General features: G+C 48.0%; 5 protein-coding genes and 4 pseudogenes across 10 annotated transcripts; 4 read left to right on the top strand and 5 right to left on the bottom strand.

The window, feature by feature from the left end:
* Window positions 1-13,435: 13,435 nt before the first annotated feature.
* Window positions 13,436-26,263, bottom strand: LOC307103493 (fatty-acid amide hydrolase 1-like; the record flags this gene model as incomplete). Its single annotated transcript, XM_079777853.1, has 15 exons — window positions 13,436-13,780; window positions 15,613-15,758; window positions 17,528-17,636; window positions 18,046-18,085; window positions 18,836-18,879; window positions 19,355-19,454; window positions 19,749-19,846; window positions 20,595-20,720; window positions 21,634-21,758; window positions 22,187-22,227; window positions 23,526-23,732; window positions 24,795-24,928; window positions 25,270-25,419; window positions 25,682-25,795; window positions 26,225-26,263. The coding sequence occupies 15 exons, from the start codon at window positions 26,261-26,263 to the stop codon at window positions 13,652-13,654; spliced, it is 1,602 nt and encodes a 533-aa protein (XP_079633979.1). The 3' UTR covers window positions 13,436-13,651.
* Window positions 26,264-30,833: 4,570 nt separating this feature from the next.
* LOC307103492 (large ribosomal subunit protein eL15-like) lies at window positions 30,834-31,422 on the top strand (annotated as a pseudogene). The gene has a single exon. The product of its transcript is annotated as a large ribosomal subunit protein eL15-like (transcript).
* Window positions 31,423-35,391: 3,969 nt separating this feature from the next.
* On the top strand, window positions 35,392-36,375 carry LOC307103491 (NF-kappa-B inhibitor-like protein 1; annotated as a pseudogene). The gene is made up of 2 exons: window positions 35,392-35,427; window positions 35,774-36,375. The product of its transcript is annotated as an NF-kappa-B inhibitor-like protein 1 (transcript).
* Window positions 36,376-53,293: 16,918 nt separating this feature from the next.
* FAAH (fatty acid amide hydrolase) lies at window positions 53,294-78,549 on the bottom strand. The gene is made up of 15 exons (XM_079776822.1): window positions 78,254-78,549; window positions 66,565-66,678; window positions 63,985-64,119; window positions 63,617-63,750; window positions 63,330-63,536; window positions 63,036-63,076; window positions 62,675-62,799; window positions 61,054-61,179; window positions 60,450-60,547; window positions 59,169-59,268; window positions 58,836-58,876; window positions 57,953-57,992; window positions 57,339-57,447; window positions 56,652-56,797; window positions 53,294-56,155 (listed from the first exon to the last, which is right to left on the bottom strand). The coding sequence occupies exons 1-15, from the start codon at window positions 78,446-78,448 to the stop codon at window positions 56,027-56,029; spliced, it is 1,740 nt and encodes a 579-aa protein (XP_079632948.1). The 5' UTR covers window positions 78,449-78,549; the 3' UTR covers window positions 53,294-56,026.
* A 4,772-nt stretch (window positions 78,550-83,321) lies between these two features.
* Window positions 83,322-85,046, top strand: LOC307103745 (nuclear prelamin A recognition factor-like; annotated as a pseudogene). Its single transcript has one exon. The product of its transcript is annotated as a nuclear prelamin A recognition factor-like (transcript).
* Window positions 85,047-89,436: 4,390 nt separating this feature from the next.
* On the bottom strand, window positions 89,437-96,280 carry LOC307103011 (protein disulfide-isomerase A6-like; annotated as a pseudogene). The gene has a single exon. The product of its transcript is annotated as a protein disulfide-isomerase A6-like (transcript).
* A 135-nt stretch (window positions 96,281-96,415) lies between these two features.
* NSUN4 (NOP2/Sun RNA methyltransferase 4) lies at window positions 96,416-117,954 on the bottom strand. 2 transcript variants are annotated; one of them, XM_079776866.1, is made up of 6 exons: window positions 117,227-117,953; window positions 113,139-113,482; window positions 106,677-106,831; window positions 104,085-104,245; window positions 101,007-101,131; window positions 96,416-99,399 (listed from the first exon to the last, which is right to left on the bottom strand). In XM_079776866.1, exons 1-6 carry the CDS (start codon window positions 117,521-117,523, stop codon window positions 99,123-99,125), a joined length of 1,359 nt encoding a protein of 452 aa, XP_079632992.1. In that variant the 5' UTR covers window positions 117,524-117,953; the 3' UTR covers window positions 96,416-99,122. The 2 variants fall into 2 exon arrangements, with proteins under 2 accessions (XP_079632992.1, XP_079632993.1); XM_079776867.1 differs by having other exon boundaries at window positions 99,158-99,399; window positions 101,021-101,131; window positions 117,227-117,954.
* LOC307103010 (sperm head and tail associated protein-like) lies at window positions 113,490-117,068 on the bottom strand. The gene has a single exon (XM_079776865.1). The coding sequence runs from the start codon at window positions 116,807-116,809 to the stop codon at window positions 114,350-114,352; it is 2,460 nt and encodes an 819-aa protein (XP_079632991.1). The 5' UTR covers window positions 116,810-117,068; the 3' UTR covers window positions 113,490-114,349.
* Window positions 117,955-133,801: 15,847 nt separating the features above from the next.
* Window positions 133,802-135,397, top strand: LOC307103234 (parafibromin-like; the record flags this gene model as incomplete). The annotated part of the gene is made up of 1 exon (XM_079777398.1): window positions 133,802-135,397. One exon carries the CDS (start codon window positions 133,802-133,804, stop codon window positions 135,395-135,397), a length of 1,596 nt encoding a protein of 531 aa, XP_079633524.1.
* Window positions 135,398-141,981: the final 6,584 nt, after the last annotated feature.

Raw genomic sequence — 141,981 nt, 5'->3', positions numbered from 1 at the left:
TGGGCACTGCTGGCTCCTGAGTCGCTAAGCAGGATTAGCCTCCTCTTCCTCAGGAGGAGGGGCTCTGCTCCGGCATCAGCCACCAGCTCTGGCCCTAATCCCCCTCGCTTTCTAATCCATCTACGACTTTCTTAGGCATTAACGTTGGGCTCTCAGCTCCCTAAGCACCACCCTGAAGATGGGAGCGGGGCTCTGCTGGGAATTAGGCCAGCCTCAGAGGATGGCTCTGCAGACAACTGGAGGGAGGCCAAGAACAGCCCCCAGCCTCTTCCTCTCTATAGCCCCCAATTCCCAGACAGGACCCAGGGTCTCATAGGAGTCCCTTCCAGCTCACTGCTAGAGCCAGGTGAGGATAGGGGTACAGAGAGGGGCTGCAGAGAAGTGGAGTGGGTGTGGAGTCTAGAGGTGGTGCAAGACAAGGATATGAGGGTGATTCACAGCCTGGCAAAGGCAGAGACAGGAGAGTTCAGGACACTCTGTGCCATGAGAGACTGGAAGGGTAAACTGAGGCCAGATTGTATAGGGCCTTGATGCCAGCTGAGGAATTTGGACTTGGGGGAAGTAAGGAGTCATGATGGAAAAGTAGTAGGATTCAGAGCAATTGCATTGGCACCTGGGAAGGAATGATGGGGGTGGGGCAGAGACTGGGGGGTGAGAAGGCTCTTGCTATGATGCCAGCGGCAGGCCAGGTGATGAGACCCAAGAGGACACTTGCCCAAGGTCACTCAGCACCCGCTTCCAGTGCACTGGGCAGCACAGCGACCCATGTAGTGGCAGGGGCTCCACTGCACTTGTGAGGGATGGAGGTAGAGGTGCCCTCGTGAGGCAAGTTGTAGTGACAATGCATTGACTGTTGGTGGCTTCTTTTTGAAAAATATGTTTTTTACTGATTTTAGAGAGAGAGGAAGGGAGAGATAGAAACGTCAATGAGAGAATCATCCAGCGGATATCTCCCGCACACCCCCTACAGGGGATCCAGCCCACAACCCGGCATGTGCCCTGATCGGGTATCAAACTGGTGGGCAACCTGTTGGTGCATGGGACGACACTCAACCAACTGAGCCACACCAGCCAGGGCTGTTGGCAGCTTCTTAATTACCAGTTATTCCAACTATTAGAAATAGGTAGCGGCAGCCTGGCTGTAACCCAGAACAAGAGAGGCCGGGTGGACAGGACCTTCTTCTGCCCCAGGACACAGTTAGTGACGGCATTGAAATCAGAGAAGCAGAGGAGGCAGGATAGCCATTTACAATCCAGGAAGGCCAAGTAGTGCAGTGGCTACAAGAGGGACCGTTGGAGTCTGATGGATGGGGTTCAAACCCAAGCTCTGCCTGCCTCTTTCTAGCTGGGCAACTTTCCTTTCTTGAGCCCCAAGTTTCTCCTTTGTAAATGAGTTAATAATGCCAACTCATAGGACCCCTACAGGGAGGGCCGTGTAGGAAAAGATCCATGCAGTGTCCCAGTGGAAACCCAGGGCGGGGTGGGGACACACAGCTACTGTTGTTGCTGCCCATGGCCACTGGGTGGGCAGTCAGAGGGGCAGAGGTTGGTTCCCAGCTCTGTGTGCTTCCAGAGCTCTTGAATGCACCTTCCCAGAGGCAGTAGTAGGCGGCTGGGCTCCCCAGACTCCGGAGGGCAGGTGAGTCAGGGTATTGAGCGGGTGGTGGGGTGCTGAAAGGTTGGGAGGTTCATCACGGCAGGTTCGTTAGGCTGTCCCAGCAGGCCCCTCTCATTGGGCCCTGCTAATGAGCTTCCACTGGATTATCCGCTCCCACCTCCACTCGGTTTACTCTGTCAAATCGAGTTTGCATTTTAAATGGGAATTTGACAAGACGGGCAATTTGTCTGCTGACGAGGTTAATGGGTGTTAGCCCTGCGGACTGAGGAGAGAAAACCCAGGCCCCAGCATAGCCTGGCCTCTGCCCAGATCAATGACCGCGGCTGCTGCTCCTCCCTCCACTGTAGTCCCTCTGGCCCTCCCAGTGTCCAGAGGCTGTCCCCAAAGCACCCTGCCCTGGGCCACCATCTACTGCTCAAGCGGGTGACAGGCCCCTCTACCTGGACTCAGACAGGGCTCCTGAGGCTCCGCCATGTCACCCCTCTCAGACCATGGTTCCCAGGGCAGGGCCAGGTTTTCCCTCCCAGCTGAGCTCTCAAGGGCTGGGCACTGTCTCCTCCCTCCTGTCTTCCTCACCTCCCGCTCAACATATGTGACTTAAAACGAAGCTTTAGTACTGGGATATAGACTGGTTGGCAAGACCAACCCCTAGCCCAAGCCCTAATGTTGGGGCTCACAGGGGAGCTGGGGAACCCTTCTGAGGCTTCCTGTTGGAGCCCAAGTTGGCCTCCCCTACATGGGGTCCTTCCTTGAACCACCCCTTCCAAGGCTGAGCAAGAATGCAGGTTTCTGGGACCCCAGCCCGCGTCCAGGAGCAGCACCAGGATGGGCTTGGGCTGTGGGAGAAGATGCCTCAGCCTCCCCTCCTCCCAGGGGCCCGGCGCCCTTCCCCGCCCGGCTAATGTGCCACAATTACCTCCTAAGTGCCCAAACAAATGTGGCTGCTGGGGGAAGTGACACGAGCTCCAGGTGATGGATTCGTGCCATCGGGGAGCCGGGCGGAGCGGGCCCGAGCGGGGGGCGGGAGGGGGCAACACTAATATTGTATCAGCGTCGGTGCGGGCGCCACGAGCCGGTGATGAATATGTGTCACTTTACACGGCGCACACTCGGGGGCCTGGCTGCGCAGGCATGGAAAATAGAGTGTCTGGGATTAATGATATTGAAAATGATAGAGAGCAGATTGGAAATGGCTTCGCCCGCCCGACCCGCGGAGATGGAAACGTACCTCACAGCTATCTGCCCAGCCCGGCCCCCCCTACATCGCTGCAGAGGCCCACGCAGAGGACCAGCGTCTCATTCCTCCAGCAGCTCCTTAGGATGGCATATATGGGAGGTACACCTGTGAGCGGAGGCAAGGGGCATCAACAAACTCTCAGCCCCTAACTGACCGTTGATCTTGGTTCCAGATGAGTCTGACCCCAGTCACCCAATGAACCTTGACCTTGGCCACAGACCAAGCCCTGACCCCAGTTCCAGCTGAGGCCTGCCTCTGGCCACAGACTGAATCTGCTGAAGCCTGAGCCTCTCACAAGAACAGGAGGGTTGGAGTAGTGGAGCAGGGGAGGTGCGGGGAGGAGGCAGGAGAGTGTGGCTCGCTTAGCAGCATAGCGCATCCCCTGCTGGCGGGCAGCTCCGAGCCCAGGCTGTCACTCCATGGTGTGGACTCCCAGGTCAGTGAGCAAGTGAACAGGTGTCTTCTCCACTGATGTCTTTAGTGTTTAATTATGTTGGTTTTTATTACTGTGTCTGCACACGTAAGTATACATTTGTAGAGGTGTGTGTGTATCTCTGTTCAACCATAAACTTGTGGGGTTGTGTCCAGCGTGTATAGGAATGCGGGAAACTGGGCTTGTCCTGTGTGCCTTGATGTGTATACATCTCTGGGGGAAGGGGGTCTGTGCATGTGTGTGAGTGTGGCTTATTTTAGGACACTCTGCATGGATATGAGTGTGCCTGTGGTGAGTGTGTGTATGTGTGTGTGTGTGTGTATGTGTGTGTGTGTGTGTTTACCCACAGATAGAGGAACTTCATATGTGGGCGTTGGTCAAGTAAAACTCTTTTTTTAAAATCTTTATTGCTGAAAGTATTACATATGTCTTTTTTCTCCCATTGACCCCTTATAGCCCGCCCCCACCCCCCACCCCAGGACTCCACATCATATTGTCTGTGTCCATGGGTTATGCATATATGTATACAAGTTCTTTGGTTCATCTCTTCCCACCCACTCACCATAGTATAGTGTTTATCACGTTAGCCTAACTAGTAAAACTCTTATGAGGCCTGACTCTGGTCAGGCTAAATCCCCAGCATCAGGACAAGAAGCTTCTCCTCGTTGAAATGGAATCTATCACACTGGGATTTCAACAAATTTGCCAGATGGACAGCAACCTGGAAACCATCAGACCAGCCTCAACATCCATCACCACATCAGTCCCAATCCAAACCAAGGTCAGGGGAATGTGCCTACTCCAACGTCATTCATTCATTCAACAAATACTTCTTGAGGGCTCATGACATGGCAGATACTGTCTTTGATGAACAGGAAAAACATGGTTCCTGACTTCATGGAAGGCACATCCATCAGAGAAGATAGACACTAAACAAGTAAACAGGTAATAAGCCAATAATGACAGAGTGTAAAACGTGCTGCAAAATAAATATTCGGAAGGTCATGATAGAGATAATGGGGTGACCCATCATTAGATGGGGTAGTCAGGGCTGGCTCCTCCATATAGGTCACATTTGAGCCAGTCCCGTGGAAGAGGAGAACAGTGAGTCCAAAGGCCCTGGGCATATTGGAGGCCATGTCAGGAGAGAGAAGTCAGGAAAAAGCAGGAGGGAGGGTGGGGCCAGAACAGCTGGCCTTCTAAACCGGGGTGAAGAATTCAGGTTTCTTTTCAGTGGGGTGAGGAGCCATTGGAATGTTGAACCAAGAGAGTGACATGACCATATCTATGTTTTGAAAGGAAACTGAGAGTACAGCAGGAAATCTTTCAGAGGTTCTGGTATTAGTCCCAGGCCTAGGATGCATGTCTTTCTAGCACCACTAGCAGTTCCCACATACCCCATCATTAGCAGCAGCAGCAGCACAGCTGGTGCTTTATTTAGTCCCTCCTGGCAGCATCTTGGGGGCCTTTGGTTCCCTGTCCACACTGTCCCCGGTCCTGCCACACTACCCCCACCTGGCTCCTCCCTCTGCCTCCCTCTCCAACCATGGGGTCTCCTAAAACTGCTCTCTCTCCAAGACCACCGGAGTCTTCCCAGGGCCCTGCTATCATCTGATGAACCAGTGCTGAGAAAGCTCAGAGCTTCCATGAAGACAGGAGTGGAGGCCCTGGCCAGTGCGGCTCATCATGTGCACCAAAAGATTGCCAGTTGGATTCCTGGTCAGGGTACATGCCCGGGTTATGTGGCTCGATCCCTGGTAGGGGGCATGCAGTAGGCAGGAGGCAGCAGGCAGCCGATGTCTCACTCTCACATCTATGTTTCTCTCTCTCTCCCTCTCCCTTCCTCTCTCTAAAAATCAATAAAAGATAATTTTTTACAAAACATAGGAGTGGAGGAGAGAGCCTCACACTGGTGGTGAGAAGAGCTCTGTGCAGGAGCCAGAGGCACAGCTCCCAGGGCAGCCCACTTTCAATCGTGGGACCTCTGAAACCACTCCCCGACCCCCACCCCACCCCACAGGTGTCCCCAGGGGGTCCTAGCACATTGTAGGCAGCGGGCTCACCTCCCTGTCTGTCTACCCACTATGCTTAGCCGATGGAGAGAGGGATACCAGGTGTCTGGTTCGCCCCTAGCACAGCACTGGCACATGGAGAGGCCGTCAGGAAACACGATTGGGGAGCAGGGGGGGGGGGAATGAAAGGACTTGCAGCAAGTCCCACAGGGAAGGGGGTACTGGGTGACCTGATTCCACCCCCAGACTCAGCACCACCCCTTCTGCCCTGGTGCAGGCAGGCTCCCTAGTGGCCGTGACTTTTGTATGTGGAGGAGGCAGGAAGAGAGGACTGAGGCCTCTCTGGGGCTGCTTCTCTCCCCCTTTCTGCTTCAGTCTCCTGTCTTCTGCTGGCTGGCTTTTTCTCTCCATCTCTCTCCATCTCTTTCTGCTCCTTTCTCTCCCTCCTTCCCTGCCTCTCTCTCCCTGAGTCATTTGCAAAGCGGAGATGGCCTAGCCCATCTGGGAGCGAGAGCAGGGCTGGTGACGGAGGCGCAGGTAATAGCCGAGTAGAGGAGAGAGACGTGGAAATTTATGACATTGAAAATGACTAAGAGAGAGAGAGTGTGTGTGTGTGAGTGTGGGAGGAGAGAGCAGGAGGGGCAGAAAGGGAGAGGCGGGGAGCTCTTGCGCACTCTCTCATACACACACTCGCTGCTTTACCCCTCTTCCCAACCTTGCAGAGAGGAGAGGGCATGGGGGGCGGGCTGCCAGCACAGAGAGAGAAAGACAGACAGTTGGTAGGACAGAGAGGGCAAAAGGAAGGAGAAGAGCAGATGAGACCAGGAGAGGGAGCAAGGCTGTGAACCACCGGTGGAGAGATGACCAGTGTCTGGCTGTGGTGCCCACTTATCTCTGCCCTGGTCTCCACTTCAGGAGCTCTGGTCTGAGGTTAGGGGTGTCCCCATGGCATATGGTAGCATGGAGTCTGGAGTCTAAGCTGGAGTTTTCTAAGGGATGAGGCTCAGAAAGGGCCAGAACATGCTCCAGGCTGCACAGCAGGTCTCCCTCCTCCCAACATGGCTATTTCCCCACAGATGCTGTGGTGTGGAGAGCCAGGAAGTAGATGGACTAGATCTTGTAACCAACAGCAATTCCCTCTGGACCATGGGAGTCAGGGGAATGGCCAGAATGATCTTCTTGAAGTCAGAGGAGAATCTGTTTCCAGGATGTGTTGGCCCGTAATCCCTTCTGCCTTAGTCACCCCTATACCACCCAGGATGGCATGGCGTTGTTGGAGACAGAAGAAATTAAACATCCATCAGAGAGCTGTACGCACCACCCCTGACTTGGGGCCAACCCAGACCCAGTGGCCTGCCCTCCACCCCGCTCCTCAGCCCCCCTCTGCTACCTTTTGGCTGGAATGCAGCTGAGTCCCCTCCCAGGCACTGTCCCTTAACCCAGGGCTCAGGTCTTTGCTCAGCATCCTTCCTTCTCTGGGCCTAAGTTTCCTCATCTTTGAAATGAGGATAGTAACACTCACCTGTGCCCATCAGCCTTGGGCCAGAGAAGCCATGGGGCTCAGGGGGAGCTCTGATGTACCCAGGTCTGGAAATGGTCCTCCATTAGAGGTGTGAGTCATCTCTACTCCAGAGGAGCTCTCGGCATTCCGGCTGATGTGTGGGTGAAGGGAGAGAAAATAAGACACCCAGGCATCCCACATACACACATCCATCTCCCAAGGAAGCTGATATGTCAGCTACTCAAAGGGCAGAACACATGCCCGGGTACAGGCAGAGGCTGAGGCCTAGAGAAAGGCGCCCCCCGCCAAGTCATACAGATGGCAAGATCTGAGTCAGGCCCTGCTAGTCCAGACCATGTACCAGGCCCCTTGTCTTGCCAGATGTGGGCAGAACAGGTGCCTTGGGGCTCTAAGAGGCCTTGCCTCCAACCCCCAGTAGCTTGGAGCCTGACTTTGCACAGGTGTCCAAGTTTCCCCAACTGTGGAGGTCACTCCCCAGCCCTGCCCTGTCTCCCCGGCAGCCTTCCACGGAGGGCCCATCCCCTCCCTCCTCTCCTCCCCCCTCCCCTGCTCTGTAGCCCTCTGCTGGAAAACTTTCTTGGATTAACCCCTTCTAGCCCAGGGCATCTGAAGAGGTGGTGGAGTACATTGGTTGGAAGTATAAGCTTTAGGCCCAGAAAAACCCCAGATCACAGCTCTGCCCCTTGGCTGAGTGATGGGCTCTTCATTTAATGTCTCTGAGCCTTATCTCCTCATCTGGCCAATGGCCCCAGGATTTGGGGACAATCACATGAAATCATGGATGCAAAGTGACTGGCACAGAGGAGGTGACTGGCATCCAGCCCCTGGTACCGCACCTTACTGTGTCCTCGCTTTCTGCTGCACTTAGGGGGCTGAGGGTGAGCCCTGAGGGTGGGTAGAGGAAGAAGGGCAGTGGCAGCAGCTTCTGAGGCTCCTGCCCACTTAGAAGAGATAAAGCCAGCCAGAGCTACAGCAGGAGAGACTCAGGTTAGCTCTAAGAGGGACTTGCTCTTTGTGAGACCCAGGAGGAAGACACATTTCAGAGCCCACCTGGTCCAGTCTGTTCTGAGGCCTCATTCTAGAGGCAGCTCCCAGGCAGCCGTGGTTGCTCTGTCTGGGGAGCAGTGGGGGAGGTGAAGAGTTCACTGGGCCCAGGGCTTCGGGCAGTGGGCCTCCCACCCAGCCCCAGTGCCCTGGCCCAGCCCATCATGGCCGCATAAAAGGTGACGGATGGTTAATGGGGGAGATAACAGGATTCATAAGGGAAATTTATCGGTCGCTCTGGTGGTATAAATATGTTTATAGCGGACCAAGGGGAAATGAAGAAGCCCCAATAAATCACGACGAAGCCACCAGCCACTAATAGGCAAGCGGCCGCGGGAACCCCAGCATTGGCGCTTGCAGACACCCCCTCTGGCTGCCCGCTAATGGCATGGCAGGATTGCAGACTTGTCAGGCAGGCCGCCCAGCTCACGCCATGGTGGGAACAGGACCCCGGGGGCCACTTCCACTGGACCTGAGCTGACCTGCCTGGTCCAGCCTCCCCTTCGGCAGATCTGGGCTCAGTCAGACTGGAGGGCTGAGGGAACAGGGCAGGGGTGGGGGGTGGGGGGGCATGTCTGACGTCTGAGCGGCCCCATGGTGCGGGGCTCTGGGTCAGACATGGCTTCAAAGTGACGCTGCCACTTCCCGATCCCTGACCCTCTTTGGGTTTCCTTGTCCAGGAAGTGACTTTACAACCTCAGAAAGCTGTTTGGAGGAGGAGGGATAATTCACTAATCACAGTACTTAGCGCCTAGTAAGCCTCCATAAATGGTAGCTACTCTTCTTACTTGTCGCACGGTTTTCCCCTCTTGGGGAAAGTGCTACGCAGACGTGAGAACACTCACCTAGAAGTGGATAGCATTGTCCTCATCAGATAGATAAGGAGCCTGAGGCTCAGAAGTTAAGAAAGAGGTTTGCTTGAGGTCTCACAGCTAGAAGAGAAAGGCTCTATTCCATCTGCCCCAACTTAGACCCACTCCTTCCTCAGAGTTTCCGGGTTCCCTGTCCCCACCCGCTCCAGAAGAGGCTAGGATTCCAGGGGCCCTGAAGTCCTAAGGGCAAAGCCCTGGGGGATCTGGCAGCAACTTGCTGATGCTAGTGAGCTAGGCCTCAGCTCTCTGCCCACCCCTACCCTCCTTGCCCTGCTCTTCCTTCCACTCATCTCCCACCCCCTGCACAGCCAGGGCCTGACTCCGTTACTGGAACCACCCCCCCCCCCCCCCCCGCCCAGCACTGAGGTTGCTGGAAGCTTCCACATGGTCTGCACAGAGTGCTTTACACTCCCTTTCCCTCCAGACTCTGCACCTGGGTCACAGCCTCAGTCCAGGCAAAGGTCTCCTCTAGCCCAGCTCACTGCTCCCTCCATACATTCAGCAAATATTTATGCGGCCGCCAGGGCCTGCCCGTGAGGAACTCACTGTCTGGCGGAGGAGTCAGGCCTGGACCACGGAAAATAACGGGGTGTGTGCTGAGGCTAAGGCAGGCACCGCAGCTGGGGAGGCCCGAGTCAAAGACCGAGCGGGAGGAGGCAGGAAAAGCATTTCCAGAGGAGAAAGCCGCTTGGGTGAGAGCCTAGGGGGCCGACGGGACGGAGCCCACTGGGGTTGGTGTGACCACTTCTCTCTCAATTCGGAGACACACAGACGCTCCCTCTTCCCCCCCCCCCCCCCCCCCCCGCTTCGGGTTCCTCACTCCTTCGTTCCTCCTTTCACGGCCACGCAGTTCAGCTCACCCCACACTGGACAACACCGCAGCCTGCTCCCCAGTTCCCTGCTAGGACAGGCCTCTCCGAAAACTACGCTCCCCACCTTATCACTTCCTGAGCCCCAGGTCTGTCCCCCAACTCCGCAGCCCGAGACCGCAGAGCGGCCCCCTCAGCCCAGGAGGTTAGGGTCCTCACACCAACACTGGGCGGGGGTGGGGGGAGGGGGTGTCACAGGGCTCCCCTCTCCTTGCTGCTCTGAGAAGAGACACCCAAGCTGCCTTTGCCTGGCCTGATGCGCTTTGCTCGCCTCTCTGCCTCGCTTTCCCTCGCAGTCTCTCTCCCCGACTCTCGGGGTCTCTGGCTCTCTTCCCCCCAGTCCCTCCCTCTCTAGCCTCTCCCTCCCCGTCTCGGGCTCCGTCTCTCCCTCGCGAGCCCGGGCGGGGGAAATCGCTCCGTAAATAGGCGGATGGCCCCGGGCGCTCCCGGCGCAGACACTCGTTTTTAGAGCCGGTAATTGACTCCTTTCAGTTGATAATTCATGGCTTGCATATGCGCTTTAATGCGGGCGCCCGGGGAGCGCGGCGGGCGGGGCGGCCCTTGCGCGGAGCCGGCGGCCGGGCGGCTGGAGAGGGAGCCGGACTCGGGGCGGGTTTCCGCCGCGGCCGTCTGTCCGTCAGTGCACGGGGAGGAGGAGGCGCCCCCGCTAGGGTCGGTCTGTCGTTGGCCTGGCTACGTGACGAATTGGGAGTGCGGTGGGTGGGGTGGAGAAGCCAGTAAGTCCCTGCGCCAGCGAGGGGTGGGGGGTCAGGGGGTGACGAGGGGCCGACTGGAAGAGCCTTCGAAATGGATGGGGGTGGGGGTGGGGGCAAGACATGCCAACATCCCTTCCCCTTGCAGTCAAAGGGGACACGGGGCCTAGAAAGGGGATAGGCCTCCCCCATATCCCACAGCGCAGAAACAAGACTAGAACTCCAGGTGCCCCCTTCCCACGGAGCCCGAGGCCCAGCCTTGGTAGACCCTCCTGGCCCTGTGACTCTTCCTGTTTCTAAGCTAAAGTCCTCCCCTACTGCTCTCAGGCAGGCTTTCCCAGGAGGAGCTGGACAGACACCCAGACCATGCCCGCTTCTCACTCCACAGCGACTCCCAGGTCATCTTCCGCTTGGCCTTCACCTCTGTCGATCTGTCTCATCCTGAGGCTGTGACAGATGTCATCATTATTTCCATTTTACAGAAGAAACTGAGGCTTAGAGAAGCTGGGAGATTTGCCTAAGGCTGCAGAGAAGGCCGAGCCTGGGTAGATGAGCACCCAGACCAAGCCCTCCCAGGTGGAAGTACTAGAGTGAGAAGGGGAGACACAGGAGATATGTCCCTGGAAGCCCCATGTGCACCCACACGTGGGCCTCAGAGAGGCCCCCACGGCAAGAGACTTTGAGGGTGCCAATGACCTGCCTACAATCACACAGACCAGGTAAAGGTGATGCTGGGAGGTAGTAAGAGGTTAGAGGTCAGTGGGGAAGCTGGAGCTGGAGTTGGGGAGGAAGGCAGATGTAGACCCCAAATATCAGCTCAAGAGAAAGCAGACAAATCCCAGCCTGGAGAGAATTCTGGCTCCAGGATGGGGCTTACTCGGTCCCTTAGCCTGGTATCTGTTGCTCCTTTTCTTCAGGCTAATTTCAGCCAAAAATAGAATTCCACCCCCTAACTCCTAAAATATGCAAATATTTTACCAAGTCAAAGCACCTGGCTTATTTCTGTGTCCCCCTCTGTTTATTTTTTCACCCTCTAGTGTCCCCATCTTCTCAACGGAGTTTGGACAAGGATCTGACTGGAAAAGTCCTCGTAACAGTGGATCTGATTAAAGGCGATAGTGCAGTAATGTCTGGGCTGTATGAAGCTCAATGCTGCCCCCTGGTGCCCAGACTGTTACAGCCAGTAAGCCGCAGGGAAAGGAGGCAGGAGGCACTTGAGGTAAAAAAATAAAATAAAACCTCTCTGCCCTGCTCCCCCCTACCCCACTATCTCTGAACCTTTTAGACCTCCCTCTAGAGGGGAGGAAGAACACAGCAGGATCCCTACTCACTGACTGAGGGTAAGCCCCGCGGCTCCTCCAGCAGAGGTCTCAGACTCTGTGGTAGAGCCTGGAGAGGGATGGAGGCCATAGTGACAGCAGCAGTAGCCCAGTCCACCCTGCACCTGGAGACCCCAAATGGTTTCTTCTGTTTTAAGTGGAGTCAAGACTGCCCTTCTAGTGTGAATTCTGGGGTCTTCAACTCAGTTAGTTAAACGCAGGCCTTTTTCTGCCTGAAATTCCACCATTTGTGTTCAGAGGTCTTCAACAAATGTAGGATGGATGGGTGGATTCAATCCCTTTGCACTGAGATATTGTCTCCAGAAGGTTTGTGCTGTTAAGTACAAGGGGCGATGATTTCATTGGTTTTTCTAGTTGACTGGAAGTGGGACTACAAAGAGGAATGGTATAGGGGAAGTTGTGTGTGTGTGTTTGTTTTTGTTATGTCCATATATATCTTTACTACTTACAAGAACCTTGCATATATATTTTAATTTATTGGGGTGACATTGGTTAATAAAATCATATAGGTTTCAGGTGTATGGTTTCTATAATACATTCTCTGTACTTTCATATATTTTTTATTCTCAGACCCACCCTGTGAGGTAGGCAGGTTTCAGTTATTCATTCTAATGAGGTCTTTTCTCCAGAAATACTGAAGAATGCTTTTGGATGCTAGTTTTCATGTACTTCGAGAATAAATAAAAGTTTTCTACTGGTAAAATCTGTTTTTCTGACTAACTTTTGTTTCAGAAATGCCATTAAACACTTCTTATTTTCATAGTCCATCTAGAACCAGCAACTGGAAATAGAATGGGCATGTTTCTTCAAAAGTGATTTTTGCATTGTGTGACAAATGATAGGCCCAAAGGCGAGAACAGGCCTGGTCCAGGCAGCTATCTTGCGGTTTCCACGCTGCAGATACAAGGTAGTGTTTCTGCCTCATCGCTGCCACTGTCCCCCCACCGGTAAGACCCAGTGACGAAAGGAGTGGGAAGGGTAAGTTTTGGTGTGTTGGGACAATGCTCTAACCAACTGAGCTATCTGCCAGGAGGAAGGATAAGTTTTGATCCAGAAGGATCTCAAGAGATCAGATGAAGGGAAGGAAGGTCATGAGGGAGTTGACGGGATCAAAGAAGGCTTCCTGGAGGAGTTGGCATTTGACAAAGGGCTTGAAGGACAGAAAAGACAGCGATGATGTTCAGGTAAAAAGAAAAGTCTGAACAGAGGTAGAGGCGCATCATGCTGCCAAGAGGGCTCCAGTGTGAGGAAATGAGGGAGGCTGTGCTCTAGCAGAGCCAAGGCAGAGGACACTGGAGGACTTTGGGAGGTGCTGTGTCACACCAAGAAATTAGCACTTTGCGGGCAAAGCACTAGACTGTGAGCTGAGGCCTGGGTCCCAACCCAGGGTCTGCTCTGACTAGGCTTCCCTTCCTTGGTCTTGTTCTCTGAAACTTTCTCTAGACCCCAGTGGGGACCATGGCAAGTTCTTGTCAGGGAAATACCCAGGAATCACAGCTCACAGAATGATTAAGTAATCAAATCTAACTCCCTCAATTTGTAGGTGAGAAAACAGAGCCAGAGAGGGGAAGTAATTTGCCCAGCATTGCATGGCAAGCCAGTGGCAGAGCCAAGACTGGAACCCACACTTGCAGCCTCTCAGCTTGGGGCTCGTTCCCCTCTGCTGCAATCTGGGATAGCATCTGGGGGACTGGTCTGGAGGAGGACAGCTGGAGGCAGAAGGCCATCAGGAGGCTATAGTGCCGCCTAGATCAGAAATCACAAGGCTGGCCAGTAAGAAACGTTTATTAAGCCCTTCACCCTGATCCCCATCTTGAGTGGCTCTGAGTCCACGGATGAAGCACCTACGAGGACAGAAAATCTACAAGGAAAAGGAATTTGGTGGGCTTCCCGGAGGAGATAGGAGGTGGGTATGGTATTCATGAGAAGGAAGGGGCATCGGGAGCAGACTTGGGTAAGGATGTAGGAGGGTCTCCAGAAGAAACGGCTTGTCATTTGGGTTTCCTCTGGTTCTTGGTCAAGGTCTCCACCTCCTTCATGAACCGAAGACAGAGTTCCTCTTCCCATGGCAAAGCGATGCACTGCACAGCCACTGGGAGCCCCACGGATCCTTCCACCGCCTGCGCAGAGAGAGTGTCTGTAAATCAGAGCCTGCTTCCTGCTCACAAGCCCCTTGCCCACCCTTCCTCACCTCCCGCAGGTATGCATTAATCCAAATATCTCATCTCTAGTCCATATTAAGATAGAGATTTCCTGGATCTCAGAGTTCCAGACTTCCTCAGCTCTCGGTAAAACCTGGAAAAATTGTTCTTTGTCTACAACTCTCCAGGGTAAAACTTGTTCCTTGTGCGAAGAGCTGACTATAACAATGGAATATAAAACCAGGTATCCAGCCAATGTTCTTAGCACAGCAAAGAAGAATGTGCACGTCCCTGATCCAGAGCCTAGTTGTGCTTCTGCAGTGAAAGAGGTGCCTTGACTCCAAACACAGGCCCAGGAACGTGGGGGCTGAGCCTGAGTGCCTGCTATGAAATCCAAACATATTTGTAGGAATTTGAACATGTTTTCATTGCTTTCTGACAGCAATTTTCCAGCACACTAGTATGCAGCAAGAATTTTTAAAGCATGCAATACCTGACTATTTAGTCAGGGGCACTCTCTTAGATTGTCAAATTAAAAAAATGACAGGAGCCAACACAACAATAGCCATCTGGTGTGAATGCCTGTCTTTTTTTTTAATCCTCATCTGAGGATATATTATTGATTTGAGAGAGAGAGAGAGAGAGAGAGAGAGAGAGAGAGAGAGAGAGAATGGGAGAGAGAGAAACATCCATGTAAGAGAGAAACACCAATCAGTTGTCTCCGTTACCTCCTGTACTGCAACCCAGGTATGTGCCCTGACCAGGAATCAAACTGGCCACCTTTTGGTGCACAGGACAATGCTCACCCAACTGAGCCACTATGGCTGCACTATATATATCACTTTCAAACAGCTCCTGGAACAGAGTCAGAGCTCAAGACACATTAGATAGTGTAATTATTATTATTTTCTCAGCAGTTCCACTGGGTAACTCTACCACTAAAATCAATTTCCAGTCCTGGCCAGGTAGGTCAGTTGATTAGAGTGTCATCCGATATACCAAGGTTGCGAGTTCAATCCCAGGTCAGGGCACATTCAGGAATCAACCAATGAATGCACGAATGGAAGAACATATCAATGTTTCTCTTTTTCTCCCCTTCTTCTCTCTTTCTAAAATCAGTAAGTAAAAAATAAAATAAAATAATTTCCAGAAAAATAAGTTACTTAATGTCTTACTCAGACACATGCATACTTTTCTAAGTCAGTCTCTCTCTCCCTCTCTCTCTTTCTCTCTCTCACCCAAGTCAGGGTTGTTATTTTAGACCCTGCATTAAATAGGCCCATAGAAACATTTCCTTTTGGTAAGTCACCTCTGAATTAATAATAGTAGCATCTATTGAACACTTCCTACATACAAGACCTTATACTAATTGCCTCAGTCTTTTTTGATTTAACCTTTAACATTACTCTGCAAAGTAGATTTTTTTTTATTCTCGCTTTTTTTTTTACTGACAAAGAAACTGAGGCCCAGAGAAGGGCAGTGTCCAGTTGTTTCACAGTAAGCTCCTACCCCGGGGCCTTCGCCCTGATCCACCCTCCTGCCTCTGGATTGGACTTTCCTTGCAGAGGTGTCGAGTAGACCACTGTTTTCATAAAGTATTCTCCCCCAACAAGGACAGAGGATGACTTGGAGCTTAAATGGGTGTCCTCAGGGATGGGGTGACACTTCATCACTTTAGCAGAAGTGATAAAGGCTAAACCCTGGGAATGCCCAGACCCATCCCACCCTGCCCTCACCCATCCGCAGGGACTGAGGCAAGAATCAGTACTGGTCTGTGCTCCTGGGGGAGAGGGAAGGAGAGGGACACTGACCTCCTTGAAGTTTCTGTCATTACTATCTCCGTAGTATCCCTTGTAGAAGGCCAGCTCCTCCTCGTCCTGTAGTGTTACGGTGGTGACGGGCACCACGCCAACAGGGAAGTCCAACACATTGTACAGGCTGTTGTAAGAGCTGCTCTCTGTAGGAAGATCCAGGTTAGCCCAGGAAATCACCAACTCCCAAAGACTCAGGTGGGGAAGAATGTGATGTGAGTAAGCACTCCCTCGGGTCCTTCCCAGAACTGCATCCCTGTGGGCTTGAAATAGCCCCAGGAATCACCTGACAAACACTCTCTGCTCTTCCCAAAAGGTGGGGGGGAAGGAGAATCCCCATTGTCCAAGCCTTACTCAGTGCCAGGCACTGTGCTGGCCTCTCTACATTGCTGATTCTCTGAATCCTCTCCACCCCTGCGAAATGAAGATCACTATTCCCTGTGTACAAATGAAGAAACCCAGGTGCCAGACAGGTTAAATGGTTTTTCACAGGCTGCACAGCTAGTAAGTGGCAGAGATTCAGCTCATGCCCTCCAATACACTAGGTTTCAAGATGGCTGGCGTGTGCAGTGTAAACCTGAGTTGAAAAGACTTCTCCATGGCAACAGCCACCTGTGTGCAAGGACTGAGTATCACAGCAGTGGTAGTGATGCCTACAGAGGACAGCAGAGAGCAGAGCACGGTGTGGGTGTGCCTTTGGGCAGCCACTGTGGGGGACCCAGGGGAGAGGGCTCCAGGCTTGAGGTGGGTTTTCATTCTGCATTGACATCACCTCTGACACTTGCACCTGTTCTGGGCACGAAACCCAGTGATGCCTCAGACACTGACCTATGCTGAGGCCTGCATTTCAGGTGGGTTGGGCTGCAGACACCTCTAGAAATGGGGCAGCACAAAGCATGCTAAGAGTGAATGCATATGCTCAGTGAAAGAAGCCAGACACAAAAGCCTCATATTCTATGATTCTGTTTATATGAAATCCTAGGAAAGGCACATCTATAGTGAGAGAAAGCAGATTAAGTGGTTGTGGGGGGTGAGGTTAGGAAAAATTACAAAGGGACATGAGAGAATTTTGGTCGGTGATGGAAATATTTTATATATTTATTATGGTGGTGGTGATGCCACTATATACATTTGTTAAAATTCATTAAATTGCACTCTGTGAATTTTATTGCATGTAGGTTATACAGATGGTCCCCAACTTATGATGGTTTGATTACATTTTTTTTTTTACTTTACTTATACATATTCAGCAGAAACCAGCTAAACCAGGTGTCCTCAAACTACGGCCCCGCGGGCCACATGCAGGTGTTTTTGCCATTTTGTTTTTATACTTCAAAATAAGATATGTGCAGTGTGCATAGGAATTTGTTCATAGTTTTTTTAAAAACTATAGTCCGGCACTCCAACGGTCTGAGAGACAGTGAACTGGCCCCCTGTTTAAAAAGTTTGAGGACCCCTGAGCTAAACTAAGCTGACGTTCACTAGGTTAAATGCATTTTCGACTTAGATATTTTCAACTTACAATGGATTATTGATACATAACCCCATCTTAAGTTGAGGAGCATTTGTGCTTTTTTCATTTTTAAAGAAAATAGAAATTCACTTTAAAAAGTTCACTTTTAAAGCAAATGGAAATTGAGAGTGTCTGCTAACAGGTACAATATTTCTTTTTAAGGTGATGGAAATGTTCTGGAGTAAGATAGCGGTGGTGGTTGCATGATATTCTGATTATACTAAAACCATTAAATCACACACTTTAAAATGGTGAATTTATGCTACCTGAATTTTATCTCGATTTAAGAGAGAAAAATGTTTTTAGGTGAATAAAAATAAACATCAAGGTCACATAGGCGATGGCAGGACTCAGAAGTACTTGACTTCCTGCCTAACCCACCAGGACCCAGTGTCCTCTCACCTGATGCTTTGGCGGGATAGCCTATATAGAAGGCAGGGTCCAGATCTGGCGCCAGCAGCACATCCAGGTCCAAGGACCTCCACCTGTCTATGAACTCTTGCTGATATTCCTGTAGCAACAACAGGGGCAGGAGGGATAAGACCAGCAGAGGTCACTGTTTGCAGGATAAGGTCAGGTGCTGCCAGGCTGGGTTGGGTTAAGCACCAGGAAGAGTTCCCAAGCTATGAGATGCAGACTGAGATATCTGGGAATGGTCAGGGTCTTACCAGGGGCTAAGGTAAAGGGATAGGAAGGGGAGTCTCAGACTACAGTGATTTGGGGACAACATATAATCCAGGCCCCAGAGAGATGGACTAGATTAACCTCATAGGTCACTAAGCCTTCCCATCCAGGTCCAACCAGGCCTCCCCTGCAGGCCAGGACAGAGCTCTGCCCCCTGTCTGGCCACTCCTGTCACCACCAGGCTTCTGCTGCCCCTGATCCAGCAGTCCCTCAAGGTCTTGCCAGGCACACATCACCTGCACTGCTGTGTGCTGCTCCCACAGTTTCTTGGGTGTCCTGGAGGAATGAGGAAGACACTGGGAAGTCCAAAGGTCAGATTGGGAGGATCTTCTCTTATACAAATGGGGCATGATGCCCAAGTGGCAGGGCCTAGACTCAGTGCAGGCTGCACATCAGCTGCTGGGCTGGGAATATCCCTGTGTCTTGTCCCCTCACCAAGACACCTTGCCTGTCCAATGTTCCCAAGAGTACACATCCTCTGGTCAACACCCCACTACCACCACCAGCCACAAGGACTCAGAAGTGCCCCCCAAAACTATAGTTTCTTTCTTCACTTGTGAGGCTCCAGGTCAGCCCTCAGGTTACTCCACCCCAATTACAACCAGCAAATCAACTCCACTCCAAGCCCCACCAGACCAAGCCCAACAGCAAACCCAAGCCCAAATCAGAATTCTCTTCAACCCACATCCTCATCCCAGTTCCAACCTTAACCCCAATTCCAACTCAAACCAACTTCAACCCCAGCCCAAATCTAACCTCAATTCAGACCCAAACTTTTACCACAACCTAACCCAATTCTAGCCTAAACTCAGAGCTTAACTCCAAATCAAACCCTAATCCCAAACCCACTCAAAGGTCTAAATTTAACCCAGTGTCAGGCATGACTCTAAAACCCTAATTAGATCCCAAAGTCTAAATTGCCTTTGCCCTAGTGAACACCAAGTCTAACCACATGCCCCTCACTCAGTTATCACCACCCCATGCAAAACCCTGGCGAGCTGAACCTGAAGAGACTCAACTACTCACTTCACTCCACGAATCATTTCCAAACTCTGGGCAGTTCGGGGAGCCTAGAGATAAGGAGAGAGGGGGACACCAAGTTCAGAAACCACAGGCCAATGCCAACCTGCCCTGAGTGAGGGTCCAGGAAGAGCAACTCTGCTCGGTACACTGACATGGAGCACTCAAGTCCTTCATAAGCCACTACCACCTCACACAGCCCTGAGCCCCCTTTAGGCCCTCACCCCTCTCTAAATCCCCTTCCCTTTCTGTGAAACCCCTTCCTCTCTCTAAGATGTCCTCCCCCTATCAGAGCCTCTCTGAAGCTTCCTCCCCTCCCTGAGAACACTCCTCTGTTCTGGCCTCATTCCCTTCTTTTAGCTCCTCTTCCTCTTGAATCCAGCTCTGAGTCACCAACGTTCTCTGGATCTCATGCTCCTCTCTGACTCTACCCCACTCCTTGAGTCAACCTCCCCCCCTTCTGAGCTTCTTCCTCTCTGGGCCTCACCCCCTCTGAATCCCTCCCCATCCTAGGCCCACACTCACTATGTACTTCAGGATCCTGGCCAAGATACACTTCAGCAGGTCTGGCAGGCGGAGCTCGGTGACTAATGCCTTCATGCAGGGATCCACAATGTCTCCCTCACTGAGGAACCACAGGCACATAGCTGGTCAGTTACAGCTTTTCAGTCATGGACCGACTCCCACACCTGCCCAACTCCCCCTCCATAGATAAGCCACAGAGGGAGGTCAGACCCAAAGAAACACTTCTCTTACCACCACCACCAACCTGGAACATATACATTCTGAAAATGAGGCCTGAATAGATGACTTAAGGTCACACAATTAGCCATTGGCATCCCACCAATCCAGGCCCACAGGTCCCCTCCCCCACTCCATTTCCACCATGGTTCATGTCTGAGTCCCAACAAACACGTACAGCTTCTCGAGAAGGGTGGCCCCTCCATCGGCAAACAAACCCCCTGTGTAGAGCTGTTCTATGGCATACTCTATCCGGGGGATGGAGAAGGGAATGACCTGTGGAGACAGAGGTTGAGTCAGGGCCTGGAGCTTTCCCCACCCAGCCCTATTTTCTCTCCACATCCATCAGGATCTAAGGAGAGAAAATCACATCACTCCTCATCTCCTTCTACCTCAGCTCCTCAGCAGGGCATGGTAGGCCTATGGGTGGGTGCCATGCTCACTCTCTCATAGGAATGTGATGGGAATTCGACCAGGCCCTATTTCCTGCCTGCTCCACTGTGACCCAGCCTCATACTAAATGCTTTACATATGTGAGCTCATTTAATCTTCAAGCTGCCCCATGTGGTAGAAAACTGAGGCTCAGTGTGTTAAGAGAGTGGTCTAAGATCACATAGTACGTGTGTGGCCAACCAGCAGTTCTCAAAAGGGAGGCAGAGCCAGGACAAGCCACTGGGGCATGAGAGGCAATGGAGGAGGGGGAGGAAGATTTTGAAGACAGGACGATCTTTATGGCCATTTGAGGCTGAAGGAATTTTAAGAGTGAATCCCTGAGTCCCCACCACTGAAGGGAGAAGGCAAAGAATTGTGATGCCTTTCTCACAGGGTGAGCCTCCCCCTCCTCCCATCCCTACATCCTCCCAATCCATATTCTCCATGGAGCTTAGGGAAAACACAATGATCTCAGCAGCCCAAACTCAGATATAATTTCCTTTCTCTTCAAGAATGGTCCAGTACAGCTTCCTTACCAGTCCAGCCTTCTCCCCAAACCCCACCCTGCTTCCCCAGGGTTAAGTAAGCCTACCTCATGTCCTGCATCGTGGAGCAGTCTGCAGGTGAGCCTCACAGCCCTGGCCATGCTAGGAGATGGTTGAGAGAAGCCATCTGATTCATAGTAGCCAATTCGAAGGGGCCGGGTACTGGAGTATATCTGGGGGCAAGAGGAGATGAGTAGGGCTCTGATGGGAGATTGGGCTGGGGACAAGGTGATCTCACTCTCTCCAGGAGCCAGACTTATAAACTGGGGCCTTGAGCCACAGCTGGCCTTACCCATGTATAGGCTTTCCTATATACTTTCCAGGCTCTAGGTCCTCTGGAGAACCCCCTGGAATAAGAAAAAATGGATGGGGCCCTAGCCAGTTTGGCTCAATGGATAGAGTGTTGGCCTGCAGACCAAAGGGTCCCAGGTTCAATTCTAGTCAAGGGCACATACCTCAGTTGCAGGCTTCTCCCAGGTCCAGGCCCTGGCCTGGGCGCATGCAGGAGGCAACCAATCAATGTGTTTCTCTCACATCAATATTTCTCTCTGTCTTTCCCTCTCTCTTCCACTTTCTCTAAAAATCAATAGAAAAATATCCGCCAGTGAGGATTAAAGAAAGAAAGAAAGAAAAATGAATGGGAATGTGAGTGACTGGGTGGATGGAACAGATAGGTAGGTCAATTCATGAATGAGTGAGTGGGTGAATGTAAGAGAAGGTAAATGGGTGGGTAGGCAGAGATTTGAATAGATAGCGGAGTAGGCAGATGAATAGATAGTTGGAGTTGAATGGGTGGGCAGATAAATAGATGAATAGACACGAGTATTTTTAAGCTAAAGACGTTTTAGGACAGGATAAGGATGGAGAGATCAACAGAGGCAAAGAATGGATGACAGACGATGATAATAGGTTGATCATACCAGGATGTGTGTAGGGAGTTGAGCATGACTGAGCATGTGGGCAATTTGCTTGCTGCACCTTGGGCTAGGAAATGAGATCTTCAGAGGGGTTGGTAGATAGGTCAATGAGGAATGAGGGGAGGGGAGAGGAAGGAGCCCTCCAGGTCTGTTCCCCAACCCGGCTTACCTCCTCTCTGAAGGGCATGAAAGGCACAGTGGGGTCCAGCCGGTGCATCTCTTCACTCAGCAGGGCTCGCAGGCACAACGCCAGGCTGTCCACATCCCGGGCCATGGGGCCAGCCACGGTGGCCACTGCACAGCAGAGGGGAAGGAGGCATCCTTTCTGCTCTGGGGACCCCCCACTGCTTGGCCTCAGAGGGTGGGGCCCAGGACCATGATCAGGGTCAAAGGAAGAGTTCATGGGGCCATTCTGGGTCAAAGACTGAGGACAGGTGGAGTTGATAAACCTGCCAAAGCAGCTCTGGTGCCTGGAGGGAGAATCTCATCTGGGACAGAACATCAAGAAACCAACAGGAAAGATTAAAGCTAGATAACAGAAAGCACTTCTCAGTGGGGCAGAATCACTGGACTAGGGAGGCCAGGCAGAAGCCATGAAGTCCCTTCTCCCAGATGCCTTTATCACCAGTGGGGCTGATCTATCTGAGATCAGGGCTGAGTGAAATGTCCTTTGGAGAAAAGCTGGCAGGTTTGTTTTTGAATAGGCACAGACGGGAGCTTACCTGATTTCTTGCCCTTCACAGCAGAGGAAATTCCTGTGTAGCTGCAAATCCCCACCCACACAGAGCCCAGGTCAGCACCTGAAGGGAAGGGCCTGGGTGCCAAGGAGGCTTGAGCACCCAGCCAATGCACTCCCCCAGGGCTCAGCACACAGGTATAAGAGCTGCTTCAACTCTCTCATAACTCACTATTACCCATAACATAAAGTCTGATCTCTTTGACTGCCCTTCAAGGCTCTAAAGTATCAACTTCCATAACTTCCTCTTCTAGTTCTTCCATGAACACATATTGCTCCAAGCAGTTAATTGCTTACAGATACAGCCTTCTGGACTCCATACCATCTCTGCATGTCCATCCTTCAAAACAAAACTCAAATACTGCTTCCTTCAGGATGCCTTCCCTTTCCTTGCCCTGCCTCTGAAAATTCAAAGTCTTGGCTTTTACTAGTAATAAATCTCTGGTGAAAAAAATGTTGGCTTCATCCTGTGAGATCCCACAAGTTTTGACCCTCTCTTAGATCCCCAATCACTTTCTGACTAAGCCAATCACTGTCTGAGACCTAGCCTCTGCCCCTGTTAGACATCCAAATGTCTTAGTCGGAAAGTGATTGGGGCTCTAAGAGAGGGTCAAAACAGGGGTCACCATAAAGTAGGTACTCAGAGTGGAGTTGAAAGATGAGTGGATGGATGGATAGATGCAAATGAAGGCAAATATGGATTGATGGATGGGTAGATGAGTGTGATGGATGGAAAAGATGAATGAATAAACAAATGGAAGGAAGAATGTATAAGTTTTTCAAGGGCTTGGTTATTTGACTCTTTTAGTCATTGATGTATCCTAAGTACCTAGCATACAGACAGTATCTGGCACAGAGCAAATATTCAATATTTGTTAAATAACTTAAATGGTAGATGAATGGTGAAATTGATGGATAGAGACTGGGATGGTGACTACATGGGTGGATAAATGGATGAAGGATGGATAAATGGATAAATGGATGGATTGATGAATGAATAAGAGAAAGTGTAGGTAAATTGATAAATGTAAGATGATTCAATTAATGAACTAATGAGTTAATGAATGAGTGGAAGGTCTATTCCACTGCCACCTGTAACAAACATGGTATATTTAGCTGTGGCTGAGGCAAGAGTTATTTGAAACCCTCCTACACCACTTCCCCCTAGTACTAAACTGAACAGAAGATGTAATTTTCCCCTAGTACTAAGCTGAGTGAATGAGCATTAATGTGTGGAGCAAGCCCCTCTGTTCCCCAGGCCCCTAATTCCTCTAGGCTGGGCTGAGCCTACTCTTCCCACCCCCACAAGCACCACCACTGAGTACCTGAGGCGGTCTCTTGAGGTCCGGAGGCCATAGACACCACAAAAGCCGGATGGTATGCGGATGCTGCCCCCTGTGTCGGTACCCATGCCCAGGATGGAACCCCCTTTACTCAGCAGAGCTCCTTCACCCCCTGAGGAACCTCCAGGGGTCTTCTTTAAGTTAAAAGGGTTCCGGGTCTGTCCATAGATGGGGTTGCTGCATTCAAAGCTGAGGGATGCAGAAGAAAAGAGGATGGGAGGTGAAGGTTTAACTGGGAAATGTTGCCCCTTCCCCACATACAGGCTGACCACACGGCTGCTTCAACTCATGAGCTCCTCCCAGGGGCTGAGGAGAGAAGCCGCTGCTGCAGGAAAGACCCATAGCAGATACCAATCACACCTCCTAAAATAAGGAGCAAGGAGCCCACAGCTCTGTGTCAGAAAAATGGACAGGCTAGCCCCAGCCAGTGTGGCTCAGTTGGTTGAGTGTTGTCCCCTGCACCAAGAGGTTGCACGTTTGATTCCTAGTCAGGGCACATACCCAAGTTGCACGTTCAGTCCTCCATCAGGGTGTGATAGGGTGTGTGCAGGAGGCAACTGATCTATGCTTCTCTCTCACATCAATGTTTCTCTCCCTCTCTCTCTAAAATCAATTTTTTTTATTTTTTATTTTTTACTGGATACACTAAAGCAGGGGTCCTCAAACTTTTTAAACAGGGGGCCAGTTCACTTCCCTCAGACCGTTGGAGTGCCGGACTATAGTTTTAAAAAAAACTATGAACAAATTCCTATGCACACTGCACATATCTTATTTTGAAGTAAAAAACCAAAACGGCAAAAACACCCGCATGTGGCCCGCGGGCCGTAGTTTGAGGACACCTGCACTAAAGGATGAATGGGGAGGAGAGAATACAAGATGAGAAGAACAATTAGAGACAGAGCTGGGAGAGAGATAGCGACTTAACTTTTCAGAACCTCCAAGCCCAGGAGCCTTTAGAGACCATTGAGCCCACACATGAGGAGGAAACTGAGGCTCAGAGGGCACAAAGACTTGCCCAAGAACCTTCGCTCTTGAGGTCTGCATGACTGATTCCCACATCACCCTCTACTCTAAATCAGGACTTTAAGGTGCTGTTTCAGTCCTGGGCCTGGCCCCAGCCCCTTCGCAGCCCCAGCCCCAGTCCCCTCCCCAGCCCCAGCCCCATTCCCCTCCCCAGCTCCAGCCTCCCAGCCCTGGCCCCGGCCCCAGCCCCAGCCCCAGCCCCAGCCCCAGCCTGCCCACTTCAGAGACCTGAGCAGTGTCTGGGGAATGTTGGTCTTGACGAAGGGAATAGCCCCCTGGGCCTTTAGCACTTTCACAAGGACCCCATCCTTGGCTGCTGGCTTCTCCAGGAACTGTGCCAGGCCACATGTAGAGTCATGGTCCTGCAGGGAAGTGACATTAACTCCAGTCCTTGGGGGTAGGGTAGAATCACACAGTGAACAGACTCTCTTCTCCACTCGACCCCCACCCACATCCATTCTCACACCCTCTGAGTCAATGCCCCACCTTAGGTGGATTCACAGGTGGCAGAAGAACATGGTGGTTAAGAGTTTGGGCTTGGGTTTGAACCCAGCTGCTGGGTTCAGTCCCCATTGGCCACTTTCTAGCTGTGCATCCTGGACTAAGTAACTTGCCCATGTCACACACTCAGATATTCACAGGCTCAGTGGCATGTGTGCACCCACACATACATATACCTGAGCATATACACCCCAGGACTCACCATGCAGTCATAGGGGTCCTTGAGACTCATGGGGACCCCATAGAGAAGGCCTCTCTCACTCTTCTTGCGCTTCTTCAATGCCTGCAGTTGTTCCTCACATTCTCCCAGGAAATCTGTCAGGCAGTTCACCTCCTGGTGCACCTTCAGCGCCTGAGCAACATCAAGGGAAACCAGGTAAGGGCTCACATTGAGGCCAGGGACAGAACATTCAGTCACCACGGCCCCTCCCCCCACCCTGACTCAGAGCAGCATGAAAGTGACAGATGACCGTAGCATGAGCACACTCCCAAGCTCCCTGCAGCACCAAAGTTACATCTGCCCTCCAAGTCCTCTAAGTAGAACAATGACAGGTGACATTCCCCACTCCAGCCCAGAGGCAGGTTTAAGTCCTGACCCTGACCCCTAACCCCACCTCCTCCAAGTAGCTACAGAGGACACTCTCCAGACTCAGCTCTTCCGCCTGCAACTTCTGAGCCAGCTCCACCAGGGGCAGCTCCAGGATGGGCTTGGGGTCCAGGCCTGGCTCCTGTGGAAATGAGGTGGGAAGGACAGATATCAAAGACTGATTCATTCAGACCCACTCCCACACACTCAACATCACACCACATATACTCCATGGTACACATGCACATGTGCTCAGTACATAGCTATCCCTGTGCTCACCCTTAGCATTAAAAACATTTATTGGTCTGTCTCTAGGTTGGCATGAAAGACCTACAGGAAACAGATATTTTCTTCTGTCTCTGCTTCCCCAATGTCCAGCCCAGGGCGTGGCACAGAGGAGAGCCTGACCCCTAGTGTTGCTATTCAGAAGGGGCACAATTGGAGTGGGAGTGACATTATATGCATATCTTGAGACTCAGGGGTTATGAAAATGAGGTTCAGCTCTGTGTGGTTTGCCTTCAGGGGAGCAATCCAGCATCCCACATTTCCTTCTTATTTAGTCCTCCCATACCTGCTGATCTGACCTTGGGAAAGGACAAGAGTCTAGCATGCCTGGCAGGAAAGCTGGGACCCAGCCTTGACCACACCATGGGTCAACTGGATAAGCCAGGGTGGGCCCCTTCCCCTGCCATGGCCTAGGTGTCCTCAGAGAGGAAAGGACTAGAAGTCAGTCATTACTCAGTCATGTAGGATGACCACAGAAGGCCCCCCAGCTGTTCTGAGCTTGGTCCTTCAGGGAATGATGGAAAGCCTGACACTAGCCCCTCAGGACTCCTGTCAGGGGCAAGTATGACATGACAAGGCCCTAGAGCACAGCAGGCATTCAGGAAGGCAAAGTTGTCTTCCCTTAGTCCTCAGCCCCAGTCCAGACCCTGAGGGACACAGAGAGAGCACTGTTTGCCCAAGGACACACAGCTAGTAAGTGGCAGAGCCTGGATCCACATGCTTGCTGAGTCATCCCCCCATGGAGGCAATAGGACCCCAGTGACCACTCCCTTAGCAATACATACTACCAATAGGTGTTCTTGCCTCCTTCATATCTCCCACCTCTGACTCTACAGCCTCCTTCCTGCCTACTTTCTGCGTTTCTCAGTTTTCTCAACAGCCTCCTCACTGGACCCGTTGCCTCAATCTCTTCCCCTCCAGCTCAATCTCTTCACTACAACCTGGGTGATCCTTTTAAGATCTTATATAACCTAAATCTGACCATAAGTCCCAACTGCCTTCAGAATAAAGTTGCAACACCATCTCGTCAGTGTGGTTTATAAGGCTTTCAAAGTAAGCATATAACATGTGTTCATTTTCAGATACACCAATGTGTTAATCTTTAAATATTTTGCCAGCACCAATTCATTAAATCCTCACAAAAATCCTTGGACAAGCATTCTTATTATCATTTCCATTTCACCAATGACGGCAACTGACTCACAGAGAGGTTAACTCTCTTGCACAAGGTAAGGGAGCCTGGACTTAAACCCAGGTCATCTATATCTTCACCATTACCCTCTACTGGCTCTATGGTCTGAAATTAAAACTTCTTAACTGAAAGTGAGCTGTGGAGGGTTGTCAAGTCCCAGGCCTGTATATTCCTTGACAAAAAGGCGTTCTTTACCTTAAATGAGCCTGTCTATTGTCTTTTTTGTATCCAAGATACCTTTGGAATGTCTGAGCAATCCCTTTTTTCCAGACTCCTCAAGGCACAATCTCCCACCAAAGTTCAAGGTCAGGGTATCTTATTCCCTCATTGTTATCTTGTTCCCTGCATATCACTCTATGTGCTATAAATGTTATTAACTTTCCTCTACCCACCAATGTAAAAGAAGAATGTGTCTCTTCATTTAACTTTTTTATCCAATCCCATAGATTTCCCCACTTTGCTTTCCCACACCTCCCTAATCTGTCACCAATGAATTTTATAAATCTCTCCTTATGTCTCCTCTTTTTATTGTAATGTATACAACAGGATGCAAAACTGCCATTCTCTGGAGCATTTTCTCAATCCATTGAGATTTTGCTTCCCAGCAATTGTCAGTTTGGCTCAAATAAACTCATAAAAATTCTTACAGGTTTGGACACTTCTTATGTTGGCATTACATAACTTACTAAGTGATCATCCTGATATATCTTGCACCCATCTGACACCATACATAGTTAATAGAATATTATTGGCTATATTCCCTATGCTGCACTTTACATCCCCATGACTATTCTGTAACTACCAATTTGTACTTATTAATCCCTTCACCCTTTTTACCCATCCCCCAACCCCACTCCCACCTGGCAGTCATCAAAATGTTCTCTGTATCTATTGAGTCTGTTTTTGTTCTGCTTGTTCTTTTATTCTGTTGTGTTTTTTTTTTAGATTCAATTGATATGTATTTATTGACATTTTATTGCTTCTTTTTATTTCTCCTTCTTTTTCTCTTCCTCCTCCTTCTCCTCCTTCTCCTCTTCCTCTTCCTCCTCCTTCTTCAAGAAGACCCTTTAACATTTCTTGTAATACTGATTTGGTGATAATGAACTCCTTTAGCTTTTTCTTGTCTGGGAAGCTCCTTATCTGTCCTTCAATTATAACTGATAGCTTTGCTAGGTAGAGTAATTTTGGTTGTAGGTCCTTGCTTTTCATCACTTAGAATATTTCTTGCCAAAATCTTCTGGCCTGCAAAGTTTCTGTTAAGAAATCAACTGACAGTCTTATGGAAACTCCCTTGTAGGTAACTAACTGCTTTTCTCTTGCTGCTTTTAAAATTCTCTCTTTGTCTTTAACCTTTTGAATTTTAATTATGATGCATCTTGGTGTGGACATCTTTGGCTTCATCTTATTTTCTTCACCAGGTTAGGGAAGTTTTCTGTCATTATTTTTTCAAAAAGGTTTTCAATTTCTTGCTCTCTCTCTTCTCCTTTTGATACCCCGATGGTGTGAATGTTGGAATGCTTGAATTTGTCCCAGAGGCTTCATACACTATCCTCATTTTTTTGGATTGTTGATTCTCTGTAAATTATCCTTCATTTCAGTTAGTGTATCCTTCATTTCTGATTTGTCCTTTTTTATGCTTTTGAAGTTCTCACTAAGTTAATTGAGCATTCTTATAACCAGTGTTTTGAACTCTGCATCTAGTAGATTGCTTGTCTTCATTTTGTTTAGTTATGTTTCTGAAGTTTTGTTCTGTTCTTTTATTTGAGACATGTTTCTTTGTCTCCTCATTTTGGCAGCCTCCCTATGTTTGTTTCTATCTATTAGATAGAGCTGCTACATCTCCCAGGCTTGGTAGAGTAGCTTGATGTAGTAGGTGTTCTGTAGAGTCCAGTGGCACAGCCTCTCTGATCAACCAAGCTGGGCACTTGAGGTGCTCCCCGCCATGTGGGTTGTGTACACCTTCCTTATAGTTGATTGCTGTTGGCTCATCAATTGGAGGGATTTATCCCCAGGTCAATCAAACAAAGACTGGCTGTGACCACTGACCAATGACCTCTGACCACTGTGGAGGATCAGCTGTGCAGGGGCCCACTCAACAGAGCAGGACTTACTTCATCAGGGCTTTGTGCCCGCTGAGTCCACCCCTTGAGTGTGTTGTTTGCAAAGGTAGTTGGGTGGTGGTGTTTCAATGTGGTCTCAAGCTATCCACTGGGTACTCTGGCTCTGGGGCCTCCAACTGTGTTCTGCCTGGAGACATCTGGCATGAGCTACAAAGTGAACTGCGGATAGCTGCTGAGCTTGGAGGTGCTCGGTTGAGGCCAAGCTGCTAACCGAGGCTGGCTATTGCTAGAACCAGGCCTAGAGCGAGTTAGCGAGAGGTATGGGACACACTGAAGCCAGATGCTCTTTGTTTAGTAGATTTATAGAAAGATATGAAGCATGAGCCAAGACAGGCCATTCACATGGAAAAGCCACTGGAAACAGCTTGGGTGGGGTTGAAAGTTGGGTATAGTGGGGCCTCAGGGAATCACCAGGGGATGGGCAAAAAATATGAGCCAGATTGATGGAGTCTCTGATATGGCATCCACCTGCCAGCTCTGTCCTGGGGGGCGGGGGGGGGGGGGGGTTCGTGGTAGTGGTGGGAGGGGCGCTTATCAAAGGAATAATGTCTTCTGCCAGCATTTCTGTCTGAAAGAAAGCTGACACACACACTCATCACCAACTCTCACCCTGATGCCAGACAATTCAGTTCCTCCCTGTAGGTCTCTGGTGCATTTCAAGCTGCTGCTCCAGTGCTGGAGCTCTAAATGAGTGAGTCCAAGTAAGTCCACGCATAGGCCCATTAAACAGAACTGCCTGGGATTCCAGCCACCCTTTGTCTCCCTCAGTCACAATACCTGCTGGTTTTTACAGCCAGAAGTTATGGGAACTTCTCTTCCTGGTACTACAACTCTGGCCTGGGTGGCCTGGGACCCCTTCCTCTTCATGGGGGCCTCTGCAGCTAAGATATCAGTCCCAATTTTTATCTGCCACATATGAGTGTAGGACCAGTCTATTCAGCATCTCAGCCCCTCCTACCAGTCTCTATGTGGCTTCTTTTTTTAATTCAAGAATCATAGAACTTCCATTCAGCCAGATTTTAGGTGGCTCTGAATGATGGTTGTTCTGTAGTTTAGTTGTAATTTTGATGTCAAAAATTAGGATTGCCCTAGCTGGTTTGGCTCAGTGGATAAAGCATTGGCCTACAAATGGAAGGGTTCTGGGTTCAATTCCAGTCAAGGGCACATGCCTGGGTTGTGGGCTCAAACCCCAGTTGGAGGTGTGCAAGAGGCAGCTGATTGATGATTCTCTCCCATCATTGATGTTTCTATCTCTCTCTCTCTCCCTTCCTCTTTGAAATCAATAAAAAAATATATATTTTTAAAATGAGGATAGTAAAAGGAGTCTCTGGGACAACTTCAAGCATACCAACATTTGTATCATGGGGGTGCCAGAAGGAGAAGAGAGAGAGCAAGGAATTGAAAACCTCTTTGAAAAAATAGTAACAGAAAACTTCCCTAACCTGATGAAGGAAATAGACATAAAAGGACCTACAACTAAGATTTCTCTACCCAGCAAAGCTATCACTTAGAACTGAAGGACAGATAAAGAGCTTCCCAGACAAGAAAAGGAGAAAGGAGGCTATAGCCATCGGGTAAGCAGGATGGGCTTTTACAAGTGCACCCAGGAGCTATGGAAGAAGAAGCAGTCCTATGTAACATACTTTCTTCTTAGGATGAGCTGCTGGCAGTACTGTCAGCTCTCTGCACTCCACAGGGCTCCCAGCCTCACCCCACTCAACCTGATAAAGCATGCAGGCTGTGATACACTCCAAGCAGGTTATGTCATGTGAGCCATGGTGGCCTCAAACACCCAGTTCCTAAGGGTGTGACCTACAGCAAGCCTTTCCATCATGGTGTTAACCAGCTAAAGATTTCTCAAAACCTTCAGCCTCCCACTGAGGAGTGAGCTGGATGCCACTGAGGGGCTCTAAAAGTCCTGGGTTGGTAAAGATTTCACGTGTACAAATTCTTTGAGGTTATCCTTATTTCATTCCATAAGGCTATCAGAAGGAATCCTGGCACCCAATGGATCACCACACCAGCCCACAAGCACAGGGAGATATGAGGGCTAACATCTGCAGGGTACAAGAGCCCTGCCTTAGAAAGGGCCACAAGTCCCACCACATTATTGGTGGTTCTCGCCCTGCAGCTTGGAGGTATAATACTCTCCAGCTCCATTGTTACCTCTAATATAAATAATGTTTATAAAACTCTTACCTAATAAACAGTTTATGACAGAAAAAAAAGTTCAAGGAGTTTATTACCAAACTAGTATTAAAAAAAATGTTAAAGGGTCTTCTTAAGGTGAAAAAGAAAAGATAAAAAATATGAAAAACAAAATGGCTATAAATACATAGCTACCTATCAACAATTACTTTAAATTCAAATGGATTAAATGCTCCAATCAAGACATATAGTGGCTGAATGGATAACAAAACAAGACCTTTACATATGCTGTCTACAAGACTCACTTCAGATCAAAAGATACACACAGATTGAAAGTAAAGGGATGGAAAAGATTTTCCATGAAAGTGGGGGAAAAAACACCCCACAAAGCTGGGGTAGCAATACTTATATCAGAGAAAATAGAGCTTAAAACAAGAGACAAAGAAGGGCCCAGTAATTCCAATTATGGGTATTTGTCTGAAGAAACCCAAACACTAAATTGAAAAGACATATGCCCAGCACTCTTAACTATAGTGTTACATTCATTGTACCATTATTTACAACTAGAGGCCCGGTGCATGAAATTTGTGCACGGGGGAGGAGTGTGTCCCTCAGCCCAGCCTGCATCCTCTCCAATCTGGGACCCCTCAAGGGATGTTTGACTGCCTGTTTAGGCCTGATCCTACCTGGATCGGGCCTAAAGGGGCAGTCGGACATCCCTCTCACAATCCAGGACTGCTGGTTCCCAACTGCTTGTCTGCTTGCCTTCCTGATTGCCTCTAACTGCTTCTGCCTGCCAGCCTGATCACCCCCTAACCACTCCCCTGACAGCCTGATTGATGCCTAACTGCTCCCCTGCCAGCCTGATTGCCCCTAACTGCCCTTCCCTGCAGGCCTGGTCATCCCTAACTGCCCTTCCCTGCAGGCCTGGTCCCCTCCAACTGCTCTCCCCTGTAGGCCTGGGTCCCCCTGCAACTACCCTTCCCTGCAGGCCCAGTCGCCCCCAACTTCCCTCCTCTGCCAGCCTGGTCACCCCTAACTGCCCTCCCCTGCAGGCTTGATTGCCCCCAACTGCCCTCCCTTGCAGGCCTGGTCTCTCCCAACTGCCCTCCCCTGCTGGCCATCTTGTCACGGCCATCTTGTGTCCACATGGGGCAGCCATCTTTGAACACATGGGGGCAGCCATCTTGTATGTTGGAGTGATGGTCAATTTGCATATTACTCTTGTATTAGATAGGATAGAGCCCTGGTGCATGGGTGGAGGCCAGCTGGTTTGCCCTGAAGGATGTCCTGGATCAGGGTGGGGGTTTCCTTGGGGCGTGGGGCGGCCTGGGCGAGGGGCCTGTGGTGGTTTGCAGGCCAGCCACGCCCCTCGGCAACACAAGTAGAGGCCCTGGTATCTGGGGTTTATTTATCTTCTATAATTGAAACTTTGTAGTCTTGAGCAGAGCCAAACCTCCTGCTCACTCCATGGCTGCAGCCATTTTTGTTGGGATTTATTTATCTTCTATAATTGAAATTTTGTAGCTTTGAGTGTAGGCCTGGGTCAGCCAGGGAGGCAGGGAAGCTTGGCTTCCTCCATTGCCGGGGAAACCCAATACTCCTGCTTGCTGCAGCTCCGTGGCCGTAGCAATCTTGGTTGGGTTCATTTGAATACTTGCTCCTGATTGGCTGGTGGGCATGGCTTGTGGGTGTAGTGGAGATACAGTCAATTTGCATATTACTCTTTTATTAGATAGGATAGCCAAGATATAGAAGCAATCTAAATGTCCAGCAATAGGTGAATGGATAAAAAAGAAGTGGTGCCTATATACAATGGAATCTGACTCAGGCATAAAAAAGAATGAAATCTTGCCATCTGCAACAACATGGATGAACCTAGAGGGTACTGTGCTGAGTGAAATAAGTCAGACAAAGACAAATGCCATATGATTTTTCTTATATGTGGAACCTAAAAAACAAAATAAGCAAGCAGAACAGAGACAGACTCATAGATACAGAGAACATATTGGTGATTGCCAGATGGGAAGTGGTTTGGGGGCTGGGTGAAAAATGTGAAAGGATGAAGATGTGCAAATTTGTAGTTACAGAATAGTGATAGGGATGTAAGGTTACAGCATAGGGAATATAGTCAATAACATTGTAATAACTGTATGGTGTCAGATGGGCACTAGATTTATCAGGGTGATCACTTCAAAAGTTATATAAATGTCTAATCACTGGGTTGTATGCCTGAAAATATAATATTGTACATCAACTATAATTGAAAAATTAAAAATCACTTTTTAAAATATAACTCCTCAGCCTGTAAGCCACAAGAACTTTCAGGAGGGCCCAGGCATGGACAGGGTGGGCATTCACTTAGATTGCATCCCCACAGCTGCACTGTGGTTAAAATACTGAAATCCTTCTGAGTCACTGAGCAAAAACTCACTCCCCTGAGCATACCACCACCCCAGCTGCTTCAGTCCCTCCCCTGGGACTCCTCACAGTGCAGCAGTAAAGGGTTAATGCTCAGCCCATGGGGGCCCTCCAGGCACAACCTCTGATTCCCTCAGGGATTGTGGATGGCCAGCCTGTGCCCACCCCTTGGCCTGCTCCCTAGCCCTAAGGATCCTCAGTAGGACCCACCAGGGACCACCCCAGCACTCACTGCCAGTCCACAGGCTCACCACCAACACTGAATGTGAGCCCTGATTCCTACATATCTACCTAGAGAGATGATACCCCTGGTGGCACCCCTGTGGGCAAGTACCCAGTGTCATCTAAAACCCTGAGGCTAAAGCTCCCCTGCAGTTGTCCTTACATGGCCACTTGTGGAAGTGGAAGCCCATATAATATATATATATATGATTTCAGAGAGGAAGGGAGAGGGAGAGAGAGATAGAAATATCAATGATGAGAATCATTGATGGGCTGCCTCCTGCACGCCCCCTACTGGGGATCGAGTCCGCAAACCAGGTATGTGCCCTTGACCAGAATCAAACCTGGGACCCTTCAGTCCGCAGGCCAACGCTCTATCCACTGATCCAAACCAGCTAGGGCAAAGTGGCAGCTTTTCAGAGAGCTGAGGAGAGGTGGAGAGAGCAAACCACCAGATCCTACTGAGGGCCCCTACAGGTGTCTGTCTGCTGGGACTGTTCCTCTGTCCCCTCAGAAGGCGCACTGGTGACCTGGAGAGGATGGGAGATGCCCAACCACACCTTTTCAACCAACCTCGTTGAGTGTCACTTCCATCTGATAGATCAAATTCATTGACTTACTAAATGACCACTCATCAAAGACAACATTAGTTTGATTACGAAAGTGAGAATTTTCACATAGAGTGCTTAACTGCAAACATTTATTAACTTGAATATTATCATTATAATCATCATCCCCACTGTAGATATGAGGAAGTTAATGCACAGAGAAGTTATTTAAAATATACAGGGTAGGAAAAGTAGGCTTAAAGTTGTTTGTATGGATAATAATACAATAATTAGTAGGCAATAATACAAGAGTAATCTATGTTCATGTACTCACAACTGTAAACCTATTTTTGTCCACCCCTGTAAGTGTCAGAGTCAGGAGTCAAACAGGCAGCCCAGCACCTTTAACTATAGTGTTACACAACTTCTCACTGAGGCCTGTAAGATTAGGATCAAAGTAATTTAATATGATCCTCATGACAATGTTTATGAGTTCACTGTCAACAGAGATGTTGACTATGTAAAATCTCAGAGGGCATTAGGAGAGCTAGCAAATTGTGGGTGTAATTGCTACTGGTTCTGCAGAAACTGAGCAAGAACTCAACCCAAGGAATGAGATCATTCACGTTGAAAGTCTGCTTAGACTTCCACTTCCCCCTGCTAGTGCCTAGACAGTGTGCTTCCTTAGGTACTTGTCTGGCCCACACCCTCTTCCAGCAACATCCAGGCCTTGATGTAGAAATTAGATGCTAGACAGCCCCTCTCTCCCCCAACCCCTCACTGCACCAGGCTTGTGCCCGCCATGATGCCCCTGCCCTCTACCTGCTTCTTTGGCTCAGTGCTGATCCTGCCTACCAGGACGGCCAGGGGAACACGGTGCCACACACTGCCACCCACCAGGGCCCTGATGCCTACACTGAGTTGCTGTCCCTCTGCTATGGGAATAAGAATAAGAAGGGGGAGCCCAGCCGGTGTTGCTCAGTGGTTAAGCATTGACCTATGAACCAGCAGGTCACGATTCAGGGCACATACCTGGGTTGTGGGCTCGATTCCCCAGTGTGGTGTGTGCAGGAGGCAGCCGATCAATGATTCTCTCTCATCATTGACGTTTCTCTCTCTCACTCCCTCTCCCTTCCTCTTTGAAGTCAATAAAAATATATTTTTTTAAAACTTTTAAATAAAAGAATAAGAATGGGGAGACCCCTAGGCAAATTCTGGGCTGGGGACTCCCCTGGGATTCTACTGAAGAGGAAGAAGAGGAGGTGCATAGGAAGCACGAGTGGAGACAGAAGCTGCAGGGAGAGCTAGAAGATGAGTGGCAGGAGGTGATTGGGCAGCTCCAAACGATGTTTCCCATGAGGCCCAGGAACTTGAGTCCTTCTCAGCCTGGTCAGATCACCTGGCTCGGGAACATGCCCAGAAGTGCCAGCAACAGCCGGAGGCAAAGGGACCTTGGCATCCCCACAGGCTGAGGGCAGGAGGAGGACCAGTGGCTCCTTAGAGAGTGAGCCAAGGGCCAAGGAGGAGGAACTGCATAAGAGCCAGACCAGCAGGCCTAGGAGCAGGCACAGGAGGCTCACAGGGACCCAGAGCCCAGGGCCCAGCACTCCAGACAAGCAAGGAGGGGCAGCCTCTGGCACTTTGGTAACGTGTCCTGGCCCTGCCCTGGGGGAGAGGACTGTGAGGCCATGGCTGCAGCCCTGATGGCCAGCCCCCGCCCCCACCTGGGGAGGAACAGGGGGCTCTAAGGAGGTACTTGAGGCACCCTGGCTGCTTCCTACAGTGATTCCAGAGCCAGATTGAGACCTGGAAGCTGGGTTGCATGCTGGGAGAGGTGACAATTCTTTCTCAAGTCCTGAATCACCATACGGAGGCCCTCAAGTGACCTCAGGGAAACAAGGAGAAGCTGTTGGGAACACAGCCTTAAAGGCAGGGTGGCAGAAAGGGCCCAATCAGGGATGGGAATGATGAGGACCAGGACCAGGCTGATGCTGCATAGCAGAGGATGTGGGTGGGAGTGAAACTTGTAAGGAGCTGGGGTGGGGAGGACAAGTCACCACCACTGCTCCTTGACTCTGCCCTTTCCTAATAAGGCCTGGTTCCACACCTCATTCCTGGTATCTCCTCCTCTTTTCCATTGCTGTGGTTTTCACATCCATGACATCTCCTGTCCCACCTCGCCTGCCAAAACCCACAGCTCCTACACACCTGTGACCCGCACACACACTAACACATGCCCTCCGCTGGAGACAGGAAGCCCCCTGCTGGCCCACCCGCAAGGTTGGTCCTCAGAAAGCCCAGTTTGCCCTCCAGTCTACTCCACTACTCCACTCTACACTGAGAGATGAATGTGAACAGAGACAAAAAAAAAAAAAAAAAAAAAGGAATGAAACCAGTTTCCCTCTCCTTCCCCAGCACAGACAGGGCTTTCCCTTTGCTGAGCCACTGGATAGTCTGGGTTAGGGCAGCTGGAATTGGGGGCCATAAGTAGGTGCTGGGAGGTCAGGGGATAGAAGCAGAATGGATGGAGGAAGAGCCCTGTGGGAGAGTGAAATTTCAGTTGCTAAAATATAAACAGGGGAAGTAGGCAGAAAGCCAAATTATGTAACCTGAGTTCTCAGTTCTTGGGCAACCAGTGATCCACACCCGACTCCATCTCTCCCCTCTAGCTTTTCAGTCCTATCTCTCTTCCAGGTCCCGAGGAAAGAGCAAAGAGGTAAAATGGACTCAGCATAGTCCAACTGCTAAATACTAAAGTCAAATAAGCTGAGGAAGTGATTCTCTTCTCATTTTAATTAGCCTGGGAATTTAAACTTCTGAATTTTCCAGTCCTGCATCAGTGCCTGGACATACATCAGATCTCCAGATAACCCCCTGATTATCTCTGCAGGACTCATGTAGACATTAACCTTACATCCATTATCCAGAGCACTGGATGTAACCAGACCTCTTGGTGTGCACCTTCCAGACCACCTGCCATTAGTCATCCAGATCACTTGACATCTGACTGATAACCATCCTGGACCAATAATAGAGCTAAGAATGCAGGACTGATAATTCTCAAGAATGCACTTACTATATAATAAAAGCATAGTATGCAAATTGTCCCCTCCACTGGGAGTTCTTCAGGGAGTTTGACCAGGGGCGGGGCTGGCCAGGGGAAGGGAGGGAGGCCCCAGTGGTGGCAAAGGAGCTGAGGAGAGGGAGTACCCAGCTGGCGGCAGCTAGGGACCCTACGTGCACTGGGCTTCTAGTCCTATCTAATAAAAGGGTAATATGCAAATTAACCATCACTCCGTCACAAAGATGGTGGCGCCCAAAGCAGCCGGGGTGCTGGACACTAGCGGCGTCGCCCCGGTGACGAGCCCCAGTGTCCTGAATACCCCAGCACTCAGAGGGAGAAAGGGCAGGCAGGCGGGCCTCTGGCCAGAGGCTGGCCGGGGTGTGGGACACTGGTGTTGTTGCAGGCTGGGCTGAGGGACCCACCCCATGCGTGATTTTCATGCACCGGGACTCTAGTCCCATCTAATAAAAACCTAATATGCAAATTGACCATCACTCCAACACACAAGATGGCTGCCCCCATGTGGTCAAAGATGGCCGCCCCCATGTGGACACAAGGTGGTCACCACAAGATGGCCAAGGTGTGGAACCAGGCCTTATTAGGAAAGGGCAGTTGGGGGTGACCAGGCCTGCAGGGAGGGCAGTGGGGGGGCAGGCCTGCAGGGAGGGCAGTTGGGGGCGACCAGGCTGGCAGGGGAGGTCAGTTATGGGCAATCGGGCTGGCTGGGGAGCAGTTAGGCGTTGATCAGGCTGGCAGGGGAATGGTTAGGGGGTGATCAGGCTGGCAGGCAGAAGCGGTTAGGGGCAATCAGGCAGGCAGGCAGGCAGGCAGGCAGGCGAGTGGTTGGGAACCAGCAGTCCTGGATTGTGAGAGGGATGTCCAACTGTCCACTGGGATCGGGCCTAAATGGGCAGTTGGACATCCCTTGAGGGGTCCCAGATTGGAGAGGGTGCAGGCTGGGCTGAGGGGAAACCCCCCCATGCATGAATTTCGTGCACCGGGCCTCTTGTTTTACTATAAGAACTCAACTTTTCATTCTTTTTCATAAACACTTCTGGGTTTTTGCCTAGTTATATCTCCAGTTTTCATATCCTTGAGTTAATCTTTATCATTTATTTCTAAAAAGAGAAGAAGAAAGAGGAGGAGGAGGAGGAAAGGGAGGAGGAGGAGGAGAAGGAGGAAGAGGAGGAGGAAGGGGATGATGATGATGATGATGATGATGAGGAGGAGGAGGAGGAGGAGGAGGAGGAGGAGGAGGAGGAAGGGTCTCTGCTTAATGAGATTGCCAGTCACCTAATGACTCTCAGTTACCGGGAGAGCTTTGAAAGAGAGAGACATCTTCAAAAGATGATAGCCACATCAAAAGATCCTCACAAGTTTTTTTAAAAATCAAGAAATTATTTGGAAATTGTTAGAATCATTTGATGAAAGAATTGAGCCTCAACTTCTATCACTTTTAAGCTGTTTTAATATATAGTTTGGTTTAGAACAAATCACACCTCCTGCCCAGTTCCACAGCCCAGTGGATGTCTGCCTTCTCCACACTCACCTGGAGCTTCCTTCTATCATGGTTTGAAAATCAAAGAAAATATATTTTAAAGTTTTTAGCATATTGATTTATCATTAATCTTTCCAAAGTGGTGGTTAAATATGCTTACTATGGTAAAAATCCTCAACCCTCAGGGCAGCCAATTTCCCCTTAAGTGATCAGAGTCTCCTGGTAAGCAGCCTTAAAAATGAGTAGCTTGTCTGCTTACCTCAGTGGACCTTACAAACCTTTTCTATGTGTTCTATAGAAACAGTGCCTTATCTCAGGCTTTTCTATGCTTGGCATCACCTATCCTGTTCTTTCTTCCTTTTGGAAAACTCTTATACGTCTTTCAAGGCTCAGCTCTTTGAAGCCTTCCCCAAATGATCTGCTCCACAAAGAGCAAATCACTCCTCCTGCCAAGTCCCACAGCTCCATAGGCATCTGGCTTTCACCACATTCAGCTGAGTTGCTTCCCATCATGGTTGGCACAGCTCTGTTTCCACTACACCCCACCCAGAGTGAGAACATTTTTAAGACAAGTCTGAGTCAGACATCAGATCTCTGTCCCAGAGTTCAGCAGAAAACAAGACCACAGGAGCCATCTGTGAAATGTTGCTAAACTGAACTGAATTGGGTATGTTTGAACCCTACGAGGGTTTGCCTATGTCTCAGCCTCCCACCTCCCTGGGACATAAAGCTGGACATATGAGGCCTTGAGGGTATCCCTGACAAAGTAGTGACCCAACTAGGAAGGTGCCCAGGACAGACCTGTAATAGCTTTGTTGTGGAGAGAATAGGCATTGAGAGCCTGTAGCCTTGAGGGAAGGCTGGAAACTCCATGGGTGACCTCACCCAAACCTTTCCACTCCCCCAGCCAACCAGACACACACAGCCCCACCAGGTACCCAGACCAATAGGTATATATTCCAGATGCCCACATGTATACCATCCAGATGTCCAGACACATACAGAACTTTTCACATCAGACATATGACCACAAACAAACACACTCAATCAAACATTCAGACCCAAACATATCTAGATATACACTCCAATCCAGTAACACGACACATACACACCCAGCCAGACACACACACCACAGGCATAGAACCAAACACAAGCAGCACACAATAACTCACCAGCAGGAGGCACACACAGGCAGGCCCTGGTGTTAGCAGTAAAGGAACCTAAACCCAACACCACACACAGATGGGGTCACCACACGCACACAGGAACCCTCTCCATCATGCTGACTTGCCACAGCAACCCCATTAGCCTAGATTTCCTTCCCCATCAGCCAAGGAGGGGCAGCTGCTCTCTAGAGGCAGATTGATTCATCCAACTAATTAGCCCCAATTAATATTAATACACATTCTCAGGAACTGCAGCAGCTCCAGCAGAGAAGCTGCCCACTGGGGCCATCAATCACTGTCCAGGGGACGGCAGAGGACACTCAGGAACTCCAGATCACGGGGACAGTACCTCAGGCATTCTCGCCAACCCCCAATCCCAGGGTCCAAAGGAAGACCACCACCATCAACCAAAGTTGGGAACCCTAAGATACTGCGAGCCCACCCTTCCTTGAGCAGTCAGGGAGCCCAAGGCCCAGAAGGGACTGTCACATCCTCCAGGCCATACAGCAAACGCAAAGCACAGTGTGAACTTGTCTCCAAGCCCCTCCTTCCCACCCTTCTGTCGACCACTCTAGCTTGGCTTTGCTGACACACCCAGGGCTCAGTTACTTCACCTGCGAATCCCAGTTACAATGGTTGTCACAATGCCGTGAAATAACCCCATCCAGGCTGTCAAAACCCTATTTTAAATTACATAGCGTCCTGGGAGGAGCCCATCTCCAGTGACCCCTTGTGCTTTGCATCTGTCAGGTGCTCAGCAAACATATGCAAAACCTAATGAGGTGGCTGACAGGAGGGAGAATATGTAGACCAGGGTTCCTGTCTCAGTGGAGTTTAGGGGTGGTCTGGAGCTGAAAGAGGCCTGGCCTCTTGCCTCCAGTTTCTCCATCAGTTTATTTTATTTCAACAAATAGCCCACGCGCACACCACCATGTTTCTGAGCCACTAGGAGAACAGAGAAAACACACTGCCCCCGACCTCAAGGGGCTCAAAGAACATAAATGGGAAGGAACTGGTGACACAAAGATCTAGCATAGACCTGGAATGGGGGACTGTCCCCCCAGGCTCCCTGTCTTCTGAAGGGGATGAGGCCATAGAGGGGTATGTCCTGAGGTAAGACCCACCTGTTGGGATTGAGGCTGGGGGCTTCAGGGATTGATGTCTACTCACCTGCTCCCGGAGACGCTGTGCCAGGGCTGCCATCTGCTGCAGCGCCACCTCCCTGCGCCTCTGTGCCCTGGGGATCTTGTTCCGTGCTGGAGCACGCTGCCTGGAAAGCAGGGCAGCTGCCAGCAGAGCAGCCCCCAGCAGGGTCAGCAGTAGCAGCCCCAGCACGGGGTAAGACAGCAATAGCTTCTCCAGCATCATGGGGCCTGTGTGGATGTATCAACTGCTTCCTCAAGATCACTTGGTACTTATTTGTCAGCTACACTGCTGGAGCACCCTCCCACTTCTGGGCCCCAAGGGGAAGAGCCAGGCCCTGGGTGTGGGAGATCACGAAATCCTCCCAGCTGGTTCTTACCACCACCTGGATTTCCTGGGGACAAAGACCCTGTCCCTCAGGCCATTCAGTGCAAGAGGCTTTGGCAGAGACAAGCCTGCAGGTGGACAGATGACCAGGCTCTGATTACACCTCCTTCTCTTCCTCCTCCCTCATCTCACCCATCAAACCCCGTCACCTTAGTCTGACCTCTGCCAGTCCTGCTAGGGTTGCCTTTAAGGTTTCCTGTTGCTTTTAGGATAATTGCCCTTAATATGGCTCACAGGCCAGGTGGACTGAACAAGCCAGGTGTGCCCTGAGTTAGCAACTCACTCTGGGGAGCACCTGGGACCCAGGCAGAGAATAAAGGAAGGAGACATGGGGGAGCAGGTATGGCTCAGAAGGCATCTGCCCTAGGAGAGATGATGCAAGGAAATGAGGCCTGCATAGCCCTCACCCCTGCCCCTGTCATCCCAGGTGAGCTTTCGTTCCCTACTCCCAAAGTAAGGCCACACTCTCTTCCAGACTCATCCATTTTCTCCTTAGACCAGGAGCTCCCTATGGGCACGGAGGGCAGTGAAGAGGAGTCTGGGGTGGGGGGAGGTGAGGAGGTGGAGGTGACTTGCTGGAGGAAGGACAGGAAAGATGGGGAAGCTGTGAAGCAGTAGGGCAGGAGGGACTGGGTGTGTGAGCCCTTGCATTCTTGTTGGATGTTTCAGTTGGATGTTTCAGTCCTCTGTCTCAGACGAGAAGGGTGACTCCACTCTCAAAACTGGGAAGTCAGAAGCAGCAGATTTAGTGGGATGGAAATGGGTTTGTAGTTGGTAATGTTGCCTCTGAGCCCCCGAGGGTCAGACCATTGACCTGTTGATCTGTTGGTCATGACCTAAAGGGTAACCCCAAGGTCATCCACCCTCTGACACTCTGACTTTGTCACCTCCAAGGGGCCACTGGAACTAGCCCTCCTGTCGGCACACTCCCCATGTACTTTCTCTTCTTTTCTGACATATCCCCCCACCTCCACATCCCTCCCTGAACCCTGGCACTCCCCTGGTGACTCAGTTCCCCTGGACCTTTTGGCACCTGCATCACCTCCACAGCACCCTAGGCCTTGTTACATCACCTTTTTTTGGATTGTACCCCTTCATTACCACATCACCTCATTTTATCTCTTCATCGTATTTACTAGAAACTTAAAACACCTTATACATTTACTTATTTCCTGCTTTCTTCATTAGAAAATAAGTTGCCAAAGAGCAAGGGCCTTGTCAGCCTGTTTCAAAGTGCCTGACACATGGCAGGTACTCAATAATATTTCCTAAATGGAGGACTGATACATGGGTTGAGCCCTCTATCCCCACCTTTAGCTGTGTGTATCTCTGATGGCTTCCTTCCTAGCAGCATTATCATGCTTAAGTCTCCTCCATCTTAAAAAAAATTCTCTCAGCCCTGGCCAGGTGGCTCAGTTTGTTGGAATGTCGTCCCATATACCAAAAAGGTTGCAGGATTGATTCCCAGTCAGGGCACATACCTAGGCTGCCGGTTCAATCCCTCATTGGGGCATATAAGGCAAGCAAACAATCGATGTTTCTCTCTCTCACTCTCCCTTCCTCTCACTAAACATATTCTCTGATGAGAATTAAAAAAAACAAATCTCAAGGAATCCAAGATGGCTGCTGATGGGACAGCAGGCTGCAAAATAGTGTGTGAGAGAATGAAAGGAAAGTGCATGGGTGTGTGGGGAGTGTCTGCATTTGTGAGTGAGGAACAGCTATATTCCACAGGACTGTTGGGTACTGGTGGACCAGGCTCTTCTGGCTGGGGAGCCTCTACTACTGCTGAAATCTCTTTCAGAGCAGCCAACTCTGCCACAGAGACCATACCATCTTGAAGGGGAGATTGACTGTGATAGGAAGCCCAGCCTTACCTTCAACTGGGGAGACCTCGGATACCTCGGATACCTCCCGGGACCCTACAACTACAACACCCAGAGACCAGCTGCTTCAGCTGCGAACCCATGAACACTGAGACTCCAGCCTCCCTGACCATGGGCGCCTCCAGGGGGAGACAAAGCAGTGCTGAATATGTGGACAGGCCCTGTGCCTTCTTACAGAGCAGATAGAAAGGACAGCTGAATTGAACAACACCCACCCAGACACAGCTGGTGAGGCAATCTGTGGACGGAAAGGTCAGATATCACCTAGAGAAAGCTCTGACTCCTCAGATTCATCTGGGTGTTTGTTGTTTGCATTTTTTGGGTTAGTTGGTTTTGTGTGTTTTTTTTTTTTTTTTTTAGTTTTCTCCCCATATACACATATATTTACCCCTTCTTTTTTTTCTCTTTCTTTTATCTCTTACATTTTTTCCTTTTCTTAATATCATTTTTGCACTTTTTTCTATCCCCCAATTCTCTTTTCTCTGGTGGTCACCTTTATTTGGAGTTATTAGTATTGTGAATACATTTGTGTTTGATGCCCTGTGCATTGTGTCTTGTCATGTTGTATTTTGTACCTTTAAGTCAACACAGGACAGAGAGAGCTACATAACCAGACACCCTGAGAGGAGCGATCATGGGGAGACAAAGAAACAGCCCGCATATGAAAGAAGAGAAGGAATCACTGGAAAAGAAAGTAAACAAAATGGAGGCGAGAAATATGTCCGAGAAAGAATTCAGAGCAATGGTCATAAGCATGCTGAAAAGGATGGAAGACAAATTCAACAATATGTGTAAGAACCAAGAGGAAATGAAGAAGAACCAAGAAGAAATGAAAAATGACATCGCTGCAATAAAGAACTCAAAAGAAAGCATCAACAGTCGACTAGAAGAAGCAGAGGACTGCATCAGTGAGCTAGAAGACAAGGTAGATAAAAATACCCAAGCAGAGCAGCATCTAGAAAAAAAACTTAAAAAACAGGAGGAGAGCCTAAGGGAACTTTGGGACAACATGGAACGAAACAACATCCACATAATAGGGGTGCCAGAAGGAGAGGAAATTGAGCAAAGAATAGAAAACCTGTTTGAAGAAATAATGGCAGAAAACTTCCCTGATATTGGGAGTAAAAAACTCACACAAGTTCAAGAAGCTCACAGAGTCCCAAACAAGATAAACCCCAACAGACTGACACCAAGACACATTATAATTAAACTAGAGGCCTGGTGCACGAAATTCGTGCATGGCGGGGGGGGGGGGGGTCCCTTCAGCCCAGCCTGCACCCTCTCGTAATCAGGGACCCCTCAGGGGATTTCCAACTGCCAGTTTAGGCCAGATCCCTGCAGTTGGACATCCGTCTCGCAACCTGGGACTGCTTGCTCCTAAACCTTCACCTGCATGCCTGCTCAGTGTGCATCATAGCAACCAGTCATTCTGTTCATTCCAGTCGTTCCATCATAATGGTCGCTTAGACTTTTATATATATAGATTGGCAAACACCAACGACAAAGTAAGAATCTTAAAGGCTGCCAGAGAGAGACAGAAAATTCCCTACAAGGGATCTCCCAACAGACTATCTACTGATTTCTCAACAGAAACACATCAGGCCAGAAGGGAATGGAATGAAATACACAAACTCATGCAAAGCAAGGGTCTGAATCCAAGAATACTGTACCCAGCAAGGCTATCTATCAAAGTTGAGGGTGAAATCAGGAGCTTCACAGACAAAAAAAGGACTAAGGGAGTTTACTACCACCAAACCAGCAATGCAAGAAATGCTAAAGGGTCTGCTGTAATAAGAAGAAATAGGAAGCGAAGAAGGAACACAGGGGTAAAGAATAAAAATGGCGGCAAACAAGTACCTATCAATAATAACTTTAAATGTAAATGGATTAAATGCCCCAATCAAAAGACATAGGGTAGCTGAGTGGATAAGAAAACATGACCCATATATCTGCTGTCTACATGAGATCCACCTCAGAACAAAGGACTCATACAGACTGATGGTGAAGGGATGGAAAAAGGTTTTTCAGGCGAATGGAAATGAAAAAAAAAGCTGGGGTTGCAATACTTATATCTGACAAATTAGACCTCAAAGTGAAGGGCATTACAAGAGATAAGGAAGGCCACTTCATAATACTAAATGGAGCAATTCAACAAGAGGATATAACTCTGGTAAACATATATGCACCTAATAGAGGAGCACCCAAATACATAAAAAAACTTCTGGAGGATATCAAGGGAGAGATTGACAGCAATACAGTCATAGTAGGGGACTTTAATACACCACTAACATCACTGGACAAATTCTCTAAACAAAAAATCAGCAAAGAAACATCAATCTTAAATGACTCACTAGATCAGATGGAATTAATTGACATCTTCAGAACATTTCACCCCACAGCCACAGAATATACTTTCTTCTCAAGTGCACACAGGTCATTTTTAAAGAGAGACCACATATTGGGACACAGGCAAAGTCTCCTCAAATTCAGGAAAATAGAAATCATATCAAGCATCTTCTCAGATCACAATGGCATAAAATTAGAAATCAACTACAATAAAACAATTAAAAAAATCAAACACCTGGAGGCTAAATAGCATGCTATTAAACAATGATTGGGTTATCAAAGAGATCAAAGAAGAAATAAAAAGCATCATGGCAACAAATGACAATGAAAACACAACAATCCAAAATCTATTAGACACAGTGAAAGCAGTCTTGATAGGGAAGTTCATAGCTCTACAGGCCTACCTCAAAAAATAAGAAAAAAATGGTAATAAATTAACTAACCCTACAACTCAAAAAGTTAGAAAGAGAGCAACAAGAAAAGCCCAGTGTAAGCAGAAGGAAAGGATAAAAATCAGAGAGGAAATAAATGACATAGAGACAAAAAACAAAAAACAAAAACCAATACAAAAGATCAACAAAACTAAGAGCTGTTTCTTTGAAAGGATAAACAAGATTGATGAACCTCTAGCCAGGCTCACCAAGAAACAAAGAGAGAGGACACAAATAAACAAAATCAGAAATGAAAGAGGTGAAGTAACAACCAATTCCACAGTAATACTAATGATTATGAAAAAACTAGAGGCCCGGTGCATGAAATTCGTGCATGGGGTGTGTATGTGTGTGAGTCCCTCTGCCCAGTCTGAACCTTCTCCCATCTGGGACCCCTCAAGGGATGTCTGACTGCCCGTTTAGGCCCAAAGGGCAGTCAGACATACCTCTCACAATCCATGACTGTTGGCTCCCAACTGCTCTCCTGCCTGCCCACCTGATCACTCCCTAACCACTTCTGCCTGACAGCCAAATCACCCCCTAACCACTCCCCTGCCAACCTGATCAATGCCTAACTGCCTTCCCTTGTCAGCCTGGTCGCCCCTAACTGCCCTCCCCTGCTGGCCCGGTCACCCCTAACTGCCCTCCCCTGCCTGCCTCATTGCCCCTAACTGCTCTCCCCTGCCGACCTGGTTCCCCCCAACTGCCCTCCCCTGGTGGCCTGGTCTCCCCAACTGCCCTCCCCTGCAGACCTGGTTGCCTCCAACTGCCCTCCTCTGCCGGCCCGGTCACCCCTAACTGCCCTCCCCTGCAGGCATGATCGCCCCCAACTGCCCTCCCTTGTAGGCCTGGTCCCTCCCAACTGCCCTCCCCTGCTGGCCTGATTGCCCACAACTGCCATCCCCTGCTGGCCATCTTGTGGCGGCCATCTTGTGTCCACATGCGGGAGGCCATCTTGTGTGTTGGAGTGATGGTCAATTTGCATATTACCTCTTTATTATATAGGATACTATGAACAACTCTATTCCAACAACATGGACAACCTAGATGAAATGGACATATTCTTAGAAAAATACAAGCTCCCAAAACTCAATCAGGAAGAATAAAAAAACTGGAATAGGCGAATAACTACAGAAAAAATTGAATCAGAGATAAAAAATGTTCCAACAGCCCTAACTGGTTTGGCTCAGTGGATAGAGCTAATGCCTGAGGACTGAAGGGTCCAAGGTTCGATTCTGGTTAAAGGCATATACCTCAGTTGCAGGCACATTGATGTTTCTAGAAACCATAAAAATCCTACAAGACTCCATAGGCAGCGAAATAGCAGGCATATGTTGTAGCAATATCTTTACAGACACAGCTCCTTAGAGCCATGGAGACTAAGGAGAAAATAAACAAATGGGACTACATCAAAATAAAAAGCTTCTGCACAGCAAAAGAAACCATTAACAAAACAATAAGAAAGCCCACTGCATGGGAGAACATATTTGCCAATGATATTTCAGATAAGGGTTTAATCTTCAAAATTTACAGAGAACTCATACAACTTAACAAAAAGAAGATAAACGATTCAATCAAAAAATGGGCAAAGGATCTAAATAGGCACTTTTCGAAAGAGGACATACAGAAGGCCCAGAGACATATGAAAACATGCTCAAAGTCACTAATCATCTGAGATGCAAATCAAAACAATAAGATACCATCTCACACCTGTCAACAAATCAACAAATGGCAAGTGCTTGCAAGGATGTAGAGAAAAAGAAACCCTCGTGGACTGCTGGTGGGACTGCAGACTGGTGCAGCCACTGTGGAAGACAGTATGGAGTTTCCTCAAAAAGTTAAAAATGGAACTTCCATTTGACCCAGTAATCCCACTTCTAGGACTATATCCCAAGAAACCAGAAACACCAATCAGAAAGGATATATGCACCCCTATGTTCATAGCAGCACAATTTACAATAGCTAAAATTTGGAAACAGCCTAAATGCCCATAAGCAGATGAGTGGATTAAAAAACTGTGGTACATCTACACAATGGAATACTATGCTGTTATAATAAAAGCCTAATATGCAAATTGTTCAAATGGGAGTTTGACCGGGAGTTCGACCACTTGCTGACCACCAGGAGCGGTGTTGAACATGGCAGGTGTTGGCAACATGGTGCTGGCAGTGGGTAGCAGTGGAGGTGCTGCCAGCCCCAATGGGCCCTGATGAGAGTGGGACTGCAGTGGGATGGTGGAGCAGGTGAGGAGGCAGCACTAGGCCCTGGTGGGATGCCAGGTGGGGCTGCGGGCCTGGGGATGCGAGCTGGGGCTGTGAGCCTAGAGGCACGAGCTGGGGCCCGATCCCCACAGGGCACTCCACCCTCCACGAATTCATGCATTGGGCCTCTAGTGCCACTATAATAAACAAGGAACTTTTACCATTTGCAACAGCATGGATGGAAGTGGAGAGCATTATGCTAAGTGAAATAAGCCAGTTGGAGAAAGATAAATATCACATGATCTCACTCATATGTGGGATATAATGATCAACATAATTTGATGAATAAGAATAGATCCAGAGATAAATGGCGGGCGGGGGGGGGAGAGGGAGGTTTAGAGAGTAACCAAAGGACGTGTATGCATGCATATTAGCATAACCCAGTGGTCAGCAAACTCATTAGTCAACAGAGCCAAATATCAACAGTACAACGATTGAAATTTCTTTTGAGAGCCAAAATTTTTAAACTTAAACTTCTTCTAATGCCACTTCTTCAAAACAGACTCGCCCAGGCCGTGGTATTTTGTGGAAGAGCCACACTCAAGGGGCCAAAGAGCCGCATGTGGCTCGCAAGCCGTGGTTTGCTGACCACTGGCATAACCAATGGACATAGACACTGGGGCGGTGGGGGCTTTCCCGGGATGGGAATGGCTGGGGCGGGGTCAATTGGGGGAAAAGGAGACATGTGTAAAACTTTAGACAATAAGAAAAGGTAAAAATAATAAAAATAAAAGACAAATCTCTTAGATATACGTCCTTCATAGCTACTAGCCTTACATCGTTCCTCCCCCTCCCAGCCAAGCTTCTCAGATTACCTTTCAGATTGCCTTTCACTCACTCCTCCACCCAATCCAGTCTGCATTATGCCCAGATCATCCCAAGGATCTCCTTTGAGTTACGTCAGCAGCATTTGAAGCTTCACCTCCACCCTTCTTGAAGTATGTTTGTTCCTTGGCTTCTGTGACAATGTAGCTCTTGGCTTAATTGTCACTTCCTTCACAAGCTTTCCCTGATACTCCAGGCTGGATCAGGTCCAATTTGGTTTACTCTCATAAAATAGTGCTTCTGCTTTATTGCACTCCTGACAAGTGTTTTTGTGTGATTGTGCATTTGATGTCTGTTTGCTAGCAGAATGAAAGTTCCATTCAGGCAGGGACTGTTTCTGATTGCTTACCCTGGGAGCACTGTGAGAGGAATTCAATAGATATATTGGAGGAATGGAGGAATGGAAGGGGTAGGGAGTTGAGGGGAGTGGCTGGATCAGGAATTGCAGACCAGGAGAAAGCTGTAAGTTGAACTGGGGTTTTTTTGTCCTTATGGTAGATAGAGGGCAGGGACAGACTGGGATATTTCCTGTTGGGGACAAGAGAAGGAAGTATCAGAAGAGACCAAAATGTGCTCACTAATAACAAGTCTCCCATTCCTCCATTCAATAAGCCTTTGCTGGGTACCCGCTGAGTACCAGGCACTGTGCAGGGTGCTAGATATACAAGGGCAAACCCCACACAGCCCTGACTTCGTGACATTACCTGCCTAAGGTGCCCAGGGTCACCACTCCCAATCTACATGTTGGAAACTTGGGAGACCCAACCAAGGCTGGTTGGGAGGCTCAGTACTTAATTATATGGCTATCACTTAAGGGTACAGCAGATCAGGCTGCCCCGGTGGGTGACCTGGAGTGAAACACCCCAGGGCTCTTTTCTTGGCCTTAATCTGATCCATATATTTATTGGTGACTTGGATGAAGTTGGAGAGATCCAGTGCTCAGACTTATGGGTAGACAAGCTGGGAGGCAGAGCAGAAAGAGTGAACAACAGTGCCAGAATCCCAAAGGCTCTCAATAGGCTGGAGCCTTGGGGTAGCTCCAAAAGATGGTGTTTAATAGAGATAATGGCAGGTCCCCTGACTGTGTCCTGAACTCCAATAGCACAATCCCAGGGAGAGGAAGGGGCGGTGGACAGGGACATGACAGACACCTACAAATAGACACCAGCAGAAGAGCACAGCACATGGATGCTGCTTCTGTCTCTAGCGTACATGGTCACCTTGCAGAGAACCTGGCACCCAGAGGTGTTTAGTACATGTTCTTGGGATGATTGTGCAAAGAAGTCAGGCATGTGGGTTCAGGTCTTCTCTGTTCAAGTCTCTGGTTTTGGACAAACCAACAACCTTCCCTCAACTTGTTTTCCTGTCTATAAAGTGGAAATGGTGATGCCCATTGTTTCCAATGAAATAATGAAACATAACTTGAAGCCTAGTACTATCATTAAGTCACAGTCCCTGCTTTCAAACATGCACAAAAGCACAATCAGCCCTTTTAACACACCTGACAGTTGTTAAGAGGACAACCACCCACGCATTGGATAAGCAGAAGTCTTGGCAATATAGGAAGAGCACTCCAGGAAGAGCAAGCTCGGTGAGCAAAAGGCTTCGAGGTGGGAGGTGTGCGCCTGTGGGCCAATTGGCCAGGATGTGGGCACTCAGGAAGGAGATCAGAGAGTGCAGCAGCACACAGGTCAAGCATGGCCTTGTAGGTCATCGCCAAGCATGTGGATTGAGCACAAGTGATACTAAAGGTCTGAGGTGTGACCAGATTTACATATTTATAAAGGTCACCCATTCCCTGAATATGGTAGCTTTCTCTAAGATGGCCACCATCAATCCCTTCAACTCCTTGTATGCATCTACCATCCCCCCATTGAGAGGTAGAGTCTGTTCCTCACCCTCCTTGAACCTGGACAGGCCTTAATAACTAACCGGCCCAATAGATTATGGAAAGGATGTTATGAACTTCTGAAGTTAGGTCACAAGAAGACTTGCAGCTTATGGAAGGGCTCCTTAGAATGCTCACTCTTTTTAAAAAATATTTTTATTGATTTTTAGAGATAAAGGGAGAGGGAGAGGGAGAGAAACATCGATGTGAGAGCAAAACATCAACTAGCTGCCTCCTGCATGCCCCCTACTGGGGATCAAGCCCATAACCCAGGGCATGTATCCTGACCAGTAATCAAACAGCAACCTTTTGGTGCACAGGATGATGCCCAAACAACTGAGCCACACTGGCCAGGGCAGAATGCTCCCTCTTGGAGCCCTGAGCTACCATGTAAAAAGTTTGACCACCCTGCTTCAGTGACCATGTGGAGAGGCCCTGAGTCTGCATGGAGTGGGGAAGGGCCCAGCTAAACCTACCTATCAGCTGTGCCCACCAAAGCAGCAGACATGTAAGTGAAATCATTTTAGTCACTTCAGACCAGGTCATCTGTCAGCTGAATATCATTGGAGAATGACTCCAGTTAATGCCACATAGAGCAGAAGTATTAACCACCCAAGTTCTGCCTGAATTCTGGACTTAAGAAATTGTGATCTTTTTTTCAAGCCACTATGTTTTAGGTTGTTTTGTTTTTTAATACTGCAATAATCAGAGCACTGAATAATAATCTGAGATAACAAGATAAACTATTAGAAAATTATTACCACTACCACTTAATTATCTTGTGGATCAGGCAACAGAAATGGAGAACACATGATACAGAAATAAACTGAGCATTGCCCTAGCTGGTTTGGCTCAGTGAATAGAGAATCAGCCTGCATACTGAAGGGTCTTGGGTTCAATTCCAGTCAAGGGTCCTGCCCAGGTTGCAGGCTTGATCCCCAGTAGGGGGCATGCAGGAAGCAGCTGATCAATGATTCTCTTTCATCATTGATGTTACTCTCTCTCTCCCTTCTTCCCTGAAATCAATAAAAATATGTGTTTTTTAAAAAATAAGTAAACTGAGCATCATGTCTGATTTTTTAAAAATTAAAGGGCCACCCAACTGTGATATGAAGTACAACTGGAGACGAGCTGGAGACAGGGAAGACCAGGCAAGAAGCTGTGGCAGTGGACCCAGGAAGGGAGGAAAGGCTAAAACAGGCCGAGGCCACATGACTTAAAGGGTGTTGGTGCAACTGGACCAGTGGTCAGACAGGAAGAGGAAGTGGCTGGCTTATGCTGTCACTCCTTTGTGCCTCAGCACCAAGGGATACTAGAAAGCTCACTGCATAGGTTCTGACATAGACTGACGCAGTTTCTTGATTCTAACTCCCCCACTTCTAGCTGTGGGCTCTTGGGCAAAGTGTGTCATCACCTTTCTATAAAATGGGACATGGCAAGGGTAGGGCCAACAAGTCTGTCACAAGCGAGCCAATGATGCCTACAATTTGGTAAATAGGTGTATTAAATGAAAACTATTAAGTGCCCAAATGGGTCATAGTAAGTTCTTGGTAAATGTCATTCAATACACCCTTCCCCCTTTTACCTGATGACTCCATGCATTAGTGAGGGTCTTCACTACACACCAGGTGCCTTCCGTCCTCCGGTCATTCAGCAAGTATCCTCCAGAATGTAAGCTCCAGAGGACAAGAACCCATCACTCATCACTGCAGTCCCAGCACCCAATACGATCCTGGCCCCTAGTGCATGCTCACTTAATGTTCACAGAATTGAGCACCTTATAAGCACCATTCCACATACCAAGAATACAGTGATGAGCAAGACAAAGCACAGCTCTCAGGAAGCTCGTGTTGAGACAAAAAAATCATATGGTTCCAGATAGTGATAGTGCTAAAAAGGACAAAGGGTGACATATTAGGAAGAGGCAGGGAAACTGTTTAACCAGTGGGTGATCAGGGTAGGTGACATTGGAGCTGAGTGTTCCAAGTCAGGGACAGCTAACACCAAGGCTGTGATGCGTAGACCAGCTTGAGATGATCAAGAAACCAAAAGGTACCCGTGTGGCTGGAGCACAGTGAACGAGAGGAGACACCCAAGGTGGGGCTGGAGAGGTGGGCAAGGGCCACTTCACACAGGGCCTCATGGGACACAAGGACCCTGGATTTTATTCTTGATGAGATGGGTCATTGGAAGGTCTTAAGGAGAGAAGTGACTCAATCTGATGTACACGTGTAAGAGAGCACTCTGGTTACTCTCTGGAAAGTAGGTTGGGGAACAGGTGACGATGCATGCAGGGAGCCAAGTCAGGCTATTGCAGCATCCAGGAGGTAGGTTGCTTGGATTAGAGTGAAGCAGTGGAGATGGTATTTGCGCAGTGACCACCTCCTCCGCCTTCTGGCAGCATTTGGTCCCTTATCTTCCATTTTCCCCTGCACCTGGGGAATAGATGAGTTTGTGTCAATGTCCACCACCCCCACAAGCCCAGGAGCCCAAAGATGGTTGAGTTCCAGGACCATTCAGCACAGGGTGGGTATGCCCATGCTGGGGCTTTAAGGGTGAAGGAATGAAGGAGAGGCATCCCCCACTGCAGCCTCGTGTCTGAAGGCACAAGAATATTAATAACCAAAAAGAGAAATGGGTCAGGAGGAAACTGGGCAGATGGCAGGTAGCTTTATGGAATAATATGAGGTGAAATGACACAGCTGTTACAAGGAATCAGGGCAAAGTACAGCAACTACCAGGTCATCTCAATATAGGTGTCCATGTGGGTTGGGCCCTCTAGTCAGCTCCAAGGTGTGGGGCCCCACCAAGGCAGGGACACCTTTGGCAGAGAATGCAGTTGCCACTGGTTGTACACCTGGAGGGGAAGTGCCTTTGGAGGAGCAGAATAATCAGAATGGAGAGGCAAGCCTTCCTCGGCAAGGCAGCTGGCCCTGAAAAGAATTTGAAGTAGGCCAGGTGAGAGCCTGTGGCCTACCCTACCAGAAGGCTCAGGCTCAGAAACACCTTCCACAGCAAGCAGGGAGTTAGCGCTTGGGCTGGGGGGCGGGGGAGGGGGGCGGGGGAGCAAGGGGGCAAGGAGTGAGGGGGTACTGCTGGTAGGGCCAAGAAATCTGTCACAAGCCAGCCAACCTTCCACCTGCCAGGCAACGCAGTGCAGTGCAGTGAGAGGTGACCTGGCAGACTGAGCTGGTAGCTCACTTGCATTTCAACTGTCAGTTCCCAAACCACCTCTCTCTGCCCCTGGACCCCCACCCTAGCTCAGGCCTCAGCCCCCCTTCCTGATTAGGAAAATGGAGCAACCTCTTTATCCCCCTCCTGCCTCTATCCATCCAGTCTACTCTCCTTGCTGCACTTGTGTGATCATTCAAGAGCTCCCCATTGCCCTTGAGATAGGATTCAAGTTCCTGAACTGGCCCCTCAAATCCACTTTGATCTGGCAACACCTACATCTTTGCTCCTTCTCCTGCACCCATTCAACATGCCTCCATCTACCAAACTCATCCTGGTCTTTGGGCGTACTGTTGCTCCTTCTCCCTGGGATGTCCTCATCCCCTGTCTCAGCCTCTGGGAATCTTCTGGACTCAACAGAGGCCCTCCTCCTTCAGGAAGCCTTGGCCGGCCCTGTGAGCACTCTCTACCAGATCGCCTTGTCTGGTGCTCACCTCCCCAGGCCTGTGGACTCCCTGCCAGAAGGGTCAGCACTCTAATGGGACCAGCTCAGGGTCAGCACACCAGTCTCCTTGCTGCCCTGTGCCCAGCCCTGTGCTGGCCACTGAGGACAAAGATATACAATAGAGTCCCTGCCATCAGGGAGAGCCAACATGCTGAGAGAGGCAGCTCCCCCCGCCCCCCCCCCCCCACACACACACACAGATGCCCAGCATATGGGGCAGACTTTGGGAAACTGGCCACCTACTCCAAGGCTCAGAGGCAGGAGGAAAAGCCTTCTGGAGAAAAGGGGTCTGAGCTGGGCCTCAGAGTATCTAAAGATAGAGAAGCAGAAAGGGCTTCCTCAGCAGAAGGAAGGAGCAAAGGAAGGAAGAAGAGAAAGGGCAATGTCTAGCAAAGCAGGACTTCGTCTAAGGCAGGGCGCAAGGGAGGGTGAAGTGCTGGGTGTGCAACACCCACTCGGAGAAGCCTGTGTCCATCCTGTATATGGTGGGAACCAGGGGAGGTTTGGGAGCAGGAAACTGACATGGCTGGAATCAGGCTCTAAAAGGTCAAGTCTCCAACCCCCAGTGCCCTAACAATGATGACCAGAAAGTACACAGACTAGAAACCATTCTTTGACTGCTGCTAGTAGGGCTTTGCCTATAGCATACCGACTGGCTGCCACATGGGGAGGGGGTCAGGGCAGAGACTGGGGACCAGACTGAGGGGCAAGGTCCAGACTCAGGGGATCTTGGCTTCTTGGAAGGGGGAGGCAGCCTCTGCCCCAAGTGCACATTTCCTTGCAGGATGGCAGCTGTGCCCTGACCAGGCTGGGCGCAGGTCCAGTGGGTCCTCTGGCGCCGGCTGGGTGGCTGGGGCAGACAGCAGTCAGAATAGCTGCTTTTCAGGGGTCATCAGTCGCTCCACCTCCCGCATAAACCGCAGACACAACTCTTCCTGCCAGGGCAGAGCCACACACTGCACGGCCACAGGCAGCCCCACGCTCTTCTTCATGGCCTGCAGGGGACACAGGGATAAGAATGGGAGGCAGCAAGGCAGGACCCCACCCCAGGTCCAGCAAGCACCCCAGATGGAGAGGAGGGGCAGCACAGCAAGCCCAGCCTCAATCCTTCAGGGTCTTGTGTGAAGAAAGATAGACAAGGCCGGCTGGTGTGGCTCATGGTTGAGCGTCAACCTATGAACCAGGAGGTCACGGTTCGATTCCTGGTCAGGGCACATGCTCAGGTTGCAGGGTCGATCCCGGGTGGGGGCGTGCAGGAGGCAGCCGATCGATGATGTTTCTCTCTCAATGATGTTTCTATCTCTCTATCCTTCTCCTTTCCTCTACTTCTAAAAATCAATAAAAACGTATTTAAAAAAAAGAAAGAACAGAAAGACAGGCAAGACCTACATGTGCTTATACTGTTTCCTCCACTGCAGCTAGAGTTAGGGAATGGGTGAGTCCAGGAGGAGGGAGACCTGGAGTTGGCCAGGCCAGTCCCCATGACCTCACCTTCCACAGCACCTTGTCCCATATATCTCCAAAGTAGCCCCTGCAATGTTCCATCTGGGCCTCATCTTCGAGAGTCACCGTGGTGACAGGCACCACGCCCGCTGGGAAGTCCAGGCAGTTGTAGAGTAGAGTGTAGCTGACGGCCCCTGAGACACAGCACAAGTGGCTGGAGCAGGCCGGGTGACCTTCAGTGCCAACTGTCCTGTCTGCGTCTCAGTCTCCCATCCTGTGAAGTGGCACCCGACCTCCACAGACAGGGATAGGCTCTTTCCCAGGGCTGAGACTTGAGTGAATGACAAAGCCCAGGAACCCAGATTCAGGCCAGGCTGGAGAGCCTGCTGGGGTTTGCCCCAAGCCTTTGCCCAGGTAGCTTCCCCACCTGGAATGTCATTCCTGTTTCCTTGGCTTATCTAAATCCCACCTGGACTTCAAATTCCACCTCCCCAAACCACAGACTCTGTAACTCAAGATCTCCAACTTGAATAGTGTGGAGGACAGGGAGTTCATTCCCTCCCAGGGCATCCCATCTTTCCAGTCAGCCAGACTATGAGTCTCCTAAGAGCCAGATCCTCCCCAAGGGCTCCTCTTCTTCTACTTCCCAGCAGCCTTGCCAGGCACAGGGCTGAACTCAGAGAACAGAAGGAATGGGTGGGGCTGTCAGGGGCAAGGTGGGGAAGCAGGCCTCACCTGAGGCCTTGCCTGGGGCATTCAAGTCCATAGCAGGGCCCAGCATGGGGGTGAGCAGCACATCCAAGTCCAGTGCTCTCCACTGGGTAATCACAGAGCTGCGGTACACCTGGGGGCGGGAGGGTACCAGCACAGCAGGTGAAGCACTCAGACCCAGCCCATCCCATAAGCTCTTTGATGCAGGCAGTGTGGCTAGGGGCTGGGGTGGCTAGGGGTTGGGGATCTAAACTGAGCCATAATGGGATGGAGGTCCTCAGGGCACACAGGCAGGGCTGCTTTCAGGGGGAAGTGATTTCCCCACCTCCTACAAGAACTGTAGACACCATTCTTCTGGCCAGGGTAGGGCCACATAGTGCCTGGTTACAGGCAGCAGCATAGGGACCAAGAGGCGATCGGAATACGAGCCCTGGGCTGACCTAGCCCCCAAGGTTGTGCATTTGGGCAAGTGAGAGTCAGAGAGCAGGACCCGAGCAGCCCTGTTCAGGGAGGGGGAGGGGGAATAACAGGCTGCTCCAGAAGACAAATGAAACCAGTTCCCAAGAGACCCCACAGGCAGGTGCCCCGTCCACCCCTCCCATTCCCCACCCTAGTCTAGTCTGGGGGCTCTGCCTCACCTCGATCTCGTGCTGCAGTTCCCAGAGCTTCCCAGTGGACCTGGCGGAGGGAGTGAAGTCACCAGCCATGATGGTCACAGCCATGCGGATCAGGAGATGAGCAACATCAGCCCCCTACTCTTAACACCTCCCAGATCTCATTCCTGCAGACCCTTCTCAACATTATGGGAACTCAGAGAGGGAAGTGGTGCAGGGCAGAAGTTCAAATCCCTACTGTCCTGTTGAGATCAGGCCCCAAGAGGGACTTAGGCTGAGTTACTTAGTGACTCCACCGCAGAGCCAGGACCAGACCAGGCCTGATTCCTAGCTACCCTTAGCAGAGGACAGAGTTGTCCAAGGTCCTAAATGCCTGGTGGTGAGAAAAGGAGCAAGTCCACAGGATGCCAGGGCCTGAAAATGGGGCAGCTTCTGCCCTGCTTTTCCCGCTCCGGCCACTAAGGGGCAGGTAAGACCCAGTGCAGCTCAGTTCAGTTCAGATCTCTGAGGAGCATCCTCACAGGGTCCCCAGTATCCCCTGCCCCCTGCCGCACAGCAACTCCTTCCTGGTCCTTCCACCCATGCCCCAGCCAGTGCAATCTTCTCCCCACCACTCCCATCCTGTTATCTCCCTCCAGCGCTTGCTTTCCAGCCAGACCTGGACCTTGCTAAGACAACTTCCAGGCCCCACCTGAAGGCCACAGAAGGACTATGGAATAGACTCTAACTCAAGGTCTCCAACTTGAATAGTGTTGGGGACAAGAAGCTCCCATCCTCAGCACTGGTCAAGCTGGAAATCTTGAGTAACAGCCTCAGAAGTCACTTCCCACCTCTTCCTGTCAGAAACCACTTAAACCCAGGTCCAAGGAAGAGAGAGGCAGGCATCGGGACATGGAGATTTTCTTACCGAGACTTCATGCTGCTGAGAAAGGCTGCCAACCGTGGGAACTGCAGAAGGACAGACACAGAGTCAGTGAGTCAGCTTTGGGCCAGGTGCTGACAACAATTTCTTCAGGCCAAACCACCATGCCTCTTCTCTCTGTCCCTCCCCCAGGTCCCAAGTGGCACCCCCTTCAGCATGCAGGAAGACTAAAGACCATAGGGGCGGGTGGAGGAGAGGAATCTGGGCGGGGGGCTGGGAAGAAGAGGCTGTGCCTGCCAGGAGGGGCTAAGGAGAAGGGGAAGAGCCCCAGAAGCTCCCTCTCACCCGCCCCACCCCTCCCACTCCCTGTGCCCTCACCAGAGGCTTCAGCAGGAAAGCCAGCAGTCCCTTGAGCCACTCGGGCAGCTTCAGAATCCATATCAGGTCCCCCAAGCAGGGGTCCACGAAATCACCTTTGCTGGGAGACAAAGGGTCCAGTCCAGGCACTCCCACCCCAGACATCCCTCCTGGCTTACCCCCACCCACTGGGTCCTCCATTTTCTATTCAGCAACCTTTGTCCATCTCTCTCCTCATCAGACACCAGTAACCGCTGGTCTCCAAGCCCTTCAACTGCCTCCTTTCAAACGTGTGACTAGTTTTTGCTAATCCTTCAGGATGCCTGGGCACTACCCCCTCCCTGCTGGAGGTCCCCAGGGCAGGACTCCAGGTCGCACTCCCTGGCAAACTCAGCTCAGAGCAGTAAGGACTGAGGGCAACGTCTCCCTGGCCAGAGCTTGATACTGAGGGCACCCCCTATTGATGACGCCAGCCCGGAGACACCAGTGGGGCTGTCCAGAGTGGGCCACCCATGACACTTGTCTCTGAGGCTGTCCCTGGTTCTAGATCTCAGGGAAAGGTCTCAGGTGGCTGATCCTGGGCCTCAGTCCATGGCCAGAGTGAAACGTAGCACCTTCCACGAAGCCTGGACCATCTTGGACCACTGGGGGGAAGTCCAGTAAGCCCAGGCACATCACCACGAGGCACCTCACAGGCCTGGCCTCTGCCTCTGTCTGTCTTTAAGGCCTGAAAACATTCAAGTGGAACCAGCCTCTCTGAACGTGAGCTCTGCAAAGTCCCTTAAAGCGGGTCTGGTCCAACCCACCGACTTGACAGAAAACTGAGGTCCTGCTCGAAAGGGAAGGATATGGCTCAAGTCAGAAGGGCCTCTTCTCCAAAGAGACAAAAAGAAAAGAAAAAGAAGAGCCTCAAATCACAGCATGATGCCTAAACCCCTGCCCTCCTGCTTGACCCTGCCCTTATCTCTCAATCTTTCCCGACAGTCAGGTAGCCCCCTGCCCATCTCCTACCTCCCAAAGAGCTCAGCTCAGGGCCAGACCACAGATGCTCAATCCAGCCTCCCCTTGCGCTGGCACCTTTCCAAACTGTCCCTGGTAAGGTATCTCCAGGCTCAACCTGCAGTTGGAAATGCAGCGTGGTCCCTGCCCAGAATGCTTAGTCCTTCTTTGTGTTCAGCTGAGGCCTGTCCCCCTGCCTCCCCCAGGTGGCCCATCCTTGGGGGGTCAAAGCACTCCACTGCTCTCCCGGGGTCTACCCTTGTCCTGATTAGACCGCAGACCCCAAAGACAATCATCACTCACAAGTTCTGTAGGAAGCTGCCGCCGCCATCACTGAACAGCCCACCGGTCGATAGCGTCTCTAGAGCATAGGGTATGTTGCTTGGCAGGAAGGGAACCAGCTGCAGGGATTGAAAGGCATAAGCCCCACCCCTAGAAACCCTTGGGTCTGCCCACCCCATGCTGCCCAGATGGCCTTGAAGACGGACTGGACCAACTCTGCCACACGGTAGCTCTCACCGCAGCCACAAAGGTGGCCTTACTGGCCCATGAAAACTTCCCGGAGCCACACGTGAACTGGTCTGAGATTAGCAGACCAAAACCCACTGGCCCACCATCTCAGGGCCCCGGGAACCGATGGGCAGCTGCGCACCAGGTGGTTGATGAGGCCTCCCAAAGCCACCATCACACATCCCTAGCACAGGGCTGAGTTCAGCATCAATCACTTACCCCGGCACTCCTGATTAGCCCTGTCGATACTGCTACCACAGGGACTCAGTTCCCATCCCCAACCACAAAACAGTCAGGGTGCAAGGATGCCAGGAAGGGGTGGTGGCCATGGTGGTGGCCAGGAAGGCTTCCCTGAAGGAAGGGCCATGCCAGGGCTTCTGGGCTTCCGTAGCCGTACCGTGTGGCCAGCAGCCTCCAGTCTCTGCTTGGTCTCCAGCACGGCTCGCTTCATGGCTGGGGTGGGCATGGTGTAGTTGTCTGTCTCATAATACCCCACACGCAAGGGCCGAGAGCTTGCATAGACCTGGAGACGAAGCACAAGAGTCAGAGTCAGGTCAGGAGAGGGTGGCCTGAGTGGGGGGGGGCTTCCCGAAATTGGAAGCCCCTCAGCCTGACACAGCTGCCAGGATGAGGCCTGAAACCCCTGAAAATGGACTGCCAGCAAGGCCAGCCCTTTCTCAGAATAACTCACGCTGACCCTGCAGATTCCCCTCGTTCATATGAGGAAATTAAGGCTTCAGATCCAGATAATGAGACGGGCCCAGAGTGGTGCTGAAACCCGTCCAAGGCCACCAGTGCAGAGTGACAATGCTATGACCGGAACCCAGGCATCCTGTCTGCTGCCTGTTTCAAGAACGCAAGACCTGACTCCCATGATAAATTGTCCCAGACCTCATTTCCACCTCTCCTCCTTCTCAGGGAGCGGGTCGGTTAGAACATCCTCCTCTGCTGGGGAGGGGAGCTCACGCCATCCAGCCAAGATTTCCCACCTGCCAAGGAGCACTGAGGCCCACTCTCCTGTCCAGGGGCCTTCAGCCTTCCCAAGGCAGCCGGAGCTGCGTGAGGGAGCAATGGAGCTTGCATTGCTCAGTGTACTGTCTGAATTAACATGAGTTTACTCTTCCACTGTCTGCATCCATCTAACTTGACTACTCCTGAATGCTTTATACATAAAGTGCAAATAATTTTTCGTTCTTGAAAGACCCATCAACTCTTCAGCAGAAGTATAAAGTGACACCTTATACTCCAAGACTCCTTAAATCCCTCACCTCAAAATCCTCACCTTGCTGTGTCCACCAATCCTAAACTATTATTACATCATGATCCTGACAAACCCCCACATTGAAATACTCACCTTAAACCAGACTTCAAAATCTCAACAAATATCCCCACTTTGCCCCCTTCTGTCCCCCTCCCCCCTCCCCGCTCCCCGCCCTAGTGCTACTAAGGTTCTGTTGGGGCAGCATTCTCCCTCACCACAGAAACTAGTAAACTCAGCTCTGCCCGATCCACAGGCTGTTTTGGTGGTATTTGGGGAGCCAGCATTCAACACTGCCCACAGATCCCAGCTTTCTCAGACTGCTCTGCCTTTAACTGTCCTTAACTCACTCAGCCTACATGCCAAGCATCACAAAGGAGGTTGGGGATATGGACACAAATACTGAAGAAAGGCTCCTATTTGCTGAGGGTCAAACACCGAGGAGGTACATCAGTTCTCCCTCAAGTTGTTCTGGTGCTGGGAAGTGATTCCTCAGTGGCAGCAGCAGAGGCTGGGGCTAGAAGGCGGGACCTGTCCTTGGCCAACATTCCCAGCTGACAATTTGGAAGACTGGAGTTTCTAAATGCAGGCAAGGGCTCCATCTGGTGGCTATCTGCGGAGCAGCAGCTGACTCTGGTCTCAGGCCCCTAGGGGTTGCTTTTCAAGAGACAGGGCCTCCCAGGCTCCCCACACTGCCTGGGGGCTGCCCTCTGGGCTCAGGAACACCAGTGACAACTGAACCCACCCCATCCCTGCTCACCTCCTCCTTGAAGGGCAGGGGGGGCACGGTGGGGTCCAAGCGGAACATGTCCTCACACAGCAGTGCTCGCAGGCACAGCGCCAGACTCTCCACATCCCGAGCCATGGGGCCAACTGAGAGCTGTACTGTCAGGTGGGGAGGGGAGGGAAGAGAGATCACTCAGCTCTGGGGTTGGGTCCAAGTAAGGGGCTGGGCCAAGGCCCAGGAGTGTGGACAGAGATAAGGAGGTCGGAACTCAGACCTAGAGTGGCCTGCGGGCCAAACTCTGCCCTCAGAAGAGGCAGGGGCAGAGGTGGATCACGCAGACCTCCCCCCGCCACCACCACCACCTCCAGGGCACTATGGGAACCGCAAACCTCACCTGCCACCTGTCCATAGACACAGCCCTTCAGACCAATCTTGCTGGATAAGAAACACAAGATAATTGGAAACAAGAAAGAGCCAACCTCAGTCCCACTCCTCACCCACACGCACAGTAGCTCAGAACTCTTACCACATGGAAGCTAGGAACCACGGCCAGTGGAGCTGTGGCACTCCCTCCCAGAAAAACCCCAGGCAGGGAACCCCTGTTAGGAACCCAGAGAGGTGGGAAGCTAGGCTAAGGTCACACCACAAGGGACCCAGAAGCTTCCTCCACCCACCTCCTACACCATACCTGAGGCGGTTCCCTGTAGGCTTGAGGCCGCAGATGCCACAGAAGGAGGAGGGAAAGCGGATGCTGCCCCCGATGTCAGTGCCTAAGCCCAGGAGGGAGCCTCCAGCTCCAATGAGGGCTCCTTCTCCCCCTGAGGAGCCACCTGGGCTCTTAGAGGAATCCCACGGGTTTGTGGTCTTGCCGAAGAGGGGGTTACTGCAGTCATAGCTGGAGGAAGCAGGGATGGATCGGCCATGTCACACTGGCACAGGTGACCCTGCCTCCACCCCCTACCCATGAGACCCAACCTGAACATGGACTGGGGCACGTTGGTGTGAACGAAGGGAACAGCGCCCTGCAGCTTTAGCACCTGCACCACCACGCTGTCGTACTCTGCTGGCATCCCCTCATTCAGGCTCAAGCCCAAGGTCGAGTCCTTGCCCTAGAAGGAAGGATGGACACCGAGAGAGATAATATGGCTGATGAATCAGGGCCCTTTCTGCAGCACAGGGTCCACTCCCACCACCCTCCCCATAGGCTAAGACAAAGCACCCCGTGGTGCCCACTCAAGGCCTCTGGACCTGACATTTCCTCTGAGGGCCCAGGATAGCCCAGGACACAGAGCTGGCTGGCAGGGATGGGGGAAGTTGAGGCCTGACACTAAGGCCGGGCATACCTTGTAGCTGAAGCACTCCTTGAGGCTCACGGGGACACCGTAGAGCAGGCCCTGTTTTGGGGCCTGGGACAGCTGAGTCTCACAGTCTGCCAGGTAGGTGGTCACACAGTTGGTCCCTTTGTTCACTTCCCACGCCTAGGGGAGGGAGAAATGGACACAAGGCAGAGTGAGGCTGTGGTCAAAATGTGGTCAAATATACATAACATAAAACTGGCCTTCTGAAGTATACTCAGGGGAAGGGTAGCCAGCACCATGGCTCAGAGCCAGGAGCACAGAGAATAATTTAGGGCCCAGCACCCACGTCACTGGGGACATCTGGCTGTCTCTGGCCTTCAACTCCCCAGAGACAGAGAAAGAGAGTCGTCCCAGGGGCAAGGCACAAGCAGGGCACTCGAAAGAGCAAGACACTGGTGTCAGAAGCCCCGCAGAGGGAATGAGTTGGGAGGAAGGTGACCCTTGGCCACTCTCCCCCTCCTTCAAGCCACACCTCTGCCCAGTGAGGCAGTCAGGGCAGATCCCCATCTCAGACCACACTGCGAGTCAGCACAATGCAGGGCTAGACCCAGGCTCTCGCCTCCCAGAGCCCAGCACACTCTCCTCTGCCCCAGGCCTGGCCCACATCTCCCCCAGCTAAGCTTCCCCTCTCCCAGGAGCTCTTGAATCTGATAATCAAGTCACATGGAGGAGTGACTGACTCATAGTAAAGGGGGTGGGTGCTTGACTGCAGGTAAGGACACACTCACTGTGGCTGGCTGCCACTAGGCCTTGCTAAAGCACACTCAACAGGGCCCTATAGGAGGGAAAGGTCAGGGAAGAATGAGGTGCAGTTTAAGTAAATACTCTTGTTCCTGTGAAACACCTGAGAAAATGGGTATAGGTCCTGTTACCACACTCAGGCTCATGAAATCTGTCTCCAGGCTACCTATGGCATGAAGGTAGGAAGCCAATCTGTAACTAGAATGCTTTCCTGTGATCCCTTTCAAGAAATCATGCAAAAGTCACACTCATAAAGCACAAACATATTTCAAACACATTTCTTGAGCACTTCTATACTAATAAAAGCCTAGGTGGCCTTCACACACGACATCATCACAAGATGGCCACAAGATGGCTGCCACAAGATGGCCACATGCACAGCGGAGGTGGGGCCTGGCAGCTGCTCCCGTTAGGCCTGGGGGTTCCACAGCTCCAAGCAGCGCGGAGGAGGCTGGTCCCGGCCGTCTCTGTCTCTGCCACCTCATGTGGGTGCAGAGGAGGCCAGGGAGGGCGGGGGGAGCAGGGGAGGGCAGTTGGGGGTGATCAGGCTGGCAGGCAGGTGAGCGGTTAGGAGCCAGCGGTCCCAGATTGGAGAGGATGCAGGTTGGGCTGAGGGACACCCTCCCCCCGACTAGTACTATATAAAAGACATGGTGTCCAGCACTAAGGCACAAAGACAAATAAGAAGTTCTGTTGCCAGAAAGCTCACAATTGCCATGGGAAAGAGAAAGACAAAGTAGGCCCTATAATGTGATGAGAAATCTGCTATTAGAAAGTGAACACAGCCCTAGTCAGTTTGGCTCAGTGGATAGAGCATCGGTCTGCAGGCTCCTCTCCAGTCCAGGCCCTGGTCAGGGCTCGTGCAGGAGGCAACCAATCGATATGTTTCTTTCACATTGATAATTCTCTCTGTCTTTCTCTCTCTCTTCCACTCTCCCTAAAAATCAATGGAAAAATATCCTTGGGTGAGGATTAACAAAACAAACAAAAGAATGTGAACACTAAAGAGGAAATCCTAACTTGGGCTGGGAGGGGAGGAGGGTCAGGGAAGGCTTTGGAAAAGGGGACTCCTTCTCTAGGCCTGAAGGCTCAGCTAGGGGAGCTTGTTGTACCAAGCAGGGCAAAGACGAGGGAGAAGAGCCTTCCAGGTAAAAGGAACTCCACACAAGCCAGCACAGAGCATGCCAGGCCCTAGAACCGCCAGCAGCTGAGCTACCACTGATGCCCCAAGTTCCAGAAGGCTTTGGCCAGAGAGGATGCTGGAGACAAAGGCAAAACAGAATCAGAGAATCTGAAGAACTGGAGACCTGAAAGGGATCTGTCCAGGAGGCTGGTGCTTGAGCGTGGAGGGAGACAGTGCTAGAGGACCAGGGTGGCTGAAGAGGGGTCGGGACAAGGAGATGGACTAGAGAGAGCCATAGAAAAGGAACAGACTAGACTTGGTGACCAATGGGGTGGGGCAGGAGGGCAGGAGGAAGAGGGAAGTCTGGGCTGAAAGCCAGGTTTCCAGCAAAGACAACATGATCAGTGTCCCCTTCTCCTCATATACACAGAATCAGTCTCTCCCTTCTCTCTCTCTCTCTCTCTCTCTCTCTCTCTCTCTCTCTCTCTCTCTCTCTCTCTCACACACACACACACACACACACACACACACACACACACACACACCCCTCTGGCTCCTTTCCTCCCTGCCAGCTCCTAGCACTGTGGTCCCACAATGGCCCTCAGCAAGATAAACTCCAGGCCAGGTTTCCCCCACAGCCTGTGCAGAGAGAGCAAATAGGAAGGAGCTGGGAAGATCACTGGCTGGCCAACCAACCTTACCTTTCCCACGTAGGTGAAGAGTGCAGCCTGGGGGGACAGCTCCCCATTATGTAACTTCTGTACCAGTTGAGGCAGAGTCAGGGCCAGCAGTGCCTTGGAGTCCAGGTCGGGGTTCTGGGGAGACACCTCAGATCAGTCCTGCTCCCTGAAGGCCCTACATGCTTGCAGCAGACACCTTGTCCCATGTCCTTAAAACCCCACATCTACTAAGCAGATGCTCATCCATGACAGACATGCCCATCCACAAATCTGACACCGTGATCCAGCCTTTGCCACCTTGGACAGTGCAGATATTATCTCTTCAAGAAGCTTCCTGGAGGGGACACCCAGGGAGTAGCCATGCCCAGGCTGATTTTTTTTTAATAAATTATAATTTATAAAAATTAAAAACCTAGGCTCTGTGAAAGATGAAATGACCAAATGTACACTGGAGGGAAATATTGGAAACCACATTCACATCCAAGTAGTAGAATGTGAATGCACACACACCAAAAAACCCCCACTCAAAATGAAAACAAACAATCCGATTACAAAGTAGGCAAAAGACATGGACAGGCACTTCATTGAAGAGGATATACAGATGGCAAATAAGCAGATGAAAAAAATCAAAACCATAGTGAGATAGTATGGCACATCTATCAGAGCACCTTAAACGAAATATAAGAACAGTCCCAAATGCTGATGAGGATGTGAAAAACACAGTCATTCGTGCATTGTGCATTGATGGTGGTGATAAAAATGGTATGACAACTCTAGAAAACAGTAATTTCAAAAAACAAGCAAACAAACTACTATAACAAGAACATGCGATTATTACACATCCCAGCAACTCAACCCAGGGCATCTATCCCCGAGAAATGAAAACGTGTGGCTTCCAGGCTTGACTCAGCAGGCCTGGGATATTCAGAACCTGCACGTTACAAAGAAAGGTCTGACGGGCCTGGCTCCAGGAGGAAACCTCTGAGCCCTTGGAATGTCCTGGCCCAGGATGATTATTAAACCACCCCCAATGGCCGCCTACTGTGTGCCAGGCGCCATGCTGGCATGCTCTATGTTTTTATTAAATCTACTACCATTCGCCTTGCACAGTAAAGAAACTGAGGCTCAGAGGGGAAGTGCCTTGCTTAGGATCATACAGGCAAATCCCAGTTCTCTGCCCACTCAGCACAGGCTGCCCACTGGCTGTCCACCTGCACCTGACCATCCAACCAGCAGGGGAGGGTGAAAACAAGAAGACCCCATCCTGGGTGGTTAGGCTGCAGCTGGAGGCCACATACAGAGGAGGATTTTTTCATTTATTCCACGGAGATGGTGCCTACTCTGTACCAGGTGCCACACTAAGCAGGAGTGATATTGGGGAACCAAGAAGGCATATGCATGCTTTGCGGGGTTTATATAAGGTGCAGATTGTGAGTGAGCAGATAATAAGTTAACAAATAAGCATTTCAGATAGTGAGATATAAGTTAAAGAGAATAAAACTGGGGGAAAAAAGAAAGAAAATAAAACTGGGTGAGGGGAACAGGCAGCATACAGGTAGAGCGTGGTCAGGGAAGAACTCTCTGAAGGAGACATTTGATCCAACACCTCACTGCCAGGCCTCAAAGGCTCCCAGAGTCCCTGGGATCAGCCCCTACCTGCAAACACACAGTCACTCCCTCCTCAAGGGCACTGGACTAATTCGTGAACAGGGGCTAGAGGAGATCGGAGTCACAGCCACCAATTCTCACCTCTATGGTCTCCTGCTCTTGTCAAAGTCTTCAGGGGCCTCCTTGTTGCCAAATCCCACAGGAACTTCTTTTTATTTTGCTCCATGCCTCACTGACCACACATCAGCTTTCTTCAATTTTCTCCTGGGTCTGGAGATACCACCCTCTCTGATTCTCCTCCTGCCTTTTGGCTACTTCTGTCATCCACTTAGTCAACAAACATTTTCTGAGCATCATCTATGTGTCAAGAACTTTGTCAGAGGCTATGAATTTAGAAGCAACTAAGATAGGCAAGTCCCTGCTTTCAGAGAGCTTACATTCAAGAAAATAAACAAATTAACAAGTAATAAATAGACCACAGTGTGACAAAGCAAATAAACAGAGTGCTGTGATGAAGACAGCAGAGAACTGACCCAGATGGCCTGGGCAGGCCTCTCCTAGGAGGTGACATTTCAGCTGTGATTTGAAGGATGAGAAGGTGCCAGCCATAGGGAGAGACAGAGACTCCTTGAGTTTCTCTCAGGACACCTCTTCTTCCCTCTCTGATGCTGGGGGAAGTCATTCATTCTGGTGGCTCTCTCCAGGCTCTCCACCTCCCCCAATGGCATCCCTATCCTCCACCCAGCCTGACTCAACTGAGCTCAATCCAGTCACTGGGCTATTCCCAATGGTGCCCACCCCTCTGTGTCCTTCCCCCTAAGCTTGCTCCCCTACTTCCCACCAGCTCCTTCTCATCCTCCTCCGTGTATACCCTCACTCAGGGAAGGGTGCTGCATCCATCCAGGTGCTCAAGTGAGAAAACAGGAGTCAGCCTGGACTCCTCCTTCACCCTCCCACCTGCATCCAACCACTCACTAAGCCCCATAAGTAGCTCTGGAAAATGCCACCTCTCCATCTCCTCTACCAAGATCCTCACTGGTGCTCATCCTTTCTCTCCCAGGTCACCCAGGGACCACCTAGGTGGCTGCCCTACCCAAGTCTTATAACTCCCACCCACTCTTCCTTCCTGCCTGCCCAGACTGAGCAAAGCTCAACCAGGGCTTGCCTTTCCCCTTAAAACCTCCTTACACCACAAGCATGTTCCAGGAGGTGCTTCCAGGCATGATCCTGTCAGACTCCTCTGCATCCCTCAATGCGACACCACCGCTCATACCCTCCACATGCACCCATCAAACAGCCTGTGTACCCCAGCCTCAATATTAGGAACACTTCCCTTAATTTGTTAGCAGATACAATTCTTATTTGGGATTTGTCCCACTTCCCTTAATTTGTTAAGCAGATACAATTCTTATTTGGGATTTTTTTTTTTTAACAATACAGGGAGCTACAAAGAAGAAAAAAATGGATCCATGATCTCTCTCTATACACACTAAATAATCCCTGGATTTTTTTTCACATGCACTTCAATTCATTTACTTTTACAACTTATAATTCATTCTAAAGGCTTAACTTCTTTGTTGGTATAACAGCTTTATTAGTTCAAATTAAGACATCACATGCTCTAGTAAGTCCATCATGATGATGCAACATTTAGCTCTTCCCCGGATATATTTTTTAAGGTATACAAAATAAGCCCAGTTGGCATGGCTCAATGGTTGAGCATTGACCTATGAACCAGGAGGTCACGGTTCAATTCCCAGTCAAGGCACACGCCCAGGTTGTGGGTTTGATCCCCAGTGTGGGGCGTGCAGGAGGCAGCCGATCAATGATTCTCTCTCATCATTGATGTTTCTCTCTCTCTCCCTCTCCCTTCCTCTCTGAAATCAATACCTTTTAAAAAAGAAGTACACAAAATGAAAAGTGAACATTCCCTCATCTCTGGGACCATCCTGCCCAGTCCCTCTTCTGAAAACAAAACCATAGTTAACAGTTTCTCATTAACCTTATAGGGGAAAAAAAGTTTATGAAAAACCCACAATGTATATAATTGTTGACATATATTCTACTTTGCACAAAGGGATCATACTATATACACAGTACTACACCTTACCTTTCTCACCTCACAATAAAAATAGCAAGATTGTGTCCCCCCCCAATTATATAAATATCTGACCATTGTTTTTATTTTTTTATTTTGTTAATCCTACCCAAGGAGATTTTTTTATTGGTTGTTTAAATATATTTTTATTGATTTCAGAGAGGAAGGGAGAGGGAGAGATAGAAACATGAATGATGGAGAGAATCACTGATTGGCTGCCTCTTGCACACCCCCTACTGGGGATCCAACATGCAACCCGGGCATGTGCCCTTGACCAGAATCGAACCGGGACCCTTCAGGCTGACGCTTTATCCACTGAGCCAAACCAGCTAGGGCTTTCATTGATTTTTTTAGAGAGAGTGGAAAGGAGGGATAGGGAGAAAGAGAGAGAAACTTCGATGTGAGAGAGACACATGGATCAGTTGCCTCCCGCATACTCCTGGACCAGAACCTGCAACACAAGTACATGCCCTTGATCAGGAATCGAACCCATGACCCTTCGATGAGCAAGCCAACGCTCTAACCTCTAAGCCACACTGGCCATGGGTAAATATGTGATCATTGTTGTTGTTTTTTAATGCCTAACAATATGGGGAAGAAAGTAAAAATCATCAGAGGGCCCACCACATTGGGATAATTACCACCAATAGTCTGGTGGCTACCATTTCCTACCTTGCTACAAGTGCCCACAAAGTTCCTGTGCACCTCAACTAGAAACTCAGCAGTCCTGGCTGGGTAGCTCAGTTGGTTAGAGCATTGTCCCAATACACCACGGTTGCAGGTTTGATCCCAGGTCAGGATACATACAAGAATCAACCAATGAATGCATAAATAAGTGGAACAACACACACACACACACACACACACACACACACACACACACACACACACTGAGTGGCCAGATTATTACGCATTCAGAGATCATAATAATCTGGCCACTCAGTATGTGTGTGTGTGTGTGTATGTGTGTGTGTGTGTGTGTGTGTATCTATACTAATAAAAGGGTAATATGCTAATTAGACTGGATAGAAAGGGTGTCTTCTGGAAAAAGCCACAGTGGCTGTGAGGGCAGAGGGCCAGCGGTGTGGGAGAGACCGCAGCATGGGAGAGGCCTCAGCGCAGGCCAGTCTAGCACCACGGTCCCTTCCTCAGGGGCGGCAGGAGAGGGGGCTGCATGGTCCCGGTCCCAGTGCTGCCCCTTCCACAGAGGCAGCCACAGAAGCAGAGGCGTGCCCAGTCCCGGTGCCATGCCTCCGCAGAGGCTGGATGGGGTGTGACCTGCTGTGCCTCAACCTCCCCCAGCAGGCCTGGACCCAGATCACCCCCCACCCATGAGTGGGTGGGGGGCGGGGCCAGCACTAAGAAGCCAGGGCTGAGAGCTGACAGCCATGGCGGCTGGCAGTGGCAGCAGCAGCAGGGTGATGGGGGTGGTGCCTTCCCCTGATCGGCCCGGTTGCCTCCCTCAGAGGGAGGCCAGATTGCTACTTAAGTCTGCTCCCTTAGGGGAGCGGGCCTAAGCCATCAGTAGGACATCCCCTGAAGGCTCCCAGACTGTGAGAGGGGTCTGGCCGGGCTGAGAGACACACCCCCCTTCAGTGCATGAATTTCATGCACCAGGCCTCTAGTATATATATATCTTCCTCTCTCTTCCTTTCTCTCTCCCTAAAAATCAATAAATTAAAAAAAATATGCTATCAGCAAGCTCTCCTCCATTCTCAGCATAAATTTTGAATTCTTTCCTATGTTCTTCCATGTTGAAGACTTTAAGACACAGGAAAGAATTTTAAAGTCTTTATCAGGAAGCTGAGACATTTTCTCTTTACAAGACAACAAAAGTTAAGTCTGCACCTCCAGGAGACCAATCTGTGAACATGGGGGAAATTAACTTTGTATGGAGAATGCAGGAAAGTGTACAGATAACTTAAAACTGAGCTTGTGGCCAGTCTGCATGCATACCTTTTCAAGGGAAGAATTCTATAGCTACTATTAATTCTGTGGACTAAAAAAAAGGGTTCCATGGAATGTAACCTCACAGGGCTGACCATAAATGCCTAACCGGGCAAGTCATAGTGGGTAGTCATTCCCCAGGCTTATAACTTCTGTAGTGAAAGGTTTTAAGCCAGCTCTGTCCATTGTTCTTGTGTATCTAGGTTGGCACCCTCTGAAATACCAGAATTAATATATCTGGAAAGGATTATAAACCTTCAAGAGAGCACATAATCTTTTTTTTTTTTTTTTTTAGGAGAAGATGGTCCCTTTATTTGTATAGGTTAGATAAACACAATTTTTTTTATTGTTTAAAGTATTACATGTAGTAGTACATATATCTCCTTTTTTTCCCCCCATTGACCTTCCCCCAGCCTTCCCTACCCCCTGTTGCATGCCCTCATCCCCTCCCCCCGCCCAGGGTCTTGTGTCCATTTGTTGTGCTTATATGCATGCATACAAATCCTTTGGTTGATCTCTTTCTCCCCCTCCCCTGCCTTCCCGCTGTAATTTGATAGTCTGTTCAGCATCAGGTTATAATGTTGTTTATTTTCCATAAGGAGAGCACATAATCTTATTGACTGTTTGCAATCCAATCCCAGCCTTGCTTTCTCCAACCTTTCTTATGTCCCCTCCTTAATTTCAAAGACATAAAAGAAGCTGTAAAACTTTTATTCTCTGTGCAGTGATTTTCAATTGATGTGCCACAAGAATTTTTAAAGCATGAAATACCTATTTAGTCAGCGGCACTGACCTCTTTTCCCTTAGATTGTCAAATTTAAAAAATAACAATAGCCCTGGCCAGTTTGGCTCAATGGATAGGGTGTCAGTCTGCAGACTGAAGGGTCTTGGGTCTGATTCTGGTCAATGGCACGTAGCTTGGTTGCAGACTTGCTCTCAGGCCCCGAGCCTCGACAGGGAGGCAACCAATTAATATGTCTCTCCTACATGGATGTTTCTCTCTCTGTGTCTCTCCTGCTCCTTTCCACTCTCTCTAAATAATCAATAGAAAAAATATCCTCAGGTGAGAATTAACAACAACAAAATGACAACAGCCAACACAACAATAGCTGTCCAGTGTGAATGTCCTGTCTTGAACCATAAATATACAAGTCAAATATTAGAGTTGCAGCTTATTGTTCATATTGCATAATAAGGTTGTGTCTGATTGGTTAATTCTTGATACCAGAAATCCTTATATACAAAGTATAGGCACCTGATTTTTTTAAAAATCACTTGGGAGAAAAAAAGGTAGATAATTACCATTACTGTTATTTTTTTGTAATTCAATCAAAGTAATATCTATTTTTTGTCAGTTCGGCAAAAAATGTACTTTTTGTTGTGCCACATTATTTTAGTAATTAGTTTATGTGTGCCATGAGATGAAAAAGGTTAAAAATTGCTGCTCAGGAGCATTTGAGATCTTGCTCCCCAACATATGTTTGCCTCAAATAAACTTATTAAAATTCTCTACAGTTCTGCACGTTTCTACGTCGACAAATAATTGCCACTCCTCCATCTGTTTTCTTCCTTTGAACCACCTACTGTTCTAATTCCAGGTATCGTAGATTGTCCTCTATGTCTTTTTTATTTTCCCTCATGGTTTTGTTGTTGTTGTTGTTTATCCTCATCTGAGGATTTTTTTAAATATATATTTTTTATTTCCTAGAGAAAGGGAGAGAATAGAAACATCAATGAGAGAGAAACATTGATCGGCTGCCTCCTGCACAGCCCCTATTATGGATTGAGCCCACAACCCGGGCATGTGCCCTGACAGGGATTGAACTGTGACCTTCTGTTTCATAGGTTGATGCTCAACCACTGAGCCACTCCAGCTGGGCCAAGAATATTTTTTACATTGATATTTTATTTTTTAAGAGAGAGAGTGGAAGCGAGCAGGAAAGACAGAGAGAGGAAAACAAGGATGTGAGAAAGACATCAATTGGTTGCCTCCCGCATGTGCCCCCTGACTGGGCTGGGGATCAAGCCTGCAACCAAGGTAGGTGCCCTTGACCAGAATTGAACCCTCAAACCTTCATTCCTGGGCTGATGCTCTAACCACCGAGCCAAACCCTCTAGGGCATCTCATGGTTTTTTAATCACTTTTGTTCTATTTCAAGATATCTTTTGCCCTGGCCAGTGTGGCTCAGTTGGTTGAGCATCATCCCATGTACCAAAAGGTATGGGTTTGATTCACTGTCAGGGCACATGCCAGGGGTTGAGGGTTTGATGCCTGGTAGGGGGTGTGAGGGAGGTAGCCGATCAATGTTGTGTTCTTTCATCAATGTTTCTCTCTCTCTCTCTCTCCCTCTCCCTTCCTCTCTCCCTCTAAAAAACAGAAAGCATTAAAACAAAAAAATATATCTCTTCCATTTGATCATGTATGCCACTGATACTGGTCTCAACAAAACTATACTGTTCTTAGATTTGAAACAAGAAAAATAACATGTTCCCCAAAATTGTTCCATCGAGTCAAGTCCTGCCAGAACCATGGAAGTTATCAATAGGTAGTTATGAAATAATGGTCCAGGATTACCCTGACTTCTTCTAAATTTGTTTTTCAGATCTAAAGCCAAGCCATCAGTCACAGGGATGAACTCAATACCTGGTTGGTAAAGTCCTTTCCTGGACCCCATAATAAGGTCTGCACAATCCCAGTATGCTTGCTTCATTGACATACACCTGGACATCAGTGTTCCAAAAAAGGAAAAGCCTAACCTACTCCCTGATTGGTTAACCCCAGCAACTTCCATGTTCCCAAGCCATAAAAATCTCTAAGCCCCGCATTTAGGGCACAGAAGCTGAGAACCTATCTCAGTGTTCTCGCCCTCTGCAGAGCCTCAATATATCTGCCTTTGGTTTTATCAGTGTCCCTGGTCTAAATTCTTTTATATCAAGAAATAAGAACCCAAACTTGTCAGTAACAAATTCATCTACTGACTCATTTTGTGTTAAAATCAGGCTCAAGGTGGGCTTTGAAAAAGGCCAGGAGATGGAACTACAGGTCAGATCCATTTGAAGGAAGTAAGACCAATGGGATTTTGACAAAAAGGGGTTGTAATAAATGTGGGGGAAAGGCATTCGAGGTAAATTACAAATGCAAAGATACAGAGGCATGAGCCGTTGTTCTGTGATATTTTTTCCAGCAATAATATTCTATTAATAGTGCTCCCCCTTGTAGACTGAAAAATGGAATCAACTAGGTATTTCATCACCAAAAAAGAATTTCTTCAGGAAAAAGAAAGGGTTGCACCCGGCTAGGTGTGGCTCAGTGGTTGAGCACCGACCTATGAACAGGAGATCACGGTTTGATTCCCGGTCAGGGCACTTGCCCGGATTGTGGGCTCCATCCCCTATGGGGGTGGGGGTGGGGCGGGCTGGGCGTGCAGGAGGCAGCTGGTCGATGGTTCTCTCTCATCATTGATGTTTCTCTCTCTCTCTCCCTCTCCCTTCCTCTCTGAAATCAATAAAGATATATTTTAAAAAAAGAAAGGATTGCAATCTAGGGTGAATCAAAATGGCAAACCACATGCACACACTGAACCAAACCGAGATGGAGGAGACATTATAAAGAGGCAATGGAAGTTAAAGGGGGGTGGGAGTTGTTGCCATAATAGAAATCTGTTATAAACATAGGGTTCTTCCACGTAAGGCTCTCCAATAACATAAAGTGCCAGAACTCCTCCCATAAGCCCCAGCTCCTCCCACAGACCCTCTCAGTTATGTCCAGGTTAAAGTCTCTGTCATAATTTTAATGCTCTCTTCGGTCTAGAAAGGATATCAAAACTCATCTAGGAGGCAGGATGGGAGGAAAACAGACAAATAGTTGTTACAGGTTGTTAAGCCTCACATGGTCAACAGAGAATTACCATAAACATGCTTACTCTAGAGTTGTTCTAGATCTAGAGATAACTATCTTGTGATGATTCAGGAAATGTTTATGATTCCCCCCTCCTCCAGCACTGCCTTGGAATACACGAGGTATCTGGGCTCCCAACAAGCTTTGGAGTCCATCGGGCGGGAGCTGTACTACAAGCTGCTGAACTCTCCCAGGGCCTGCTTACCTCCGTGCCCCTTGCAATTCAGGGCTGGGCGGAGAAAACCTCAGAAGAAAGGCTGCTGAGTCAGCCTCAAAACCCACCTCCCTGTCATCCAGTGACTGCAGGGCCAAGCAGAGGGTGTGTTAAGGTCAGGGAGGTGGACTGCAGCCCACCTCCTACCTGCCCCAAAGGCCTACAAAGCTATTGTCATCAAGATCCCAACCCTTTGCTCATAGCTCAAAACAGTAAGACTCCGGAGGTAGCTCTTCCTTTCTTCTCCAGTCTCTGCAAAGCCAAAAGGTAATTTCCTGGCTTCCCCTCCTGGAAGAGCCAAGCTTTGGGGTTCTGAGGTCAAGCTCTCTTGCTCCAAGGAGGATGGGTAAAGGGCTCTTTGTATTTCAAGGCCAAAACTTCTGCCCTAGGAAATTCATTTCTTAGAATTAATGAAAGGTGGTCTCTCCAGAGGGAAACTACTAATGCTTAGAGTTGATGTGAGAGAAGACCCACCTTTCAACCACCCCACACTCCTGCCAGCGGGTGGGTTCTTTGGGACTGGGAGAGGAGTTCTGTAGGCAGACACTGTGGGCAGACTCCTGCAGCTGTCCCACGCAGCATTTGGAGCTGGCAGAACTCAGCTGGCTGCACAGAAGGTCTTGGTGGATCCCTGAGTGGGGCGCCTAGGAGCTTGGGCAGAGGAGGAGGACTAGACAGTGAAGAACCTGTGCTCAAGTAGGGGAAGTGACCTGTTTGGATCGAACACCGGGGTCTCCCAATCTGAGCATGGGAAAATCTAAAAATTGGTGATAGATTTTTCAGCCAGTTTGATGAACGAAGGCTGGAACCGAACATATTTTGATTTCAATAAATAAACAAATATGACATATGCCGGCCCAGGAATGGTATGGAGTAAATTCATCATCTAGCCAAAACCCCACCACAATGAAGGCCCTCCCCTGGGCCTGTCCAGTCTCCTTTCCTAATATCTCTCCACTGCTCCTCTCCACTGGAATGAGGCTGGACAGTCCCACTGGACATCTAGGTTCTGGTCCCAGCTCAACTCCCAACTCAAAAATCACTTGCTGCATCTGAGAATCTGTTCCATGCAATTTTCTGTGACTCCTTCCCAGTCTCCCACCTAGGCACACCCTCCTGCCTCCTGTTGTCCCCATCACCTGGACTGCCTTCCTACCTGTCAGATGGGAATCCTATCCAAACACATACCCTCACAAACACTCTAGCAAGTCTTTTCTCCCTTAGCACATACAACTGCCACAGTTTAGCTTTTTGATTTCTGTCTCACATTTACTCGGAGAGAAAGCCCTCTCTTCTAAGTCCCTCCTCCACCCTCAAACACACAAGGAGCTAAACTAGAGGGAGCTGTTGACAGATCACCCAGCGAAGGGCTGGAACTAAACCTGCTCACGGAAGGGGCTTGTCAGGAGCAGGCCACCACAACCTGAGCGGTAGGAGCTGGGGAGACTTCCATTGCAGCCGGCCTCTGTCAATAACCCCCGGTGCATTTGGGCAAGTCCTTCTCCGGCTCCTCTTAGGCTCCTAACGCACAAATCAATGAGTTTGAACTGTAAGCTCTCCGGGTTCACTTGGCCATCGCCGGCGATTCCAAAGTCCTAACCCTAGCATCCTATTGGTTCTCCTGGCAGCGTTTTAGCGTTCTACTCGGCAAGAGATCGTGAGATTCTTTGGCCCGGAGCAAAGCTCCTCTTTGGACCTAGTGCCGCGATGGCCTTCCAAAACTACCCTCCCTGTCTCTTTCGTTTCCCTTCCTCCCCTTGGCCCTACCTGGCTCAGGAAGAGCACGGAATGCATTTGAGCAAGAAGGGGTTCCGCAAGTTACAAACCTGCGCTGCCCACACACCTGCACCGCCTGCCACCCGCCCCTCCGCGCGCGTCCCGGCAGTTGAAAGTGCTGCGGGGGGACTCCCACCCGGCGACCCCCGGACCCCGACCCGAGCGTCACCTGGAGCCGGAAGCGCTGCGCCGCCTTGTCCATGCTTTCCAGGGCCGCTTTCTGTCTCTGTCGCGCCCGGGCCGCCGCACCCCGCGCCTTCCCGCGACCAGACCAGCGCAGGGCCACCGCCGCCGCCACGAAGCAGCAGGCCAGGGCAGCCCCGGAGGCGCCCGAGAGCGCGGCCCACAGTTCGCCCAGCACCATGATCCCCCGCTGCGCCGAGCCGCGGAGAGAGACCGCAGACACAGCACTCGCGGGTTTCGCCGCAAAACCCGGCCTGGATCCGCCCCGCTGCGCCGGAGGAGCTGGAGGAGAGCTGCGCGGCCGCAGGCCCTCTCGGGAGCGCGCCGTTGCTAGGCAGCGGGCCCGCGGCTGGCGGCGCGCAACGGTCAAGGTCCCGCTGGGTGGCAGGGCTGGGGTAGCTCCCGCTTCCTCGCGCACTGGGCGAGGCTCAGCTGGGGGAACGCGAGGGGCACCCGCTTCCCCAGGGCGTCCTCAGGGGCACGAGCGCAGCGGTTCGGCGTCACGGCTCGGCCCGGCCCCGCCTCAGCCCCACGCACCCCAGAGCCCCAACTCCCTGAAGACGCGGACAGCCGGAGCCCCTGCGGGAAAGGCCAGCCAGGAGAACTGGGAGCGGAGACAGACTGGGCTCGCGGACCTGATTAATGCCCGCAAACAGTTTAGCAGCATTTTTCCTGGAGAACCTTGCGGCCGGCGGGCACCATAGGATGCCCACCTCTCCCCAGCGGGAGGCTCCCGGGAGGGGCCACCCTGGGACCAGCACAGGAAGTTCCCCTGGGGCGCCCACCTGCTGCCCCTTTCTCTTTCTTCAGCCCCGGGATCCCGTGTCTGTCGCCCTGGGCTCTTCTTGTTGGCCAAACCCTCCATCACTTGTCCTTCTTCTCCACCACCCCGGAGACTGACCTTCCCAGGTCATCTTTTTCCAGTCCTGGGCCCTCCTGGAGTTCAAGCAGAAAGAATGCCTGATCAGGAGGAGTCTGGGCACCTAGTACCCTTCATCAGGGGGTGGGGGATTATACACATACACACCTCCCATTTAGGCCTCTCTCATAGAACTTTATGTACTTTATCTCATTTGTCCTCCCAACAGACCTATGAGGAAGACATTTTTATTACCAATTTATAGATAAGGTACCTGAGGACCAGAGGTTAAATGACTTCTGTGGGTCACACGGGTGGCTGAGTGGGAATTCCATCTCAGGTCTATTCCTAAACCATTGCTCTTACCCATGAAGCAGTACCACCATCATTGCCCCTGGAAGTGAGCCCTGTAGGATGGGGTATAGAAAAGTGCCTTGTGACTGGAAATGCTATTTGCTGAAACACTGCAGTAGTTCCAGTTCTGTCTTTACCTCTCTGAATCTGTGCCTTTATCTTTAAAAGGGGACTGGTTATAATGCCCACCTCGCAGGATTGTTAGGAGGAGTCTTGTAAGGTCCTTTACAAGTGAAGTGTTGCCTGGCACACAGTAAGCCCCCCATAAATGTTTAGTGATTGAATTAAATGCCCACTGTGGAAAGCCTTGAATGTTATTGGAAGAATCTGGACCTGAGGGCTTTTAGAATCACTGTCAGGCCATTGAGCAAATTCCAGAGGGGTCCAAGGCCTTGTGTTTCTAAGTCACTCATCACTTGAGGGTAACCTTGAGTAACTCAATTTTCTCTTTTGTAAATGACCCCTTCGCCCTTTCAAGATGGAGAAAATAAGATTATATTTATGGGAAAACTAGCCATTTCTGAGGCTTAACCACCAAATTGATAACTTGTCATGAGTTGGGCCAAAATTTGTTAATTTAGGAACTCCATTAATAAAATATTCACTTCTGTTTGTTTCCTGTGATAATGGTTTCTCTAAGTAGTAGCTTCCTGGGAGCATATTGAACAGGATTTAATTTACAAAAAGGATATGGAGATCTGGATGGGGTCTTGAGGCCAAGGCAACAAGTCCTGGGCTTGTAACAGAGTGAAATGCTCACTACCTGATTCTCTTTTAAAAAATATGTTTTTATTAATTTCAGAGAGGAAGGAGAGAGAGAGATAGGAACATCAGTGATGAGAGAGAATCATTGATCGGCTGCCTCCTGCACGCCCATAACCCAGGCATGTGCCTTGACTGGGAATCAAACCGTGACCTCTTGGTTCATAGGTCAACGCTTATGAACACCAAGGCCACACTGACCAGGCTCTGATTCTATCTTAATTCTAGCCTGCATTTCTCCCATGACCTTTAGATGAATAGCTCCTGCCATAGACATGCTAATCATTAGACAACTTCTGCTTGAGGCTTGAACTTTTGGTAAAGATTTGCAGGAGCCTCAAGACTGGATTCAGATCAGTGGGGATCAGAACTAGGGAACAAAGAGATTTAGATTGCTCTCTCTTCTTTGGATCCATGTTGGCACCTGGGTGTTATATACCTCTTGCTGCACCCATTCTCCCCGCCCTTGACATAAAGGAAGCCTGAATTCTGAGCTCTCTTAATATGGGTTTGGGAAACTTCTTCTTGAGCTGGTGGCAACTTCTCCATCAATAAACCTTTCCTTATGAAAAACTCTGATGTCTTGAATATTGGCCTTTTGAAGCATCAGGCATACAAGCCTTGAATCAGAAACAGAGTGTCTAATGTTCAGATCACAGTGAGTGATCACTCCATGCCTCTTGTTGCCAGAAAGGAGACCTGGCCCTGAGTAGGTCTGCCTAGGGCCAGTCGGTAGTGTGTGGGTTCTTTACTTCGTGCAGGAAAAATTTCACAACACGAGGCCAGGCAAATTTTAGAGGACATTTATTAAAGCTGGGGGCAGTGAAACAAGGAAAGGTGGGGGAAATGAGTATAGGCTGGGCTGCTTTGGCTCTAGGAAGTCAGAAAAAGGGGCCCTGGGGACAGGTTCAGGGGGTTTGCCAGGGATAAACTGCCACTGCCCATTGCTGCCCTGGTTGCAAGCCTCATGGGGTCCCTTAATTTAAGGGATTGACACCTGTGGGGGAAGACGTGGTGCTCCTGGAAAGGAGAGAGTACTCTGAGTCCTTTGTCTTGAGGCTTTTATCTCCCTCTTGCAGGTGAAAATCCTAGGGGAGGTCTTAGAAGAAGGTTTCAACAGAATATGCTTCCGTTTTCTAGGTGTACTTCAAGGTTATGATCTTCACTGATTGATCAGTGTCAGGGCAGGGAGTCATTAGTCATTGCAACTGGTCTTGGTGTCACCCATCTGGTTTTGCTGCTTTTCTGGGTCTGGAGCTGAAATTCAACTGAGGCCTAGATGTTATTTCTAGGGAGGTGACCTTCTGTACCTGCTGTAAAGTGCTGTCAGTTTGTTCAGCTATCTGTCTCAGTTTCCCTTTTCCACTTGTCCTGGCTTACTGACCTGTCACACTCTGAGAGAGGGTCCCAAGACAATTCAGCTCTGGCATTCTGTAGTTCAATTCAAAAGATATCTACTGACTCCTGCTATGAACTGGAAAAACTGAGACATGTACCAGATCTCAAATCTGGCCTTGTGGAGCTTAAGGTCTGGTTGGGAAGGATAAAAACATGCATAGACCAAGAAATAAAAGGCATGCTTTGGTGGAAATTCAGAGATTGTGCTGCATGAACCCAAAGAGCCTTGGATGCTGGACCTTGGCCTGAACAGCCTGGGGGAAGCCAGACAGCATAGTTCAAAGCTTAGCTCTGAAGCTGGAGTGTCTGGTAACCCATCTTTGTTATGTGACTGTGCCCCAATTTCCATACCTGTAAAATGAGGATAATCCATATATATATATTCCTATCTAATAAAGAGGGAATATGCTAATTGACCATCACTCCATCACAAATATGGATGCACCCACAACTGAGGACAATTTCCCTTAAGGAGCCTTAGAGCAATCAGCAGGGACCTGAGGCTACGCCTTCCCCCACCCCCGTGGGCCTTGACGGGGATCTCAGGCCGTGACCCCTGCCCCAGCGCCAGGCCAGGGGACCTGAGGCCATGCCCCCCACCTGGCGGGGCTCAACGCTGGGCTAGGGGACCTCAGGCTACTCCCCCACCCCAACGCCAGGCCAGGGGACCTCAGGCCACACCCCCCTCCCTAGCACCAGGCCAGGGGACCTGAGGCTGTGCCCCCCTGCCTGGCAGGGCTTGATAGGGGACCTCAGGCCATGCTCCCCACCCAGCAGGGCTTGACAGGGGACCTGAGGCTGTGCCCCCCACCTGGCAGGGCTTGACGGGGGACCTCAGGCCATGCCCCCTGCCCCATCTGAGGGACCTCAGGCCACAACCCCTGTCCTGGCGTTGGGCCAGGGGACCTGAGGCTACGCCCTCGCCTAGTGGGGCTTGACAAGGGTGGGACTGGCCGGGTCTGGATCTAGCCCAATTGGGGGGGGGCGGTGGCCGGGTCTGGGTCTCACGTGATTTTGAGGTGCATGTGGGTGGGTGGGGACTTGACTCTGGGTCCCCCTTTTAATGTGCACGAATTTCATGCACCGGGCCACTAGTCTATACATATAAAGAGCCAGGGTCCATAATGGCCAAATGGACGACCAGTCCATCCCCTGGCCCTCAGGCTCCATCGATCAGGGGATGGCTAATGGGGGAACTGGGGTCCCTGAGGCTCCAATGAATCCATTGAAGCAGTGACTGGTGAGTGTGTGGAAGGCAGATTGCTTGGTACCTCCCCCAGCCCGCAGGCTCCCATTGATCAGGGGATGATTAACAGGGACCTGAGTGTGGCACAGGGACTGGAAGGCAGGCCTCTTGGTCCCTCTTCCCAGCCCTCAGACTCTAATCAATCGGTGGTGGAGGTGGGGCAGAACTGGGGACTGGCTTCCTTAGTAATACTGTAGGTTCAATCTCCAGAGGACAGGATAGGCACCAACGGACCAGCACCTCTGGCACGATCCTGACAGCGCTGCCGGCCTCCTGGAACTCAGCCTTGGGCACTGCGGCTGCTTCCCCTCCCTAGATGCTCCACAAGGAAGAAAGAATACCACCAGCAGCACCAGGGGCAACCAGCAGTGACTGATTTCTCTCCCTGTGCTTCCTCCAGGTCACTTGAGCCAGTCCCTGCCCGCCCCGCTCCAGATGAAGTGTGATCACTGCACAAAGAGGAATGTAGAAAAAAAACAAAAACTGATGACCAAGAGGATGCCACAGTCAACGTCCGGAGTCCGACTCAGGAGAACAGAGAGAAGGGAGAATTCCATAAGTTGGCCGATACCAAGATATTTCTGAGTGACTGCCTGGTGTGTGTCAGTTGGGTAACCACAGAGGAAGGAGTCCAAGTTTCTCAACAGAACACCAAGGACTTCTGTATTCTGAACCTTAATAAGAAATGTGATACCTCACAGCACAAGGTACTGGCAGTGTCCGTGTGTCTTTAGTCTCTGTCTTATTTTGCTGCTAAATTCAGTCTCAGTGTCACTGATGCATCCAGAAGGCTCTGCAGCTTTCTCAAAAGCCTTGGGATGTACTGTCTTTGATATGAAGATAGCTGTGGACTTCAGCATCCTGGAAAGTCAGAAGGAATTTGTGCGTCGGTACTGCCAGCACCGTGAGGAAGAGGTCCGGCTTCCCATGCTGACCTACGCCTGCCCCACTGGCACTGATATGCAGAGCATGTGCTGGGTCACTCCATCACCTCCACCTCTGCACAGCCAAGTCTCCCCAGCAGATCATGGGCTCTCTGGTGAAGGATTACTTCACCAGATGGCAGAACCTGTCCCCAGACAAGATTTTCCACGTCATTGTGGCCCCATGTTATGACAAGGAACTGGAGGCCCTTTGAGAAGATGTTCCCACAGGTTTACATAGTTCCCATGGTGCTGACTGCGTGTTAACCTCAGGTGAAATTGTCCAGATAATGGAGCAGAGTGACCTCGCTTCGAGTGACGCTGCCATAGACACTCTTTTTGGAGGCATGAAGGAGAAGGAGATGAGGCTCCACGAGGGTGTCAGCTCCGACAGGTACCTGGCACACATCTTCAGGCACATGGCCAAGGAGCTGTTCAATGAGGACGTGGGAGTGCTCACCTACCGCACCCTGAGGAACAAAGACTTCCAGGAGGTCACCCTTGAAAGGGACGGAGAGGTTCTGCTACGCTTTGAGGCTGCTTACGGCTTTTGGAACATCCAGAAGTGGTCCTGAAGCAAGTTCTCCTGCCACTTTTTGGAGGTCCTGGCCTGTGCCGGGCATGCCTAAGCAGCAGGAGCCAGGCCCAGGCAGATGATGGGCACTGCTGCGGCAGATGGAAGACATCTACACTGCCATCCCGGTGCGGCCCCCGGAGACCAGCGCCCATGTGCAGGAGCTGTACCAGGAGTGGTTGGGGTGGGAGGGGCAGGGCCCAGGGCAGCCTGCCAGGACATCAAGTGGTTAAGGTCCAGCAGATGCCCGGCCTGCAGGCCTCCTGAAGAGGGGTGTCAGACACGTGAAGGAAAGGCTTAGCACCTCTGTCATTGCTTTGGTTTTCAGAATTCCCTGCTCCCCATCTGTCGGCTCCCTCTGAGGGGCGCTGTCGTCATCACATGGGTGCAACTGGAATATTGTATCTCGAGAGGATTGCCCCAATGTACGTATCCTTTTATCCGATGATGAAAAAAATCCCAAAGAACAAGAATGGAGACAGACTACTGTCCTTTAGGCTTTAAAAAACCCGGAAGTGTCCTACGAAGAGCTGAGACTTGGTTCTGTCCATGTGCCTCAGAGAGATTGGATGAGGAAATGGCCCTGTTTGGCCCTGACTTTACCCACTTATGTTACTCTTGAAGGTGTCTTTGCCACAATGTGAATAAACTGCCACCTTTTGGAATAGGGGCTCATATGAAAGTCTGCATTCTCAACTTGTCTTGAAACAGATCTATGTTCTGCAGCTGTGGCCACCGTCCTGAGATCAGGTCCTGTCGACCAGGTCCTGTCGCTAGGAATCAGGGGGCACTGGAGTGAAGGCCCCCCACCATGCCCTTTTATATTCAGGGATTGAGCTGAACTCACTTTGGGGGAGGCCTGGCAAGGGTGACAGGTGTCACAGATGGAAGGATGGAGAATGGAGAGGTGGACACCCTGCTCGGTCCCTCCCTGGGTGGGGTCAAGCAGATGAAGGCCAGCCAGCCCGTCCCAAAATTGGGTGAGATAGTGTCCTCTGTGTCCACCTCTCACCCCATGGGTCTGGCCACTCCCCTCAGCTCCGGGAAGCCCTCTGCATTCCTCGACAGTGCACTCTGCCCTCACATGCTGCTCGCCCTAATTGAGAAGGAAGAGAGCAGCTGGCCCATAGACAACTACACAGAAAGATAGGACTCACGGCTGGTGAGTGCAGTGGCAGTGGCGTGAGCCTCTCCTGCCTCCATGGCAGCACTAAGGAGTAGTGAGATGAGTGGTAAGGAGCAGTGAGCAGGCGGGTAGTAAGGAGCGAGGGGTCCCGGACTGCGAGAGGGATTTCCAACTGTTAGCTTAGGCAGGTGGATATCCCCTGAGGGGTCCTGGACTGCGAGAGGGTGCAGGCCTGGCTGAGTGACCACCCCCCAGTGCATGAATTTCGTGCACCGGGCTTCTAGTTATTGAGGCCTGGTGCACGAAATAGTTATTATTTACTAGAGGCCCGGTGCACAAAATTTGTGCATGGGTAGGGTCCCTAGGCCTGCCCGGGGCCGATCCAGCTCTTCTAGCTGCTGGCCAGGGCCTGCCTTCCTTGGCTGCCGGCTGACAGCCAGGGCCTTCCTTCATTCCGTGATACCCCCGGTGGTCAGCGCACGTCATAGTAAGTGATTGAACTCCCCGTCTCCCAGTTGAACTCCCAAGGGGACACTTTGTATATTAGGCTTTTATATATATAGATTAATAATATTATACCCCAATGATCTAGTACTATTGTAAGAATAAAATAACTTAGCACATGTAACAGCCAGAACAGGGCCTAGCATATAGCAAGCAATCCATGCATATTAATCATTATAATAGTATTTGAAAAATAGAAATGTACCGACAGGGGTTTTCTCACCTGAGAAGCCTATCTCAGCAGCCAGACTGCCTGAGTTCAAATACTAACTTTGCCACTTAATTACTGTGTAACCTTGAGTCAGTGTAACCTCTTGTGCCTCTGTTTCTTCATCTGCAGAATTGTGAAGATTATAAAGCACTTAGAGCAGCACCTAGCCCATGATAAGGGCTCAGTAAACATTAGCTCATTATTTTAATCATAGATGTGATACATTCCTACCAGTGTTTTGGGAAGACAATGAGGAGGAGGGTTTGGGGAGAGGCAAGCTGGAGGCAGAGGCAAATGGAATGAAAGAGCAGGATGTTGCAAGGACCAGTGGGGATGGCTTTCCAGAGCTCCACTTGTGGTATCAGGAAAGCATCTATAATCTAATACCACACCATACCGTGAATCTGAACAGCATATATTTGCACTCAGATGTTGTATGTCAGGGAGGGTTACTCTTATCTGCAATTCCTCAAGCAGGCCTGGTGGGTTCCTTGAGCATGATAGGGGATTCTCCCCATGAGCTGGTGACTCTAAGCAAGCATCCTAATGTGCCTTCAGCTGCCAAATGGAGAGACAGGTATTACCTAGCCAAGCTCCCTCTGAAGTGGGGGTGGGGCTGCAAGGAAGGAAAGCTTGCAGAAGGGAGCTTCTCAGGTTCCAGAGAGTTTGAAATCTGTCTTTGTTCTGGGGATGAGAGAACAGTGTGTGTGCCTCTTTCCTCAGTAACTGCTTTGACTCTCTGTTTCCTTTCACTTCTGTGAGTTTCTCCTCAGTACCAAAAGGGAGGCCAGGAGGGGGACACAGCCCAATTCCAAGGAACTCACAGTCGCACAGGTCAGGTAGGACACCACACTCAGAATCACTGTCTGTGGGGCACTTGATAATTTTCAAAGCACTGTCAGGTTTTTCCCCTCAGTTCTTGAGCCCCACTACCACCTCAGAGGCCCCCTACTACCTCTGAGTTAGGAGAGAGTTTGTAGCTTCTCCTTTCAGAAGGTGTAGTCTATTTTCCCACCCCTGTAAATCTGGCCTGACCTTTGTGACTTGCTTTAACTAGTAGAAAACAGTGCAAAGAATGTTGTGCAAGAGAATTGTTTTCTCTCTCTTTTCTGAAACCCTGCCTCAGCCATGAGAACAAGTCTAAGCTAGCCTGCCTGAGGATGAGGCCATGTGGAGTAGAACCTACTCAGCCATTTGCCCCTGCTCAGACCCTTCCTTCCATGGGTGAGAGAGCCCAGCCAAGAGGAGCAGAGACGCTGATTGCAGATATATGAGTGAGCCTAGCCAAGCCCAGCTTATCTCAGCAGAACTACCAGCCAAACCGGCAAACTTGGAGAATAATAAATAAAGAGTTCCAAGGTGAGACGAAAGCTCTCCTGAGGCCTAATTTTAGAACTTGCACAACATTGGTTCCACCAAATTTAACCGGAAAGAGAGAGGACCAGAGTCTCCTGGGGGAAATCTAGCCAGGGTGGACAGATTTAGACACAAAAAATTTCAGTCCATCTCAGCAGCCAGACTGCCTGAGTTTGCTTTATAAAAGCCATCTTCACTTTGCAGAATGATTCCCCAGATAAGTTCTTTAAGTAACATTGCTATATGTTAGGATTTGATTTACACACAACCCACCAATAATATATTCTACCAGTGCTTATCAAGAAGGGAAGCATGTGCTTTTCTGCATGTTGGTTTTCAAAAACTAGTTTGCCGCCCACGAGATGTTGTCTCTCACACCTTTTTGGATAGAAGACCTTATGGCATACAAGCTGACTCCACACTAATCCTTATGTCACCAGATCCAAGTGAAAAGTAAGTACTTCTCAGAAACAAAATAAAAAAGTTTCCCACTTGGCTGCTCTGGTTCAATGGCTGAGTTTCAATTTATGAACCAGGATATCAGGGTTCAATTCCCAGTTAGGGTCCATGCCAGGGTTGCAGACTCGAGCCCCAGTAGGGGGAATGCAGGAGGCAGCCGATTGATGCTTATCTTTCATTATTGATGTTTCTATCTCTCCCTCTCTTTTCCTTTCCTCTGACATCAATAAAAAACATTTAAAGAAATAAAATAAAATATTTCCCTAATAAAACTGCAATAGCTATGACTCATTATTGGTCACATTATTTTATCTTATACTAGAAGCCCGGTGCATGAAAATTCATGCACTGGAGCGGAGGGTCCCTCAGCCCGGCCTGCCCCCTCTCACAGTCCAGAAGCCCTCAGGGGCAGGAGGTGACCCAGCAATCAGGGGAAGGCAACACCCCCATCACACCTCTGCTGCTGCCACTGCCGGCAGCGCAAGCCTGGGCCAGCCCTGGTTACCTGAGCCTCGGATGGCCCTGGGCAGCTGTGGGGCTGAGGGGACTGGGTACTCTGGAGGCAGCCTTGCCGCGCACCTGCCGCCCCAGCAGAGCTGAGGGGACTGGGTGCTGCTATCTTGTGGCTGTGGGCACTGCCATCTTTGAGAGTGGGGCAGTCAATTAGCATATTCCCTCTTTATTAGATAGGATAACTGATGCTATATGTCAGGTACTGTCCTTAACACTTTACTAACATTAGTTCATTTAATTCTCTTAATAACCAATAAAGTAGTACAATATCCCCATTTTACAGATGAGAAAACTCAGGTGCAAAATGGTGAACTTACCCCACAGTTTCAAATAAATTTAGGACAGAGAATGCCTAGCATTTTGTATATTTCCAAAGAGGGCATGGGTTGAAACAGGTTGAGGAAAACATATTTATTTTTAAAATATATTTTTATTGATTTCAGAGAGAGAGGAAGAGATAGAAACATTGATGAGAGAGAATAATTGATTGGCTGCATTCTGCAAACACCCTACTGGGGATTGAGCCTGCAACCCAGGTATGTGCCCTACACCAGAATTGTTCGAACCCATAACCCTTCAGTCCACGGGCCAATGCTCTATCCACTGAGCCAAACCGGCTAGGGCAGTGGTCGGCAAACTCATTAGGCAACAGAGCCAAATATCAACAGTACAACGATTGAAATTTCTTTTGAGAGCCAAATTTTTTAAACTTAAACTTCTTCTAACACCACTTCTTCAAAATAGACTTGCCCAGGCCGTGGTATTTTGTGGAAGAGCCACACTCAAGGGGCCTAAGAGCCACATGTGGCTCGCGAGCCGCAGTTTGCCAACCACGGGGCTAGGGCAAGGAAAACATATTTAAGGTGAAGTGTGGTTGGTGTGTTTCCAAGCTAATAGCTAGGAAATTTTAACTGGCCAAAGCAAATCATAAGGTCAGCCCAGATTTAAGGGGTGGGGAAATCAACTCTGTTTCTTAATGAGGGAAGCAGACAAGACAGGATGCAAAGAATTGTGATTAGCTACCATACAACACATAAGGGGTGGCTTGAAAAGGTGGGAGAGAATGGAAGGATTTAGGACTTGTTAGTCAGAGGAATCAGTTTTGAGGCGATTGTCACTGTTCAGTGAAAAATAAGGCCTGACCTAAGATACAAGAGATATTTCAAGAAAGAAATTTCAGATTGTAATTTTTTAAAAGTTCCTTAAGTGCTAAGCTTATTTCCTTATCTATAAGATGGAAAAAAAAAAGAGTACCTATTGCCCAGTTGGTGTGGCTCAGTGGCTGAGCGTTGACCCATGAGCCAGGAGGTCACAGTTCGATTCCAAGTCAGGGCAGCCAGGGCACATGCCTGAGTTGTGGCTCGATCCGAGGTAGGGGCGTGCAGGAGATGGCCAATCGATGATGCTTCTCTTTAATCAATGTTTCTATCCCTCTCCCTTCCTTCCTCTCTAAAAATCAATGAAAACATATATTTTTAAAAAGAGCACCTATCTCTCAGGAGTTTTGTGAGGATAAGAAACAATGCCTTTAAAACAATGCTTAGCATGAGCCTGGCTCAGGTAAGTGTGTTCGATATGCAACAGTGATCACTGTCACTGCTATTATTAATTAGGCATCAAGGGTAACTGCAGTTTCCGGCTTGGGCAGCAGGGTGAATGGTGGTGCTGTGTTTGGAGATGAGGAATGCAAAAGGAAAAAAGAGCAGGTTGGCAGGGGGAGAGTGGATGATTTGAGTTGGCCATGCTTGCCCCCCTTGCCTTCCCCTGAAGACCCTTAAATTCTGAGACCTTCTAATCCAAAGGAGTTTTGTTGTTGTTTTTTATACATTTTATTGATTTCATAGAGAGGAAGGGAGAGGTAGAGAAAGATAGAAACATCAATGATGAGAATCATTGATTGGCTGCCTCCTTTATGCTCCACACTGGGGATTAAGCCCACAGCCCTGGCATGTGCCCTGACCAGGAATTGAACCGTGACCTCCTGGTTCATAGGTCAATGCTTAACCACTGAGGCACACCAGTGGGGCTCCAAAGGTTTTTAAACTTGGGGTTTATAGATGGGCTTTAGGGAATGCCCAAACCCCTGAGATTATGTGTAAAATGTGGTGTTTTGTATGTGTGTGTGTACTTTCCTGAGAAGGACCAAAACTTTTACCAGACTGTCAAACATATTTGTGACTCCCCAAAAATGAAAACTACAGATCCAAGCTATCTCTCTACTGTGACCCATGGCTGGTCTTCTGCTAAAGATGGGCCATTGTATGTCACAACAAAAGAGGAACTCATGAGCAAGACTGAGGCAACTTTGCTAAGCTTCCAGGTCTCTGGATATGCGCCCCCCCGCCCCCCCCCCCCCACACACACATTTGGCACTATTGCACTCTGAAGATTGGGTTCTCTACCACCTCCTCTTTTAGGAAGTCAGGTGCACAAATTGGATTAAGCATAATCTTTGTTCACAACATTTAAAAAAAAATGTTTTTATTGATTTGAGAGAGAGGAAGAGGGAGAGAGATAGAAACATCAATCGGCTGATTCCCAAATGCCCCCTGCACCAGGGATTGAGCCCAAAACTTGGGCATACATCTTGACCAGGAATGAACCAATAATGACCTGATGCACAGGTCGACACTCAATCACTGAGCCACACCGGCCAGGCTGTTCACAAATTTTTATCATGCACAATACACTTTTATGCATTTTACTATTTTAGTTGATTTGATCATGTAATAAGCAGCAAACATAACACAGAACCCTGACCATAACCTAATCTATATTCCATCCAGCCCACCCTATCCTCCTGCCAGAGGGAACAATGATCCCGAATCCCACAATGAGATCAATCTTTTTCTTTTTACAGTTTTAATGAGTATGTTCTTTAAAACTGTTTTTAGCCCTGGCCAGTGTGGCTCAGTTGGTTGGAGTGTCATTCCATGTACCAAAAGGTGATGGGTTTGATTCTTGCCAGGGCACATGCCCAGATTTCAGGTTCCATCCCTAGTTGGAGCATGTGCAGGAGGCAATGGATCACATCAATGTTTCTCTCTCTTTCCCTTCCCCTCTTGGAAATAAATGGAGGGGGAAAAAAGATCTTTGCATAAAAAAAAAAAAGTTTTTCATTCTTAGTTGTATTTAACTTGATAACATCACTAGTCATCAGAGAAATATAAATTAAAACCACAATGAGCCCTGGCCAGGTGGTGGGGTTGTTTGGAGCATTGTCCTATACACCAAAAGGTGGTGGGTTTAATCCCTAGTCAGGGTGGGTGTGGGAGGCAACCAATTAATGTTTCTCTCTCACATCAATGTTTCTCTCTCTCTCTCCTCTCTCTCTTTCTCTGAAAGTCCATAAAAACATATCCTCAGGTGAGGATTTTAAAAAATAATCTATCATCTATCTATCTATCTATCTATCTATCTATCTATCTATCAATCATCTATCTATCTATCTATCTATCATCACCCTAATATGCAAATAAGCCAAACAGTAGACCAACTGAACAGAACAACCAGTTGCTATGATGTGCACTGACCACCAGGGGGCACATGTGGAACATGGCGGGTGTTGGCCGTGGCAGGATGGTGGAGCCGGTGAGCGGGGTCACCAGACCAAGGCAGGGTGCCAGTCGCTGTCATTGGGGCGAGCCTCTGGTGGTTACTAAAAATTCTTTGCTCCTGCACACCACGGTCCCGCCCGGTACTCACAGCAGCTGCCGGCACCGGCCCCACTCACACCCACTGCTGGTGCCCAGCACTGGCCCCGACACTCGGCACTATCAGCGGGTGCAAGCGGTGGCTACCAGCCCCGATGGCCCCTCAGGGCTTCTCCACCTCCCCCTGCTCCTGAGGGGTGATTGCGGCAGCAGCTGCTGCTTGCACCTGCTGGTGCCAGCCCCAATCACTCCATGCCATCAGCGGGTGTGAGTGGGGCTGGCACCGTCAGCGTGTTGGAGCAGCAGCGGCAGGAGTGAGCTGCTGGCAGAGAGGGGACCGGGGGCCACGGCGGGAGAGGCCTGGTGGGGCGCAGAGGATGGGCCAAGACCCGCCCCTGTGCCCACTGCAGCCTCTCGGCCCACAGTTTCTTTCAAGGTGCACAAATTCGTGCATTGGGCCCCTAGTAAATAAATAAATAAATATGTAAACCACAATGAGAGACCAAGATACACCTTCTAGAATAGAGGTGGGGAACGTTTAGCCCATGGGCCATATAAGGCCCTCAAAATCATTTGGTCTGGCCTTGCCAAGGCATTAGGGATGAGTTAATTAAACGTTTGACCAAATATAGCAGGCTAATTATTTTTCTTTTTTTTTTTTCTAGCAGGCTAATTTAAAAAAAAATTTTTTTTAGCATTGTCCAAAAAAGCGGTCACCAACCTTTCGGACCTCACGGACCACCAGTGGTCTGTGGACCACCCGTTGGCGACTGCTGGTTGGCGACCGCTGGTCCAAAGTATTGTTTTATTCTTTAATGGAAAAAGCCATTAATATTCAAATGAAAGAATCACATATAAGAAACAGCCTCTAAGAACACCCAAGCAGCAGTCAGAGGGAGGGGAAGTGTTTCAACAGCCCAGCAGTTTTCTTCAAAATAGTACTTGACAGAATACCACTCAACCCACTGGCTACAATTCATAGAATTTTTCATTGTTTTCTTGAGATGCAAAAGTTCACTGCTGCAGTGTTTTCAAATGACCAATCAAGTGCTACTTCTTGGTTAAAAGGCCACGGTCAATGTGTCTGATCGTAAAGCACGTTCTTCCACTGCTGGAAACATCTGCTCCCAAGAAAAGAAAATGGAAGTTGTGCTGAGCCACACAACTCGTCTTTCTCCAAGTCATACAGCTCCACGTCGCTGAGATCAATGTCATCTTCCACAGGAAGCTCACCATCCTTGCCATTCCAAAGCTCTCTGGTGCTGATGGCAGGGAAAGCCCCACCTCCTACAGGTGCTGTAGATCCTTGCCCAAAAGAGAGCTCCCTGAAAAACTCATTAAATGCCTTGCTCACTGAAAGATCCTTTCAGAAGAGCAAACTTCATCTTGCATGCATTAATGGCTGCCATGGTGGGGTATCCAAACCCTCCGATTCCCAACGCATTCTCAAGATGACTGCACTCCAGCTTCTGCCCACAGCCACCCCCATATTTTCTTCTTGTACTCGTCTGCCAATTTCAGAACAACTTCCAAATAAGAATTTCTGCCTGCAGTTTGTGTCAAGAACATGGGGCAAGACGGCTACCACACAGAGCTGGTGCTCCTCACACATCTTCTTGGTGATGTCCTCACTGATGATCTGAAGCAGCTCAGGATGTGGAGTGTTATCAGAAAACAGATCCAGGGCCTGGGAGATGATGTCAGATCTTGCCCACAGCCCATCATAAGCCACAGGAGACTCGCCTTTCAGAAATATCTTGATTGTAGGAAATCCCCTAATCCCATACTGGCCAGCCGGCATCTGATTGGCCATGGCGTCCATAGCCACTAGCTTCACCTTCCCTTTCTTTTGTTCTTTCACTCTGTAGCTGCAAAAGCCCATTCTGGCTCTAGGTTTTTGCAGTGTCCACACTAAGGGGCATAAAACTCAACATCTTCCAAACATCTTCACTGTCAAGAACATTCTTACCAAAGCCGTTGTCAGCTCAATCACATCTTTCTTACTTGAACTTTCACTTCTACCTTGTCTTCCAGACTGTATCCCCTCCCCCAAGGTGGTTCTTGATGAGCTGGCGCAGGGCACTCACAGCAGCATCCACAATGGCGTCCACAGTCCTGCCACCCTGATAATCTTCTGGTCTGTTTTTGTTGGACCCAAAAATCTTGATGGTAGGGAATCCCTGCACCCCAGACTGACCTCTGAGGGACTGATGTTTATCTGCATCAACTGCACCCACTTTTACATCTTTTAAAGCAGTTTCTACTTCCATTCTGGTGTTAACCGTTGGCAGTGGCCACTCCATGGAGCAAAGAATTCTACAAGCCATAAACTATTACTTTGAATAACTTCTTGGTTGGCACTTGATGGAGTTAATTCAATTACATCATCACTAGAAGAATACAGCCCATTCACTATTAGAAAGGCGTAAAGCTCACCAGACCCAGCACTAGGCCGAGTCTGGGCCACTGCACGACCCTGCCGACCCTCAGCTCTGCTGCGCCTCGCCCCTGCCGCCCCATGTCCCCTCTAGCAGGCTAATTTTTAAGTCAATAATTTTAAGTTGATAAATGATGTTATAAATATCCAAATGGCCCTTGGGAGAATAAAGGTTCCCCACTCTTATCCTATCTAATAAAGAGGGAATATGCTAATTGTCCCTCACACCATTGCAGAGATGGCGGCGCCCACAGTCAATAAGGAGGGAATATGCTAATTGACTACCTCACCCTCAAATATGGCAGCACCCACAGCTCCACCAGGGCACCTGCCTCCAGAGTCCCCCAGTCCCCTCAGCCCCTGAGCTGCCCAGGGCTGGCCCGAGATGCAGACAAGCCTTGGATGGCAGCTGCCCAGCTGACGCCCGAGGTACAGGCAAGCCTCAGATGTCGGCTGGCTAGCCTCCCAGGACCGGCCCGAGGCACAGGTAATCAGGGCTGGCCAAGGCTTGCACTGCCAGCAGTGGCAGCAGCAGAGGTATGATGGGGCATTGCATTCCCCTAATCGCTGGGTCACCTCCCGCCCCTGAGGGTTCCCAGACTGTGAGAGGGGGCAGGCTGGGCCTCTAGTTCTAGAATAAAGTTTAAAACTTACAATGCCAAGTTTTATGTAAAGCACTATCTTTGGACTGAACCACCATAATCTGTGATTCTTGACTTTGGGAGAGTTCAAGGCAGAAGTTCCCAGCAGGGCTTTCATGCTATTCTGGCCATGTAATCAAGCCATACATATGTAACCAGTTAGACCAGTGCCCTTACCTTGGCCGAGTAAAAAACCAGACATCCAGATAAAGATAAGAACTTTGCAATCCAACTGTAAATCAATTATATATTCCACAATAGGAAATTCCAGAATAGGTGTAACCAAGCAAGAACCTTATTTTCTTTAATCTGCCCTGTTATTTTGATGTTTTGCCTTTGACTGAAACTGGTCTCACCAATATCCTGTCTCACCCACCTCCCTTCTGTCTTGCTTAATCATTAAGCCCTCAGAACAATGAGGTTCTGGTCAGCATCCACTAGTCTTAGAAACAAAGCCTCAGGTCTGTTGACCACAGAGAGTTTCAGTCAAACTAGAAAGAACACGTAGGCCTCAGTTGTGTTTCAGGTCCAGAACGATCCCACTAACCACATCCTTGTGAAAACAGATGAAGCAACACTAAGGTCAGGAACAGATACCCTAGTGCTGACCAATCAGTAGAAACCACAACCCTGACCATGACCCTAACTCCCTTAGTCACCATGATTAATGATTTTCCTTATATAACCCATCCTCTAGAAGCCATCAGGGAGCCAGGTCTTTGAGCACGAGCTACTTATGACTCTGGGCATGGCACCATCTCAATAAATCCTTATGTTCTTGGCTGCAAACTCCCGTTCATGTCTTATTTGGTTTTGATGCTAACAGGCAAAAGGACCCCTTTAGTCCAGTAACATAGGCGAAACTATAGTGACAGAAAGCTGATCAATGATTCCCCGGGACCAGGGATGGGGGAAAGGTGATTCAGTGTAAAGGAGCGCAAGGTAACTTTTTAGGAGATGAAATTATTTTCCATATTTTGATGGTGATGATGGAAATTATTTTCCATATTCTGATCTATTATATAAAGCAATACATTTAAAATTAACTATTTTCCTGCCATAAGCATATATAGGCCAACTTTAAAATAGTTTTTCGTGAGAATTTCCAACTGAAAATATTCAAGAACACCCAAATTTTAATATATTTATTTTTATAATATTCATTGTAAATTGATTTTTTAAATTAAATTCAAAATATCGTGGAGTGTGGGGATGGTTTCCGTTTTGGATGAGTGGCAGTTAACTTGTTAATAAATTATATTGTATGTAAATAACTTAAATAAGGGCATCATGTTACTTTTTTTTTAAGGGCATCATGCTATATTTAATCTTTTGGGACTACATTTTTTAGTATTTTATTGTTAAGATTCATCCATGCTATATTTCACTGTAGTTCATTTGTTTTGACAGCTGTATAATATTTCATTATGTGAATATTCCAGTTTATTTGTCCACTCTTGTTCATGGGCATTTGGGTTATTTTCTGAGATCAGGGCTGCTATAAACATTCTTGTACATGTCTCCCAGTGTACATGTATGAATTTCTCTTGGATTTATCCCAAGTCTGGAATAACTGGGTTGTAGAGTAGGTTACTATTCAGTTACAGGAGATAAATTCTTTTTTAAAGTACTTCTCTGCTTTTCTTACCTGGGTATCTCTGTCTCCAGTTAGACTTGGACTCCAGGGGCAGAAGACCCTCTCATCTTGGATTATCAGTGCTTTGCTTTCAACTAGCACAGCTTGCATCCCCAGGAGGCCAAGGGCAGAAGCCCAGGCATCTGAGTAAACAACAGGCAGGGGGCACATACCACACAAGAAGCTAATTAAGATCCTACTCCCTAGAGATCCATCTTCCTAGATTCACTAGGATTTTGAGTCTGGAAGGTCTTCCAGGGACCTCAGTTATAATGCAAATCCTGAGAAAGGAGAAGGCTTAACCTCATCTAAAATCTTTCTTAGCTGGTACCTCTAATATCCAAATAAGGACTAGCAGGAAAGGCATAAAGAGCAAATAGAGTGACAAAAGAGGAAAAGATTAGTGGGAAGAACTAAGAATACCAGTGTTCTAAAACTATGCACCCTCTTCTGCACAAGGACCAGTATTTCAGAAAAAACATTTTAATTAGCCCTAACCGGTTTGGCTCAGTGGATAGAGCGTCAACCTGCGGACTGAAAGGTCCCAGGTTCGATTCCGGTCAAGGGCAAGTACCCTGGTTGTGGGCACGTCCCCAGTGGGGAGTGTGCAAGAGGCAGCTGAATTGATGTTTCTCTCTCATCGATGTTTCTAACTCTCTATCCCTCTCCCTTCCTCTCTGTAAAAAATCAATAAAATATATTTAAACAAATAAACAAACAAACAAAAAACCCATTTTAATTAAAAAATAACTACAAGTGACCACAAGCAATTTTTAATATCCCTGTCATTAAGATATTGCCCTATTTGTGCTAAATAAAGTTACAATCCTATATAATAAAAGGCTAATATGCAAATCAACCCAACGCACTGACCTCCTGGAGGCAGATGCTTAATGCAGGAGCTGTCCCCTGGTGGTCAGTGTGCTCCCACAGGGGGAGTGCCGCTCAGCCAGAAGCCAGGCTCATGGCTGGCTAGTGCAGCAGCAGTGGTGAGAGCCTCTCCCGCCTCCGCCGCTTCAGTCGGACATCCTCTGAGGGCTCCTGGACTGCAAGAATGTATAGTCCAGGCTGAGGGATCCCCCACTCCGAGTACACAAATTTTGTGCATCAGGCCTCTAGTAATATCATAATTGGCATGCAAATAGTAAGCACACTGTATGAGGTGAGGCCCTATGACGCTGGAGGAAGAGCTCCTGAATGATTTGGGGTGGGTCAAACAAATGGTAGCAGAGCTCAGCCATAGACCAGGAACAAGGGGAAAAAAAAACAGAACATAGTAAGACATTTAAGAGATTCCTAGGTGGTCAGAAAGCAAAGGAGGAGCACTGCCATTCCCAAGGATGAGGCCTCATTATCCCCCACAATCCCAATTACTACATCTCCAGCAGCTCCCTGGCTACCTGTCATACATGAGCTCAAGATATACTTGCTAGAGAAATGAACAATAGAAGACACACACAAGAGTAACACAACCCTGTGGCAAAACAACTTCCCCAGTCACAATTGGGCAGCAGTGCTGTTGACAGCAGGAGGAATAGCTGGAATTATTAGCTCAGGAGAGCTTTCTCAATGTAAGTAAGCAGACTGCATTGGCTTAACATTTTTAGTTACTTGTTTCTTACATGAGATCATAGGCCATATGGAGAAACTTGTTTTGGCCCACCGACTGCTCAAGACTGATCGTGCAGACCTCACCTCAAGTGTAAGAGGGGCTCTGTAACCAAGGACCTGTAACCAGACATTGAGCCACCTAGGAGCTAGTGCTCAGTAGCAGCAGCTGGTACAAATAGAACTAACAGTACTTGGACTAATATGAGGCCCCCAATCACAGCCTCAGCTCTTTGGAGCGTCAACAATTTTATTGACTAAATGCTTCTTCCCCAGTTTACAGTTTAAACTGTGGGCCTGCTCACTGGCTCCTCCTCCTAAGCCCCCAATGGAGCAGGAACGTTTAGTACAGGCTTAGAGATGGAAAGTGGGAGGTGGAGTATAATAAGTGAGTTAGAAACCTGCTGATGCTCCACAATTGGACAGCAGGACAGAAAACTCCTACTTCCTATTGCTAAAAACTACCTATAGAAAGACTTGAACACGATGGAAATGGGATCCAGAGTGTTTCTTTGCCAATGGTCTCAGTTTCCGGTGCCTCCTTAGGAGTACACCCTTTGTCTTCACACACCAGGGCTCCAGGAACGGGGTGATGCTATGTCAGTCTACACATTTTGCAAAAGTACATAGGCCCAAAATTGGCCATGAGGTTTGGGATTACCAGCTCCCCAACCTGGCAGGATGGGGAAAAAAAGAACGTGTCCATGAAAAGCTTTCTGAAGTGAGTTAGGTCTTCTACCCGAACTTCGATGTTATATTGATTAGCCAGGAGTTCGATGGCACCTTGAACCACATACTCGTTCTGTAAGTGTGAGAGTGAGCAGGTGGAATAGATAACGTAGCCTCCTGGTTTCGTGGCAAGAAGTCCAGCCCTGAAACCAGAAAGAGACAAAACAGTGACTAGTGAGCTTCCCAGAAGTAGGAGGACAACAGAAAGAGCTGGAAGCATGGATAGAGGTGTCTACTGTGGAATGGGTAGCTGTGTTAGACAGCCTCTGAAGTCTCTTCCACAATGAAAAGTCATTCTCAAGGCAGAGAGCAACCCAACCTTATTCCATGAGCTCTCCTCTCGAAGCCTTCTTGAAATGATCCCCTGAGCTGTGGCTCTAGTTATGAACCAAACCCTGATGTTGGCTATGGATTGAATCCTTACCCCAGTCCAACTGAACCATGACCTCAGCAACTATGTTTCCAACTTGAGCTACTTACTGTAGGGAGTGGCTATAGGGTTAAGCCTCGGACTGACCTGTTGGCAAAGCCACAAACAAGTCGCAGCTTAGAGGGCACAGCCCTCTTAGCATAATTAAGCTTGACCTATGACACTCTCTAGATCCTTCCTGGGAAGCTAATGGGCTGTAGGAGGTGTAGCAAGTGCTGCCAAAACAAGTGAAACTCACAAGAACATTGTAACTATGGTGACCACTACCTTGTTTACCTCTGGCTATAAAATAAAGGCTCAGCTTGCCGTCTGGGTCTCTCTCTGTGGCTTTAGCCAGGCACAGGAAGATCCACCTAGACCCAGCTTATTCTCTTTGTCTGTCTTTTCTACATCCTTCGCTGCCCGCCCTCAGACTCCCCAAACCCTTGTTTGTGCTGGTATGGCACATGTGGCACCCAACGCGGGGCCTCAATTCGGGGGAACTGCAGTTGTCAGGTAAAAGGACGCTCCAATGAAGCATGTGCAGAAAGCAAAAAGGAAGGTAAGGAGGGAAGTTTAGTAATAACTAGGTGTAAAACATGAGAAATTCAGGATCGCAAGGAAAGAATTTATACATATCCATGTTCAAGGCTATGCTCCAAGCACGGGGCTGTTCTGTGAGGTATGAACAGCTTTTCGATTTATTGGATTTTGTAAGTAAAACCTGCCCATGGTTTCCTGAGGAAGGAAAGGTAAATGTAGAGGCATGGGAGAAGGTAGGAAAACAACTTAGAGATGCTAGAAATGAAAGCCAAAGGGCTTCAGGGAGTGGAAACAAGCAGCCTGGACTATGTCCAAGATGCAGGAGAGGAAAGCACTGGGTAAACGAATGTGGCTCCAAGAATGATGTTGATGATAATCCAATGCCTCCTAGGCAGGGAAACTTCAAGCGGGGCCAGCCGTCTGGATCTCTCTGTGGCCTCAGCCAGGCACAGGAAGATCCACCTAGACCCAGCTTATTCCCTGTCTGTCTTTTCTACATCCTTCACTGCCCCCGCCTCAGACTCACCAAACCCTTGGCTGAGCTGGCCCAGCACACTTACTGGTACTGGGACTAGCATGGAAGTAAGTGGACATACCAGTAAGTGAATCTATGTAGCCTACCATACTATGCATGTCCTACTACATAGGGTTTTTATATGTTCCAGAGAAGCCATCCTCTTGATGCCTGTCTCCTCCAGGCAGGTCCACAGACAGAAGACCCTTGTAGTCCCCCAGGTGACCAGACCCCCCAGGACACTCTGGCACAAAGTCCTGGGTTTATGTAAATCTATCACTCACGCAAGAAGCTGCACCTGCAGCATAGGTAACATCTGCCGCTCCTTCTTTCTTGACCGCTGAAAAATGTTGTTCTCCTCTTCATGAAGGGAGTGGCGGTCTGTGGTACAGGGCACATCCACCAGCACCTGCCCAGCAGTGTTAAAGGGTAAAGTATTAGAGCGTCTTAAGGCCAAGGCTATTTTAGGTCCCTGATCTGGGGGGTTTGCAGAGCGCTCCCTCTGCCAATGCTTCCATTTTAACAAAACTTCTGACAAAACTTCTCATTTTAACCTGATAGGCCAGTGGTTGGCAAACTCACTAGTCAACAGAGCCAAATATCAACAGTACAACGATTGAAATTTCTTTTGAGAGCCAAATTTTTTAAACTTAAACTTCTTCTAACGCCACTTCTTCAAAATAGACTCACCCAAACTGTGGTATTTTGTGGAAGAGCCACACTCAAGGGGCCAAAGAGCCGCAGTTTGCCGACCACGGCAATAGGTAATTGTGAAATAATGAGTGGGAAAATAGTATGTTTAGGTATACTCATGGTTAGTTAAAAAAAAACAAAAACAAACTAAAACCAACACACAAATAGCTATAATTACATAATTGTTATCAAACTACAACAAGTCTTTAGTGCTTCAGAGCTCTGTCCTTGGTTCAGTCCTTAGCTATTTGAATAAAATCATCTAATTTACAGATCATACAGTGTCCAGAGGGTAACTAATATACTCAATAACAGGATTAGGATTTAAAATATCTTATGCTACCCTGGCCAGGTAGCTCAGCTGGTTAGTGTCGTCCCATTTCACCAAGGTTGTGGGTTCAATCCCCAGTCAGGGCACACACAAGAATCAACCAATGAATGAATAAATAAATGGAACAACAAACAATGTTTCTCTCTCCCTTCCTCCCTTCCTCTCTCTAAAATCAATAAATAATTTAAAAAAATAAAATCTTATGCTAAAACAATGTCATATCCTATATGAAAAGTTTTAAAGTGAGAAATGTAAAAATCATTCATTTCCTAAGAGTCTACCCTGGGCTAGGCACTAAAAACAAAAAGAAAAATGTTTAATTGTCCTATGTTTATATTTCAAAAAAGTAAAATCATCTAGGAAAAGTATGTTCATTTTTAGCTAAACAGAAATTCCAAGTAAATTAATAATGACCCAGTGTTCAATACTTAGATGTTTTCCTAAGCTGCATGAATTGACACAATACATACAGAGTCCCATATCTCAAGAACTATGCTGGCCTTTGCAGGAAAAAGAAACATTAAATAAGAATGCCCAGAGAAGGGCCACTGGTAAGTTTAGAAAACACATCACAGAAGAAAGTAATACTTCTGTTTCCAGCAATGTAGTGAACTAGATGTCCTGAAAACCCTTGCAATACAAACCACCTAAAGATTGGATAAAATAGCCCTGGCAGTTTTTCTCAGTGGTTAGAGCATTGGCCTTCAGACTGAAGGGTCACAGGTTTGATTCCCAGTCAAAGGCACGCACCTCAGTTGCAGGAGACAACCAATTGATGTCTCTCTCTCACATCAATGTTTCTCTCTCATTCCCTCCCCACTTCCTTCCACTTTCTCTAAAAATCAATGGAAAAAATATCCTCACGCCTCAGGTGAGGATTAAAAGTAAAATTAGTGAAATTCTCAAAAGCCAAAGAAAAAGTAGAAGCATAGTCCTGGCTGGGTGGCTCAGTTGGTTGGAGTGTTGTCATGTACACCAAAAAGGTTGTGGGTTTGATTCTGGGTCAGGGCACATACCTAGGTTTCTGTTTCAATCCTGGTCAGAGCATGTACAGGAGGCAACCGATGGATGTTTCTCTCTCACATCGATGTTTCTCTCTCTTCCTTCCTCTCTCTAAACTCAATAAACATATCCATGGGTGAGAGTTTAAAAGTAAAAAAAAGTAGGCCCTAGCTGGTTTAGCTTAGTGGATAGAGCGTCAGCCTGCAGACTGAAGGATCTCAGACTCGATTCCAGTCAAGGGTGCATGCCTGGGTTTTGGGCTCGATCCCCAGTGGGGGGCATGCAGGAAGCAGCCAATCAATGATTCTACCTCTCTCTCCTTCTTCATTATTCCTATCTGAAATCAATAAAAATATATTTTTTAAAAATGTAGGAGCACAAATTTAGGGAGGCATGCTGGAGCTGAAGCCAATGGCTTCTATCTTTTATCAAATCCCTAGTCACACACACACACCAAAAAAAAAAAAAAAAAAAGAACAGAACAGAAAACAGGGCACTGGGCCCATTTGAGGTAGGGAATTGGAATGGAAATCCATAGCAAAGCCAAAATCCTCAAAGGGCTACACTGTCAATCAAAGAATAAACTAGAAAAAAAAAAAATCAGTCCACAATAGACAAGAGAACTTGTCTGTTTTGGCTTAACTCTGGGCAAAAAGAAAAAAAAAAAATCTCCCTGAGAATTTTTAATGACTAAGATAGAAGGTTCAAATCCAGAATGCCTGCATGATCCAGAAATCCCACACAGAATAATTAATGGTCCTGGGTTAACAGATCCTCCAAACACATGAGAAAAGGAAATGTAGGTTCCTTTATAGAGGAATGCAAATCCTCTAATTAACTAGGGCTCTATAATTAACTCGGGAATATCATAAGCTAATAAACAAAATCAGGTTTTCTCAATCTTAGTAAAGGCAGAATAGCTTGTTGCAAACCAGTCCTCTAGCTGGAACAACTAGAAATGCTTAATAAAATATTTAAAATACCTATCTGAAATCATTAGAGATCTACTAAGGAAGCAAGAAATTTAAGGGTTTCTGAGCAACCAAGTTGAGTTGAGAAATAAAGTAAGCCTAATATACATTTTTTATACTCAGTCAGGTTCAAACTTGTTTTTGCTACTGTCTCTAATGAAGATAGTAGTAGCCAGTCATCTAAGCTAAACTGACAATTCTGTGGATGATTTTTTTCTCCAAATCTCCATGGAGAGCTGACCAGCTCGAGAAACAACCCTTATATGCTCAAACATATAGGGCTCAATCCTACTGCCTAGGGCCTGGAGTCAGGATGAGGAGGCCAGATTTGGCTGGCTGGATGTCCCAGGATAGGAATCACTCACCCGGTCATAGGTGTCCCCCTCCAGTTCTCCCCACTTCCTGCCATCCCATGAGGTGACTCGAACTTGACTCTTATACCTAACATCTTTAGGTACATAGCTGTGAAGGACCTTCTGAAGTCTGCCTGTTCGGGAAGTGGAGAGATCATTGGCAGCAAGATTGCCTGTGGGAACATAAATTTGAGGATTGTTTTTTTACTTCTGTAAAAAATGCCATTAGAATCTTGATAGCGATTGCACTGCATCCATAGATGGCTTTTGGTAGTATGGACATTTTATGCCTGTGGGAATAAAGGAACTTCAGAGGTCATGGCCCAACATCCCACAAGCAATGGTGCTAAAGTCAACAATAAAATAGGTTGTCCCTGGTGATTGTGGAGCCTCCATCTCAGCCCTGGACTGGACTGCTTATATCTGGCTTTTCTCATGTAAGACAGAAATAAACTTTTCTTCATTAAGCTAGTTGAGTTTTCTATTGTATATAACCAACCCTAATCCTAATTGATTCACCATCTATCTTTCATTTTCCCTTTTGTAACAGACACAAGTCCAATAAACATTCCACTTTGCTCTTGGTTCTACAGTAAGAAAAAGTATTACTGCAAGCTTGCTGATAAATGGCAATTGATACCTGGCCTCAGAGTCTAGGAGAGAAATGGAGGTGGGAAGTGTGGTCAAGAACTAGAGAGTGAATGTATGGCAACAGAAGAAAACTAAACTTTGGGTGGTGAGCACACAATAGACTCTACAAATATAAAAGTATAATATACACCTAAAATTTATATACTGTATTAACCAAGTTACCTCAATAAATTTAATTGTGAGGGGGGAACTAGAGAGTGCATACTTTATCTAATGGGAATGGTCACTACCATAAAACAGTTTAGTATTCTCACAAGGAAATATGGTCCCAGTTTTTGAGGACATCAAGAAAGTAAAAATTGTATTTTCTGTTCAAGAGGAATTTGCAGTTAGATATGAACTGAGAACAGAAAAGCTGAGTCCTATTCTGGTTCTACCTTCAACTTATATAGAAGGTTTAAGTTATTTAATCTCTCTATGGCTCAATTTCCCCCTCCATAGAATATGAGGGCTGGACTAGGTAAACTCTAAGTTCCCTTCTGGCACTAAAATTCCTGTCTCCCTGGGATCAAGGAGTTGCTGGGATGAAGGTGAGTTGCTGGTAATTTAGCACACTGAAGAGCAACTGTCAAGTATATCTCCTTGGCCCTTCTTGCTTTTCTTAGTTCAAGTTCCTCCTCTTCCAAGCAACCCTACTTGTTTCATCCCTCTTCTGATGGATTTCCACATCACTCAGTAAGATCAGCACAGCTCAACACACAGGCATTGACCTCATTATGCTATATCAACATCTTTTCTCCTTTCCCTCTGGACTTCCAGAAAGCTGAGATCAAATGTGGTGCCTCTCTAGAATCATCCATGGGGCATGCCATGAGGCTGGAAGCTATGCAAACTGTACAAGTTGTCTGATGAGAACTGGAAAAGAATGGTTCAGGCCCAACAAAAAGGTAGGGTATATTGCAAGAGAAGCCTGCCTGAGCCCCAGGGAGAGTGTGAAAATCACAGCCCCCTTATGGATATTTGTCAGGTCCTTAAGGAGAAAATACTGCCTATTTAAGGCAGGATGTAGGCCAGTGAATGGCTGAAGTGAATACTTACAGTTCATAAGGCCCAGCCTAGGCTACACTACTAAAATGGTAAGATTTGGGCCTGTCTCCAAGGAGTTAATAATCTTGAAGAATGAGAAGATGCATACTCGGTAAAGCTCTGATGCAAGGCTAATAATGTGCTAACAGTTGCAAAGGTGATGCCCAGGATTGGGCACATATGAGACAGAGCATCACTTCTCAACTGGCCAGTAGCGGTCATGAGGGAAGACTTCCAGGAGGTGGCACACTTGAGCTGAGGCTTGAAAGTTAAAAGGAATTGGGAAGGTATATTCTAGAGAGAAAACAGAACATGAACAAAGTGGGGAGGCTAATTTGGGCAACAGAGAGTAGCAGGATATGGCTGAAGCACATAATGCCTGGGGAAGAATAACATAAAGCTATAAAGCAGGGGTGGGGAACGTCCCACAGGCCTATAAGGCCCGTGAAATCATTTGGTCTGGCCCTACTAAGGCATTAGGGGTGAGTAAATTAAATGTTTGCCCAAATATAGCAGGCTAATTTTTAAGTTGATAATTCTGTATGGCCCACCAATGATGTTATAAATATCCAAATGGCCCTTGGCAGAAAAAAGGTTCTCCACCCCTGCTATAAAGGTTCACTGCAGCTAGATCTTATTGCTTTAGCTGGCAACTTAATCTTAGAGATGAAGAAAACAGGGGTGAAAGTATCATATGGTAGATTGACTAGGACATTACTTTAATCTGCCTTCAGAGACCTTGCTCTGCTTGGCAATCTTCCTTGGCCAACTGACAGAGAAATAGAGGAAATAATCAACAACAGAAAAAATACACCAGCAAGCACTATCCCCCCTCTGATCTTAGGACCAAAGACATCATATTCAGTGTGCCCTGACTGGGTGAAGTAGAGAGCCCTCCCTGCCCAAGACACCAGCCCTCTGACTTACGGCAACAGCCAGTCTGAAGCAATGCTAGTGTCTTTCCCCCGGGGGCTGCACATAAGTCAAGCACCGTGTCGCCGGGCTGCAGGCCAAGGGCCAGGACAGGCAGCAAGGAGGCAGCATCCATCAGGTAGTAGTCCATGACACCTAGGCTGCCAAGCCTGGAAGAGAGAAGAGCACCTTATTGTCAAATTCCAAGTCAGAAGATCCAATGGGAGTCAAGGTCACCAAGTCCATGTCCTCAGGGGTTTTTAAGCTCTACTCAGCAACAACTCATTTCTCAGACCCACACTCACTTATTTACTCACTCACCCACTCATCTACATAGCAGCCAGAGTAATCCTTGTAAAACACAGTTCAATCCACTCTAATCAAGCCCCACTAGCCATCTTTCTATTTGTTAATTAAGCCATGCCTGCTCCTGGCTCAGACTTTTTGTTGCTGTATCTTCTACCTGCAGTACTCCCAAATATCCCTCATTTGTTTCCTCACTTCTTCAGATCTCTCCTCACAAGTTACTTCATCAAAAGGCACTGGCATTCCCTGACCACTTTATCTAAAAATAGAAGCCACCTATTCCCATCACCTTCTAGCTCTCCATCTTGTTTTCTTTAAAACACTATTCACTTTATATATACAGATATGTGTGTGTATGTGTGTGTTTCCCCTCTATCCCTTCCTATTAGAATGAGGGAAGGAATTTTGCCTGCTTTGTTTATCATAAACTGAAACAGTGCCTGGCATATAGTAGGAACCCAGTTTTACTGAGTTACATACTGAGATGGCTCAAAGAAGAGTGCCATCACTTGTGCCTGTTGGGAGACCTGAGTTAGGCCTGATGAAGGCCTATTCCTTCATCAGGTAAAAAATATAATAAAATAAAGGAAAAAGAATGTAGGAGATTTGACTTGGAGTGACAAACGAACAATATACAGATGATGTATTACAGAATTGTACACCTGAAGCCTATGTAATTTTATTAACCAATGTCACCCCAATAAATTAAAAAATTAAAAGTAACCATAATATAAAAAAGGAAGAGAAGCATTCCAAGCAGAATTAAAATGAAGATATAAAGGAACAGAAGCATGCAAACTCATAGCTTCTTTCAGAAGCAGTGATAATCTGATAATCTGGTATGGTAGAAATACAAGGTGCATGATACTGAGATTGGAAAGCAGATGGAAGCTAGGTTGGAAAAGGTCTTAAATCCTTTGCTAACCAGTTTGGATTACAACTTGTAGGCAGATACCAAAAGCTTAAGGAAAAGTATGTGATCCGATCATCTAGATAGAGTTTTAGAAAGCTAGGTGGGCTAGAAAGAACAAATTAGAAATATTAGTGAAAAGGCTATTACAAGAATCCAAGTGAGAGCCGACAAGGCACGAAGAGAGGCAGCAAGCGTGTGGGTAAAAAGGGACAAAAGGCAACAATCCAACAGTCACAGAAGGACTTATCACTCCCAGGCCAGTTGTCATAAGGTGGTACAGCCATTCCCCATTCCCCTGCCTGAGACACAGCTCAGCATGACAGCCACTGGGAACAGACTCAAGGAGACAGAAACCTGGTCCTGGTGCCCTGACAGGAAGGCTCTGGGAGAAATATATAACAAGACATAAGACGTAGGTAGCACCACTGAGAGTAAGCTACAAGAGTTACAAATCCCCAGTAGTGAAATTGTGACACCTCCCGAATTCAGTCTCAAGCTATGATGGGATTTAAAAAAAATATATTTTTATTGATTCAGAGAGGAAGACAGAGGGAGAGAGAGATAGAAACATCAATGATGAGAGAATCATTGATTGGCTGCCTCCTGCATACCCTCCCCCGCCACCCCCCTCCCCCCCACTGGGGATCGAGCCTACAACCCAGGCATGTGCTCTTGACTGGCAATGATGGGAGATTTTAAAAGTCAAATCATGCTTGGGCTGTCTGTGAAACTGTGTACCTCATGCCTCACAAAGGAGAACGAGAAGAAAATTGAAATATCTGAGAAAAGCATAGAATTGCTACACACCAGCACTGGCCCACAAAACCCATTCTTCCTCAAGTTCCTTCCTTTGGAAGCATCACTCCTTAACCTTTTTAGTTCACAGACAATTTTGAGAATCTGCTAAAAGCTACAGTGGCTTTTCCAAAAAAAGTACAACTTTTCAGATAATTTTAGGAGTTTCCTGGACTCCCTGAATACATCTTTGAACTCCTGAGAGGTTAAGATTCCCTTGATTTACAGGGAGCCCATTAAGACAAGAAGGGAAAAAATCCCAACTAAGTCATATAGTTGCTTCCCCAACTACTCTCTAGGTGTCCTTCCTGAGTGGCAGCCAAGCACTTCAGACAACTTAGGAAACTACACAGTTCTTATTTACTCCATGGTTCTGCCTAAAGCTAATGCCTCCAAATTGGTCTCCAAACCTACTCCAATCTATGCCCTCACCACCACAGTGACTAATGATCTTCCTGAAGCCCTAGCCAGTTTGGCTCAGGGGATAGAGCATTAGCCTGTGGACCAAAGGGTCGTGGGTTCAATTCTAGTCAAGGGCACGGTACCTCGGTTGCAGGCTCCTCCCCAGCCCGGATCCAGGTGGGGCAAGGCGCATGCAGGAGGCAACCAATCAATGTGTTTCTCTCACATCGATGTTTCCCTCTGTCTTTTCCTCTTTCTTCCACTCTCTCTAAAAAATCAATGGAAAAATATCCTTGGGTGAGGATTAAAAAAGTAAAATAAACTGTCACTTTAAAATAATAATAATAAAAAAATAAAATAATCTCCCTGAAGCATAGCTTTGATGAGAATATGTCAATAGTAAGATATAGTACTTATGAGGGCTATATTGAAGGTATTATACTAGATGTTAAACATGTACTATGTGTACCAGTTAATAATGAGGATTTTGTAATCAAAGAGAACACGATAATTTCAAGAGAAACATCAAAAGTGCTTTATTCAAAGTAATGTCCATCACTAGCTACACATTTCCTCATCTTACAGGTAATCTGTGGATACTGTCCCAATAGAACTTTGCTTGTTTTGAGGCAAACCATTCAGAGACCCAATTTTCCGCTTCTTTGTACGTTTTGAAGTGCTTCTTAGAAAGTTCGTGTGCCATCAATCAGAACAAGTGGTAAACTGAAGGAGCAAGGTCTGGTGAATACAGTGGGTGGGTTAATACTTCCCAGGCAAGATCTTTCAACGTGTCTTTAACTGGTTTTAAAGTGTGTGGTGGTGCGTCATCATGAAGCAAAATTACTTTGCCGTGTCTTCTGGCACATTCTGGTCATTTCACGATCAAAGTGTGGTTCAAATTGATTATTTGTTGCTGGTAGCGATCAGTACTAATGGTTTCACTTGGTTTTAGAAGCTCATAATACACCACACCCTCCTGATCCCACCAAATGCAGAACACTGTCTTCTTTCCGAAGCGATTTGACCTTGTACTTGATGTTGATGGTTGACCTGGATTAACCCATGATTTTGTGCATTTGGGATTCTCAAAATAAATCCACTTTTCATTGCCAGTCACAATTTGATGCAGAAAAGACTTTCATGCCGTTGAAGCAACATTTTACTGATGACTATTCAGTTTTCCATTTGTCTTTCATTTAGTTGATGTGGCACCCATTTTCCTTCCTTTAAAATCTTTCCCATTGCTTGTAAATGATCGGAAATTGTTTGCTGAGCAACGTTTAATCTTTCTGCAAGTTGTTTTTGAGTTTGACATGCATCTTCATCCAATAATGCTTGTAATTGTTGGTCTTCAAACTTTTTTGGTTGACCTGGACGTTCTTTGTCTTTCACACTGAAAGCATCACTTTTAAAGCATTTAAACCAGTGTTCACAAGTATTTTGAGATGGAGCATATTCACCATAAGCTTACCGAAGTATACGATAACTTTCAGCAGCATTTTTCTTCAAAATAAAGTAATGAATTAAAACTTCTCGCAAATGCTCTTTTTTTGGCACGAAATTTGACATTTTTAAGCGTAAAAATATCTATGATGTTAACACCTTCAGCAAATTTGACATATGAAGTTTTGAAGCTTGCTGTCAATACAACAAAATAGCATACATATCAAATCGCATATATATCAACATATGTGTAACTCCATCTACTGAAAAAAAAAATCCGCATTAACTGGTACACCTAGTATAATTTCATTGAATCCTCACCACAACCCTATGAGAACCCAAATTTGAGAGCCAGTCTGCCTGGATCTTAAATCCAGTCCAGTTGCTCATTAGCTGTGTGGCCTTCAGCAAATACTCAACTTGTCTGTGCCTCAATATCCTCATCTATAAAAACAATACTCACCAGATAGAATTATTGTAAGGAGTAAAGAAATTAATATAAGTCAAATGCTTAGAAAAGCAGCTGGCACATAGCGAACTCTAGTTATTCAATGCCACATGTCTCATAAGTGATGAAGGCCGGAGGCAAATCTAGGTTTTCTTGACTCCAAAGCCCATTCTGTGCATTATTCCTCTTCTCTACTCAGAAACCCTTTCCAGTGGTTCTCTAAAACAGATCTTGGCAATTTACAGCAGTATGTACTAAAGGGCACATAGTATGAAGCCACCCAGCCCTGGCAATTTCAGCTATTTTTAAGCAACACTGAGCCACCAGAAAAAAATTCCCTTTCCCCAACCTACAAGCTCCTGACATTCAAGATTCTCACATATGGCCTCCATATATTTTTCCAGCCTCATACTACTCTTTTCTTAAAAAAATACTTGATTTCAGAGAGGAAAAGAGAGGGGGAGACAGAAACATCAACAATGAGAATCATTGATCAGCTGCCTCCTGCACATCCCACACTGGGGTTTGAGCCCACAACCTGGGCATGGCCTTGACCAGGAATCGAACCGTGACCTCTTGGTTCATAGGTCAATGCTCAACCACTGAGTCATGCTGGCCAAGCTCTTATTACTCTTAAGCATACAGCCTTCCTTCAAGCCAGTTGATAGGCCTATTGAAAAAGCCTCCTAATTTACATCCCCATTTCTAGCCTTGCCCCTCTCCAATGTTTCCCACGCAGCAGCCAAAATAATATTTTAAAAATTCAAATATGGTCATATTATTCACCAGCTTAAAACCTTTCATAGTTCCCTTAGAGAAAAAGTCCAAAATCCCATATGACCTACAATACCTTTATAATCTGGTTCTTGCCTGCTGTAGTAGCCTCATATTTAGACTCTTACCCATGTTACCAGTTTTGATTCCTACTGTTTTCAGGTTTTAACTTAAATTTCACACCCTCAGAAAAGACTGGGTTATATCTCCTAATTACAGCATCTTGCAGTTTTCCTTTGTAGTACTTATCAAAATCATAGTGTTTTTTTAAATTTATTTTTATTTTCTGTTTTTCTTTATTGATTGATTTGAGAGAAACATCAATTTGTTGTCCCGCTTATTTATGAATTCATTGGTTGATTCTTGTATGTGCCCCGAAGGGATCAAACCCGCAACCTTGGCATATTGGGATGACACTCTAACCAACTGAGCTACCTGGCCAGGGCCATAGTGTTTTAATAGCTGTTTTCCTCACTAGACTGTAAGCTCCATGAGGGCTTGAGCATCCAAAACCCAGAGACTTAAGAATGCCTGGGACAACCTGCTTCTGGGTTGGGACTTTGTATGTAGCAGACCAGCTCCCTCGCTGCGATCTACTGAAAGTCAGCCCTCGACATAAGGGTTTGTAAAAAAGAAGAAAAAAGAAAAAGGAAAAAAAGAATGCCTGGCATTTGGTATACAATAAAAATTTGTTGACTGAATGCATCAATCCTTCAAAGATCAATTCCACATTCTACAACTAACCCTAATCTGTTCTTTTCTCAATTTGTAAAGCACAATTTAGCATTTGATTAGTTTCTTTTCCATTCAATTTCATATACATTTGAGCATTGGATCAGAAGACCAGAAGTTTTCCTTTCTTTTTCCTGGTGTACTAACTGTGAAAGCCCTGTTTCCTGGGCAAGTCCCTCTTCTTTGGTACCACGAGGTTACTTGTCCTACTCACTTGAATGGGTGGTTTATAAGAAAGCAGTTGTAAATAACACAAATTTTAACTGGAGAGGATGTAGTAAATGCTCAAGTCAGAGGTGGTTGTTTTCTGTAGGAGGCAGTAGATCAGAGTAGGTTCAAAGCCCAGGTTCTGGTGTCAGACCACCGGAATCTATTTGTTGTACCACTTAAACTATCTAAGGGACCTAAAGCAAATAAGGACTTCAACTTCTCCGCACCTGTTTCCTCAAATGTAAAGAAGAAAAATATTATTACCTTTGAGGGCTGTTAACAGAAAAAAGGAGGTAACATATGTGCAGCACTTAGAAAAAAGGCTAACATGTATAAGCACTCAGTAAATATTAGCAATACTATGATCTCTATTAAAGAAGGCAGGAGCTGGGTCTCTTCCTGTTTACTTCCAGCAGACACTCAAGACAGCCCCAGCCATGGCTCCAGATACTACCTGGCAGGAGGGAAACGGCTGACATCCCCTCTGGTGAAAGTGAAGCATCGAAGGTTTGGACTGCAGGCCCAGGAAGCTGGGGATGGAGCTGCCGTTTGGCCACTCTCAGGCTCCAGTTCCCCATGGGAGTGGGCTTTATTCACAAAGTCTCTAGCATGCAGCTGCTCCAGTTCAGCACTCACATGATCGCAGGCAGCAAAGTTATTGACCAGTGCACCATACTTCTGCTCTGAGAGAAGACTGACCCGGATCGATGGCCAAAGATCTCCAAACTGCACACTGTAGGTCATGTCAAAATTCTGCAGAGCCAGGCGAGTGGCAGGGAACTTGGGCTCTGTGGCAGCCTACAAAGGAAAGAACAGGTTTATTTGTCTTCTAGTTTTGCCTCTATCCCCTACTGCCCGACCCCAGCAATATATCAGATCTCTAGAGCTAATGTGGATCCAGTTAGTGCCCACTCCTGCCTTTGGACCCTTCCTCTGCCAGCCAGAGAAGTGTGGGAGAGAAAAGTACTAAGGAGCTGGTCTTTCTGTCTCAGGGGTGTGAGAGAAAGGAAGCTGTAGTTCTCGAAATAGCATGTGGGGGTCACCAAGAAAGGGGCACTCTTCCAGGCCTTGGAGTAAGAGGACCTTAAGAGAATGAGTGCTCAGAAGAGGACTCGAGGAAAATCTACAGAAGACTGGAAGAAACTACGGAGCCCTTGTGGGAAGTATCAGGCTGAAAAGCAAAAGACCCTTTCTCTCTGAATAGCCCTTCAATTTCCTAAAGCACTTGCATGTCTCCTAGCTTATGTGAGCACCACAACAGATAGTTCAGTGGGATACAAAAAATATCAACCTTCCACATTTGATGGAGATAAGGATAACTTACCTAAGGTTATGCAATGGCAAAAACCATAATGCGATCACAGGGTGGAGGGTAATTTTGGAGTTTCCAGACCCCAGGAAGGTAGGAAAAGGAGAGTTCATAGAAACTTTGGGGTTCAAACCAAACTGGGAACTTCTAGGATGACTTCTATGGGAGTAGCAAAGAGGGACATCAGTCAGGCTTGAAGAGCATAAAAGTAGATTAAAAGGAAAATGAAGGTATCAACTGAGAAGTCCATAAGTTGGTCCTGATTGCCACAGCTGAGTGTTTACTATGGCTGGCAGTCCTGTTCCTGTCTGTGAATTCTGCTTTGGCCTGGATTTCACAACTCTTGCTCTTGGCTCTCATTTTTCATTACGTTGGGGACTCTTGCTCCGGTTCCTGCCTTGAGGGGAGCTTTTGTTCTTGCACTGCCTTTTGAGTTGGTGGGAACTCTTGTTTTGGCTCGGACTTTTCTTATGGAGGGAACTCTTGTTTGGACCTTGGCTTTTTCTATATTGGGGACTCTCACTCTGTCTCTGAAATATACCAAGTTGAAGATTCTCACTCTGATCCTCATTTAAGCTTTGGTGGGAGGTATTGGTCTGGCTCGGATTTCTGCTAAGATGGCAACACTTGCTTTTACTCCGACTTCTGCTAGGATGGCTGTGAGTCTCACACTGGCTCCGACTTCTGCTTTGGTGGATATTCTTGCTCTGGTTGTCACTACTCTGGCATTCACTAATTAGAACAGTTGAACTACAGCTGGGAATATTGCTACTACAGCTGGAACTCGTGGGTGAAAGCAATGGAGAGCTGTAGGGTATCCGGGGGGGCTCTTTGCGAGAGCCTTGAGGAGCCACAGAGTAGACGTGAAGGCCACAGGGCGTAGTATCAGGGTGGCCGCAGGGTCGGGGGGCAATGGGTAAACTTTGGGGGTCAAAAGGTGTTCTTAAAGGGATATATGAATAGATGTGGGTAGAACATGGAGGTCCTACAGGCTGTCGAGGGGGTTGGGGTGGGCCTCTGGGAGTGCCATAAGTGCCACAAGGAGTCACCATGGGCTGGTTATAACACTGAGGGGGACCAGTGGAACCAGAGAGTGGGCAGGGATTAGGGGTGGAGGGAACCACAGAATACATATGGGTATTGCAAGGGGCTCCCAGAGGAGGTCCATGGGGGTGGCTCTGAACATAAACATTAGGTAAGAGAGAGTCACAAGGAAGGCAGGGGGGGAGTGAAGTGGGGTTAACAGTTTTTAGGGCTCTAGGGACCGGAGTAGGTAAGACAGTCCCTTGGGGAAGTGTTTGGGGGCAGGAATTTGAACAAGTTGTAATGGAACAAGGATCAGAGAGACCAAAAGGATGTGAGGGAAGTGGAGGAGAGGCGCTATCCTTAGGGGCCTTGGGCTGGTCAAAGGGAGTGTCCTGGGCAGGGCTGTAGGGAACATATGGCTGTTTTAACTCTGGAGATCTGGTGGACTTCACTTGGGGACAAACTGGGGTAAGGAGAGAGGGTTCATTATAGCTTCTACGGGGAGGTGATTGAGGTGGAGATATAAACTGGTTGCCAAGGGGTGAAGGGAAAGAGAAGGCAGAATTAGGATACTGCGCAGACAGGGGAAGAGGTGGTTCCTGGGAACAGGGGGAACCAGAAATCGGGGTGCCAGAAACAAGGTACGAGTTCCCATTAGTCTCCCAAGAGAAAACAGACTCTAAGCAAGGCTTCCTGGAAGCCTGGGACTGGGGTGAGCAAGAAGAATCAATCATCCCAGCTGGTAAAGGGTTGCCACAATAAGGGCTCCCAGGGGTAGATACGTGGGCCTCTGGGGGAAGATGGGAATAGTGATGTGAGTCCTCTTGAGGTGAGCGAGGACAGCCAGGCGCATTTGCCTGAGAAAATAGGGAGCCACAATAATTTTTCTCAAGGGGTGGGTCAAGCTGGGGTTGAGGTTTACAAGAGTCTGGAGGCTTAAAACGACCTAGGTAAAGCTGGCCAGTGGGTGGGGAAGATGCTGAAGAAAGAGAATCATTATAACTTCTCCCTGAGGACCAGGTGGGGTACAGGGGCGAGATCTGTGAGATCTCCAAAACCCTGGGAGAAGGGGGTGGGGAAATTATTGGTCTATATTCCATGGGCCGGTGAGCAAGGTAAGGTGAAATCATGGGGCCAGTCACCGGGTATGTTACCAGGGCTGCCGGATACTGAACAGAGTAACAAAGGTACGTGTTCTGATCAATGTAAGGGCTTCTGGGACAGGGCCACCGTGTTCTCGGAGGACTCATCAAGCTGCAATAAGGGCTCTGCGGATGGTGAGGGGGTGACCCCATAAATCTGAATCGGTGAAAACAAGGGCTTGGAGGGGGTGAACCCAAGTGGATAGGCTCGCGGTTGGATTGCCTTCCGAGTGGCAAACAGGGTTCAAAAGAACATCTCGCCAGGCGTAGGGGAGGTTGTGGGGGTGGGGAGAGGGGCGGTGGGGGCTGGGAGGGAACCGGTTCCGGTAGGGAGCCGAGCATGCCAGTTTCGGAAGAAATTCCGGGGCTACAGGTGAGGCCTGAGAAAGGGTCTCTAGAGATTTGGGGAGAACCCAGAGGATGAGTGGAGTTGATGCACCCTTTGCCCTGGTTTGGGGAAGGGCTGGAGGTATGGGCAGGGTGATCGCTGTAACCTTTCCAGGGTCCCACAGGCAGCTCGAGGGTGAGGAAGGGGTAGAATCCTTTCCCAGAGCGCGGCGGAGACGCAGGAAGAAAGGGGGAGTTGCTATGGCCTTTTTCGATGGGTGAGGGCGGCTGGGCTGAAAACTCTACATGGTAAGAGGTCATATGGGAAGGGGGGAGGGGAAGAGAGGGAGGGAAAGGAAAAGGGAGGAAGGGAAGTTGAAGGGATGGTGGGCGTCCAGGGGAAGATAACCTAGCGCCGGGAACAAGAGGCGGTGACGTCACCGGAAGAACGAGGGCGGAGGCGATGACGTAAGCTATAGAGGAGGAGACGGGAGTTCTGCAGACGGAACAAAAGCGGGAGTCGAAAACTAGTGGCGAAATAAAAGGGCAGACAAGACGACATGGGCGCTGACAACAGAGAAGTGAGAGGGCGGGGCTTAGTGACGCCCCTGAGGGGCGGGGAAAGAGGCCAAAGGCGCCCCAGAGGGCGGGGTGACACCTAACTGGAGAAGTTTCCCCAGGGGCGGCCGCCGTTGGCCACAGCTACCGTTTCCTCCTGGGCTCCCGGCTGGACCTTACCCATTTCTTCTTATGTCGGTGTCTCCGCAGGACCTTCGCGAAGTCCGCTCGCTTCAGCAGGTCCCGAAACCCGCTCACTACCAGCGCAGCCATGTCAGCGTGCACCGCCGGGTAATTCCGACCGGAACTGCAGCGCGAGACTCCAGCGTTCCGAGAGGTGGTGCGCTCCACTCCGCTGTAGGGGGCGGGGCTTCCGGCGGCTCCTCCGGCGGCTCCGCCTACCCGCCTACCCGTACCTCTCAGGGGCCGACCTGCCCCTCCAGGGTTCTTTAGAGGATGCTGGATCAGAGCAACCATTCGCAAGAAAGGTGGCTCCTCCTGGATGCTTGGTGCATTGGGAGAGACTCCGTGAAGTCCTTATCCCAGAAGGGGGTATCAGGGAGGATTGGGAGCTAGCAGTTGATACTGAAAGAGTTAGATCCCACTTATAACTAAAAGAGAGAAAGTACAGGACTTGCTGGTTGATTGACCCTATATTAAATAGTACATACTACAGCCCTAGCCGGTTTGGCTCAGTGGATAAAGCATAGGCCTATGGACAAAGGGTCCCAGGTTTGATTCTGGTCAAGGGCACGAACCTCTATTGCAGGCTCCTCCCCGGCCTAGGCCCCGGCCCTGGTCTGGGCATGTGCAGGAGGCAACCCATCAATGTTTCTCTCTGTCTTTCCCTCTCTCTTCCACTCTCTCCCTAAAAATCAATGGAAAAATAAAAATATCCTTGGGTGAGGATTAACAGCAACAAAAATAAAATAAAATAAATAAAATAAAATAAAATACCATTAGAAAAATAAATAGTACATACTACACCACCAGTCAGTAGCTTTCCTCTTACCCTACTTTTATTCTTATAACTTATTAGAGGCCCAGTGCATGAAATTCCTGCACAGGAGGTGGGGTGTCCCTCAGCCCAGCCTGCACCCTCTCCAATCTGGGACCCCTGGAGGGCAGTGGACATCCCTCTCACAATCCAGGACTGCTGGCTCCCAACTGCAAGCTTGCCTGCCTTCCTGATTGCCCCTAACCACTTCTGCCTGCCAGCCTGATCACCCCCTAACCACTCCCCTGCCAGCCTGATTGATGCCTAACTGCTCCCCTGCCAGCCCGATTGCCCCAAACTGCCCTCCCCTGCAGGCCTGGTCACCCCTAACTGCCCTCCCCTGCTGGCTTGGTCCCCCCAAACTGCCCTTCCCTGCAGGCCTCGGTCCTCCCCAACTGCTCTCCCCTGCAAGCCTGGGCCCCCCCCCAACTGCCCTTCCCTGCAGGTGCGGTCGCCTCCAACTTCCCTCCTCCGCCAGCCTGGTCATCCTTAATTACCCTCCCCTGTAGGCTTGATCACCCCCAACTGCCCTCCCTTGCAGGCCTGGTCCCTCCCAACTGCCCTCCCCTGCTGGCCTGATCACCCACACCTGCCTTCCCTCGTAGGCCTGGTCCCTCTCAACTGGCAGCCATCTTTGACCACATAAGGGCAGCCATCTTCTGTGTTGGAGTGACAGTCAATTTGCATATTACTCTTTTATTAGATAGAATAGAGGCCTGGTGCACTGGTGGGGGCCAGCTGGTTTGCCCTGAAGGGTGTCCCGGATCAGGGTGGAGGTTCCCTTGGGGTGTGGGGCAGCCTGGGCGAGGGGCCTGTGGTGGTTTGCAGGCTGGCCACGCCCCCTGGCCACCCAAGCATAGGCCAGGGCTGGCTGGAAGCAGGTATCTGGGATTTATTTATCTTCTATAATTGAAACTTTGTAGCCTTGAGCAGAGGCCAGGGTGGTTGGGAAGCTTGGCTTCCTCCATCGCCAGGGGCAACCCAAGCTTCCGGCTCCCTCCAGCTCTGTGGCCACCACCATATTTGTTGGGATTTATTTATCTTCTATAATTAAAACTTTGTAGCCTTAAGTGGAGGCCAGGGCCAGCCAGGAAGCTTGGCTTCCTCCATCACCGGGGCAACCCAAGCCTCCTGCTCACCCCAGCTCCATGGCAGCCGCCATCTTAGTTGGGTTAATTTGCATACTCTCTCTGATTGGCTGGTGGGTGTAGCGGAGTGATGGTTAATTTGCATGTTTCTCTTTTATTAGTGTAGATTACCACCTAATATGTATTTATTTTCTTTTTAAAAAAATATATTTCTTTATTGATTTCAGAGAGAAAGGGAGGAGAGATAGAAACATCAATGATGAGAGAGAATCATTGATCGGCTGCCTCCTGCACGACCCCCACTGGGGATTGAGCCCACAACCCAGGCATGTGCCCTTGGCCGGAATCGAACCTGGGACCCTTGAGTCTGAAGGCTGACGCTCTATCCACTGAGCCAAGCCGGCTAGGGCTGTATTTATTTTCTTATAGCCTGCAAAGTTATTATTTTTTAAAATATATTTTTATTGATTTTAGAGAAAGAGAAACATCGATCAACTGTCTCCTGCATACCTCATACTGGGGCTCGAGCCCCACAACCTGGGCATGTGCTCTGACCAGGAAATGAACCAACAACCTTTTGGTGCATGGGAAGAGGCTCCACCAACTGAGCCACACCAGCCAGGGCCAGTTATCATTTCCAAAAGGTGAAAAAAATGCACTTCCTATGTTCATTGCAGCATTATTTACAATAGCTGAGATTTGGAAGCAGCCCAAGTGTTTATCAGTAGATGAGTGGATAAAAAAGCTGTTGTACATTTACACAATGGAATACTACTACGCCCTAAAAAAACCCAAGAAGGAAATCTTACCCTTTGCAACAGCATGGATCGTCCTGGAGCACATTAAACTAAGTGAAATAAGCCAGCCAGAGAAAGACAAGTACCATAATTCCACTCATGTGGAATCTAATGGACAAAATAAATTAACAAACAAAATAGAAACAGACTCATAAAGAACAGACTGACAGCTGTCAGAGGGGAGGAGCCTTGCCGCACTGGTGAAGCAATGAACCAAAAAAACAACAACCTCATAGACACAGACAACAGTATGGTAATTACCAGAGGGAGGGGGGCGGTGGAAGAGGGTAGTATAAATGGTGATGGAAAGAGACCTGACTTGGGATGGTGAACACACAATACGATATACAGATGATGTGTTATAGAATTGTACACCTGAAACCTATATAATTTCACTAACCAATGTCACACCAATAAATTAAATTTAAAAGGTGAAAAATATAACTCATCTATATATAAAAGCCTAATATGCAAGTTGTCCCCTGGGGAGTTCCACTAGGAGACCAGGAGTTCGATCGCTCGCTATAATATGCGCTGACTACCAGGGGGTGGTGCGGAATGAGGAAAGGCCCCATCTGGCAGCTGAAGGCCCCTATCAGCCCTGATCGCGGCCTGGCCTAGGGACCCTACCTGTGCATGAATGTTGTGCACCAGGCCTCTAGTACAAATATAAAATGAACACATGCCAAAGATTTTCTTCATTATAATAAACTACTCATCTGATATTATCCTAAATCAGGCGTCCTCAAACTATGGCCCACGGGCCACATGCGGGTGTTTTTGCCGTTTTGTTTTTTTACTTCAAAATAAGATATGTGCAGTGTGCATAGGAATTTGTTCATAGTTTTTTTTAAACTATAGTCCGGCCCTCCAACGGTCTGAGGGACAGTGAACTGGCCCCCCCTGTTTAAAAAGTTTGAGGACCCCTGTCCTAAATAATGAGGGAACTAGTAAGATGGTAGTATTTGTTCAAATTAGAATTTGAGGTTCAGAGATTTAGATTATCTGAATGCTGAAATGAATTTGCTAATAGTTGCAAAATGATTAATATCATATTAAGTAATAAATTATAATATTTAGAATTATCTCTTCTACCAGATGGAAATCAATTCCATCTCTACTGGACAAAATTCATGCTCATTACTGTGTATGGGAATCATTTGCATTGCTCTCAGACAATAATTATTGATTGACATTGTCATCAGTTTTTCCACAAGTTAACCTCTATCTACAAAGTTGTAAGATAGTCTAAACGATATAAAGTCAATCAAAGGTATATATCAACAATACAATGAAAGAGCACCTAGGATTGCTTTTTTCATTATGAATTAAATTTCTTTCCTTAGTATAGTATTCTGACTTTCAACCAGAAGTGATTTTACCACTCCTATAAAGGATATTTGGTTACATCTGGAGATATTTTGGGTTGTAACTGAGTTGTGTTTCTTGCAGTGGGTAGATTCTGCTGAAAACCTTATAATACACAGGAGAGTTTCCCCACCCCCCACAACACACACACATAAAGAATTATCCAGACCAAAATGTCAATAGTGCTGAGGTTGAGAAAACCTGATATGGGGCTATTTCAATTTTTTTTTAATCCAAATTCCAAGATATGTTTTTATTTATTTTTAGAGAGAGGAGGGAGAGAGAGAAATATCGATTTAACAAAGAAACATAGATTGTTTGCCTCCTGTATGCATGCCAACCAGGGATTGAATCCATAACCTAAGTATGTATCCTGACTGGGAATTGAACCCACAACCTTTTGGTGTACAGGATGATGCTCCAATCAAATGAGTCACCCTATGAGGGCAGGGCATTTTAATTTTCTAATTCTTCTTGTACCAGTTTTGACAATTTGAGTCTTTCAAATAATTTGTTTTGCTCTAAACTGTTGAATTTCTTCCCATAAAGTTGTTCAGAATATTCTATTGTTTAGTGTCTGTAGCAGGGGGCATCAAACTAAAGCCACAAGCCAAATTCAGCCTACAGCTTGTTTTTGAAATACTTTTACACTTTTCATTTACTGTGGCTCCTTGACTGCTACAAAAACAGAATTGAATGGTTGCTCTAGAGATCATATTGCCCCAAACCCCCAAAATATTTACTATCTGAATCTTTATTAAACTTTTGCACTCGGATGTCGAGATTAAAATTACTCTTTGAATGTATCAATAATTTGAAATACAAAAAAAAAAATCCAAATAAATAAGTTTGTATGAAAAGAAACTCCAGTTTTTTATTCTACTGCCGCACTTTGTAAAATCTGGGGTATTTAAAAAATTAAATCCCGAGTAGAATAAAGGAATCGAGAAAAAAGCAAGCGAGTGCAAAGGGTTAAAAAAAAAAGCTTGTTGCCCCTGATTTGTAGGATCTCTAATAATATACCTGATATTGATAATTTGTGTCTTCTCTCTTTAGTACTTTATCAACCTAACTGAAATTTTACCAAGGCTGGGAGTGTGATCTCAAAACAGTTTAAAACACATTTGTGAGGGGATGTTACGGGTTCCCTCTTATCAAAAAGCCCCACGTGTCTGTGCTACACCAACAGGGTTGCTTTAACACTGAAGCCTCCATCCGCAAGCCCACCCGCCTCCAGGAGCTGGAGGGAGGTTGAAAGTGGCCGAGAAGATGAGGCCAGTATCAGTGGCTCAACAGTCTGAGCCCCGGGCACGGGGAGGTGAGCTCTGACATTACCAACACACGGAGAATTTGACAGCATCGGCAGCGGCTTCAGAGCTTGTTGCTATTTTGTTTTATTTTTATCTCCTTTTCCCTTTAAACCTCTCCAGGGTGCATGCTTTCGAGAGAGGAGCAGCCTTTGCAGCCTCCTTGGTGGAGAGCAGGCCTTCGATCTGGGTTCACACGCAGCTGGACAGAGTCCTGTTTAGAAACACATGTGGGTCTTGCGTTATTTGCACTATTACCGATAAAGAGGATTTTAGATTCTGGCATGTAAATATGTTTCCTGCTTATCCACGAGGACAGGAGGCCAAGCACAGCCACAGGCACAGCCACACTTCTTCGCTCACTCACAGGCCTCCGCCCAAGGGTGGTGATGCAGGCACTTCGCACATAGAGGGGCCCCGGGAGCAGGATTGGGCAGCAAACACCTCAGTTGCATGCTCCCTGTATCAGAGACCAGTAGGTGGGGTGGCGGAGGCTGATCAGAGGTGGGTCTGCTCGGGGGAGGGGCCGTGGGAGATTGCAGGGAGCTGATTGGCCTGGATCAGGCTGGTTTGCTGTCACAGTGCCCTTTATAGCTACTGGTTGTTTCTGTCGTTCTTGTTCTGCTGTAACAGTCGCTGGTCTGATATATATGTATAGAGAGAAGATTGGTTCAACAAGGCTGCTAATTAGGTATATGATGTGTATTTTACAGCTTTAGATTTTACAGAACTCAGAGAAACAAAGGGTCCGCAGGTAAGGGCTAGGATTGAAACCCAGATCCAGTTGATTTTTTAAGTCCTGGGATCTTTTCTGTTCTTTATACCACTTCTCTAAGTGTTTCTGAGTTGTTCATTCATTCATGTTTGTTTGATTGCTTGTTTGTTTGTTGGTCGGTTGTTTATAATTAGGTAATACAGACACATGTTACACACACACACACACACACACACACACACACACAGCAGGTACAAAATGGTGAAAAGTTTGTCTTCTAGTCACTAATTCTTCTCCCCAGAGACAATTACTAAATTAGTAGTTTTCAGATACATCTTGTTCATTTTCTTTTCCACACAAGGTGGCTTCCTTTTCCCTTTTACCACTTAATATAAGTTTGAGATTTTTCCATTTCAGTAAATATAAAAGCGTCTTGTTAAATGGCTGCTTGTTATTCCATTGTATGGATATGCTAATTTTTTTCTTACCAGTGGTTTATAGAAGTATACACTTAGATTTCTTTCCCATATTTTGTCCCCCCCTTTTAAACAAAAAATGCTATAATATCTTTCTATAAGCTTATATTTTGTACATGTGCTATTCATGGGATGCACATTTAGGTATTTAAATATTTAGGAATGAAATCACTCACTCAAAGGATATGTGCATTATAAACTTTGAGAGATACTGCCAGATGGAGTGGAAGTTGAGATAATAACAGACATTCCTTTCAACAATATATAATTACCTGTGATTTGAATTTCAAATATTTGTAGGTTGTCTTTTAACTTTGTGTATTGCCATTTTTTCTAATTCACAGTGTTTAATTTTTATCTAGTCAGATTTATGGCTTCAGAATTTAATATCAAACTTAGATAGACATTCCCTTCTCTAAGGTTCTAAAACAACGTGTGTGTTTTTTTGGTCTCACAATTCCATTTCGTGCACCGGGCTTCTAGTGTTTTTATAATATGAGATCATGTTATACGCTTATTCTCTGCTTGAAGGGAAATCATGAGTTTCTACCAGCTCTCTTGTTCTTTTCTCTTTGCCATAAGAATGGCATGTCCCAAATAAGGGCTATTCCTTCAGGCTAGGTCCAGCAGATCCACAGCCACCAAGAAGGAATGTGAGTGAGAAATACATGTTTACTGTTATAAACTACTTAGACTTTAGGGTTGTTTGTTACCTAAGCAAACCTGACATTCACATCTTAATTGTATCTACGTTTAACCCTTGTATCATGCAGTATAACGTACATCCAAAATAAGGAAACAAAACAAATGTTCCCTGCCATAAATTACCACTAAGTTAATCCCCATGTGACCATCACCAACCAGGTCAAGAGGCAAAATATTTTCCAGCCCTGGTAAACAAGACTATACCCTCTCTTCAATGCAATAGGCTGAATTGTGTCCCCTAAAATTCATAAGTTGAAGTCCCAACCCCCCATAATTCAGAATGTGACTGTATTTAGAGAGTCTTTGAGGAGATAAGTTAAAATGAGGTCTTTAGGGTGGACCCTACTCCAGTGTGACAGGTATCGTTATAAGAAGAGGAAATTAGGACACAAATATGCAAAGAAGAAAGACCAAGTGAAGACATGGGGAGAAGAGAGCTCTCTATAAACCAAGGAGAGAGGTCTCAGAAGAAACTAACTCTGCCAACACCTTGATCTTGGACTTCTGCCTCTAGAGTTGTAATTAAATAAATTTTTGTTGTTTAAGCCTGTGTTGTTTTGTTATGGCAGCTCTAGGGAATTAATTTACTCATTATAGTTAGTTCCTCAATATCCGTTAGCAACAATCTCCGTACTTACAGTTCTTCCATCGGTATTGTTTGTTGCTTGTTTTGTTTTTTAATTTTCATAGAAATGTAATCATGCACTGCGTGTGTGTGTTGGTTACTTGTGCTCATAATTATAACATGAGGTTCATCACTCTCTTTGCTACAAACACATTCTACCATGTATTAACTCATTTTACTGTTTGTGTACTTTTGTGCTATTTCTTATCTGGAGCTATAGTGAATAATCTATATATATAAAAGCCTAAGCGACCAAACGGCCGAATGACCGAATGACCGAATGGTCGCTATGACGCACATCGACCACCAGGGGGCAGATGCTCAATGCAGGAGTGGTCAGTGGGAGCGCTGCTCAGCTGATTGACAGGTGCCAGATGCAGAACTCACAGCTGGCGAGCACTGCTGTGGAGGCGCGAGCCTCTCCCAATTGGGACTGACTGGGTGCAAGTCCACAGCAGGTGCAGCAGGGCCAGGATGAGCGGGAGCAGGACGCAGGAGTGGCAGGTGGCGTTGGACTGCCGGTTTTGGCCTGATCCCAGCAGGGCATGCTGAGGAACCCTACCAGTGCATGAATCTGTGCACCGGGCCTCTAGTTCTATATAATAAAAGCCTAATATGTTAAGTGTCCGGTCGACCACTCGGCTGTTCAACCAATCAAAGCATAATATGCTAAGGCTGCTCAACTGCTCACTATGACGTGCACTGACCACCAAGGGCAGATGCTTCGACCAGTAAGTTAGCTTGATGCTGACTCCAGCTGATCAGGACTGAGCAAGACAGGGCCTGACACACCCTGGAGTACTCCCATGGTCTTTCCCTAGCTGGCCAACCTCCTGTTTCTCTCCCAGCCCTGATCATGCACCGGTGGGGTCCCGCAGCCTAGCCTGCACCCTCTCGCAATCTGGGACCCCTCAGGGGATGTCAAAGAGCTGGTTTCGGCCCAAACCCACAGGGGGAGCACCGCTCAGCCAGAAGCCGGGCTCACGCTGGTGGGCACAGCAGCGGTGGCAGGAGCCTCTCCCGCCTCCATGGTAGCACTAAGGATGTCCAGCTGCCAGCTTAGGCCCGCTCCCCCCGGCTTAGGCTCCCGGGGAGCGGGCCTAAGCCATCAGCCAGACATCTCCCAAGGGCTCAGGCTGGACTGAGGGACCCCGCTCCCCGAGTGCACAAATTTTGTTTACCGGGCCTCTAGTACTGCTATAAAATTCTTGAACACATCTCTTTCTGCTTATGTGCATCAAAGAGTAAAATTCCTGTATTATAGGGTATGTGTATGTTTAACTTTACTAAATAATGTCAAATAATTTCAAAATTATTTTAATAATTCATGTTTTCACCAGCAGTTCAGGAGAGTCTCTGATGTTCTACATTCTTGCCAACACTTGCTATTGTCAGACTTTTTAATTATTTTGTCATTTAAGAATATACAATTGTTTCTTATTATGGTTTGAATTTGTATTTCTGTACTTACAAATGAGGTTAAGTAACTTTTAAAAACATTGACTGGTCATTAGAATATCCTTATTTGCAGTCTTTTTTCAACATTCTTGCATGTTTTTGTTGGATAATATTTTTCTTATTGATTCATTTTCTTCATATATTATGAAAGTGAGCCCTTTGTTGGTTCTTATGCTATTAATATATTCTTTCATTGAGAAAATGTAAATTTGTTCTGTGACCTACACCATATTAAAAATCAATTAGATTGTGGTTCTAAAAATAAAAAGACAAAACGATACAATTCTTAGAAGATAATCTGGAAGACTATCTCATGACCTTGACATAAAGAAAGTCTTAAGCAGGGCACAAAAATGAGACTGATAAATTTGATCACAACAATTAAATTATTACTCCCAAACTACCATTAAAATGATTAGAAGGCAAACCCACAGAGGGGAAGTGATATTTCCTAGAGGTGTCTAAGTGAGGTAAATCCTCAGTGTCGTGGGTGGAAGTTAATGGATAATGTTTCAAGTTGATCCATCAAGAAATAAACAAACAATAGTAAATCCAGAAGCACATAATACTAGTAGGTCAGTGATAGCAGTACCCAGGTCCCTTGCCTCTCTCAGCTGGGACAATCCTGAGGGATGTGTGCTACACAATTTCTGAGGTTAAGCTCCAGCCACCCACAGGGTAGCTAGCCTAATACATCTGGTATTGACCACATTCCCCTTATTACTTGTTCATTAACAGCCAGTGTTCCCTGAACCTCCCAAATAAACCAATGACATCTAATCTTTGTTTCAGGCCTGCATCTGGGAGAACCCAAACTAGAATACCAAGTCTTGAAAACAAAAATTCACATTTTAAAGCATCTTGTTCATTGCCTTTCAGCTCACCCCCGTAGTAAACCTCTCACAGGAGAAAGGCTATTCAACTAAGATGCCTTGAGTCTATTAACTATGTACCAGATTTAGCTGAAAGGCAAGAATGGCAGCAAAGGGAAGAGATTATGCCTTTGAACACCTTGCATTTCAAGTGCACAGGACATGCCTTAGTGTCAGTTCTTAGTGAGAAAGTAGTCTATTCAGGAAGGCAGTTGAGCCTAGACTATGTTGCTATCTCCATCCCAAAGAGCCCAGCAACCTCTGGAAGCGTTTCACCAGTCATCCCATTGCACAGCCTAGAAGGAACGTGACGTGCTCCCAAAATCAAGATCCATAGATTTTGTTCAGTCTTCAGCAACTGTTTTATATTTTATCAGCCTAAATACAGAAAAGCCTTTTCAACAGATGGATTGCATCAGATTCTGTAAATGTTGTAATTGTTTGGCGGGATTAGTGCTTATGCTGAAAAATGTAATTTACAAAGATACACACAGACGACGTACGTATATTCCCTCAATACACACAGCAACGCAGTTTAGGCTGCAAATGAGGCCCCATCATATGCCTTCTGTACAGTGCTCATTAACTCATCAAATCCAGAATTAAACAGCAATTATCTCCAACATTTCAGACTGCTGTTTCTGCCATTTGCTGTTTCATACGAGCTTAAGAAATGAAATGAAGCACAGCCCCCATCCATTTCTCCCCAGAATATTCAGAGACCCTGGAGGGCAGCCAAGTGACACAGTGCTAAATAGAATCAGCCCTTTTAAATTAGGTGTGGGCAGAGCAGATATTTTACTTTACTAAAAAGATAAGCATCCTGTAGTTTGGGTGGTTTCACAGTCATTGCCCAAGGAAATTTACAAAGATGCTGGTCTAGCTTACAAGGAACTCCCTCAGATGACTGTTCTGGGAATGATTCAGAGGTCTTGAGAAAAGAATCCTCTTGATTTATATAATTTCACCAGCCACCCATTTTAATAGAGTATTTTATTGCTAAAATCAAGGAGGAAAGAAATTGCAAGTAAGTCAATCTCAGGCATGCTATCAGGCAGACCTAGGTCCACGGAAAGTTCAAGGCTGACGGAAGAACCCTCCACTCGAGACTTGTGAGAGCAATTGTGGGCTTATCATGTTAATCATCAAAGGCCTCCTCTGTACCAGGCACTGGACTAAGCATGTCACTCCTTAGGTTGAGGCTTAAATGGTTTAAAAATGAGAGGATTAAAGCTCTGGGGTCTTTAATAACTTGCCCAAGGAGGTTGCCCTCAGACCTGATTCAAACTTAGTTTTGCCAAAGTTCCCGAGTCTAAAGCTCCTTTTGTCAAATCTTCAAAAAGATCCCTAATGTTTCTAAAACTTATGTAGCCCACTAGGAAAAAATTGTTTTCTTTTCCCTGATTACTACTCAAAATTGAGGAATGGAGAAGAGGCCAGCTCCTAAATGATGGGGGTTGTTGGGGGGGAAGATCTTGTTGGTTATGAGTAAAGTCAGCTTTTTAAAGTTCATTTCTCTCTCAATTCTGAAAGAGTTCACAGCCAAACTTTGTGGCAGAAGATGTTTTTTGTTCATCCAAATTGCAATAATTACAAACAATATTGCTTCAGTGTTTTCTGATTACAAAACAAAACCAAAAACAAGTAGAAGAATAAAGATAGGAAAGCATAAAGAAAACAATTCAATCCTGCTAGGCCAGTGTGCTCAGTGGATTGAGCATGGAAGTTATAGGTTCAATTCCTGGTCAGGGCACATGCTGGGGTTGTGGGCTTGACCCCCAGGAGGGGACATGCAGGAGGCAGCAAATGGATGTTTCTCTCTCATCGATGTTTCTCTTTCTCTCTCTCTCTCCATTCCTCTCTCTCTCTTAAAAAACAACAACAATCCAAAGTAATCATAATGTATACAGAAAAGTACAAAAATTGTAAATCCCCAGTGAATTAAAGCAACATGAAAATTTTTCTGTAACTACATCTCCCACATAGTTTAAGAGACATTTATCACTACTCCAGATGGTCCCTTCATGCCGCCTATACATCACTGCCCTCTTTTTCCCCCACCTTGTAACCACTGTGCGTATTTCTCTAAACTACTGTTGAGTTTTGCCCAAGTTTGAGTTTTATGGAAAGACAACACTGCTTGATGTATTCATGTTGTTTCATGTAGCTATAGCTCAGTCATTTTTATTGTTGTATAATATTCTATTATAGGTTAGTTTAGCAGACTTAGCAAATAAAAATTCAAGATACTCAACTGAATTTGAATTTCAGATAAGTATTTTTAGTATAAATATGTCCCATGCGCCATTTGTGATATGCCTATACTATAAGATTATTATTTTCTTAAAATTTAAATGGACGTCTTGTGTATTATTTGACAATCCTAATTTTACCATCTTTTTAAAATCATTATTATTTTTTTATTGATTTCAGAGAGGAATGGAGAGGGAGGAAGAGATAGGAACATCAATGATGAGAAATAATCATTTATCAGCTGCTTCCTGCACACCACTCACTGTGGATGGAGCCCACAACCCGGGCATGTGTCCTTGACCAGAATCGTACCTGGGACCCTTCAGTCCTCAGGCTGATGCTCTATCTGCTGAGCCAAACCAGTTAGGGCCCTAATTTTACAATCTTTAAAAATTATCTAATACTCTTATTTAGGAAAGTTTCAATTTTTGGCTATTGCAGATATGCTGCTAAGGACATTCTTATACATGTCTTTTCAACATTAAGGTTTTAAAGCAAATTCTTCCTTGTGAAATATATGAATATATGCTTTCAATTAAAATGTGATTAAATTATAGTATCAACATTTTGCATGTCCTGAACATTACAATTTTGGGAGTGTGTAGTATTCCTTTGGGTGACTGGGAATTGTCAAATTATAGTAAACTTGTGGCACATTTTATTGATAATTTAGATACTCAGTCACAGTTCTAGAGAACCACTCTGGAGAGTTTGAAGAACATGAGAGAACAAAAACCAAGAGATAGTTGCAGAATAAGCAAGATAGAACTCTTGAGATTTGCCTCAGTCTCTTTTCTAGACAACACAAGTGAAGACATGATTGAAGATACAATCCCAAGGAAGTACAAGTGGAGAGGAGATGTGGTAAAGACCAGAAGGAAAGCAGTTAAAGGTGGGGTACTACTGAGCTGGCTGTGGCTTCAAGAAAACTTTATAGCAGGTTACTTAATCACAGGAGAGGGCCCTAGAGAGGCCTGTGGATCCATTGAATCTGATTGACAGTTGTAGAAGAAGACCAGCCATTCATCTTTAAAGTGTGCCTCTGGGGGTGGTAACATTCCCACACTTTCAGGTTTGGATAATCTAGCCTTGCTGTTAGGACATTGGTGAGGCCAGATTCTCTCTGGCCACATCCCAGTCAGACCCTGAGCTGCCTTGGAGCTGCCATGGAGCTGCTTGTTAGCAGCTACTGGAAGATGATGGAGGTCTTGCAGAATCCCATTCCCTGTCTGAGGGAAAGGGGGGAGCAATTAACTAATGGCTGAAGGAGGCAATGGTTGTGCTGATCTGGGCTTGACAGTCATAGATAGGCCAAACTGTCATTGTAGCTGCCCCAGCCTGGAGACAAAACAAGCTTCCAGGGTTCAAGGAGCTGGTAAGACTGAGCTGTGTGGAGTGGTAGTTATCCTACCAAATCCAGGAGGGAGTGTAAGCTGGGGAGAGCAACTCTGATTTTCAAGGGAAACAGAATGGATAGAAAATTTGGTAAGCCCAAAACCAACTGTGGCCATATGAGCAGACACAGAAACAAAAAACTTAGCCTCTATTTGTATTTTCTTTCATCTCGTTTCCCCAACATTTTATTACAACATTGATAAACTTATAGAAAAGGTGAAAGAATGATACAGCAAACACTCATGTCCACAACAAATTCTACAGTTAATATTTTCTTTATCATTCAATCTACCATTAATTCAACATTTTAAAAATGCACTTCAAGTTAACTTCCAGAATCAGATCTATATCCCTGAACAGTTCACCAAGTAAGTTACCAAAAAAAGTTCAATATTTGTTTAGTCTTAGTTAAAAGTTTCATGCAGTGAAATGCACAGTACTTAAAAGTCCTGCATAACTCAGATTCAATCATTTTCATTTTCAACATGACTAATGATTTTGAGCATATTTTCATCTGCTCATTGTCTGTTCCTATAGTTTCTATCAGAATATTTTATAAATTTTTATTGAGTTGTTTTTCTTATTAAATTTGAGAATTCTTTATATATTCTGGACATTAGTCTTGTCAGACATATGATTTCCAAATAATTTCTCTTAGTTTGTGTCACACTTATTTTCTTAATGGGAATGTTTTTAAATTTTTGGGGGGCAAAACTTGTTGTCATTATTTATTTTTTTGAATGTTTTCAATTTTGATGTGCTCTTTTTTATTAACTTTTAAAAAAAATATATTGAATTTTGTAGTTCTGTCTTTTAAACCTTTTATCTCCAAGTGCTTATACCTAAAAAAGTTAAAGGGAAAATGTAATAGGCTAATTTTTCTTCTAGATGTTCTTTTAGTTTTAAGGATTGGGAGTATAATAATCTGAAATTAAGTTTTCAGTATTGTGTAAGACTGAAATTGAGGTTTATTTTGTTCTAAATGGATGTCTGATAGTGCCAGAACTATTTGCTGAAAAGATTATCCTTTTTACTGTGCTGCCTTTGTCAAAAATCAAATTACAACTTACTGTAGGTCTATTTCTGGGACCTTTACTCATTTTTATTGACCAACTTGATCCTTATGCCGGTACTACACTATGTTGATCAGAGGAGCTTTCTACTAAGTTTTAAACTCCATTCAAGTCCTCCAAATTTGTCCTTTTTCAAGATTGCTTTGGATATTTTAGGTACTCTGTATTTCCATATAAATTTTAGAATAAGCTTTTTAATATCTAAAAAAAAAAAAAAGAAAGAAAAAAAAGCCCGGTGGGATTATGAGAAGGATTGCATGGGAATCTATAGATCATTTGGGGAGAATTAAAAGCTTAATAACATCAAGTCTTTCAATTAATGAACATGGTATATATCTCTATTTATGTCTTTTTTAATTTCTAAGGAAGTGTTCAGATTGGCAGAATAAGGACCTCTGAAAACCCACATCTCCACACAAGTAAGAACACTAGCAAAAATTTATCAAAAACAATTTTTTGAACTCTGGAAATTAGCCAGAGGCCTACAACAATTTGAGAAAAGTTTATTCAAGAAGAATGGAATCTTGGTAAGAACAACACTTGTGTTGCTTTATCTTGCCCTATTCCCAAGTCCCTCTCCCACAGTTCCATGACAGCTTTGAAAACCAATAGCCTCACAATCATTGTACTATGAAAAATAGCCTTTACTGAAGGGGCAAAAGGAGGTGGATGCTTCTCTAAATCTTGATTTTCAGGGAGTAGTCTTAATTTGGCCTGTCTGGCAATTCCCTGAAAAATTTTAATCAGAGACATTGTCTTTATATGACCTGACTCAGAGCTTACTCTTCTTAAACTGCCTTTTCACTAAGCATTTGTCAAGAACAACCAGCAAAAACAGGATTAAAAATGGTGGCAGAGTAAATGGATGCTGCACAGACATGCTTTCAGGAACAAATTAGAATTACAACTAAAATACAAAAAAACTTCCTGAATAATCAACGGAAAACTCACAGGACAGACCCCTGATACCCAAGGACCAAAGGTGGAGACCGCATAGAGACTGGTAGGAGGGGCGGAGGCGATAAAGGGCTGGCCGGGCGCCCACAGACCACAACTAAAGTCCCAGAGAGATAGCTCAGCTGTGGGGGGTTGCCACTGAGAACTCTGGGATCTAATCCCCAAGCTGGGCCCCCTAGCAGAGAGCACTAGAACTGAGGAGGGTACCCACATAACATCTAGCTGTGAAAAGTAAGGGGGTGCTGTCTGCCAGGGATTAGCACCTAAAAATTCAGGCACCCTCTTAAAGGGCCAAGGCACAAACTTCCCTGTGGAGTTACCCACCTTGTGTTCCAGCAGAGGGAGGATAAAATGGACTAAAGCTGTGAGAGCAGAACCCAAGACTGGGGACTCAGGAGATAGAGCTCAGAAGGCAGACACCCCAAGTTTCCTGGGCTGAGTCATTTCCTCACCCAGCAGAGGTCATCTTTCCCACATAGACATTTGCCTTGCCTGGGGGAAGACAGTTGATACACCCTATTGGAAAACACCTTGCCCTGAGGCTACTTAAGAGATTAAAAATAACAAGTAGCCTTCAGGCAGAAGCAACTTCCCCACCCTATTGAAAAAAAAACCCTCGCCACAACTGAGGACAATTGCCTGGTGGCGCCGGTGGCGAGGAGGCGGAAGATGGCAGACGTGCTCAGTGTCCTGCGACAGTACAACATCCAGAAGAAGGAGATCTTGGTGAAGGAGGACAAAGTCTTCTTTGGCCGCGAGTTCTCCTGGCCCAAGGACGTGAAGACCAACTACGTGGTGTGGGGGACCGGAACGGAAGGCCGGCCCAGGGAGCACTACACGCTGGAGTGTGTCTTATTTCTCCTGAACAACGTGCACCTTCCCCATCCCGTGTATGGCCGCCTCGCGGCCACGGAGAAGATCCCTGTGGTGAGAAGGCCCGACCGAAAAGACCTGCTTGCATATCTCAGTGGCGAAGCATCCACGTCGGCGAGTATGGACCGGGGCGCCCCTGCAGAGCTCGGGCTGCAGCCGTCCGCTCCGGGGAAGCGCGCTGCGGACCCCGCGCCAGCAGCAGCCAAGAAGCCCCGCACTGAGGACGGAGAGCGTGTGCGCCTCGACAAGGAGCGGTGGGCTGCCCGCTTGCAGGGTCACAGAGAAGGGATTGTACGGCCTGCACAGATCAGGCCGTTGTCTGAAACTATGTCCGTGGAAAAAATTGCTGCCATCAAAGCCAAAATCATGGCGAAGAAAAGATCCACCATCAAGACGGACTTAGGTGGTCCCTTAGCCGCTCTCCAAGGGAGCAGTTTTGTGGACGCGGAGGTGGATGTGACCCGGGACATTGTCAGCAGAGAGAGAGTGGGGAGGACACGGACAACCATCCTACAGAGCACGGGGAAGGCCTTTGCCGAGGACATTTTTGCAATTCTTCAGTCTGTGGAAGCCAGAGAGGAAGGGCGAGCACCTGAACAGCGACCGGCCCCAAAGGCAGCACCTGTGGCTCCCACATTGCCTACCAAACAGCCCACCCCAGCTGCCTACAGCAGATATGTCCAGGAACGATTCAAAGGAAAAGAAGAAATGGAAGGCTTCAAAATTGACACGATGGGCACCTACCACGGGATGACGCTGGAGTCCGTGACGGAGGGTGGGGTGGCCGGTGAGACTCAGACCCCCGAGGCACAGCCAGTACCGAGACCCGTTTCTCAAGCAAGACCCCCTCCTCATCAGAAGAAAGGCTCTCAGACCCCCATTATCATAATCCCTGTCGCCGCCACCTCCTTAATAACCATGCTGAACGCAAAGGACCTTCTGCAGGACCTGACCTTTGTCCCATCAGAGAAGAAGAAGCAGGGCTGCCGACGAGACAATGAAACTCTGATACAGAGGAGAAAAGACCAGATGCAGCCGAGGGGCACCGCGCTCAGCCTCACGGTGCCCTACAGAGTCGTAGACCAGCCTCTGAAGCTCACGCCTCAGGACTGGGACCGGGTCGTGGCCGTCTTCGTGCACGGTCCTGCCTGTCAGTTCAAAGGGTGGCCAGGGCTTTTGCCTGATGGATCTCCAGTTGACATGTTTGCTAAAATTAAAGCCTTCCATCTCAAATATGATCAAGTTCCTCTAGACCCCAACGTGCAGAAGTGGGACGTAACAGTGTTAGAGCTCAGCTCTTACAAACGCCACTCAGACAGACGGCTTTTCTTAAGCTTCTGGGAAATGCTGGATAGGTACATGGTAAGACATAAATCCCACTTGAGATTCTGAATTACGTGGTTTCCCCATCTGGAAATCTGGATTAAGAAGAGTGGGTATACCTTCTTCTAGAGACTGAGTGTCAAGCTCTGAATTTATCAAAATCACAAATGAAGAAGGTCACCGATCGAGCAAAAGATTTCATCCGATGCTTTGTGCTTTAAAGGGATCATATGATGCCTATCATTCATAGCAAACTTTTGGGCCTACAACTATTTTTTTTTTTTAATATTAGCCTTCTAGTCTGTAATGGAAATTGTATATTTTGATAGAAGTTTTTTCTCCATTGGTTAAACTAGCATTACTTAAAATGTGTTTCTTTAGAAAAAAAATAAACTACAAAACTGTTATTTGCTGAAGCATTTGAGATCGAGTTTTGTCTCAAATAAATTGATAAAAATTCTCTACAGCTTTGAACATTTCTTATGTTGGTGAAAGCATTTAAGAAGTCTCTGTTCAATCATTAGTTGACCACTAAGCAAGCCAAGCAAAGACTTCAGTGGTCACAATCAAAAGTGATTGTGCCCTAGCTGGTTCGGTTCAGTGGATAGAGTATTGGCCTGCAGACTGAAGGGTCCCAGTCTGATTCCAGTCAAAGCCACATGTCCAGGTTTCAGGCTCAATCCCCAATGGGGACATGCAGAAGGCAGCTGATCCATGATTCTCTCTCATCATTGATGTTTCTATCTCTCTCTCCTTCTCCCTTCCTCTCTGAAATTAATAAAAATCCTATATAATAAAGAGGTAATATGCAAATTGACTGCCACACCCTTGCACAAGATGGCCCCTCCCCCAAGTGGTCACAAGATGGCCACCATAAGATGGCCGGCAGGGGAGGGCAGTTGTGGGCGATCAGGCCAACAGGGGAGGGCAGTTAGGGGCAACCAGGCCAGCAAAAGAGGGCAGTTAGGGGCAACCAGGCCTGCAGGGGAGGGCAGCTAGGGGTGACCAGGCCTGCAGGGGAGGGCAGTTAGGGGGGTCCAGGCATGCAGGGGAGGGTAGTTGGGGGGGACCAGGCCAGCAGGGGTGGGCAGTTGGGGGCAGCCAGGCCTGCAGGGGAGGGCAGCTAGGGGTGACCAGGCCTGCAGGGGAGGGCAGTTGGGGGCAACAAGGCCAGCAGGGGAGGGCAGTTGTGGGGGACCAGGCCTGCAGGGGAGGGCAGTTGGGGGCAACAAGGCCAGCAGGGGAGGGCAGTTGTGGGGGACCAGGCCCATAGGGGAGGCAGTTAGGGGCAACCAGGTTGGCAAGAGAGGGCAGTTGGGGGCGACCAAGATGCCAGGGGAGGGCAGTTGGGGGCAACTGGGCCTGCAAGGGAGGGAGGGGAGCAGGGGGGGACCAGGCCTGCAGGGGAGGGCAGTTTAGGGCAACCAGGCCTGCAGGGGATGGAAGTTGGGGGCAGCCAGGCCTGCAGGGGAGGGCAGTTGGGGGGGACCAGGCAAGCAGGTGAGGGCAGTTGGAGGTGATCAGGCCTGCAGGGGAGGGCAGTTGGAGGTGACCAGGCCTGCAGGGGAGGGCAGTTGGGGGCAATCAGGCTGGCAGGGGAGCTGTTAGGTGTCAATCATGCTGGCAGGGGTGTGGTTGGGTGTGATCAGGCTGGCAGGCAGAAGTGGTTAGGGGCAATCAGGCAAGTAGGCAAGTGAGCGGTTGGGAGCCAGCAGTCCTGGATTGTGAGAGTGATGTCTGACTGCCAGTTTAGGGATTGGGCTTAAATGGGCAGTTGGACAGCCCCCAAGGGGTCCCAGATTGGAGAAGGTGCAGGCTGGGCTGAGGGACACACCCGCAGTGCACAAATTTTGTGCACCAGTCCTCTAGTTATCTACACTAATAAAAGAGAAAAATGCAAATTGACCATTCCTTCGCGATGCTCACCAGCCAATCAGGAGTATGCAAATTAAGCCAACAAAGATGGGGGATTAATTTGCATACACAGGTGCTGAGGGGCTGCACACTGCCTCAGCCGCTCCGGGCCTTTGGGCAGCGTGGGAAGGCAGAAAGGCGGCTCTGGTCGAAGTGAAGGCCAGGGGAAGGAAGGCCCATTCTTGCACAAATCTTCGTACATTGGGCCTCTAGTTAGAAAATAAAAGTGATTGTTCTTTCATTTAATGTTCTGGGAGAAACAGGAACTGAAACTATGCATTTGAATGTGAAATAACATCTAGAAGTCATGTGGGGTGGTAAAATGGCTGAATCTGGGTTGATTTTGGGTGTTCTAAGTCCAGTGCAAGCCTCAACATCTAGGTGGAGACCACAGACCAACAAGTCATTGAACAAATATGGAAACAAGCAACTGGTGCTAGGTATGTCCACCTGATAGCAGCCCCACATGAGGCTGCTTCCACTGATGTTAAGCAGAGTTTGAGCACATGTTTTTCAACTTTCCTGGCATTAGGCCCCCTCCTTTATCCTCTGTCTCAGATCTTAAAAGCTCAGGAACCTCAATTGTCTTGTTTTATAATCAAGCACATGAAGTTGGTACACTGAAGTTGTGGCTCAGCTGTGCCCTCTCCTGCCAACCTGGTCGCCCCTAACTGCCCTCCCCTACGGGCCTGGTCCCCCACAACTGCCCTCCCCAGCTGGCCTTGTCGCCCCCAACTGCCCTCCCCTGCAGGCCTGGTCACCCCTAGCTGCCCTCTCCTGCAGGCACAATCTCCCCTAACTGCCCTCCCCAACTAACAAGACCTTTGCCTTGCAAGGTGGTGCAGTGCCCCAGCTACTCCTGCAGTGGGAGGGCCTTAAGTGAATTCACCTTCAGCTGGGACTCCAGGCAAGTGCAAAAGCTTAACTAGAACATCCTGAGTCAAGCTGTGCACAGTCTGTAATCTTGTGGGGAGTGTTTCTCTGACCTGCCAGAGAAATGGACATTTAGGAATCTACAATTAACACAAATGAGCATAAGCTAAAGGACAAAGCCTCCCAGTAGTCTCTCTACATAGTGTCAGAAAGCCCTCAGGAAGAGGCTGACTTCCCCCTCTGACCCTGCCTCCCCACTCTGCACAGACTCAAGTTTCCACAGCCCGTGGCCAAGGGCGCTTCCAATCCAGTGATTCTTTCTCCAGCAGAGTGAGGGCGACCAGCTGGTGAAACCATTTCAGAAGGGCTGATTGATTCTCATGACCCAAGGTGTTGTAAGACTTGTAACAAGTTTATAGACCTCCATGGAAATATGACTCCTTTTTCTTATCGTCCACATAAAGGTTTTAAGGTGAACAGATGACTGTGTGGAGGTGATTATCTGGCAAAGAAGGGACATCTGGGCTGTAGTCACAGCAAGTGAACCCTCTTTAGCCTGGTGGAGGGGGAGAGGAGACAAACTTACCAGGATTTTGGCGGGAAAAGAGCATTTTGGGTTAATTTGTCTCAACAGGAGTTTCGTTAACTAAATATTCAAGTAGCAGTGTTTGAGAGCAGTGATTCTAGACTCTCAAAAGTTGCCTGGAGAAATCTGTCATTTTCTAGAATGGCTATGTACTGTAGCAGCTCCACCCAGGGAGTGCCAGGCTGTTCTTTGCTAGATCTAGATAGAAAAAAACCATGTGGGGGGACCAGAGGGAAAGACATAGCCTTCATTACTTATATCTGGGGAAGTCCTGATGGCTGCCAGTTGGGTGAGTTTCCACATTGGACCAGGATAGGCTAGGGGCTTAATTAGCTGAGGGGAGAAAGGAGAGGAGAGAGGAGAGAAGGGGAAGGGGAGAGGGGGGAGCCTGCTGGGAAAGGCCTGCGGTCAGACCAAGGACAGAGAGCCTGGTAAAGCTTGTTAGCCATCAAGGGCGAGGGAAACACTCGGGCCTGTGCTGCCCTGCTCCTCGTGGACTCTGGCCAGGCGGACACCATTCCACTGACTGGGAGGTGGAACTGGGCTATATCCTCACTTGACCCTACAGGCTACACACTTCACATACCCAGCACTGAGAATAGTGCCAGGCTACTTCCCACAGGCATGCCAAGGAGAAATCAGTCTGACTGAACTTTTAAAAACATAAATGTTTGTTAAAACCTAACCAAGAACAAACCCTGGGACACTGGGAAATCAGTTTCTTCTGTAAGTCAGCAGCGATCCCTGGTGTTGGCACACCTGAGACGTCACAGATGCCTCAGTCCAAACGCCAGGTCTCAGATATTCTTCTCAAATGCTAGTGGTCAAAACTAGTCTGCAACAATTGCTCATGTGTGTGGGCTTAAATATTAGCATAGACAACTGTTACAGCTGGACAGCTGGCTGCCCTATGTCCACTACCACAACCCTCAGCCACTCCCATAGCCTCAGAGAAGTTACACACCCTCAACACTCCACTTGTGGGCCAGTCTCTCCATCGCCTTCCTGCTGGCAAGCCTGACAAAGCGCTTCTGCTCAGATCCATTGGGTCTGTACCTCCATCCCTGTGATATCCAGGACAGATGGTGAATTTGTTGGGAGGAGGTGCTGGGCCACTGTAGTGACGTCTCACTTTCTTATTGTTGTTCTCCTTGGCTTTATTCTTCTTGATAAAGTTGGCCATGGGGTCCCCCTCTCTTTCTTGTTCTCTCAGCATCTGATCCACATCTTTATTATCAAGACAGCAGGCTAGAGGCTTTTCATTTTCTTTATTGCATCCTCCACATTTTGTTGCAGCTGCCGGCTCTGGACAAGCCCCTTTCCCCACTGGGCATATAGAGCATGTCTCTGAGTCCTTCTCTGCTTCTCTCCTTTGCTCTAAACTTTCCAGTTTCAAATTCCTCTTATGACCAGACTAATCTTGAAATATAGTTTCAGCATATTGGAATTCAGCTTCACATGCCATGGTTTCTTGTATTTCTGGTGCTCTCGCTGTTTGTCAGTTAACACCAACACAGTGCTAGCCCCAGAATACACCGGTGCAGCCTTCTTTCCCAGAGGCTGAGCGCTTCGAGGTGGACACAGGTCGGAATCAGAAGAGTTGGCCCTCTTGTTTCCTCCCTGGTGGAGAGGGGTCAGAAACCGAGCTCTAGTCTTCCAGTCTCTCATGGAGGTGACATATCTGAATCAGAATCCTGGTGCCCTGAACTTCGTTTCTTCCATGGAGTAGATACCCAGAAGTGGGATCGCTGGACACACACAGAGACAGACAGGGATGGAAAGAGAGAGAGAGAGAGAGAGAGAGAGAGAGAGAGAGAGAGAGAGAGAGAGAGAGAGAGATGAAAGGAGAGCCCCGGCTAGCTCTGGGCTGCAGGCACTGAGCTGGCGTGACTTTCTCCAAATCCAGTTAGGCAGCCTGGTTGGAAGGTGCTGGGATTTCCAGCTCCCTTGTCTCTGGTCAAACTCTATCAAGGCCTCCCCAGGCCCCTGGGGGGTGAGGGGCAGGGTTCACAACTGAAATATATCCTGTGATGACAAGTTGTTTGACCCCGAGAAAATAGCCCGGAGAAGCCTGGCTAGTTCTCACATCAGCACCATGTCTTCCAGTGCGAACTATCTTGTGGCTGAGGTTGGTGTGGATGGCTTCCTGGGAAGTGCAAGTGGCTCTGGCTCAAGAGATGCGCTCAAGCCTCTGTGCATGTGTGGGCGTGTGTACCTGCGTCCGTGTGTGTGTGTGTGTGTGTGTGTGTGTGTGTGTGTGTGTTGCTGTTTGTGACTCAGAATGAAGGACAGCTTCTGACTCCACCACTCTCACCAACATGGGCGCTGACAGTTTCCATTTGCATAGCAGTGCCTCCCCGTCTTCACGCTGATGCCCTCACCTGCACATCCCACCCCCCAGGAGATGGGCACTGAGTTTTATAGAGGAAGAAACAGTCGCTTACAGAGGTCCCTTCAGGGCACAAGCTGGGACGAGGTGGCCAGGACTGGTACCCAGCCTCTAGGATCAGAGCCCTCTGCTCTTTCCTCCACATGCTGCAGGGATATCCCTCCAGGCGCTCTGCTCAGAAATAAGAGGGCACCTGTGTGAGCAGAAAAGAGGATTCGTGAGCTAGAATTTAGCTTTGTCGGGAATACACAGACTGAAGCATGGAAAGGATGTCGGACGGAAAATACAGAGAAAGAACATTAGAGAAATGGGAGACACAGTGTAAAAGTGTAACACATGTGAGATTCTGGCCTTAGGAGGAAAGGGGAGGATAAAGCAGAAGTGATATCTGAAGAAAGAATAGCTGAGTATTTCCAAAAGGCATCAAGCCACAGACTCAAGGAGCTCCGAGAACCCCTGAGTGCTCCCTGCCAAACTGGTGAAAAATGAAGTTAAAGAGAAAATTTAAAAGTAGCCAGCAGAAAAGACACCATTGTGTTAAATGGAGCAAGAAGTACTAGGCTAGAAGACCCTTCAGAAGGGAACACCAAGGGGTATCAGGATTTCTCACCAGCTCACCCACACTCAAAAGAAACATTAAAAGTTCATCAGGCAGAGGGAAAACTACCCCCGACGAAGGGAGTAAATAGAGTAAGAATGAAGAGTGCCAAAGTAAAAGGTAGATAAAACTAAATAAATATGGATTGTTTTAAATAATATCTTGTGGGATTTAAAACATATACACAAGTCATAATTAACAAAACAAAACAAAAGTTGTCAATGAGAACTTACACTCCTGGAATCCAAAGTTTCATCTGAGACCTGGGTGAAAACAAACAAACAAAGCACCTA

The sequence above is a fragment of the Cnephaeus nilssonii genome, assembly GCF_951640355.1.
Source record: "Cnephaeus nilssonii genome assembly, chromosome: 7".
NCBI classification, from domain to species: Eukaryota; Metazoa; Chordata; class Mammalia; order Chiroptera; family Vespertilionidae; genus Cnephaeus; species Cnephaeus nilssonii.
This window is presented reverse-complemented; position numbering and strand designations above follow the sequence as displayed.

Bases quoted from the DNA above. Each gene is read 5' to 3' on its own strand.
- FAAH (XM_079776822.1), bottom strand. From the start codon at position 78,448: ATGGTGCTGGGCGAACTGTGGGCCGCGCTCTCGGGCGCCTCCGGGGCT. The intron at 63,537-63,616 runs GTTGGGTCTCAT...TGCTTCCTCCAG, and splicing joins GTGCCCCAGTCCATGTTCAG to CTATGACTGCAGTAACCCCC. The intron at 56,156-56,651 runs GTGAGGTCATGG...TGTCCCCTGCAG, and splicing joins GGGACAAGGTGCTGTGGAAG to GCCATGAAGAAGAGCGTGGG.
- LOC307103010 (XM_079776865.1), bottom strand. From the start codon at position 116,809: ATGACCTCTTACCATGTAGAGTTTTCAGCCCAGCCGCCCTCACCCATC.
- NSUN4 (XM_079776866.1), bottom strand. From the start codon at position 117,523: ATGGTTGCTCTGATCCAGCATCCTCTAAAGAACCCTGGAGGGGCAGGT. The intron at 101,132-104,084 runs GTGAGTGATTCC...ACTGCTGGGCAG, and splicing joins AGGGGGACACCTATGACCGG to GTGCTGGTGGATGTGCCCTG. The intron at 99,400-101,006 runs GTGAGTGATAGA...TTCTGGTTTCAG, and splicing joins CTGCAGGTGCAGCTTCTTGC to GGCTGGACTTCTTGCCACGA.